This window comes from Podarcis gaigeae, assembly GCF_964106915.1.
Source record: "Podarcis gaigeae genome assembly, chromosome: 5".
NCBI lineage: Eukaryota > Metazoa > Chordata > Lepidosauria > Squamata > Lacertidae > Podarcis > Podarcis gaigeae.
In genome coordinates this window covers 10,555,057-10,690,817 of record NC_139681.1, presented here as the reverse complement: position 1 = coordinate 10,690,817, position 135,761 = coordinate 10,555,057, and the positions used below count along the sequence as shown (strand labels likewise).

The 135,761-nt window shown below is 42.9% G+C and overlaps 2 protein-coding genes across 9 annotated transcripts; one reads left to right on the top strand and one right to left on the bottom strand.

Moving 5' to 3' along the window:
• Nucleotides 1-14,387: 14,387 nt before the first annotated feature.
• On the bottom strand, nt 14,388-46,920 carry LETM1 (leucine zipper and EF-hand containing transmembrane protein 1). 5 transcript variants are annotated; one of them, XM_083738330.1, is made up of 14 exons: nt 46,702-46,920; nt 43,159-43,216; nt 40,615-41,071; nt 36,555-36,698; nt 36,294-36,431; nt 34,067-34,270; nt 33,610-33,729; nt 32,469-32,600; nt 29,607-29,786; nt 28,293-28,445; nt 25,139-25,273; nt 23,802-23,992; nt 21,863-22,001; nt 14,388-21,303 (listed from the first exon to the last, which is right to left on the bottom strand). In XM_083738330.1, the coding sequence occupies exons 1-14, from the start codon at nt 46,778-46,780 to the stop codon at nt 21,154-21,156; spliced, it is 2,280 nt and encodes a 759-aa protein (XP_083594456.1). In that variant the 5' UTR covers nt 46,781-46,920; the 3' UTR covers nt 14,388-21,153. The 5 variants fall into 5 exon arrangements, with proteins under 5 accessions (XP_083594456.1, XP_083594457.1, XP_083594455.1 ...); XM_083738331.1 differs by having other exon boundaries at nt 28,293-28,442; nt 46,702-46,906; XM_083738329.1 differs by having other exon boundaries at nt 21,863-22,019; nt 28,293-28,442; nt 46,702-46,894.
• A 6,386-nt stretch (nt 46,921-53,306) lies between these two features.
• On the top strand, nt 53,307-133,417 carry NSD2 (nuclear receptor binding SET domain protein 2). Of its 4 annotated transcripts, none has more exons than XM_083738243.1 (24): nt 53,425-53,635; nt 76,206-76,283; nt 77,421-78,044; nt 81,345-81,510; nt 83,193-83,359; nt 83,937-84,419; nt 89,279-89,423; nt 90,370-90,447; nt 91,686-91,804; nt 95,642-95,723; nt 97,185-97,300; nt 111,498-111,629; nt 112,576-112,699; nt 115,208-115,408; nt 118,073-118,252; nt 120,280-120,436; nt 120,649-120,854; nt 122,504-122,607; nt 124,130-124,399; nt 125,155-125,271; nt 126,931-127,072; nt 127,711-127,817; nt 130,957-131,161; nt 132,404-133,417. In XM_083738243.1, the coding sequence occupies exons 3-24, from the start codon at nt 77,451-77,453 to the stop codon at nt 132,658-132,660; spliced, it is 4,152 nt and encodes a 1,383-aa protein (XP_083594369.1). In that variant the 5' UTR covers nt 53,425-53,635; nt 76,206-76,283; nt 77,421-77,450; the 3' UTR covers nt 132,661-133,417. The 4 variants fall into 4 exon arrangements, 3 of the variants coding, with proteins under 3 accessions (XP_083594368.1, XP_083594369.1, XP_083594370.1); XM_083738244.1 differs by lacking the exon at nt 53,425-53,635 and adding an exon at nt 53,763-53,973; XM_083738242.1 differs by lacking the exon at nt 76,206-76,283 and having other exon boundaries at nt 53,307-53,635.
• Nucleotides 133,418-135,761: the final 2,344 nt, after the last annotated feature.

Sequence of the window (135,761 nt, the reverse complement as noted above, 5' to 3'; positions counted from 1 at the left end):
CCTTGGGTTACAGACACTTCAGGTGACATACGCTTCAGGTTACAGACTCTGCTAACCCAGAAATATTACCTCAGGTTAAGAACTTTGCTTTAAGATGAGAACAGAAATCGTGCTCCAGTGGCACGGCGGCAGCAGGAGGCCCCATTAGCTAAAGTGGTGCTTCAAGTTAAGAACAGTTTCAGGTTAAGAACGGACCTCCGGAATGAATTAAGTACTTAACCCGAGGTACCACTGTACCTCATGTTACGTTTGCTTCATGTTACGTTCTTTCAGGTCACATCCCGTGGTGACCCGGAAGTACCAGAAAGGGTTACTTCCAGGTTTCTCCACTCGCGCATGTGCAGAAGTGCAAAATGACGTCCCGTACACGCGCAGAAGTGTCAAATCGCAATCCATGCGTGCGTGGACGCGCCGCTGCGGGTTGCACTCTTTTCGTGTTGCAAACAGCCCTCCGGAACGGATCCCGTTTGCACCCAGAGGTACCACTAGATGCATCAAAATTAGAATATTTTGAACAAGGGATGTTTTAAAACTATGCCCATTAGTAGTGTTGAAGGTGTGGAAATGGGGAATAAAGCAATCCATCATCATATTATAAAAGTGGGAATCTTTTCATCTTCACATGGGAAAGATTGTAAAAGCACAAGATGTTGGATTAGGCTAGTGGTTGGTCCATCTGCTCCAGCATCCTTTTATCACAATGGTCAACCAGATGTTGTGGACAAACCACAGGCTACAGGGCTGATATCCCAGGCCAACAAGAGTGGCCCCTATTCCTCTCAGGGATGTTGGAAGTTACTGAATTGCATGGTTTTATTCATAAAACATGGTCTTCCTCATTTTCCGGCTTTGTGGAAATCTGTCCCTTGAAATCTTTGCAGAAACCTCAGCTGCTCCATAAATACTCTAATTAGAGATATTTTAACATTTACATTCTACTTGGTTGTTTTACCATCATTCTGTGAGTTTACTACATTGCCAAAAGCAGAGGACATCGACTTGCAGAGTATTTCTATATGCTAATTTAGAAACAGTATAATTTAAACAGAAATACAGTCCATCTTCCCCGTAGTGCTGAAAACTGACCAGTGCCTATGTGCTGCTTTAAATGTGGACGGGCAACTTCAGGCCTACTGATGCTTTTCCTTCCTAGAGTTCTTTATCTTTCAACTTGGACCACCCAGCCCTTCAGTTGGTCCTTTGACAGCTTTCAAATCTGTGAACAAGCCCTCTTCTTCCTCCTCCGCCTAAAATAACTGCATTTTGGGTCAAATGCATGTGTTCATTTTAAAGATATTACTGATTGGCAATTGTTGGCAATTCTCTTTTCTGAACTTCAGAACATTGGCTTAAGAGGGGCCTTAGTTTACACTTAATTCATATATATACGGTATATAGTTCTATGCTTGTGCCAATTAATCTAATTAAATGTTCGAGCTGACATTTATTTTGTATTCAGGAAAGTCCATAAGGACATGTTGGAATAGGTTGCACAGTGCTGCAATATACAGATAGTAGACTGAAACTGATAGACCATTTAAAAACATTTAAACTAAAAAAGAAAAGAAAATCTGCACCTCAATTATAAAAAGCTCAAAACCCTTTATTGGCTGCTTTTGTTTTGGCTGGGGTGGAAAGACACTGTTGCCCATTTGTATCTATGCTAAAATCCTGGAGTTCTTCATTGACAGCTGTCGCTTCCATCCTGAAAACAGCATTCACAGCGAAACTGGAAGTTCCCTTTCCATGCAACAAAATAATACGTTTTCCCATCTCTGCATGCATCCTAAACTTACATTCTTGCATCAGTGAACCTTTCGACATTGGATCCTGCTGGCTTCATAATGTGGCAACGCCAGAGCTCCGTATTGATGCTTTCAGCAAATAATCTGTTTAGTATGCAGGTTGAAGGTTGCTGGAGGCAAACTGCAATTGCAGCAAGGTAACACTTCTGGGAAAATTCCTGACAAGCCTGTAAGCTGCATTGGTACAGCGGACGGTTCCTGCAGAAATCACAGGAGAGGAGGCTTGTGACATGTGCTGGCCGGACCCAAGAGGACCTGTCAGGATTTGATTGCAAAGAGGGTGACTACTGAAGCTGAAAACCCACAAACCACTCCACCGTCGCTGACTCTGTTATGTACTGAAGTTCTCACCCTGGGCCAGCAGGGGGATACTGTAGATAGTTTTCACTCAGGTCCACATATGCAAATAAGGGATCGAAAGTAACGTTCACTGATTGGATAGTTACAGAAAATGCTTACCGTTGCGTTCTAGTGGAGCTCTATATAAGCAGGCTGGCTGAACCCTTCAGTTCAGTTCTGTTCTGGCCTGTGAATAAAAAAGAGCTGTTTGAAGAATCACTGTGTCGTCTGATATGTTCACCCACAACTTGAGAGACTCTGTAGCCTTCCTTAGGACTTCTGCACTAGAAGAGGAATCAGGTCTTCACGGTGCTTGCCACAGCCCCCTACCAGCTTTGAGAGACCCTGAACAAGATGCCCTCTGGGCCATTTCCTCCACAGCGCAATTTTGTCTCCTCACCCCACCTGCACTCACCTTTCTGGTAAGAAGGGACTCTTGCCCGCTTCTTAGACTCTTCTGCTTTGCTCATCTTCTTTCAAAACCTCTCGTACCGATGCCCGTGCATTGCCCCCGGCAGCACACCTGAAAAGTTAGAGCGAGCCTCACACAAAGCTCATTTTGCAACGGTGCTTAACACATATTTCCCCGACTTTGGAAGATTGGTACAATATGGGATACTGCCTGCATGGCTAAGTTAACAAAAATGGTGTGCGTGCGGAAATTGTGGAGAAATTGAGTGTTGTTGTTTTTCTTTTTAACGGGGCACAGGATAATATACATTGCTAGGAGCTTCGGAGGGTATGATGATAATAATAAAATAATAATAATAATAATAATAATAATAATAATAATAATAATAATAATTTATTTATACCCCGCCCAGCTGGCTGGGTTTCCCCAGCCACTCTGGGCAATTTCCAACAAGATACTGTATTAAAAATACAATAAAACATCAGACACTGAAAACTTCCCTAAAGAGGGCTGCCTTCAGATGTCTTCTAAAAGTCAGGTAGTTGTTTACCGTGGTACCTCGGGTTACATATGCTTCAGGTTACATACGCTTCCGGTTACACACTCCACTAAGCCAGAAATAGTGCTTCAGGTTAAGAACTTTGCTTCAGGATAGGAACAGAAATCGGGCTCCGGCGGCACAGCAGCAGCAGGAGGCCCCATTAGCTAAAGTGGTGCTTCAGGTTAAGAACAGTTTCAGGTTAAGTACAGACTTCTGGAACAAATTAAGTACGTAACCCGAGGTACCACTGTATTTCCATGACATCTGGTGGGAGGGTGTTCCACAGGGCGGGTGCCACCACTGAGAAGGCCCTCTGCCTGGTTCCCTGTAACTTAGCTTCTCGCAGTGAGGGAACCGCCAGAAGGCCCTTGGCGCTGGACCTCAGTGTCCAGGCTGAATGATGGGGGTGAAGACACTCCTTCAGGTATACTGGACCGAGGTCATTTAGGGCTTTAAAGAGAATGAAGGCACAGGAACAAGGTTGGCCCCAGGATGTCTTGCCGCCCTGGGCAAAACCCACTTTCTGCTCCACAGCCCTTCTGGCAGCTGTGAGGGGCCACAGCTCCCTTCCCAGTTGTCCAGAGGCTGCCACCATGTGGATACTGCCTTACTGTACTTTGATTCATGGGCAAGCTGGCCCTGCAGAAAAAAAACTCAGCTGACCTATGTTGGAAGCCACTTCCGGTGAAGAGTAGCCTCCGTTGCTACAAAATGCAAACTGGGCCTGTGTTGATCAAACATGCAGCCTTCTGAAAACATTGTCCTAACTATGCCCGAGTACGCAGTGTCAGACTCTGCTGTGGCCAAAAACATTCGGGTAGCTCCAGCCTAGTCTTTGGGGGATATGAATGAGTGTGACAAATGCCTTTTCTAGGGTAAAGTCCTTTGAAATAGCTTTAGGCTATTTGACCATCTTGCAAGTTTGACAGTGTGGGAAGACAGCTCAAGTGGAAATAGAAATAACAAGTCGATTCAGCTCAGACCAACAGAATATGCGGTGAGCTCAGCAGTATTCCCCCCCCCCCCCCGGCCTTTCAAGAACAAAGAGGGAAAGACCATTCTGCTCATCGGCTTGTAGTTGGTTTAGGGTGAAATTCCAAGGGATTAGCAGGAAAGAACTCTTCTGGACTCCTATAAGCATGGCTCGTGGAGCATTAATCATTTTAGACGAAAGTATTTTGGCTTCCAATAGCACATTAGCCCAAACAGAGGTCTGCTAAACATAATTTCACACACCAATAAACACCAGTGTTTAAAGCAATTTTCAAAATTGTACTTTAGCCAAAGGGTTTAGGCTGCTAATACCAAACCAAAATGCTTGTCTTGGTTTCAGACACCCTGGAATATACGGGAAAACATGTTGAATCCAAGAGTACCTATATATGTGAGAATATACATGAGAACATGTTGAATCCAAGAGTACCACCGTCAGAGAAGCAAGGACAATGAGAAGTGGGTGCTTCCAGCGAGATCTTGTGAGATCTTCCAAGAGTTCCATGAGATCTCATGAAATCTCACCAGAAGCCACCACCACAAGGCCAATTTGGGCATGGGGACACAGCACCTTCTCATTTCGTCCCCACCCACAAGCTGTGCACATGCTCCTGTCCAGAACACACGTATAACAGAGGAACCACCCACAAACAGTATCTCAGTCTTATCTAGATCGACTTTCAGTTTGTTGGCTATCATCCTGTCCATTACTGAGATGTGCCACGAATTTGCTGGGATAAGCAACTTGTGGGCAGTGCAAGACAGAGCTAGACTGGCCCTACTAAACATCTTCCAAGACAACAATGCCCATTTACCTCACAAAGAACTCATAACCCACCTACTTTCAGCAGCCAGAAACACCATAACCAGACACTGGAGAGACCTGTCAGGAGTAAGCATGGACCAATGGTACCAAATAGTATGGGAAACAGCCCTACTAGAAAAATTAACCAATAAACTGAAACTGACACAGGGACAAACAGAAGAAGACGCCTTTACCCCGGTATGGCTCCCCTTTATCACATACACAGCCCAACAAGACAATGGCGATAATCCACCAACAGCATACAAATCAATATGGCTAACCTGATCCAAAACACCCACCCACCTCACACGAGAAAACAAAGATCACCACAGCCAATCACAAACAAACAACCACACCCTGGGCCAACCCCAACCTCTCTCACCACCAAAGGAACACAAGCGAACAACACAAACAACGCTGACACCAAACCCTACATACATTAAGCAAAATAGAAACATTGCCACCACCCACATCTTCCCCCCCTCCCCCCCAATGTCTCAACAAATGAAACGGATTTGTAAAAATGTTACATGGAAAAAATACGAGAGACATTACACATACTTCTGTAAAACAAGAAATTCTTCAATAAATAAAAAAAAATGAAATTGAAGACGGAGCTGGACTCATTTAGACCACCCTGCCAAAAGAACCTCTGAAAAGAGCTTGCAAATACCCAAATAAAGAGAATGGCTTGGGTACACAGGCAATTTGCCAAACATACCCTTGAAAACCCAGAAGTTGTTCACTGCTAACTCATCCAGGCCATCTTTATTATATAGGAAATACTTTGAAAGGTATGCTGTAGCAGGAACCCCCCCCCCCCATCATTCAGTTTGTACAAACTTCACACACACTCACACTCACACACTACATACGCTACGCTTCTGTTATAAATTCATAGAAAATCAACCATACATCGGATTTGCACTGTTCCACTTTTATTTTACTCCATGAAGGAAGGACTACAAAATGGGGAAGGTTTGATACAGGCCAGCCATAATCCCTTCACCATCCCAGCACATCCACAGGAGCCCTGCCCAGTTGCTATGCCAACCCTGATGGTCCTAGACAGAAGACAATCAAGATCACAAAGAACTTGCATATGGGAGTGGATTCAGCATGGACTGAAACAAAGGACAATGATCAGATCTTCCCTCAGGGGGCAAGAAACTGCGACTACCTTTGTCTTCTGAAAATGACTCATGAGGAGGGGGGAGAAGGGAATCAGCCAGGTGACAGGACACTCAGGTTACCACCACAACTCCTCCCTCAACCCCTCCTTTCTGTAATGTATGCATGATGTTTCTGGGGGTGGGCTTGACCTAAAGGATGGGAATTTCAAAAGTTTTTATAAGGTCTTGCACACCATTTTTCTGTGTCTTTCCTCTCACCTGCAAGTGAGGGGAGCACCCTGTCGCGACAGTCTTTCTTCAATAAAGACCAAGCCTACAGGCTGCTGATTTGCTTCAATTTACCCTGGTTGGTGTCTTTACTTTTTGTCCAAGGGAGCCCTCGGATTTTTCCGGTAACAATGCTAAAGACTCCATTGCAGTCGATGATATTTTAACATGCATCAGGATTCTCTATGATAAATACTGCCTTAAAAGGACCCTCCTGCTGAGGAAACCTTTGTTTTGTTTTGTTTTAATTAGGACATGTATGAACATAACACATGCAGGGTGTGTGCATGTCAGCAACTTTCTGAAATTCTGATGAAAAGCAACGCCACCATTAAAATGTTAAAGGCCTGTTGTTTCTTGCCACACATGCACTGCAGAAATATCAGAGTCCGCACCCAGTTATTTTGAGGGATCAAATATTTGGGGAGGCAGAACCAGAACACATGAAAAAAAGATCCCGCCCTTTGAACCTTTGCCTAATGACAGGATCAAACCGCCCGGGGGTTCAGAATAGTTAAAAATAGGGCCTGCCGCACATGTACACATAAGACCTGAAGAGTTAGATGGCAACAAGCAGAAACCTGCGTTCCTCCCAGCTTGATAGCTGGTTCTTAAAAAACCATCAGCAAACATTGACTTCAGGTTTACATTCTGATGTTTGACCTGGGACACCTTCACCCAAGAGCAGGGTGAGTAATGCTTAACAAACTTTTTCTCTCTTTTAGCCACCACACAACACAAACGCGTATGTAGAAACTGCACATGGTTGCATACTCTGAGGTGTGATAGGAATTTTATGGTCTTAGATCTATGGTAATGTTCATAAGTGTACCAACCAAGCACATACATAGATCAGCACAGGAAAGCCAACCTGGAACCATTTTGATTCCTAAACTGAGCAAATGTTTTCTCTGCAAGGTGAAACTGGTAAAGCCTCCCCATTGTCTTTTCCTTCACAAATCCTGTCTTAAGGGTATGTGTTTGAATAGGGTTTCCTTCACAAATCCTGTCTTAAGGGTATGTCTGTGTTTGAATAGGGTGTGAGCCTGTGGCATTGCCCAGGAACTAAGTATTGATCACTACAAAAGACTGGCCAGGCTCCCCAGGCAATCCAATCAAGTAACCTGCCAGACAGGAGATAAACAACAACAGGAGAAAAACAATATTCAAATTTCTGTTTTAGACCGCCTTTTCTGTGATATAGGTGTGATGTATCTGAGGGGTGGTCTTAGGTTACACCCCTTCTGTGATGTATGTATGATGTTTCTGGGGGTGGTCTTGATCTAGGTAAAGGTAAAGGTACCCCTGCCCGTACGGGCCAGTCTTGACAGACTCTGGGGTTGTGCGCCCATCTCACTTAAGAGGCCAGGGGCCAGCGCTGTCCGGAGACACTTCCGGGTCACGTGGCCAGCGTGACAAAGCTGCATCTGGCGAGCCAGAGCTGCACACGGAAACGCCGTTTACCTTCCCGCTGGTAAGCGGTCCCTATTTATCTACTTGCACCCGGGGGTGCTTTCGAACTGCTAGGTTGGCAGGCGCTGGGACCGAGCAGCGGGAGCGCACCCCGCCGCAGGGATTCGAACCGCCGACCTTTCGATCGGCAAGTCCTAGGCGCTGAGGCTTTAACCCACAGCGCCACCTGCGTCCCCCGGTCTTGATCTACAGGGTGGCAATTTCAAAAGTCTTTATAAGGCCTTGCACGCCATTTTTCTGGGTTCCTCCTCTCTCCTGCAGGTGAGGGGAGCACCCTGTTGCAACAGATCAATAAAGGCCAATCCTACAGGCTGCTGTTTTGCTCCAAGTTATCCTGATTGGTGTCTTTGTTTTTGTCCAAGGGAGCCCTCAGATTTTTCCGTTAACATAGGTTTAACAGGTCCTGTCCTGTTTTCATTTCAGCATTCACTTGCGCCTCGTGTTTAAAGCGAGGTGGAGAAGCACTTTTTTTGGTTGTTTAGCTTGTGAAAGAAGCAATTGCAGCTATAGGAAAAAGAGGGTCTGTGCTGTTTGCAGAACATCTCACTGAAGATCCCCATTCAAACATTTATCCCGCAAGTAGCCGGGCCTCTTTCCTATGGGAGAACTTTGTTTATCCAGTTCTTGACAGAATAACTGTTTCAGATAAATATTAGATTCACAATTGATTTGGCACCGAAGTTTCAAAGCAATTTGCAAAATAAAACACGGTATCAGATATAAAAACTAGTAGACTGGGTACTCAAACCAAGCATGGTCCTTAAGCTTGTATACTTCTTCTTCTTCTGACATAAATTGTCAAAATAGGTTGTAGTTCACCCTGAGTTGCCTTTGGCAAGAAAAAGTGACTGATGAAAGTAATAAATAATGATGATGACGACGACAAAACTGTTCAGAGAGCTGGAGCAAACTGATGGAATGGGAAATAATTAAAAAATATATAATATAATATAATATAATATAATATAATATAATATAATATAATATAATATAATATAATAATATAGCATAGCATAGCATAGCATAGCATAGCATAGCATAGCATAGCATAGCATAGCATAGCATAGCATATACTGGTACTGGCTGACCTGATCAACATCCCATACCCTTTTAAAATGTGGCTCTTTTGGGGGAGGGCATTATTGAGTATTGTTTTTATTTTTATTATATATACTGTGATCTTTTTATGTTTACCGCCCTGAGACCCCCGGGTATAGGGCAGTATATAAATTCAATCACTCAGTCAGTCAGTCAATAATGATAATGATAATATTGTTTGTGAAGTGAGCAAAAAGCTCATTACATAATTAAAAGGAATATGGCAAAGCAATTACCACCTTGAAGATTTTTGTTCTGACCGTAATATGACAAAGATGTTCAGGAATGACAAAATGCCATTGCGCTTTTTCAATAGTCTGGCCTCATGGGGTGTCTTCAGAAAGCTACTTTTTCTTGGCCCATGAATGAGCTATCGTGGAATAAGCAGTGACAGACAAGATACTTATAAACATTATTCGGAGCATCAGAAACACAGTGGGGCAGTCCAGCTTCTGTTGAATATTCAGTTCTATCAATTCAAGTGCTTCTTGAGGGACCTGTTTATACCTGAAGGTGGGATAAGGCAGATTCATCGAGCTGTAGAGATGATTAAAAGAGAAATCAGGCAAAAAAAGAAATACCTTCCAGGTTTTTACCCCCAGCATACTTACACGACGTTGGCATTATTAAAAGCCATCTGGAATCTCAAGTACATTAAAATTTAAACCAAACTTCCACTGTGGATTGAATCCAAATAGAAATACAGGTGGAGTTGGTGATTAAAAAAGCCTGCCGTAATATCCACAGCATACTACGTCTCCAAGGATTCGCCATTCAATTGCCCCCCCCCCCGGTTTTCTGCCCCCTTTCCCCCCTCCAAATATCAGTTGGCACTCCATGCCCACTGGGCTTGTTCAAATTTCATCAGGCGGTTCTGGAATTTATTCCCCATTGGTCCCATCCCCCCCCCAAATATTTTTGTACTTCTGCACACCTCACGGCCCTCGAGTCTCCCTCTTGTGAATGGACTATTTTGGCCGTATCAATATCTGCATCAGGAGTCTGCAAACTTTTTCAGCAGGGGGCCAGTCCACTGTCCCTCAGACCTTGTGGAGTGCCAGACTATAATTTAAAAAAAGAAAGAAAAAAAACAAATTTCTATGCCCCACAAATAACCCAGAGATGCATTTTAAATAAAAGGACACATTCTACTCATGTAAGAACCATAGTTGTCAACCATCCCTTATTTGGTGGGAAAGTCCCTTATCCCAGCGCCGTTTCCCGCTGCTGTCCTGGAATGTCCCTTAAATTCCCCGGGTTTCAAAGGAAGCAGCTCCTCTCCCTCCCTCCCTGCCGGCCAGGGAGGAGGGAGGCTCCAACTGTGTTGCTTGGCTGCATTGCTCACCCAATAAGGAGTCTAAGAACGACTGGGGGGTGTAGCTTGCATGCCTTGTGCCGATCAAATCGGCCGCGTTGCCTGGGGACTCGCCTTTGCTCAGCGCTTCCCAGCGGAGAGGTGACGGTGGTTTTCCTTGCTGCATCCCCTTTGCCGGGTTGCTGCGTTGTGGGAACCACCGCTTGAGGCTTCGTTTGGCTGATGGCTGGGCTTTCTGCCTTTGGCTCGGAGGGGCTCAGAAGTCGAACCTACCTGTGCTTGGAAAATCCCTTATTTTGGCTGCTGATCCCTTATTTTCGAGGCTGCTGGTCCCTTATTTTCAAATCTGTAAGTTGACAGCTAAGAACACGCTGATTCCCGGACCATCCGCGGGCCGGATTTAGAAGGTGGTTGGACCGGATCCAGCCCCCGGGCCTTAGTTTGCCTACCCATGATCAATATCAAGAAAAGAGATATTGCTATTTGTACATACAGGTGGGGCTCCACAATAAGACGTATCTCTAGTGTGCATGTCTTACCTGAGCCCGAGAGGGTTGGAAAAGCCTAAGTTTATATTAAAGACAGGAGCACCTGTTCTACTTTGGATATTATTTCCCATGCGATTGTCTTTCCTTTCTTTTTTAATGTTGGAACATTTAAAAGTGCAAACAGTCTGGATGGATGAGCACTGGATTATAATGATGCAATTGCAACCAAGCCCAGCCTGCAAGGGAGCCCACACTCGGGGCTTTCGTTTATGGCTTGTTTGTTTTTAAAATATTCTAGCCCTCCTGGAAGGAAAGTTATAAAACAAAATGGGTAGGCAATTTCGATGAGATGAGTCAGCTTTGAATCATTTTAATCTATAAATAGCTTTGATTGAAGCAGCAAGTATCACTGAGTGGAAGGCTGCATCACTAAATTTGACAAGCATATTAAGTAGAATCGCCTTAAAAAAAAGAAAAACAGCAGAGAACATTGGCCGTACGGTCTGTGGATCTTAAAACAATATAAAAATAAAAAGCTGCAACCTGGATACCTGAAAATCTTGTAGCAAAATCCAGCCACACACAATTCACTCAAGCAGTGGGGGCAGGGGGCAATTGGTACAGTTGCTTTGGGGCTGCTGAAGTTGATTGATTATTAGATTGGGTAATTGAAGAGTTTATTTTGCATTCTGGATTGCAACCTACTCTGAGTTCATCTGACACAAAAGCAGCCTACATCCTAATTAAGAAATGTGGTTATGTTTGGTATGCATTTTTACAAAAGGGGAGGGGGAAGATCATTTAAACAGAAAATTCAAGATTAACTCTGGTGTTTTCGGGCTCTTGCTGCTGGTACAACTCATTGTGGCTTTTAAAGAGACGTTGTAGCTCTGACACTCAAATGAGATTTACATCAACCACACAGTGAAATAAAATTGGATGTGCCCAGGAACTGAAATGGTTAGTTGCTGAGACTCCATCTTGACTTTTCCTGGAAAATCCAGAAACCAGTACAGCACTCCAGTCCAGCCCCGAGGGCCTTTGGCGGTTCGCTCACTGCAAGAAGCAAAGCTACAGGGAACCAGGCAGAGGGCCTTCTCGGTAGTGGCACCCGCCCTGTGGAACGCCCTCCTACCAGATGTCAAAGAGAACAATAACTACCAGACTTTTAGAAGACACCTAAAAGCAGCCCTCTTTAGGGAAGCTTTTAATGTTTGATGTATTGCAGTTTTAGTATTTTTTGGAAGCCGCCCAGAGTGGCTGGGGAAGCCCAGCCAGATGGGTGGGGTATAAATTATTATTATTATTATTATTATTATTATTATTATTATTATTATTTAACCAACAGAGGCCCAGTCCTTCAGGAGTCCCAAGTTGGCAAGAGGTTTATTTCCATTTTTAAAATTTAAAATAGTTTTAACCCACCCTTCATCTCAAGCCACCCCAGAACAGGATGAAAGCGAGTTTCATCAAGGGTGTCTCACCAGCACCCCACAATTTCTTAACAGCTGTTTCTGACAAAGTTGGTTCCTGTGCAAAAAATGGCGTCAAAGAACAAGGACACCGCTGCTCTGAAGTTTGCCTGTATCAGCGTTTGAGCAGCCTATTTGTGTAAATCTCTTGGCAAGCAGCTCAAGAGAGTGGTAAATGTTGCTTCCATTACATTTGTTTTGTGTGTCATACACTATAAATGCAACGTCTGTTCATTCAACTCCTAAAGCACTGCAGTGCCATCTAGTGAAGGTAAGAAATCTGTCCAGATGTATCAGCTTCAAGCAAATCTAACCTGTACAAAAGAACTAGACGACAGAATGTCAGTCCTAAAAAACAAATAAGGAGGTGGGGGAATCAAAAGAAAATCAAAATGTTTTGGTGCCTGCATCAGAGCGCTAGGGTAGAGTCTTGGACTGATCCATAAATCAATAATTTTGAATTTTATACAGGAAGTTCTTGCCACATGGTATGTTTGATTTCCCCCTTTACAGCGGGTAGTGCTATGGTCTAAACCACAGAGGCTAGGGCTTGCTGATCGGAAGGTTGGCAGTTCAAATCCCTGCGACGAGGTGAGCTCCTATTGCTCGGTCCCAAGCTCCTGTCAACCTAGCAGTTCGAAAGCATGTCAAAGTGCAAGTAGATAAATAGGTACCACTCCAGCGGGAAGGTAAACGGTGTTTCCGTGCGCTGCTCCGGTTTCACCAGAAGTGGCTTAGTCACGCTGGTCACATGACCCGGAAAAACTGCCTGCGGACAAACGCCGGCTCCCTCAGCCAGTAAAGCGAGATGAGCGCCGCAACCCCAGAGTCGTTCGCGACTGGACTTAACGGTCAGGGGCCCTTTACCATACAGATTTAGTATTGCACCTGAAACTGCCACTAGCAACTTTTTCTAGAGCAGGGGGACAGAACCTTTAGCCCGGGAGCCAAATATGGCCCTTAAAGGCCAGAGAGAGACCTTGCCTCCTCTTCCAATGCATTTGGCTGGCTAAGATGCATCTGCATGGAGAGATGGAAACACGTGGAGGTGTAGAAACCTCTCTCCTTTTGCGTGATTGGAATGTAGCCTAGTGCATCGAGGTCAGAGTGACGTTCAGGGCTCCAGCCATTCCTGGCCCTTTCCACCCCTGGCATCCTAGTGTGCGCCCCCCCCTTCAGTCGCTCTGTCACAAGAGACTAGGGGCCTGCGGGACTTGACATCTTTCTGCAGGGCCTGCAAGACAGAGCTGTTCTGCCTGGCCTTTGGTTTGGACTCAGTCTGACCCTTATGTTTCCCTCCCCTTATGGTTTTGGTCTATGGGCTACTTTTAAAATGAGGCTGCATTTTAAACTGTATTTTAACCTGTATTTTGAAGGGGGGGGGAATCCTATTATGTTTTATTGTAATTTTACTGGTGTTAGCCACCCTGGGCCCAGCTCTGGCCGGTGAGGGTGGGGTATGAATCAATTTATTATTGTTATTATTATTGGTCAGTCATTCCAAGTTTAGAGCCTATATACAAACATATGAAGTTACATTCGTACCTCGGAAGTCAAATGGAATCCGTTCCGGGAGTCCATTTGACTTCCAAAACATTCTGAAATCAAGGCGTGGCTTCCAATTGGCTACTGGGAGCTTCTGCAGCCAATTGGAAGCCGCAGAAGTTGCGTTGGACGTTTGGGTTCCAAAGAACGTTTGCAAACCAGAACACTCACTTCTGGGTTTGCAGTGTTTGGGAGTCAAAACGTTCAACTCGCAAGGCATTTTGGATCCAAGGTACGACTGTATTCCCCAACATGTGCAATACTTTACACTTGGTTACAAAGAACCATACAGTGGTACCTCGGTTTAAGAACAGTCCAGTTTAAGAACAATTTGGTTTACAAACTCTGCAAAACCGCTAAGTGTCTTGGTTTGAGAACTTTACTTTGGTCTAAGAATGGAATCCGAATGCTGGAAGGGCACTGGCAGCGAGAGACCTCATTAGGGAAAGTGCACCTCGGTTTAAGAACGACTTCGGTTTAAGAACAGACTTCCGGAACAGATTAAGTTTGTAAACCGAGGTATTTGCCATTTTTATGCTCATTCATCTAGTTTTTGGAATTCCTTTTGCAGCTCCTCACAATCTTTCATTTTTACCACCCTGAAGCATTCCACGTCATCAGCAAAATTGTCCAGATCATTTAGGGAAGATGGCATGAAATAAAATTAACATTATTTTTTTTAAAAAAAAAAGCAAAATGCGTACATCAAAAACTTTAACCAGTTTTATTTTGCTGCACATTAAGAAGCAAGCAATGTATTCTGTTTGCAGTGATCGACAAGTATTGACAGATTTGTTCTTTTGTTAATAAATAATCCAACATTTAAAGGTGGAATAAGTATACTTTTATTTAATAATGTTTGGGCTTCGTGTAATAATTTAACCGTAAAAAGGTAGAAAAGTTCTTTTATACACATCAAAGCACAAAAACATCACTAGCATTGCACATTTAGATTTAATTACACATGTATCTTGAATCATGGTTGTACAAGTCTCTTTTCCAGAGACAGTATATCTGCATTCTAGAAAAAACAACAGGGCAATTCTCATGATTAATCTGAAATGCTTATATGCTAGTGTGGTACCTAGAAATGGGAAGGCCTGGAAAAAAACCTGGGAAAAGGTTTTTTTTTTCAAAGCCGTTGGAAAACCTGGGCTTTTTTCCAATTTTTCCGGGTTTTTTCCAGGACTTCCAATCTCTAGTGGTGCCAGCCTGTTTTGCCACGCTGCTTTGCTTTCCAGAATACTCTCTACAGGACATGAGCATCTACTATTTAGAGAAAACTATGCTTTTCCAGGCATCTACTTATGGATTTGCATGCATCAGAATAAAGTCTTTGGGGGATTTTTGCAAGTTGTGTGTGTCTGTCTCAGTATCACACACAATGGAGTGCAGTATACTTCCCAAAGCGAGGCCAGTATTTCCTTTTTAACCACACAAGGACCTCTATGTACACATCACAGCAGCTGAAACTTGCATCCCTTGTCAACAGCTATGGTTTTAAGAAAATATATATTATGCAATCCCAAGACATACACCAAGATATAACAGAAGTAATAAGAGTTGGAACCTTACGACCCCTAACTGGAACATCCATCAAACGGTCCCTCAAAGATGATATAAAAGCCAGTACCTACATAGGCATTGCCTAAGCCATCCTGATATGAAATGCAAGACTGACGGTTTGCTCTACCACCCTGGTTCTCAGTTTAACAGTAAACAATTTAGAAAAACTAGGAGAAATCAGCTCCTCCAGACCTTTGAAGCCAAATTTTGTGTGTGCATGTTGACTGAATCAAGTGGCAAGATGTTTCTTTTCTCTTACTCCTAACCCTGGAGCACAAGGGGAAAGAGACACATTGGCTATTTCTGTGGCAACTGTTCCTTCGTTCAGTTCCATCTCATGGCATTTTCAAACCATGTCCCAGGGAACTCTAGGACTTCTCTGAAACTTGTCACGGATCCCTCAATATAAAGATCAATGTTGGTGGTTTAGGGAAAGTGTTCCCATAAGGCAGAAACGTTGATCACCATTCTATAGTGTGAAGGATGACTACAGCTGATCACTGGTATTTGCTTTGGGTCAATTCAGTGTCTGCATTTAGATATCTGTACCAGATAACAAGTTCTCAGATGTGTACACTTCCCATGAAATCTTAAGAGAGAGAGGCGTGTGCAACATTAAGCGCACATATCTTTATAATATTTGAAAATGCAAGTCCCATCCTTTCCCGGTTGCTGCTTTCAAGCACGTCAGAGGAACAAGCACACGTTCGTGTGACTTGACGTAAAATCTCTGCCAAGCTAGGTAAATGTAAAATAGGAATTGGCTCATAGAACTACCTCCCACGAAGAAAGGGTGTTATAGTATTCCCTCAAATATGACTTATTTTAGCAAACAACTCTGGCTTTAAGAAGATAAAGTATGGCAGTCCTACGTGCGAAGTGCATTTTTCAGGATAGGACAGTGCCCAGTAGATCTGGGGTAGCCAAGATGAAGACTAAAAACAAATGGAAGGAACTACATTGGCTAGCCCTGGTGTAGGCAATACTAACCTAGGTGAACCAACGGTATAAGGTAGCTTTATGAATTTGTATTATATACGATTATAATGAAGCAGCATAAACTGCTTTCCAATAAGCATTCCCAGGGCAGAGCTTACATTTTTCTAAATGGCACGAACTACGTGACACCCAAGAAGCAACATTAAAATGTACCGTATTTTTCGCTCCATAGGACGCACCCGACCATAGAACGCACCTTGTTTTAGAGGGGGAGAACAAGTGGGAAAATATCTCCCCCTCTAAAACTAGGTGCGTTTTGTGCATTCACCCGAAGCCTCCGCTCTGGAAGCCTTGGAGTCGGTGCGCAATGACCCCTCTCACTCTCCAGGCTTCAGTGAAGGCAACCCGAAGCCTCAGGAGCACGGTGGGAGCCTGCATTCGCTCCATAGGACGCACACACATTTCCCCTTCGTTTTTGGAGGGGAAAAGTGCGTCCTATAGAGCGAAAAATACGGTAATCTACTCTCCCTCTCTCTCTCCCACCCAACACCACTTTGAATAAACTTTTTATTCCTTAAAGGGCAAATTGTGGACAAAATATTTACATCCTCTTGATTAAAATGCTAGGTACCAGACAAATTGGTTTGGGGGGCTTAATCTTCTCCAAGCATTGCCAGTTGACCATCTCTGGTCTTGTCTCATCCTTTACTATAAAGCAGGACCATACACTCATGAGTCAGCTTAGGCATTTCATACCACAATGTGTACTACAGGGGGGAAACGGACTCCTGGCTATTCAAGAAAACTAAGCTACTCCATCTAATCACTAAATTAATTTGAGTGGGAGAGGGGAAGAAGATAATTATTTGCCAACTCCTAACATGATGATCAATCAAGACCATCAGAGGGAACAAATTTCATCAATTTTGTGAACCTGAGACTCGTCTCTCCCCTCAAACAATTGGTGCAATACAAACAACCGGGACCAATCACTACGTATGACTGTATCCAAGAGCAGCACACGGCAAATTCATTTCTGTAGAAAAATATATTTGGAACCTAAAAATGTTCATATGATTATTCCAGATATGGGATTGTACCCAACATTAGTCACGCTCAGAGAAGACCCACTGAAACCCATAGGATTGACTTAAGTAGATTCATTTCAGTGGGTCTATTCTGAGTAAAACAGAGTTGGATGCAACCCATAGTTGCTGTGCAATGAATAGCAATCTCATACAGAAACCTGAAAGTTCCCACTTGTCAGCCCTGAATTAGAATCCTGGGTTACAATTTTCCATGAGAAAGGGGTTTGCATTTATTTATTTTTATAAATAGCTTGTGCCTTTTACCTTTCAGACCTCATAAGAAACAAACACTACTATATCAAATCACAGGTACAAAAACACCTTGCACTACAAATGCCCTTTCTGGTATCCTAAGTCTAAATATGGTAGAACAACTGGCAAAGAACACCCCAGAAATATCTCAAAGTAATGGCTATGGTTTCCCCCCTGTTGTTCAAAAGTACAGCTCTAAATAAAACTTGCAACTCTTAAGAATTCTCAGAAATTTAGCACAGCAGTCCACCACTAGTACACAATGCCTTAAAGCCAGCTCATTTTCCTCCAGTCCCGTTTAAAGAGAGGAAATTACTGGGCATTATGGATGGCACAGAACATTAAAAGTGGGGTAAAAGTAAATTTCCCAGTGGGGAAACACTCACGCCTTTCCTAAGAGGTGTCTGAACACCCTCTGAGCTTCAGGTGGACCTCGCAGTGCACAGCCTCAGCTGCAATCCCTTCCAGATGCAGCTACTCCCTTCCCCATAATTGTGAGAGGGAGGGTTGTGACCCAGTCCAAGACTCCCAATAGATGTTTGGCACTGTGGTGCCAGTACTTTGAGTGCAACGATTTAGGTATGATATAGGTCCTCCCTTCCATAAGTGCTTGTATCCAGGCTGTTCTTGCAGCCACACCAACAGTCTAACTGATGACTCAAGTGGGTCCTACCAACTGCATTTTGTTTCCATTGTTGCCTGGTTTTGGGTATAGTGGGGAGGGCCTTCAAGTGGTTGGTATCACAAGGAGTACAACAGCGTCTTCACTCAGAACAGAACTGAGTGTAAACAAATTAAGTTTGCATTCGAGCCCAATCAAACCCAAATTAGCTAGTCTGATGGAAGCTCATTCAAAATCAAGACCAGGGGAGCCAAACTGTCACTATTGGGTATTGTTGTTGTCTTTTACTAACAGGATATGGAAGTCCACCGTGGACACCTTCCCAATCTGAAGTTACTGATATTATGCATGCAGACAACAAATTTTGTGTGGCTGCTTTAACATCTTACTCACATTCTAAATTATAAATCTACAACCTGACATTCGATTCCAACATCTTCTGCAATAATGCAGAGATACAAATATACAAGTGCCCTATTAACAAATTTTGCTGGCACAACAAATTCATGGGTCATAAAGTGCAATTGTTTTAATAAATATTCAGCCATCTACTATGCTACCCACTGCATGATTCATCTTTTAATCCAAATTGCACATGTATACCACACACCTTTGATCCCTTTTGCCAATTTGCCCCAAGAACACTGCTGCTAAATGCAATTCAGTAATCATGGTCCATCATGCAGAACGTGAGAATTTTAACTTTCTACAGAAGTGTATCATTTCAAATCCAAATTCTACCACATGCTTTTTTTGCCGCACTGTGCTTGACATTCACAAAAAAACATTCACGGCAGCAAAGTATTACTTCAGCAGTCCTGGCAGAAAACTACCTGCAATTTAAATTGAAAGGAATTGTAACAGAGAAATTGCCAAAAGTGAAAGCAAGCACTTGCAGAAGATCTTTGGTACCTGTATAAAGTCAACTGTAATCAATGGGAATTGAAAGGACACAGATCGAAACAGGACGTTGGCAATAAATTTGGACATAGGTGGGCTGTCAGATGATGAGCTGAAATTATTGAATATCTTGACATCTAAACAGAAAAAAAATTCCCAAACTGAACACTTTTTTCATGCAACTTATTTCTCAAGTTCTGGAAGCACAGGGTGATAGCCAATGTTGTTCATTCACTGGGGGAAGAAAATTAGTTCGGTAGACAGGGAAGCCAAGTAGTTCAGGGCAATTCTACCTCCCTCCCTCCTTCCCTGAAAATTCCCTCCAGAGAAATGGGTCAGATTTGCAGGAGTTGCCCCCCCCCCCCACCTTTCTATGGATAAACTTCTTCCATCAGCAGACAGTCAAAAATAGATACCACCCATAAATACCACAACTGCAATTTATGAAAGGTGACAAATATTTTTTTTCCCTTGGACTACTGGTTACAAAAAAGAATGTTTAATCCAATACAACAAGGAATCCGCAGCTTAGCAGTCCTTTGAGTTGCATCCTCTCCAGAAAGGCATCCTTTACATGCAGCCCTTTGCACTACATCTCAAAACGCCAGCTACTCAAACTAAATGTCATTGATTTCAGAATGAATTGCTTTCTGGGAAACTGGCTTCAGAGCATCCTTAGCCCCATTGGAAAACAGAGAAAAGCCAATATGAATATTTTAAAGCTCGAGTTACCAAAACAGTGTTCATATCCAGCTCAATTAACTGCTACTACTAAATGACTCGAGGTGATGACAAAAAAGGTCAAATGAAAACCTGAAGTATGCAGTGAAAAGGTTATTTTTGTACCATGTTCCTAATTAACTGGGTCAGTCATTTCAGATCTGTGCTGATGTTCCACGCACAGAGATGTGGCTTTCACAATTTCCAATGAACAAAAATAATCAACACAAATGGACACTTCCTTTACACATAAATAAGACACACATACAGAGCTGCACTTTCAAAATGTTTAAAAGTCTGGTTTCCTCCTCGTTTTAATTCAGAAAAAATGCAGTTTACTTCATCAAGAAGTCTTTTAATTGCTAGGGTTAAAGGCATCTTTAAGGAAGTGAGTGAGGGGTGGCTTGGGAGACTGCCTTCAGTGAAGGCATAAAAGCTTTCAGGGCCCTCCCCTCTCTCTACCTATGTGTCCCTTATGTAGCCTTCAGATCCACAGGGAAGTGGGTGTGTAGGGATCTGGAGAAATGCAGCTGCTGAGATTGCTGGTTGCCCTGTGGCTTTTAAAAATGACATAAGTCTGATAGGATTTCCTATTACAAATTGCAATGGGAGGGAGACCAGAGAGAGCATAGCAGAAGTATGGGGAAAATTAAAGCAGAGAAAGGAACTGAGTGGGGTATTGCTGCAATCCCCCTTATATTTAATTTTCTGCATGTACATTCTTTAGTGTTGAGAAGCTGGCAAAGTGTGGGGTGGTGTTTTGTTGTTTTTTTTAAAGCATCTGAGCATGTTAAAAATTTCTAAAGTTCTAAAAGTGTAACTCTGGAGGGTGCGCTAGGCCAACACAACGACAGCACTTTCAGAACTAATGTGTTTGCTATATAAGCCCTTTTGAAGCTTCATTAAAAAATAATAATGGGAATTTAAGATATTTTCGGATGGTTTATATACTGCTATTTTTGCTGAACAGAATTTTACCTCTTTGCCAAGTACGGAAGAATAACTGCATGCCAAGTATACGTAATATTATTTAACAAAAAAATGCAAATTCCTTGCACAATGCAAGGAAATTCCTAACTTGTATCATGATCTGGGGACAATAAAATGTACTGAATCACTACAGAATACTAAAGAGTACACAAAATTCCACAAGGAGGAATACATTATTTAAAGACCAAGACTGCTCTCATCTTCCTGGAATGATAAATTGCCCATGTTTGATCAGGGAAAAGTTTCATTCTGCCTACCCAACTTCTTATTATTTCCTGATTAACCTATAGATCGATAATGTTCATCATCTCACAGATAGGAGGTGCTGGACAAGGTAACATAAGATGTTCCACTTCATTCAGCCTTGAAATCAAATTGAAGACTAATTCATTAATTCTTGACTTCTAGAGCTTCCTTCTCAGTCTTTTCTTTAATTTTCTCTTTTTCTTCTAGTTTTTCCTCTTTCTGCAACAGTGACATGATCTCTGCGACTTGGTTAGTAGAAATATCAATATCTTCTTTGTCGATGAGTTCTACCACCTATGCAAATATAAACATATGTTAAATGCACAAGTTACATTGTGCTTTATTCACAATTTTTATGAAACTCTACAATTAAGGAGGAAAATAAGTGAAGCATATATGCCAAAAATGATTTGTAATGTCAACCACAACCCAATTTCAAAATAGTGTGTTGAATCCAAAAGGACAGTGTGGTATTTTCCAAAGAAGTAAGATTGTTGTTGACATGAGTCTGTATAAATTAGAATACAAGGGGGCTGGGTACGTTTAGCCTGGAGAAGAGAAGACTGAAAATTGTTTTGATACTGCTCTGATTTTATAAACTTGTATATTATTCAACATCAATTAGACTTTTGTTTATAAGCTCTGAATCTATATCACATTTTTACAATTTAACCAAACCATAGAATGCACCATACTGCCACAAATTAAGCCAAACTATTTTCATTCTAAGGTCAATTAATTTAAGGGAGGTTTTTTTTCTTCTTCTAAGTCTTAAATTTGTTAAAACAAATTGTTTAAATAACACAAATAACAAACATTAAACAAAACAGGTTACATTCTTCAGCAGACTCACCTTGGAAACATCATCTATGTCAATCTTTCCATCTTTATTTTCATCTAGTGCTTGGGCAAGCCTGTTTAGTTTGCTTTCTGGTATCTTCTGAATCTGTTTCATCACATTGATAAGCTCATTGATACTGATGATATTCTCCCTAAATGGGAAACACAACCTGTATACAGCAAGTAGTTACTACAAGGGGTTTTCAAAAAAACAAACAAACTATATGGCACCAGCCATATTCCATACTGAAAACCAGGGACAGCACATTTATATTCAACTTGATTTAAAAAACTGAAATAAACCAAGACATGCTACTACAGAACCTATGAGGTAACCTGCTTTTCAGAAAAAGGCATCAAAGCCTCCCTCTTTTTCTTATACCTAACAAGTATTCTTCTTCAAGACTTTAGAAACACATACCTAACAAATCCCCTTTGGAGGAGAAAACAGCTTGCCCACTACCATATTTCAAGAAATGTTAAGGTCTAAGTCCTGCTCAGGACCAATCTTAAGAGAAGTCTTCTTAAACTTCAAGGAACGCCAGAAGCATTTCTGAGATGCTTGAGAACCAGTGATAATTTACATTTCATTATTTTCTACTACTTAGAAGCAGCATATTTTTTAATTACTTGTTTGATGGCATATCATCGCTTACATTTGTCTTGTAGTAATTTTGATTGGGGTTATTAAAATTTAGCTCGAGAAAAGCATCATAAATTACTTTTACTTATTTAGTGGGAGTTATTCGTATATGAATTACAGGGATCCAGGACCAAAACTAACGCTTCCTAATATTTCAACTTGAGTTGATTCCAGGCAAGGGCATAATATTGTAAACAGGTGTTGACTTATTGCAGCTAGGCCATTGGCAAAGGTTTTGTTTTTTTTAAATAATAATCAGATTTCTCCCAGAAAGGGAAATCTAGATAAAGCAGGTAGAAAATATGGGCTATTTTGATGACATCATCATGCCATTAAAAACTCTCTGGGGCAACCGCCCTTTGAATACTGTGGGCAATTCCATGTTGTGGAGCAGCACAATGTTCCAAAGGCAACCAAAATTATTAAGGGGATAGAGCAGCTCCCCAATGAGGAAAAATTAAAGCATTTGGGGATTTTTAGTTTAGGGACGCGCGTGGCGCTGTGGGTTAAACCACAGAGCCTAGGACTTGCCGATCAGAAGGTCGGCGGTTCAAATCCTCATGATGGGGTGAGCTCCCATTGCTCGGTCCCTGCTCCTGCCCACCTAGCAGTTCGAAAGCACGTCAAAGTGCAAGTAGATAAATAGGTACCGCTCCGGCGGGAAGGTAAACAGTGTTTCCGTGTGCTGCTCTGGTTCGCCAGAAGCGGCTTAGTCATGCTGGCCACATGACCCACAAGCTGTACGCTAGCTGCCTTGGCCAATAAAGCAAGATGAGCGCCGCAACCCCAGAGTCGGTCACAACTGGACCTAATAGTCAGGGGTCCCTTTACCCCTTTACCTTTACTAGTATAGAGAAAAGGTCAGGAAGAGGCAAAATTACACAAGTGTAGAAAATTGTGCATGGAAGAGTGGATAGAATTTGTTTTTCTCCCTCTCTGGTGATACTGGAGTCCCTCTCACATGACCTGGGCTCATCTAATGGAACTGAACGTGGACAGATTCAACTCAGATGGCTTTGAAAGATTAGACAAAATCATAGGAGTCAATGCTTTAAGTGGAATAATCAGATCAATAAATTAAAGTGGAAATAAAATTTGGTATTATATGATTTTGTATATGTTTTGTAATAAGCATGTACTTGGTCTCATTCACTATTTATGTTATGATTAGAATAAATTATCCATGTAAATATTTTGGAACTGATACGCAAGAGTTCGGATTGAAAAAGTCTGAGAGGCACTTCCTTCTGCAAAGGAATCAACCCATATTCACAAGAACAATCCCCTACTTGTATCACCTGACACTTACCCAATGGGAGGGCTAGCACTACTGTCCAGCTGTCCATCCACCACTTTTTGTTCTGTCTCCAACTCCGTGATAATTTTGTCAATCTGCCCAATCATTCGGTTCACTCTTTTAGTCAATCTCTTGCTTGCTTTAGACTCTTCAACTATTTCTTCTTCTCCCTCCTTAGACAACTCCTTGATCTCTTGCAAATCCTGAGGATCAAGCAAACAACATGGTTCATAAAACCATAGTATTTCGCAAAAATCAGAGGTATCTGGTGCATTGGATGTTGCATGTACATCCAAAAGACAACTGCAGAATATCAAGGTTATGGTAAGACAGAAGAGAGTTAGGAATATTTTTAAATACAGTATTCCTATTCCTGGGGGCTACTTTTTAAAGCATCTTGTTGAATGGCTACATAGTTCTCCACTTAAGCATCCTCTACAGCAGGAGTGAGAAACGTTTTTCTCAACCCTGGCAAGCTCACCTCGCTTGTCAATCACACCAGGTGATATGCTTTGCAGCCCTATCTGTTGGGAACTCAACATGCAGTACAGCCCTGCACTGCTCTTTGAACCTCTGGGTTTCAGGAGCAGCACATAGCTGTCAACCGTCCCTTATTTGGTGGGAAACTCCCTTATCCCAGCGCCGTGTCCCGCTGCTGTCCCTTATTGATGATGTCCCTTAAATTTCCCGGGTTTCAAAGGAAGCAGCTCCTTTCCCTCCCTCCCTGCCGGCCAGGGAGGAGGGAGGCTCCAACTGTGTTGCTTGGCTGCATTACTCACCCAATAAGGAGTCTAAGAACAACTGCGGGGTGGAGCTTGCATGCCTTGTGCCGATCAAATCGGCCGCATTGCCTGGGGACTCGCCTTTGCTCAGCGCTTCCCAGCGGAGAGGTGATGGTGGTTTTCCTTGCTGCATCCCCTTTGCCGGGTTGCTGCGCTGTGGGAACCACCGTTTGAGGCTTCTTTTGGCTGCTGATACTTTATTTTTGAGGCTGCTGGTCCCTTATTTTCAAATCTGTAAGTTGACAACTATGGTCAACATGGAGCAACAAGAAGCAGCTGGCCACCACCATGGGTACCCTTTTCACTATCACAGCAGCTGGTGGATTCAAGGAAGGGGGTCTGGTGTGGCTTGAAAGAGATCGATTTGTGACAATCTTCCTATTATGTGGCTTCAAAAAGCTATGGGGGTTCAGACCTCACTTCTGGCTTGTACTCAGGTGCTTGGAAAAGTTATTTGTCTTTCAGCCTCACTAGTCTGCATTCTGTGAGAGAGGGGTTTACTGAGTGGCCATACCCACCACGGCAGCCCTGTTATGACACGGCCAAGGACACTCTCAAAATTCATACCTCACTATATTCCTGCACATCATCTCTGAGCTCCTCAAGCTCCTCCTTTTCCTTTGTTAGCGATTTCTTTTGTTCCTTCAGTTTGCTACAAGCATCACTTAACAAGTCAATCTCTTCTTTGGTTATTTCTTCACCCTAAAAAAAAAGTGGAGGAGGGAGAGAAATGAAATAATTGTTATAAAGAGAGTGTCCCTTCCAGAAAACGGTTGGAACTACTCTTATGTTTTCAACATCTTTATTTTACCTTTTTAATAATAATAAAAAATTAAGTGTAATTCCATGGGAAATCCAGAACTTTCTGATCATCAAGATGTGTATAGATAAACGATGATACCAATAGCACAGGATTATAATTACCTGTCCTATATTGGAGTTGTTAAATGATCTTAAAATAACTAGACCCCTAATTAATAGGATTGCTTAATGCAGTATATACAGGCTGAGTGAAAAATCAACCCAGACTCCCAAACTTCTACCCGGCACAAATGCAACAGACACAGTGCAAGCTGTGAGATGTGCAACCATCTTGTCCCACCAAAACAGAGAGAAGTGATGTGCTTAGGTGGCTGGCTCTGTTGAAAAAGCACCACCGTGACATGGTTTTTCCATGTCTATCAGACAACACCCACTTTACATGCCAACATGGTTTATCACCATGCTGAACAGGATTCAGAAAGGTATGTATGTCTAGATATTGTTTTATATGTGCGACATAAGTTGCATCTATCACCTGCATGAACCACTTAACCTTTCAACGTGTACCTGCTCGCTTATCTGGACTGCAAAAGTTGTTCATGTAACGTATGACGTAGCTGTAAGTTAAGGAAGGTGGAAGCCATCGTTACAAAATCTTCTGGAGATACCTTGCAGGTTTTCTTGGCTAACAGTTTCATATATGGCTCATGCATAAAGTCCAACACACAAGTTTCCTTTACACTCCCAGAGGGTTTCAAAAGCAATTGCTATTGGTTGAGATGAAAACCAGAGAATGCACAATCACTGGCCAAGTCCTCTCTGGGCAAAAGGGGAAGTCTGAAGATCTGTATATCGTTTCTGACTCCATGAAACAATCTTCTACAAGATTTTTTAATACTTGCAAGAGAGAAAAGGCAGCAATTGTGTAGTGCCTTTTTCTTGTCGGTACTTATTTTTCTCCGCACTGCCTAGAATAACTAAGCCTGCTTCTTGGGGGCTGAGAAAGAGGAGAAGATGGAAATTTGCTAGAAAAAGTAAAGGATAGTGCTTGTGGGGAAAGAGGCACATTAAGTTTTCCAGTAAGAAATTTGATCAAAATACTAAAGCCTAAAATAAGGGGGGGGGGGGATCCTAGAATTTCCACAGGCCAAGTGACATCACAGGAGGGTCACTTAGAACAGTGTTTCTCAAAGTTGGGTCTCCAGCTGTTGTTGGACTACAACTCACATCATCCCTGACCACCGGCCCTGCTAGCTAGGGATGATGGGAGTTGTAGTCTGACATCAGCTAGAGGCCCAACTTTGAAAAACACAGACTTGTGTCTAAGACAACTATTGGGCACATCAGAGTTTAGAATTTAACAGAAATGATATTGCTCATAAGCCATTTTACTACTTCTAGTAGGTGCTTTTAAAGTTCAAGTTTTCAATGTTCCAGAAATAAAAAAGCATTCCTAACCTTAACACATAGCCACCACAGCCATGCTTCAAACTTTGCAGCATGAAAATAACAAGAACTAATAAGTAGACATCCATGTTCTTACGACTACTTCTATGCAAGAGGTACACAATTACTAAATTATAAAGCTATGAAGTACACCAGTGGCGGCCAACTCTTTTTGGAAAATGTACCACAAGTTAATTGCAAACTAGTTGATAGGGTCACTTTTTATGCCATAACTAGGTTCACATGACCTTCAGGAGAACCACAATCTCCCACAGCCTCCGGGCCCAAGTTGGCTACCCATGAAGTACGCTATACAGAATGCTAAACTATACTATACAAGATTACTACACAAGAGCAAATATATATTATGCACTGTGATTAATTTATAAATATTAGAAAAAGCTAATCAATCTAGTTAAGAATATGATACAGAAACCTCCATGTCAAATCTTCCATATCTACTAACCCAGATAGTACATTTCAAAGAAGTGTGAATTCTTGCTATTGTTGAAACAGAGGTAAGCTGGCAGGCTTAACCCATAAAACCCCAATTGTTGTTGTTTTTTAAGTGGGTGCTGAAGAATCTAAATGAAAAATACCAAATGAAGATCTCTTTCGAGTCAATATACTCTTCACTGGGGAATATTAAGACTAGTGGAAGGAATAGAGAGAGTCTCCTAACCATTCAGGTTTGGAAGTACAGTGGCACTTCAGGTTACATACGCTTCAGGTTACAGACTCCGCTAACCCAGAAATAGTGCTTCAGGTTAAGACCTTGCTTCAGGATGAGAACAGAAATCGGGCTCCGGCGGCACGGCGGCAGCAGGAGGCCCCATTAGCTAAAGTGGTGCTTCAGGTTAAGAACAGTTTCAGGTTAAGAACAGACCTCCGGAACCAATTAAGTACTTAACCCGAGGTACCACTGTAGCCTAACCAGCCTTATTTTAATTATTTTAACCAGTTCTTGAGCAAAGAGGCTTCCCAAAATCTATAGCTTAGAATGTGTGGGCCTTGTTGGACTCCCAATGAGCAGAAATGGTGGGAGATAATAGTCCAGGCACACATGAAGGTCTACAGGTTCCCATCCCTAACATAGACAGTAGAGAGCCTGTACCTATAATTTTTCTTAATGGACAATTTGGAGAAGTTTAAACTTGTTTCAAGTGCAGTGCAGCTTAGTGTGAATCTGCATCTTTCATAACTGGATTCATTAGCTAATTTAGACAGAATTAACAACCACCCCAGAGTCACTGTTCATTGCAGAATTTACACAGGAGACCCAAAACGTTGTCCTGATTTATTGTCACCTGCACAACTATGTCCCCAGATTTCAGCCACTTACTATGTTATGCAAATGAAAAACACCTGTAATTAAAAAAAAACAAAAAAAACAGCAGCTCTTCCACAAAATCTATTGATTTTCTTGGATGAGAGTTAATCTTGCAACAGCCCAACATGGAAAGTATTGTGGTGCGTTGCAGTATATTCGCTCTCAGCCTTGCCCACTATTCACCTTGATGCCCTCCAATACGGGTGCTGTATCTTTCAAAGTCTCTGAATGCAGGGTCAAGTCCACCTTTGCCAGTTCTTGTTCGGTATCCACAGCTATCTTGCTCTCCTTTATATGCACAGCTGACGTATCAAGATCTATTGCATCCACCTCCTTCTAAAACACAAAGTGACAACATCGTATGAAACCCGGAACTTAAAAGCACATTTTGAACACGACCCCAAGTTCCACCTTTGAAGCTCTATGCATGGCATTTGACAGTTCCAACGCACGTTCTTGATGGGGAGAGAAGGAATTATATCAGTTGTTGTCTCTGGCTGGTGAGTGGGACTAATTTCATTTCACCTTCATGTCTGCATTTGCAAAGCAGCTGAAAGGGCAGGAAAGAGGAGTTCTTGATCCACTGGGTAGTGGTACAGGTTGAGGCCCCTCCCAATGATATAATTTTTGCCGAGAGGGGAAAGAATTCTGCCAGCAGCTTTTGATTGGGGCCAGGTTGCTTCTGTATATGCAATATAATGATCATTATGGGAAAGGCAATACAGTGGTACCTCGGATTACATACACTTCAGGTTACATACGTTTCAGGTTACAGACTCCGCTAACCCAGAAATAGTGCTTCAGGTTAAGAACTTTGCTTCAGGATGAGAACAGAAATTGTGCTCTGACAGCGCAGCAGCAGCAGGAGGCCCCATTAGCTAAAGTGGTGCTTCAGGTTAAGAACAGTTTCAGGTTAAATACGGACCTCCGGAACGAATTAAGTACTTAACCAGAGGTACCACTGTATGTAGGAAGAGACTCTACAGGCAGCAGCTCCTGTAACACTGAATTCCTTTCAATCTTTTTTTGGGGGGGACCATACATTTTCCTCTTTCACAAAGGATTACAGAAGGTCACAGGTTTGTGCAGAATTGTGATACTAAAAATTAGAGCCCTTACAGTGAACCATTTTTTTAAAATTAAAAAACAGTTGGGAGTTTGGCATAAGAAGTGCTTAAAACTATCCTGTAACCAGTGCAAGCCGACAACTTCCTCCTACTTTTACATATCAAACCCCTGATCTGTGTGATTAAGCTTCTGAAACAGTTGCAGAAAAAAATGTATGCATCCAAGTGCCCCTTTGCATCGTGACCATCATATGTATTTATTATTGTATTTATTATATGTATTTATTACATATTTGGAAGTTGCCCATTTGGAAAAAGTGCAAAATCAACTTCACAGACAGTTAAGGGAGACTGGGAAAAAAAGGCAATTTTAAATAAGGATGGAGTAAAGCGTTTACAACCAATACTCGTGCCTTTTTAAAGAGCCTACCCTTTCAGCGACCTGAAGAGTCTCTTTGGCCTTCTCAGCAGCTTCTGAAAGCCTTTCCAATTCTTTTTCTTGGTTTTCTTTCCTAATGGCTTCTTCCTCCTGAAGGGTTGCCTCCAGTCTGGCTTTGTTGTCCACTTTTTCTCCTTCCACTTCTGCCGCTTTAACTTGAGCTTCTTTGGCCTAAAACAAAAATAATAAAAACCAATCAACTTTCCAGATTTTACACTGTTCTATAGGAATTTTAACAGAAGAGTAAACTTAGTACTAGCAGTCTGGTCTAGCTGTTTACTTCTGCATTCTACAATGTAAGAAACTCCAACCAAAGCTATGCTGCTCACTCACACAGGGTGCAAGAAGAGTAATACTTCCCAGTCAGTTATTTAACACCCTTAGCACTACTCCACATCACACAGGAAAACTGATGCAGATAAATGACAATAGCAAACTTTTATTACATATGCGATTTAGATTGGGCATAGGCAAACTCGGCCCTCCAGATGTTTTGGGACTACAACTCCCATCATCCCTAGCTGTCAGGGAACTGCCATCGGAGCTAGAGGCAGAGGCAAGGCTCCAAAGTGATGCTGGAGAAGGGCCCAGCAGGGAGAGAGGCAGCTCATCGGCTGGGGAAGGAAATCAGCGTAACACCAGGGATAAAGGGGGGCAGATGGGGGAATTGGCGAGGGGGCTCCAGGACTCCTCGCCGGAGACCAGCGGGGAGAGCATGGGTCCTCCGCTGCCCACACCCACCCTGCGCAGAAGACTTCCGCGCAGGGAGAGTAGGCGGAGACTTGGAATTTGGAATTTGCTGTTTTGCAAACCTACTCAAAAATCTTTTAAATTTCAGCAGGCAAGGCTCATGAGTTCATCATGAGTGATGAACCTGCATTTTAAAAATGATATTATCAAACAAGTCTGCCTTTGCTTTCATAGTATTATTATTAGTTTGTTTTGATTGTTTTAACTGTTCCAAGCTTCCCTGAGCAATGTAAACAAAGGATGGACCAAAAGGTTTTTTCTTATTCTGTTTTTTACACTAATGGTAAGGGATGAATTATGTCTTGCGTGCTATACTGTTTATCACAAAACTAATTAATCCTCTCTAATCTCTGCTTTTTCTTTTATTTGCTTTGAACATCAGGGATCAATCCACCATCCATAGAACTGTAAAGGATGATACAAGAACAGTTGGTTTTGTAAATCACCATAAACACAGTCTACAGCACAAAAGCAGTATTTTTCGCTCTATAGGACGCACTTTTCCCCCTCCAAAAATGAAGGGGGAAAGTGTGTGCGACCTATGGAGCGAATGCAGGTTTCGCTGAAGCCTGGAGAGCGAGAGGGGTCGGTGCGCACCGACCCCTCTCGCGTTCCAGGCTTCAGGAAGCTATCCACAAGCCTGCGGAGCCCGGCGGGAACTCCTGCTTGGCTCCGCAGGCTTGCAGACAGCTGCCTGCAGCCCGAAGCCCGGGAAGCGCGGCGCTGTGCACCCTGGGCTTTGGGCAACTCTTCCCCCCACCGCCAGCCCCACAAGCTGTTTTTGTTTTTGTTTTTTTTTATAATATTTATTAAATTTTTGTTTGACAATAAAGATATATAAAAAAAAAAACATACCAAATTCAGATATCCTCATTTCATAAACATCCTTGGACTTCCTCACGCCTCTTGTTCCTACTCTCTAAACTCATAGGTTTTACCAGCAAATTATTAACTTAATTTAATTTGTCTATTAAAATTTCCCAATATTCAAATCTCAAATTTAATCTTTTAAATTTCCCTTGTCAAAGGTTAATTATAGAATACCATTTATCCACAATTTATCTTATTTTTCAATTACATTAACTTTTACACATATAGATTATTAATTTGTTGGAGCCCTGATGTTGCAGATCTTACATTTTTCTTAACATTCATACAGTTTACAATGCTTTTGTAGATAGTCTTTAAACTTCTTCCAGTTCTCCCCACAAGCTGTTTTTGAGAGGGAGAACAAGAAATTATTTTTTTTTCCTATTCTCCCCCTCCTATGGTCCGGTGCGTCCTATAGAGCGAAAAATACGGTAGTTTCAACCTCAGCTAGGTGACTAAAGTAGGTCTTACTCAGTGCCTTTTTTTCTAAAAATAAAATGTTTAGGGGTACAGTCATACCTTGGGTTACAGACGCTTCAGAACGGGTTACTTCTGGGTTTTGGCGCTCGCGCATAAGCGCTAAATTGCGCTTTGCGCAGAAGCACCGGATCACAACCCATGCGTGCGCAGACGTGGCGCTGCGGGTTGCAAGTGTGCCTCCCACACGGATCACGTTCACAACCCGAGCGTCCACTGTACTCTCCTTTTGACTCAAGGAAATCACCGTTTTATAGTTCAAATTGGGAAAAATAAATACAGTAAATGGACAAAAGTGCAAAGATTCACAAAATGCTTAGGGGTATGTGTACCGCTGCATCCCCCAGAAAAAAGCACTGGTCAATATGCACTTACTCGCCCTGCTCCTGCACTCTGACCACTAGCTTGACTTATAAAAATTAACCCAGTGCAGCTTCTCTTCACCACAGAGATAAGGCGTGGAAAAAAACTTCAGTTGTTAAATTTGTGCATTAAATAAATTGCAATATCAACTAGATATCTGTATTCAAATGGTAAAGCATGAATGAGAAATGAGACGGTGCAAATTTGCTGTGAATCAACAAGTAGCATTGTTCTGGATGAGAGATGAAAAGTCTTCAGAATGTGGAACATCCCCAGCACTAGAATTATACTACACTGAATATAATGGCTGTAGCAGAAAAGGCCCCCTAAGGAACAAAGATTTTAGATTCAATGGTGTTAACAGAATGTAGTTGCAATTTAAATACGACATACCACACTTTCAGGTAGTGTTTGCAGGGTTGTTTTAAGCTGGTCAGCTGGTGAAAGAGTATCTGGAAGGTACATAGCTCTGGATAAAATCAGCAGTGAAGTTGGGATTTCCTGGTTCAGATGCAAGTCTAACCACTGCAATTAAAAGATAAAGTATTAGAACAGTACAGTACATCATTCTGCACTCCAAAACACTTATGAACTGGGTAAATCAACCTTAATCCATTTATTTTTCAACTGCTAGTGAACTTCTGAATAAAAGTGCTGCTCATCAAGGATTTGGGGCAGGTGAATATCATGTTAAACAGATATCTGATAACAGATAGTATTTCCTAGGTAAACAACTCTCGGTGTGGGACACTGATATGTGTTTGCAGCAAGTATATTTGCCTCATAGCAACAGACCTGCTCAATGCAAAGATTGTGGACGTCACAGGACTAGGAGGGTTGGAAAGGTACGACAGCAGGGTAGGAGAGCAGAAAAAATGACAGCATAGTTCACATCTGGCAACCAATGGGTAAAGGTAAAGGGACCCCTGACCATTAGGTCCAATCGTGACCGACTCTGGGGCTGCAGCACTCATCTCACTTTATTGGCCAAGGGAGTCTGCGTACAGCTTCCGGGTCATGTGGCCAGCATGACTAAGCCGCTTCTGGCGAACCAGAGCAGCGCACGGAAATGCCGTTTACCTTCCCGCTGGAGTGGTACCTATTTATCTACTTGCACTTTGACATGCTTTCAAACTGCTAGGTTGGCAGGAGCTGGGACTGAGCAACGGGAGCTCACCCCGTCGCGGGGATTCGAACCACGACCTTCTGATCAGCAAGTCCTAGGCTCTGTGGTTTAACCCACAGCGCCACCCACGTCCCATAACCAATGGGTAAACAAGCCTAAAAAACTTGGGACACTAATTTTCACGGCCCTCTTGTGGCTACGTGGCTCAGGCGTCAACTCTGGAAGTATTAGAAGGCCTTTGCTCTAGGAAGCTTAGTTTGGTCAGAATACAGAGTATACATTTCCAGGTTTAATGCTAAATGCATTACTTCTGGTAAATGAAGGACCAAGATGCAATGCCAAAACACACACAGCACAAGCTGCTTTTGGGTGATCAAAAGCTCATGTCCCTTCTTTCTTCATCAGTACCTGCTTAAGCTGATCCCTCAAACGGTCTTCTGTTACGCCAAGTGCTCTCATGCCTCTTGCACGACATGCTGCTTGTAGCTCTTTAACCGTCAGGCTATCCACATTTTCCTCAGCGATCAGCTAGACAAACACAAATATCAATAACTATACTAAACACTGTGAAGAAATTATCTTCGTCACCTAATAATACAATCATTACAAGAAAGCAGGATATCATTACAGGATGGAATTCAGTTTAGTGCCATACAAGGGCTGCCAAGTACGTTCTAAGCAACTGTTCTATGTTTCGTGGTAAGACTATAGCTGCCCCATAGCAAGTCTAATTGTGAAAAAGACCCAACATTCCCAGATGAATGAAATTCTGCATTCCACAATGCAGTTGCTTAAAGTAATTTTAAAAGCAATTAGAAACAACAGAAGCAACTGGAAAATTTGTAGCAAAAGGGAATTCTCTTACTTTATCATCTGCTTTTATAGATCTCAACCTCATTATTAGCTGAAAACGAAGAAAATTATTTGTCCCGATTGATTGAAGTTCTAACAGTTTACAGAGAGCAACCAACTGAGGTCTTGTGAGATTATCAAGGGTTAGCTCATCTTCAAATAGTTTAGAGAATCGTAAAATTTCTTCGTTGCTTGGTCTTTCACCAGTTTCACGGATCTGAAAGTAGAAAACACATTTTATAAGACTTAAAGCTACATTCCCTCAACTTTTATTTAAGAAATGTGCAGTTCTTTAATAATATATGGGATAAGCCTCAGTCTCATGACTCCACACTTATGTAATTTGGAATCAAGTGAAAAATCCTGACGCCGTCAGTTTTCCTTTGAAGCAACGGCCATAGCACCTACATATAACTCTCTCTATCAGACAAGCAAGAAGAATTGCCACCATTCAAGTACGCATCCCAGCCCGACACTTGAGGAGGATGCAGAGCAGGCCCAGAGAACACAGGTCTTAGGTTTCCCACCCTCATTGACCAAGTCATGCCAAAGCAGGAAGTTCACGGCTACAACATCCATGGTAGGTTGTTATCCGACCTCTGCTTAAAAGCCTCCACCCAAAAGAAAAAGGGTTATTCGCTACTGCTGCTAGAATTTTGATACACCGAGAATAGGAGGTGCAATGCAGGTGGCAATCACTGACTACCCCAACTCCAGTCTGAACGTTCTGTAGCTGGACAAAGGCAAGCACACATTTGAGTGGGGCAGGCCATAAGCTTGCTTTCCATGCACTGCTCCGCGTAGGAAGAAGGCTGTACTGAATGAAGGCAGTGTTGTCATCTTAAATTGGTTGTTAACCAGACTGGACAAGCTGTATTTCAACAGTTTTGAAAATGGGGGCTTATGCATGGAAGAACACTATATGTGCTCTTTACATTTTTAAAAATCTGAAGCTATCTATTTTTAAAGTAACCTGTAGCAGTTCGAAGTATTTGGATCCCCTATCCTGTAATTCTCTTTTAAATGTCTACCACTTTCATTTGAAAAACATGCACAGCGGAAATGTGGTATGGCGGGGATCTCAGACTCTTCTTGCCGTGATAATCAGATGTGACCTGCCCAGTGAAACAGAGGCTCAAAGCTAGATTCCTGGCAACCGCAGCACTGCCACTTACCAAGAGGGAAAAGGGGAAAATAGCAGGGAGGTCAGTGCAGCTCCTTCACCATGCTGAGCTCCCAGCCTCCCCTTCTCTCAGTAAACAGCAGCACCCATGGCTGCCAGGAAGCCAGTGTCATTAATCTTCCCCACAGAGTAAATCACTTCTGGTGACCAGAAACCACAACCAACTGCCTTGGAGGTCTGATAGCTGAATCCACTGGAAATGAAGAGGGATTCAGCATAGATAGCTCTAAGGAGGAAGGCAAAAGGCTGTGAAAGTCTGAAGCTAAAACTTTTGGATGAGGAGCAGGTCAACCCACCAATCACCAAAAACTCCCATCGGAAAAATTTAAAGAAATAATTTGGTGCCATTCAACAGTGCATGGCTTCAAGCCTGACTACCATCTCTAATGGCATAAAATACATTTGGCAAGGATACAAGAAAGTACAAAGAAAGTACAGTGGTACCTCGGGTTAAGTACTTAATTCGTTCCGGAGGTCCGTTCTTAACCTGAAGCACCACTTTAGCTAATGGGGCCTCCTGCTGCTGCTGCACTGCCGGACCCCGATTTCTGTTCTTATCCTAAAGCAAAGTTCTTAACCTGAAGCAGTATTTCTGGGTTAGCGGAGTCTGAAACCTGAAGCATATGTAACCCGAGGTACCACTGTACCTTTTCAGTAGTCATGCCTAGGATTTGAAACTCTCTCCCAAGGAGGCATGTTTAGTGCCTTTCATCTGCATTAAACTCCCACCAGCAAATGGTGGCCTTCTTGTCTGGGCAAGTCTTTAGACCGCTGGAGTGATTTGTTTTTCTGCTTCTGATTTTTGATTGGCTGCTCTTCTTACACACCTGCACTTGCTTTCAATTAGTGTTTTTAATTGTGGTTGTATGTGGCTTTTTGACATTAACTTCTATACTGCATTACGCACCTTGGTTGCTTAATGCAGAAAGGCAAAGTATGAGTGAAATCTAATGTTGTGGAAACCCCCTGGAGTAAATTCTGAAGCAGCTGCAGGGAGAAAGAAGGTGGTGAAGTACCATTTCATTAATACACCATCAGTAAAAAAGGAATATTTTACCTTTTGAAAGAAGGTGGAAAAGTCTTTTGTAACATTCCCTTTGGCTGCTTTATTTTTTAAGGCGATCTCTTCAATGGTATCTTGAAGAAATTTAGCCAGTTCAAGCTTCACTCTAAGCTCTTTCTTCAATCTCTCTTCCTAAGAAGTAAATAACAAATTGGTTTCCATGACAGAAGAAAAGTGGAACACAACTGGAATTTAATCAATCAGAACATCTGTTTTGCCACAAAGTATTAAACTGCTGATTCATATTTTAGTTACCTTCTTAGACTTTGTCTCAAATGTTGAAGGGAGCATATTGGGGAACAGCTTTAAAGCTACAGGAAGCAGGAATTCCATGAAAGGAACAACAAGAAAGACTAGGAAAGGGACCAACCGAAAGAGATCAGCACATATCCGAAGGAACTGTAAGCAACAAATAAGTAAGGAGATTAGTAACCATAAAAACAAGTCAATATGACATAGCATGTCATTCATAGTATGATATTTATTTGTATTCTGCATCATATTCCAACAACTTTTGGTATATAGAAAAACCATGTTAACATCAATTTTTTAGAAGATAATGAACTGAATTGCAAGGTAATATTTTTGCACTCCTTGATTTAACAATGTTACATTCAAATCAGCTTTCATTTTAAACCAGACTCCTTTCTCCTTAATTTACAAATTGAAATGTTTGCTTTTTGCTTATGCTGTTAGGTCTCGTATATATATATTTCAACTACAATAGTTGAAGCAGTGGTGTGGTAGTTATTACTGAGTACAACTATTTTATCTATGGCTTTGAATAAGTAAAATGAAGAAATTTACAATTGTAAAAGTTAGAGAAAGGAGGCAACTAATAAACACATTGAATTTTTAAGCACTGAGCTCTATATAGTCAATCTTTCAGTTTAACACTAGTAAATATTAGCCCTGGACCAGTCTGAGGGCAATAGTGCCTTCTCTGGCTGCCTCCTTCCTCCCTGCTCTGGGCGCTGGCAGCAGAGGGAGCTGCAGCAGTTTCACCCCAGTGCCTCACAGGGCTGGGAGCCAATGCTCCTTGCTTCCATGTACTGGGGGCAGAGAGAGCTCTGGTGGTTTCACAGGTTCAATGCTCCTTCCTTTTCAACATCACAATATATCACTATATTGTGATGTTTACCTGGTGACACATCGCAAAATTGAAAAGCTGGTGTCATCCAGCCCTAGTTATTTTATAGATCAACTCAATAGGGTCCTTAGATTCTTTAAATTCTTGTGGTTTGGATGCTAGCTTCCCTTCTAGAAATAAAACAGAGCTAGAATCACACAATCAGACTATCCTCTGGCGCTGCCTAAAAATCTATGACTGAGAGATGGGGAGTCCCTGGGAATAGTGCAGAGCTGTATAGCGGTTAGAGCGTTGGCCCATGACCTGGAAGACCAGGGTTCAAATCTCCAGTTGGTCATGAAGCTCACTGGGTGGCCTTGGGCCATTCACTCTCTCTCAGCCTAACCTACCTCACAGGGTTGTTCTGGAGATTAAAAGAGGAGGGAGAGAACCATATACACCACCTTGAAGAAAAGGGTAGGATATAAACACCATAGATAATAATAAATACAGGTGTTGGAGGGGGCTGTAGATGGAAGGGGAACTTGCTCCTCCTTGCACAAACAGAAATGCAACTTGGGTTAAAGCCATTATATGAACTGGTTTTGTTTTTTTAAAAAATTAAATAGTAGTTTTAAATGTATTTTAGTCTAACCCCAACATCTTTTAAATCACTATATATTTCAGGTGTATGCATAGGTTGTATACATTGAAAGAAAGAAAAATACAAATCGTTCAACTGTTAACTTTAACTCTGTGTATCTGAAGAAGTGTGCATGCACACAAAAGCTCATACCAAGAACTAACTTAGTTGGTCTTTAAGGTGCTACTGGAAGGAATTTTTTTTGTTTTTTTTGTTTTGACTATGGCAGACCAACACGGCTACCTATCTGTAACTGTTAACTTTAGTTTGCTATTACTGCTAATAAGAGGTAAAGAACAAGAGCGAGTCACTAGAATGGATGCACAAAAAAGCACTGTTACCTGTTAACAGTGCTAAAGAAATAAATGCATAGCAATTTTCTTTACAACAGTAAAAGCAAGTCCAACATCTGGAGAGTCACAGGTTCTCCATGCCTGATCCATATAAGGGAACACTTGATGATGGAGTCCCCCAAATGCACTAGTAGAGGTTTCCCTTGCACTGTATGATGTTTAAATACTGAATGATGTGTTGATATGAAAATGTGGAATCTTAAGCCCAAATTTGCAAAATGAGAAGTGATAGTGCCTCAACAACTGTATGCTATGACAAATAGTTTCCAGTGTCATGACAATGCTGCAAGCAAAAATTTCTGAAACCAGTGTTCGAAACTCCCATTATTCTAGGAGCATTTTGCAACAGGGAATTTCTTTAGTGCAAGCAGTTTCTGGGCTCTGGGCGCAGTACTGCGTCTACAATTTCAGATTAAAACTGCAGAGTGGAAGGAAAGGAGGACCCTTTTCTGCCTCCCCCACTTCCAGCCACTCTCTGAAGACTGGAGAAGAGACCCTCTTAAGAATATTAGGGGGTGGGCAGAGGAAGGACCAGACCATGTGAAAAATGAACGTAATATTTTAGCTGTAGTTGATTCATTTTCAACTTTGTATTCTGGTTATAAAAAAGCACGCCCAGACATTCATTGTTACGTCCATAACCTACGTTTAAAGTACCACTTAGCTCCTAGCTTTCATTTCTCAGTTTCTAACACTGTCTGAAACTATTCAATTGTTCAGAACATGAAAAGAAAACTACAAAATTATAGATATTTAATCTAGTGAACAATTATTGCAATAGACTCGATTTTTGTTTTTCAATATGTAAAAATGTACACCAGTTTAAGCAGCAATCCTATACCCACTTACCTGGTAGGAAGCCCCATTGAACTGAACAGGGCTCACTTCTGAAAAGCATTATGTGGAGTAGCATAGCTAAAGAATATACAGATAACTTGCAGTTTACACTGATTTCACTTGTGTGGAAGCTTCCCAGGGTGCTCCCGTCCCCTGAGCCCAGTAAACAGCCTTCTGCCTTGTGGAGGGGCAGTTTGGGAGTTCCTGTCTTTATGTGATTTTGTGTTTACATGTGGACCCCTAGAACTGAACCCTCACGTAAGAGCTGTGAGTTGCCTGTATATCACTGAGTGCAAGCAGCATAAGGACACCGGTCACTCAATATTTTTCTACCATGGGGTAGAAAAATTGTGCACACTTTTCTGGGTAACAATATGCAAGCGATGTTCTGCTCCATTTAAATGCGTATAGAAGCTGCTTTGTACAGGTACACAGAAAAACCAAACGCTTCAACAAATGTTCATGATGTTTTTACAGCCACTTAAGGGGGGAAATGCATAAGCAGCCTCAGACCAGTATACCTGAAGGAGCATCTCCACCCCCATCGTGCTGCCTGGACATGAGGTCCAGCCCCGAGAGCCTTCTGGCGGTTGAAGTACCTTCAGGTTCAGCATTTTCGGGTTGCACTCCGTGGCGACCCGGAAGCAACGGAACGCGTTACTTCTGGGTTTCACCCCTCGCACATGCGCAGACGCTCAAAAAGACGTCACACACATGCGCGGAAGCGGTGAATCGCGACCCACGCAGACACAGGTTGCGTTTACATCCAGAGGTACCACTGTATTTTAATATTTTGTTGGAAGCCACCCAGAGTGGCTGGGGAAACCCAGCCAGATGGGCAGGGTATAAATATTAATAAATATTATCATTATTATTAATTATTTCAACCAGTGATATGCAAGATGATGTGCATTTAGTGGTAAAAATATTTCAATAATATATCGCTAATGTCACTCTGTAGGGACGCGGGTGGTGCTTTGGGTAAAGCCTCAGTGCCTAGGACTTGCCGATCGCATGGTCGGCAGTTCGAATCCCCGCGGCGGGGTGAGCTCCCGTCGTTCGGTCCCAGCTCCTGCCCACCTAGCAGTTTGAAAGCACCCTTAAGTGCAAGTAGATAAATAGGTACCGCTTTATAGCGGGAAGGTAAACGGCGTTTCCGTGTGCTGCGCTGGTGCTGGCTCGCCAGAGCAGCTTCGTCACGCTGGCCACGTGACCCGGAAGTGTCTGCGGACAGCGCTGGCTCCCAGCCTCTAGAGTGAGATGAGCGCACAACCCTAGAGTCTGTCAAGACTGGCCCGTACGGGCAGGGGTACCTTTACCTTTAATGTCACTCTGTATAAGCAATAAAGCTGTTAACTCAGCTTTTAAGACATCTAAAATTGAACCACCGAAACAATACAATGGATTCAGTACCTGTCTCCGTTCTCGGCGGGATAAAGTGCTGCCATGAAGAATTCTCCAGAGCATCCTTGCAGCAATTTTTGTATCAATCCACAACAATCGAAAGCCATGATAGTAGTGCTTCAGTTCATCAACAATTCTCTGTCCTATAGATTTTTTGACTATGCTTTCTTCTACTGTTGGGCTATAAATTGGGCCCCCTTCTTCCAGTTTCTTATTTTTATCCTTGAGAGACTTAAGCGACTTTTCTACCACGGAGTCATCATAACGGGGTTGTGAAGAATGCCACTGTCGTACTGGAAGATAACATGGCCCCAAAACACCTCCGTTAGCAGTTGGTGACCACAGGTCAAACGATCTCAAAGCTGTAAAGTGCCTTTGTCCTGATCCTTCAGTCCGATTGTAATCCCCTTTTGCAAAGCAAACGTAAACAGGAGAGGCACTAGTGCAATATTTAAAATGAGCAGTCCTGTAAAAAAAGAAGTGAGTGTTTGTATTTACATGGCACATACTACTTCACAATTTACCTCTACCCTATGAGTATACAAGACTAAGATAGTGACATGAAGGACCGTACAAAAAGATTTGTATGAGTGGAGATATAAACCCAACACTCTTTCCAGTACACCTTAAAGGCCCTCCGACAAAATCTATTCTGCTAAAAGACTTGCACACCAGATCACAACTATCAAGTTCTTGTTTCATGCTTGACAAGTTTACAGCTTCGTTTAGCAAAGTGTGTTATATTAGGATTTACTCCAAACCACAGAAAAGCAAACTGAAATGCCTTTTTCTTAGAATTCAGCATCTAGAATTCACTCTCTCCGGACTATTACTTACAGCTGGGAATGGGAACCTCCGCCCCATTCTTGACCTACCAAGGGGCTCAATTGGGCCCATGAGGCCACTTTCCCCAAACTGTACCCAACCTGTCATCAGCTGGTATCATTGGTCTTGGCACCTTAAAATGAAAGCACAGGGAAATTCCTACCCTATGAAGAGAGAGGTACTGGTGACCACACATTAATAGGCTTGTTTAAAAAGGCCAGAAAGTTTGAAGACCAATTCAATATACAGTGGTACCTTGGGTTACATATGCTTCAGGTTACATACGCTTCAGGTTACACACTCCACTAACCCAGAACTAGTGCTTCAGGTTAAGAACTTTGCTTCAGGATAAGAACAGAAATCGGGCTTTAGCGGCGCGGCAGCAGCAGGAGGCCCCATTAGCTAAAGTGGTGCTTCAGGTTAAGAACAGTTTCAGTTTAAGTACGGACCTCCGGAACAAATTAAGTACTTAACCCGAGGTACCACTGTATCCAGTTCAGTTTAAGCACTTATTTTATATACACGCACACCCCCATTTCATGTGCATTCCACTCACTCACGTGCAACTGCATTTATGCATGCTGCCACAAAATAACTGATTTGAACCAGGATATGCTGCCAAAATGGTACAAAAAGAGTAGAAGAAATGGAGAGCAGGGGAAAACAGCTTGCATGGCCGCTCCAAGAGTCTTGCCACCCTCACTCCGCCCTCCATTGCCATCTCCTCTGCCACCCCACAAGCAGGCAACATTATTTCTTGGGGATGGGGGAGAAACTAGAGAAGAAACCATGTCCAGCAACTTCCAAGCATAGCTGTCAACTTACAGATTTGAAAATAAGGGACGAGAAGCCTCGAAAATAAGGGATCAGCAGCCAAAACAAGGGATTTTCCGGGCATAGGTGTGTTCAACTTCTGAGCCCCTCTGAGCCAAAGGCAGAAAGCCCAGCAGCCAAACGAAGCCTCAAGCAGTGGTTCCCATAGCGCAGCAACCCAGCAAAGGGGATGCAGCAAGGAAAACCACCGTCACCTCTCCGCTGGGAAGCGCTGAGCAAAGGCGAGTCCCCAGGCAACATGGCCAATTTGATTGGCACAAGGCATGCAAGCTCCACCCCCCAGTCGTTCTTAGACTCCTTATTGGGTGGTGCCTCCTTCCTCCCTGACCGGCAGGGAGGGAGAGAGAGGAGCTGCTTCCTTTGAAACCCAGGAAATTTAAGGGACATCATCAATAAGGGACAGCAGCGGGACACAGCGCTGGGATAAGGGACTTTCCCGCCAAATAAGGGACAGTTGACAGCTATGCTTCCAAGACTAACAGGGAGAACGCCGAAAGGCCTCGCAGTGGAGCTGGGCCACAGGAGTCCACCTACCCCCGATTCAACTTTCCAGTCACCAGAGGCAGGCAGGGCACACGAGTAGAACAGCACATTGCTGCCCAGGGAAGGTGGGTGGAATCTGCAGAGAGAGCCGCTTCCCAGCCTCTCTCACCACTTTAAGCAATTTCATGTATACAAGTGGAATCTGGGAACATAACCCACGTGTAAGTAGGGGGACGCCTTTAATCATTTCTGTTGTGGATGTCTGCATGATTAATTTGTTTCCTCATGTGTTATGAGGAAAATAAACTAATCTCTAACTTTTTGAACTATTGGGGAAACTCAAGTTACTTTGGATTATTTATGATCAGCATCCCATTGAGGGAAAGTGATCTTCTGAATATGTTTACTTACGTATGATTTATTAGCCGCAGGGATGCGCAGCTAAAACAAGCACGGTTTTCCAAATGACCTAGAAGTAAAGAATAAAATAAAAAAAGAGTCTGTAAACCAGTAGATTGCAATACAAGACACTGACCATTTGTAGCGGCACCAACATCAAAATAGCTTTGTTCAATACTACTATACCACTGCAAACAGAAACACTAATATGTTGTATGCTCAGGACAGGTTAGAAGAAGCCTTCAGGAGACTGGGTGATGAGTAAAGAAAGCAGATTATTCAAATAAAACTATATCGTAAGTCTCAAAGCCCAACAATAACAGCAAATTTCAGTTTGCTTTCATTTAATTTTTAACTTGTACACTCTCTTTCCTATAACCATTTTCAATAGAACTAAAAACAAGTTGTCAAAATTCAAGAATTCATTTCACATGCAAGATTATAAACTAGAATCAACAAACAGAACAAAATCACCCCATCAATTGCAAAATGTTAAATAAGCTGCACTGTAGTGCCTCTCACTCTCCAAAACATTATACATTTTATGTTTCTAGAAGCTATACTTTATGTTGTTCAAATATTAATTGTAAAATTATATATGTGGATAATTATTTAAATACCTGTGGTTAGGCAACTGTATGTATTGTCTTTATATGTAGTTTTAATATATGAATGATACACACTTGTTCTGAGATGTGCTCTGCTTTATTTGTATTTAAAAATGGATTTTTAATTATTATTTATTTTGCAATTTGTTTTTTAATGTCAGTCTAGTTACACCTTGCAATACTTAAGGCATAGTCATTAGTGGATAACAGACCATTCTTAGAAGCACTTAAGGCTACTTAAGAAGCACATACCAGATAAGATTAGCAATGAGATTCTAAGGGGATTTTAGAAAGAAAACAAGTGATTATCTTATTAAAGCTGAAAACACACACAATAAAACTAATAAGAAAAATATGCAGACCACAACAAAATGTAATCAAACAAAGCCAGTGTATGGCATACAATTGTTAGTAATAAGGAAAAGGCAGAGGAGACAGAAAGGCTTCTAAATTAGATCTGGGGATTAGTCACACTAGGAATACTCTGCAACTGCATTTGTGCCGTTTCACCTGAGATTTGGCACCTCACAGAAAGCCTAGAGTAAACAGAAAGGCAGAGAGTGTCTGAAGTTTTCTACTGTTTAAAAATGAATACGTTTGTAGCCTTCATTGTTGCAGATATCTTTAAAGTCTTCGAAAGGATATCGTGCTGAAGTGGTAACGTTTCTGTATCATGAATGACTAAATGCATAGCCTAGACACTTTTCCACCTAATTATCACCAGACACTAAGTCACATCACAAAGACTAGCTCTATAGGTCTCAGACATTAATTACACCACAAAGTATGCACATTCAGAAGTCTGTTCCCAGTAATCTTTGAGATATATTTTATACACCCATCGGTTTAATGGTCCCCAGATCAAAGTTCACTGTTCACCTGAAGGAGTCACTGAATCATATTTTCAAAGGTTTCATAAAGAAGCTGCATTTAGAACACCTTGCACCCTCCAGATGCAATCATTAGGCTGGGGTCCTCTATTCCGATGGCTTCATAATAAAATTAGTCTTCAAGTTCTGAATAATGACTGCAGCCCAAGGTGTGTACCTCCTTAAAGAGAACATGCCTCCTATGAGACTCACGACTTATCTAGACTAGCAGCTGCTAGCATGGGGATTGGGAATGAAACAGTGAAAGTGCAATTGACTGGTGCTCAAATTCAGAGGGTCAATAACCTTCATAACGTTAAGCCTAGAAGCATTCCAAGGCTTTGCTTCATGTATTATTTTACTTATTTGATCCCTACATAGCTATTTTCGGACATCACAGCAACCTGAATTGTACTAGAACACCAGACTCAATATTAACTCCAGGGTGCATCACCATTCCTTCTCACCTGCATAAAGGCACAACAGAAAGCAAACTATTCCACAAGCAAAGACCTGTATAATATGCACTATACCAATAACCTAAGCTGAAGATGGCAACACACTCCACCAATCACATCAAGAGATATTAATATTGCAATACTGCACAATAATGCATTGCACCTAAAGCCATCTTAATGCGGAGTCAGGTCATAAACCTCTATTGCCCAGTTACAGGTACCCTGGAGAGCCAGTGGTGGCAGAGTGATTAGTGGCAGACTAGGACCTGCAAGAAACCAGGGCTCAAATCCCACCCCCTCAGCCATGAAGCTCTCTAGGTAAACTTGGGGGTCAGTTGCTGCCTCTCAACCTAATTCTACCTCACAGGGTGGTGGTGAGGAAGGAGGGAGATGAATTATTATTATTATTATTATTATTATTATTATTATTATTAATTTATACTCCACCCATCTGGCTCGGTTTCCCCAACCACTCCGGGTGGCTTCCAACAGAGGACTAAAAACAGATTAAAACTTCAAACATTAAAAACTTCCCTAAACAGGGCTGCCTTCAGATGTCTTCTAAAAGTCAGATAGTTGTTTATTTCCTTGACATCTGATGGGAGAGCATTCCACAGGGCAGGTGCCACTACCGTGAAGGCCCTCTGCCTGGTTTCCTGTAACCTCACTTCTTGCAGTTGAGGAAACCGCTAGAAGGCCCTTGGAGCTGGACCTCAGTGTGCGAGCTGAACAATGGAGGTGGAGACGCTCCTTCAGATATACAGATCTGAGGCCGTTTAGGGATTTAAAAGTCAGCACCAACACTTTGAATTGTGCTTGGAAACGTACTGGGAGCCAATGCAGGTCTTTAAGGACCGGTGTTCTGTGGTCTCGGCGGCTGCCCCCAGTCCCCAGTCTATCTGCCGCATTCTGGATTAGTTGTAGTTTCCGGGTCACCTTCAAAGGTAGCCCTATATAGAGTGCATTGCAGTAGTCCAAGCGGGAGATAACTAGAGCATGCACCACTCTTGTGAGACAGCCAACTCCCCCTCCAGCTCTTTGGAGAAAAGGGTGGGATATAAATGCAGTGCAAGGCAATCAGCCACACTCTGGCAGCAGCTCTCTGGAGACTCAGGCACAAGAGACCAGAGTTCAAATCACGCTCAGGGATGAAAGCTCGCTGGGGTGACCTTGGCAGCCTGTCACTGACTGTCAACTCAACTCTGCCTCACAGGGTTGTTCTTGTAGCCGGGATTAAATAAGTAAGAGGGAGCAAGCTCCTCGGAGAAAACGGTGGGATATAAATCCAAGAAGTAAGTAAACAAACACGCTGTGACAGCAGCCTTTCCAAACTATGGGTCCCTGGTGGTTGTTGGACTACGACTCCCATGATTCCTAGCTACCACGGCCAGCGGTGGGGGACGATGGGAGTTGTAGTTCCTCAACACCCGGAACGGTTACCGGCGCCGGAGGCTCAGGGCCTTCTCGAAGCCACGCTGAGGGGGGCTCTAAGGCTGACTTGTTGCAGCCGCTAACCCTAACGGAGCCCCCCCCCATACCCCAGGCCCGCCCCACCGGCGCCAGGCCCGGCTGTCCCCACCGCTTTCCTTCTCCCGCTCCCCGGTCCGACGCCGCCCTCACCGGCCTCGGGCTCCCAGCGCAGGCGCCTGGGGACGGAGCAGGCGCCCCGGCTGCAGCGCGCCAGCAGCACGAACGCCATGTCTCCACCCGGAGGACGAGGCTGCCGGTCCGGCCTAGAGAGGCGCGTCCGCTCGCTCGCCTCGCCGGGCCACTTTTCTCCTCAGGAGCCGCCCGCGCGGGGTGGAAACGGAGCCAGGTGCATGCTGGGAGAGGGAGTCTTCCGAGGGAGGGGAGAAGCGGCGCACGCCGGGAAGCCGAGCCCGGCGGCTCGAAGCGATTCCCGCGGAATCCCGTTGGACGGCCGAGTGGCCAATCGGAGCCGCCGGCTCCTGATACGCTGAACCCGAGGCCGCGCCTGGAGCATCCGGGGCGGCTCCGGGCGCCATTTTTGTTTTTTACCTCATCCCTTGAGGGGAAGCGGCGGCTTCCTCACGGGGAGCGGGGAAATTTAGAGAGGCGGCTGCAATGGGGTGCCTCTCCCCGCCTAAACTTTAGGGCGGCAGCAAACTCCTGGGGGGTGTCATTGTTTTGTTTGTTACTGCGTTATGTTAGGATTACTGTATTATTATTATTATTATTACATTTGTAGCCTCCTTTTCCTCCGTGTAGCCCATGTGTGTTTTTTTCCAAAAAAAATTTATTGGTTTTCACAACATTATAAACGAACATACACATAGGACAAACACAGCCATATTGAAAATTACACTTATTAACATTGTTAAGTGACTTCCTCGCTTCACCTTGGTTGAATTTCATTGCATATCCTTTTAACGGTTTTCCAAATCACAGTTCTTATAAAATTTAACTTAAACATTAACATCCTTAGATCTTCACATTGTGAAATTAAACATATTCATTCATCCCTTAACATAAAATCCTAAGCCAATTAAATATCTGCAAGCTGTTTTCAGTTAATTTAACTTAACATATTTAACTAAGTAATCATTAAATTTAATCCACTCTTCCTGATACTCCTCCTTCTGGTCGCGGACTCTTCCGGTTAGGTTGGCTAGCTCCGAAAAATCCGTCATCTTCACCTGCCATTCTTCTATCGTTGGTAATTCTTGGGTGTAGCCCGTGTTGAGCTTCACAACAATGACCCTGTGATACAGGCTAGGCCGAGAGAGGCAATGGACGTCACACCATGTCACACCCAGCGAGCTTCAAGGGAACATTTGAACCCAGGGCTCTCCCAGGTCTGATTCCAGTACTCTGACCTCTACACCCAGTGCTATTTTTTTGAAAAAAAGAGGTGTCTCTTATAATGCGAATGGCGCCCAACTGAGAGGTGCCAAAGCTGAGTTTAAGTTAGTTCTGGCTGGGGAAAAAAGCCCTACATTGAACTACAACTGGCCTAGGACAAAAAGCCATGTGGTACTCGCCATAAGTAAGCAATCCTGGGGTTTCGTTAGTTGGCCCCCTACAAATCCACCTAGCAGTAAACCTCTTCCAGTTCAGAGTATCTACTTAAATAAAGTAAATTAATCAGGCTGGGCAAACCATAGAACTGTAGAGTTGGAAGGGACCCGGAGAGATAACTAGCCCACCCTCATGCAGAAATCTCAGCTAAAGCATCCATGACAAAGGGCCATCCAACCTCTGCTTAAAAACCCCAAGGGAGTCCACCACCTCCCATGGGAGTTTGTTCCACTGTCAAACAGCTCTTGCTGTCAGTTATTCCTGATGTTTAGTTGGAATCTCATTTCTTGTAGCTTGAAGCCATTGATTTGAGTCCTACCCTCGAGCAGGGGAAAACAAGCTTTTCTCTTTAAAATTTTTAAATGGCTGTCATTTCTCCTCCCAACCTCCTCTTTTCCAGGCTTGTTGTTGTTTAGTCGTTTAAGTCGTGCCCGACTCTTCATAACCCCATGGACCAGAGCACGCCAAGCACTCCTGTCTTCCACTGCCTCCCGCAGTTTGGTCAGGCTCATGTTTGTAGCTTCGAGAACACTGTCCAACCATCTCGTCCTCTGTCATCCCCTTCTCCTTGTGCCCTCCATCTTTCCCAACATCAGGGTCTTTTCCAGGGAGTCTTCTCTTCTCATGAGGTGGCCAAAGTATTGGAGCCTCAACTTCATGATCTGTCCTTCCAGTGAGCACTCAGGGATGATTTCCTTAAGAATGGATAGGTTTGATCTTCTTGCCGTCCATGGGACTCTCAAGAGTCTCCTCCAGCGCCATAATTCAAAAGCATAAATTCTTCAGCAATCAGCCTTCTTTATGGTCCAGCTCTCACTTCCATACATCACTACTGGGAAAACCATGGCTTTAACTATACGGACCTTTGTTGGCAAGGTGATGTCTCTGCTTTTTAAGATGCTGTCTACGTTTGCCAGCGCCTTTCTCCCAAGGAGCAGGCGTCTTTTAATTTCGTGACTGCTGTCACCATCTGCAGGGATCATGGAGCCCCAAAAAGTAAAATCTCTCACTGCCTCCATTTCTTCCCCTTCTATTTGCCAGGAGGTGATGGGACCAGTGGCCATGATCTTCGTTTTTTTTATGTTAAGCTTCAGACCATATTTTGCGCTCTCCTCTTTCACCCTTATTTTCCAGGCTAAACATACCCTACTCCCTCAACCTTTCCAGGCCCCTGATCATCCTGGTTGCCCTCATTTGCACACATTTCAGCTTGTCAACACCTTTCTTATTGTGGCTTCCAGAACAGTACTCCAGGTGTGGTTTGACCAAGACAGAATAGACCTATGACTTACCAGGATCTGGACATTACAGTTGATGCAGTCTAGAATAGCATTAGCTTCTTTTCTTTTTCCTTTTTTGCTGCTGCATCACACTTGTTGGCTCATGCTCAGCTAGAAGCTTACATTCATCCTCACTGAAATTCATTTTGATCGTTTTGGCCCAGTTCTCCAATCTGTTAAATTGATAGTGAATCCCAGTGCTGTCTTCTGTGGCATTAACTACCTCTCCCAGTTTGGTGTCAGTCAACCAGCTACAAATCCACCTAACAGTTATTTTGTCTGGCCCACATTTGACCAGCTTCTCTGTGAGAATATCATGGGGGACTTTGTCCAGAGGCTTACTGGAATCAAGATATAGATGGGCCTTGGACGTAGTGTGTCTCCATTTTGCAGACATGCTGTTGGCTGGCAGGGAACAAATAGGCATACTCAGAATTAATTCCTGGATGTCAAGATCCAAGTTTGGTGCAAGTACTCTTTGGTGAGAACCCCAGCAGAGATTTAAAATCACAAAATATCCAGCAAAGTAGAGCACAGAAACATAGGCTGTTAGACCTTTAATGTATGCCCTTCAAGAATTCCCTTCTTCCCCTGGTCTAGAAAAAGACTACACACTTGTTAGTCTTTAATTTACTGTACAGTGGTACCTTGGGTTACATACGCTTTAGGTTACAGACTTTGCTAACCCAAAAATAGTGCTTCAGGTTAAGAACTTTGCTTCAGGATGAGAACAGAAATCGGGCTCCGGCGGCGTGGCTAAAGTGGTTTTTCAGGTTAAGAACAGTTTCAGGTTAAGAACAGACCTCCGGAACGAATCAAGTACTTAACCCGAGGTACCACTGTACTTACTAACTCTTCAAAGGTCATATTCATGTGCTTTTCCTCACAGTATTCAAAAAAAGTTGCACAGGCAATAAAATACGACTTAGTTACAGCAGTGAACATTCCTAAATTACTGGTATAGGAACACAATAATGGCTTGAAAGAGCTATCAGATCTGAGCTGCAGCAACCAGCTCAGACTGTCTTCACATATTAAGCTTTTCTAGTAGACTGAAGTGAAAAATGGCCTTCATTATCTTTCTGTCAAGTTGCAGGGCAGTGACCTACCTAAGTCTGGTAGTACAGTTTCCCCAAGGCATTAACTCCTTCATGCATTAATTAAACTTAAGCATGTTGGTTATATGAGGCCATGCAACAAATGGAGGCTGGATGTGTTGTGGGCAGGGCCAGCCAGGATAAAAAATATCTACATGGAGCAGAATGAATCCTCCTTTGGACGTCAGTGCAGGAAAAGCTATCACAGAGTAAATTAATATATTATACAGTAGGCAAAGCAGAGCCTTCAGCATTGTACAATGGGTGATGACTCTGGCAGTAATTCTTGGTGTGAAGAAAAGGGTGTTGGAATTAACAAAGGTGTCCCTGTTTTCATTAATAAAATGGGTATGCTTAGCCTGGAAAAGAGGATGATAGCCATCTTCAAATATCTAAAGTGCTGGAAGATGTAATAGAGTGTGTAGGTTAATAAGTCATAAAAATTCAACGTTGACGTTAACTGTTTAATAGCAAAACCACAATCTTCACAGACTTGGCTGAGTTTCAGGCCTAAATGGGCAGCTTATCCCATGTAGGCTGCATGTACAGTGGTACCTCGGGTTAAGTACCTAATTCGTTCCGGAGGTCCGTTCTTAACCTGAAACTGTTCTTAACCTGAAGCACTATTTCTAGGTTAGCAGAGTGTGTAACCTGAAGCGTATGTAACTTGAAGCGTATGCAACCCGAGGTACCAGTGTACTCCATGAAACCAGTTGCCCAGATTAAAGGCCCCACTTCCTAGTAGCTGTATATGTCTCCTCTCCAGGGCTTTTCCCAAGCAATCAGAGACTGTGTCTGTGTGCAGCTTGTCTTTGCTCTGCCCATTTCATGTCTCTCCTGGTTCTGGGAGTCAGGGGGAGGGAAGCTTGTTGCAGCGGGAGGTGGAGACACCCCTGACTGTTCATCAGCCAGACTCACTCTTGACCTCTCACCTGCCACTCACCTGCTTCGGCCTCCGATTCAGTACTTCTCCCTTCTCTCTCAACTTTCCTGGCTCACCAAGCCCTGTTACCTCTGCAGCTTTCAACACCTCTTCCAAGTCTTCTCCCTCTTTTCCTTCTGACTACTCATTTTTGTCCCACCACCGCTTCCCGGGCAGAGCCGTAGCTATTGGGGTGGGGAGGTGAAATATACTCGGAGTCGAGAGGGGATTTCATGCTCTTTATTCAGCTCATAGTGGTGAGGAGGAATGTAAGTTCTCCCACAATATCTGCTTTATATACATTATTTACACAATGGGCTGCACATGACTGGCTAATTCCGGGATTCTCCTGTAGGCCAATCAATTTGTGGATTCACTTCCACCTGGAGCTGGATTGGGTGGTTCCTGCGAACCAATCATACTGCTGCATTGTTCTAGGACCAATCAGACTGCTGCATTCTGAATCCTATTGTTCTAGGACCAATCAGACTGCTGCATTCTGAATCCTATTGTTCTAGGACCAATCAGACTGCTGCATTTTGGATCCTATTCAACTCAGTACATAACAGGAGGCTTTGTGGGATTTTTGCCTCAGGTGAAGCCTGCAAAGGGGCACCACTGAGGCTCTCAGTCTGTGTGCGCAAATGCGCGTAGGGGTGCCAAACTGGGTCTTTGACCAGGTGAAATAAAACCTAGTTTTGCCCCTGCCCCGGGCTCTGAGCCTTCTTCCCATGACGTTCCTTGCACCATTCCTCAGCATCCATTACAGAAGATGGAGCAAGCTTGTTTTCTCCTTTCAATGGATTCAAGTTACAAGAAAGGAATTTCCTCCTAAACATCAGGAAGAACTTTGGTCGGTAAGAGCTGTTGAACAGTGGAACTGACTCCCTCTGGAGCTGATGAACTGGACTCTCCTTCCTTGGAAGTTTTTAAGCCGAGATTGGATGGCCATCTGTCATGGATGCTTTAGCTGAGACTCCTGCATTGCAGAGGGTTGGACTAGATGACCCTTGGGGTCCCTTCCAACTCTAGGCTTGCACCATCAATCAAGCAACTGCTTTTCTGCTGCTTATCTTAATACCATTTTTTATAAGGATGCTGTTGGTGTTATTTAAATTTGTTAGGCACTTTCTCTTGCCTAAGGCAACCCAAAGCAACTTGCAACCAACCAAGGAATCCACCCCACATAGATGCTTTAAAACTAAGGGGGATAAATAAATACGTTAAAAACCTCCCACCCGTTTTTATGTTCTTGTTAATACCGTTTTGATGCTGCGAAAGGCTCTGGAACCTTATGAAAGGGCTCCACATAAAACGGATTTTTGTTATGGTTTCTTATGTTACAGTACCTATCTGTCTATTTATATCTATAACGTTATGATTTAAAAGGGATTTTGCTACGGTTTTCTGAACTAAGAGCCTTGTGGGTGTGTACGGATATATAAAGCCAGGCAAGTATTGAAGGGTTCCGGATCGCGAGCTGTGGGCAGGTCAGCGCGCGATTCTCTCTCTTTTTTTAAAGAAATATTTATTAAAGTTTTACAGAGACATAAGTACAAAAATACATGAAAAAATAAAAAATACAACATACAACATACAAAAGACAAAAAGAAAATAAGAAAAAATTAAAAACAAATCCGTTCTTTATAACTTTAAACTCATTTACTTATTTCCTTGACCTCCTCTCACCTCCCCTTTTTGTATCCCATTTACATAATCAAATCAGCAAATCCTTACCCTCATTCATTTATCTTAACTCTATATCTTAACATAGGATGACAGCGCGCGATTCTCCTCCCCCCCTCCCTCCTTCGCTCGCTCGCTCGCGTCCTGCCTCCGAATCGGGTCCACCTCCCTCCCCCCACCCCTCCCACCCGAGGGCGCCGCGTGCGCGCCCCTCCCCTCCGGCTTGCGCGGCTGGTTTGAATGAACCGCTTCGGGAGTTGCGGCGCGAAGGCGGCGCCGGCCAATCAGAGCGGCGCATTTTTCGCGCTGGTTTTGGGCTGCGGGGGGGGGGCGGGGGCGGCGGCGGTGAGGCGCAGGAGGCGGAGACCAAAGGGGACGCTCGGTCGGTCTGTCGGCGGCCCGTTCGCTCTCTTCGCTTGCTTGGGGGAGGAGGAGGGGGCGGCCGGGGAAGAAGGAGCCGAGGGGGGGGGGAGCCCACCGCCCGAGAGAAAGAGCGAGGCCCCCGCCTCAGAACGCCTCAGCAGCAGCAGGTCAGTGGCGGGAGGGCGGGAGGGCGGGCGGCCGGCCTCCCCTCAGGGGTTGCGGGGCGGGGGCGCGCGCCTGCCGTTCTTTCCCGCGCGCCCGTCTCCCGGGCCGGGCCGGGGGGGGGGGTCCTCCGGGTCCCGCCTGCCTCCTTCCGAGGCGGGCTTCCCTCACCCGAGGCACGGAGCCGCTTTCCCCCCCTCTCCTTCCCGGCCTCGGGGGTTTCCGGCGCCCCCTCGCACACCCCAGAAAGACGCCCCTCGGGGCCGGCCCCCCCTGCGACCGCACCGGGGTCGGGGCGCCTTCCTGCTCCGCCTCTGCGGGAGACGTAACTCGGGAAGAAAGGGTCAGAAGTGGAACCGGGGCCCGGAGTTGGGAGGGTCTGGGGGGGGGGGAACGGGGGCTGGGAGGCTTTTCTCGGCCTCGGGACCCGGTTGTGGGGTCGCCCGCTCGAGGGCTTCCCTTGGCTGGAGGCAGCAGCTGCCGCCGCCGCTGCTTCTTGCCTGGGCTGCGGGAGGGAGGGGGCGAGGATGCAACTCCGGGAACGTATGGGCAGGGAAGGAAGCCATGTTTGATTCATTCCCCACCAAGGGAGCGCTGTGCGGTTGGGGATGCGGTGCGCCAGCCCTGCTGCTGCTGCTCGGCGTATGGGAAAGGGATGCAATAAGCCCTCCTAGGGCGCGCTCCCTCCTCGGCTTAAGCCTGGCTGTGAAGGGGGGCGATTGGCCTGGGAAGACCTTTTCTCCTGACCACCCACCAACCAAACCCCGCCCGCCCGCACATCGCCAGCTTGGCCCGATGTCCTTCTGGCAAGAAGGAAAAGCCTCGGTCGTAGCTCCACTGGGGAAATGGGATTGCAAAGGACGCCTCTGGGGCTGCTTCACAACGCAGCAGCTGCTGGGGTTTTTTTCCCCCCAGAGGGGAAGGGGCCACACGGTCTTGCATCTCCTAGGACTGAAACGTTTCAGATTTATTTATTTTTTTTGCTAGGGAATTAAAAGCCAATAATAGATCGCTCTTTTATTTCTCGTTGCCACGTGCATGGGTTTCTGCATTCCTAGGGATGCGCAAGCCAGTCTGGGGCAATTGATCAGAGAGACCGACTTCCTAGGGTTTTGAAACCTAGGGCTTTTGGGTCACCTAATTAAAAGGCATGGAAGTGGGGAAATAGACTCCATTGAAGGCACCAGAGGTGCACACATGCTGAATCTTTGTAATACTAAATTGCTTTAATGTACAGTACATTAATAGATTGGTTCTTCAGTCTCTTGAAATACAACATTTGCTGTGCAGCTGTTAGATGGGATTCAGTAAACAGTAAACTTATGAGCTGACCTGAGGATTGCCCATAAAGTGCATCGAGCTCCCATGAGTTCACAATGAAAACATGACAAAGGAGGGGTGTGTAATTGCTAGAATGTGATGGGAATGGAAATCAAAAGGACTTTTAAAACTAGAGCATATAGCTAACATCTGTCTGCTTTAAAAGTGTGACATTCTTTATACAGTTCTTTTGTAGAGCATATTAAACTGGTCTGTTTAACAAAAATGTGAAATATTAACTCAGGTGTTGTTTTGCTTACAAAGGCTTGGATTTGATTCCTTCATTGGTACTTGGCAATTGATTTTGTTTGATTGGTCTCTTCTTGTTTTAGCTGTATAAACTGATTTATAATGGGTATCATTTATCACTATCCCCATGATTTTATACAAAAATCAATGCATGTTTAAATAACAAAAACAATTTGCTTAAAAAATAGGCTGGTGCTGCCTCAGAGCAGCAGTCATTGGTACATAGTACAATCCTATGTATGTGTAAAAAGAAGTAAGCCCAACTGAGTTAAGAACCGATGGCAACCAGGACTTTGGTGTTGAGACTAGCTAACATTCTCGCCATGAAGCTCACTGAGTGACCTTGTGCCAATCACCATGTATTATGAAATATGAGGGCCTCTTAAATAATGTGGAACTCTTCTCCTGAGCCACCCTGAAGATCCCAGTAATCTGAGCAAAACTCCAAATGCTTTTTGCAGTTTATTTTGTCATCTACCTGTCCAAGCAAAACCGTGTTCTCCACTCCACCCTGCCCAAGGCTTGAAGCTGGATTTAAAAGAAGTCTTTTGTCCAAAAGAACCCACAGCTGAGCATAAGAAACCTAACAGTTTCTGTCCAGAATCTAATGGATTACCGTATTTTTCGCCCCATAGGACGCACTTTTTCCCCTCCAAAAATGAAGGGGAAATGTCTGTGCGTCCTATGGGGTGAATGCAGGCTTTCGCTGAAGCCTGGAGAGCGAGAGGGGCCGGTGTGCACTGACCCCTCTCGCAGATCTCCGCAAGCCATGGGAGCCCACGCCAGGCTCCCGCGGCTTGCGGAGAGTTGCCTGCATGCCGAAGGCTGGGCGCGCTGAGCTCAGCTCTCCGCAAGGTGCGGGAGCCCAGCGCCGGGCTCCCGCGGCTTGCAGAGAGTTGCCTGGGCTGGGGTCGGGGGAAGCTCGGGCTTCCCCAGCCCCGCGCCTGGGGGGGAAAATAATTTTCCCCCTTTATTTCCCCCCAAAAAAACTAGGTGCGCCTCATGGGACAGTGCGTCCTATAGGGCGAAAAATACGGTGTGTTTTTTTTTTGCTCTCATCCAATAAGATTTTACAATGAGAGTCATCTAGTTGGACCCCTGCAATCTTTTTGCTCAATGTGGGGTTCAAACCCTGAGATTCAGGACTTCCGGAGGCGGCGCGAACGGTAATGGCTGCCCTTTCCTAACCGGGAGAGGGAAGCTACGCTGGAAAAGGGTCGTCCGCTACGGCGAAGCGGAGACCCATTCTGGAAAACCGCAGGCAGCGGAAGCCTGCGGTCTCGGGACCCGGCGGGCGCCAGGAGCTACCCCCGAAACGTTGAGGGAACCCCGTAAGGGGCTCCGGATCGCAGAGGGGGTAGCGGCGCTGTGGGTCTATGCGCATTCAGCGGAGCGAAGCCGCGTTGCCGTTGCCGGTGAGCGCCGACCTTTCTTCCTTCAACACAAGATTCTAAAACGTAACAACCCGTGAGTAATTGAGGACTTTACTAAATTTCGGGACTAAAAATATTGAAAATAAGCTGAAAGCGGAGAGACGAGGAAAAGGAAGTCCGTCCTCCGCAGCCATTGACTTTTAAAGCAAAGAGCAGGAGGAGTGGAGGCATAGAGAGAACTTTTGACAGCTCAGATTGAGCACCCGCAGAAATTACTTTTCCCTTTAAAGACTGTAAGCAATTGATTTTTGGACTTTTATTAGGACCTATATACTCCTTTCTTTGTGGATTACAATTCTGTTTAAGAAGCCCAGGTGTCAGAACTGCCTGAGCAGTAGAACTGTCAGACTGCAAATTTGGATACATTCTATTTAAACTTTGAGACAGTCTGAGGGAATTCAGAATGGTTACGTTCTTGCATTTTGGAACTCCAGTAAGCACAACTTGAAATATTGTGGCAAACCTAAAACCAACTCTGCTAAAACTACTTTTGTGAAGATCCCTAAGTATTGGTTCAGATTTCGTATGTGGAATGGACTCTTCTTCCTAGGACATTTTATGCTCCCCCTAGAGGATTGAGGATTTACAACAAAAACATTGTTTTACTTTCTATTTCCCGGCCCTTTGTTTGACTGCTACCATCTGGGCCGTAGCTTTCCCATGGGAATAACTCAGCTTGACCTTGACTGCTAGATAACTTTGGAATGAGTGGCGCAAAAAGAAAGGGACTAAGAACCAGACAAACAACTCTGACAACCGTAACTGCAGCCTCACAAGCACGCAGATCATCTGTGCCCACTTTGCCCTCGGAGGAAAAAGTTACCTCCCTGTCACAGGCAGGGGAGGAAGAAACTGAGGATTTACAACTAGAAGAGATGGCCTCAGGAGGATCTGGTTCTGTACTAGAGAGAATTCTTGAGAAATTGGAGTCTTTGGAGAGGAAAGTTGACCAACAAACTGCGAAAATTGACCTTAATACAGAAACTTTAAACAAATTATCTGGGCAAGTTGCACAGAATGCACAAGCAATCGGACAACTGAAGGAGGCTGCAGGTGAAAATCAGAAACTGGCCGAAGAGACCAGCCAAAGAGTGGGAGAGTTGGAAAAAGAAGTAAGGCCGCTCAGTAAGCAGGTTGGGGAACACCAGACCTATCTCTCCATGTTGGAACTTCGGAACAGGGAGATTAATTTAAGGATAAGATCGATACCAGAAGTGGAAGAAGGTAATCTAGCTGAGTTTCTGACCAAAGAATTCTCCAAGTTCTGGGGTCTAGAGGAGGAAGATTTTAAAATTGTGTCAGCCTTCAGACTTGGAAGACTCACAAAGAGAGAAAGGCCCAGAGACTGTTTGATTACGTTGAGATCAAAGGAGGAAAGGGACAAGATTTTGGGCCTGCACTACGGAAGCTCTTTGAACATTTCGGACAAAAGAATTGAGATTTTTAAGGACATTCCTAAACAGCTGTTGGATCTTAGATCTGAATATTTGGACTTAGTAAAACTGCTGAGAAGCAACTCAATCATCTTTAGGTGGGACTTTCCCCAAGGACTATCTTTTACCTTTAGAGGGAAGAAGATTAAAATTAGAACTTTGGAAGATAGGGATAAGTTTTTGACTGCCTACGGAGAGGACCTTCATAAAGGACTTGAACTACCCTCAGGGCCTGAACCACCACAGGTGCCTGTACCTCAGAACCCTGAAGACTTACAGAACAAAATACCATCCCAAGGAAACTAAACAGATCTATCCAGGATGTCTCTGCAACTTTTAAGTTGGAATATAAATGGCTGCAACAGTCCGGAAAAAAGGAAGAAAATCTTTCACATATTAAAAAAGGAGCAACTAGACATTACTTGTTTACAAGAAACACATGTGACTAGGCTCCACAGAAAAATATTGGTAAATAAAAGGTTAGGCCAAGAATTTATATCTTCGGACTTAGTTAAGAAGAGAGGAGTGGTGATATATGCAAAGGAGAGCCTCTCACCAAAATTTTTATTTAAAGATGAACATGGAAGAATTTTGGCAATTGAAATACAGCACCAAGGAGAGAAAATTTTGATATTAGGAATCTACGCTCCAAATGAAGGGAAATCAGAATTCTACAAGAAGTTGCATGAGATTATGCTGGATTATCTGGACTATGATAACATCATTATGATGGGAGATATGAATGGGATCGTTTCTACAAACATGGATAGGTCACAAAGCCAAAAGGTTACTAAAGAAGGCAGACTACCAAAGACCTTTTTTGAAATGACAGACAACATGGACTGGATTGATATATGGAGGACAAAGAACCCCTTAGGGAAAGAAGGAACATTTTTCTCTGAAGCCCAACTGACTTGGACAAGAATTGACCAAATATGGATTTCTAGAGGTCTGGCTCCTAAGGTGAAGAAAGTGGAAATCTGCCCAAAGACCTGCTCCGATCATAACGCGTTGAAAATGGACATGACATTATTACCAACCGGCTCCTTTAGATGGAAGATGAATGACAACCTGTTTAGAGATCAGGAGATTATCAAGAAGGCCAAAAAAACAATAAAGGACTATTTTGAGATAAATTTGAACACTGCTGTGGAAAAAAGAACAATCTGGGACGCAAGCAAAGCTGTGATGAGAGGGTTCTTGATACAACAGAACGCCATAAAGAAAAGACTACAAAATGAGAAAAAGGACAAGATTTTGGGGAAAATTAAAGAGTTAGAGAAGAAACTAAGAGTAAACCCGAAGTCACAGCCGATTTTGAGAGAAATTAAACTTCATCAGGCACAATATTCCAAACTGATAAATCAGGAAATAGAATGGAAGATTAAATCAATGAAACAAAAAACATTTGAATCGGCTAATAAATGTGGGAAACTGCTGGCATGGCAGTTGAAGAAGAGACAAAAGCTGAACATAGTAACAAATTTGGAAATAGAAGGAAGGAATATTCAGAACCCGGTGGAAATTAGAAAATGTTTCCAGAAATATTTTAAGAAATTATACACTCAAGGGCCACAAAAGGAGGAAGAGATTGCAAAATTTTTGGAGAAAAATGGACTTAAAAAACTATCACAAGAAAATAGATCACTCCTGAATAGTAAAATAACACGACTAGAGATAGAACAGGCCATTCAGAATATGAAGTTGGGCAAGTCTCCAGGGCCAGATGGCTTGACCTCCAAGTACTATAAGACATTAAGTGACTATTTGATTCAACCATTGATGGAGGTCAGCAATGAAATTATGGAGGGAAAGAAGGCGCCTGAATCGTGGAAGGAAGCTTTCATCACATTGATACCAAAATCAGAAACTGAAAAGACACAACTTAAGAACTACCGCCCCATTTCCCTTTTAAATGTGGATTATAAAATATTTGCTGACGTTTTGGCAGGAAGACTCAAAAGAGTTTTAAATGAGATAATTCATAAAGACCAGGCAGGCTTTCTCCCAGGAAGACATTTATTTGCTAATACAAGGAACATTATTGACATTTTGGAACTTTTGCAAACAAATATTAACACTAAAGCAGTTCTAATTTTTATAGACGCGGAGAAGGCCTTTGATAATATTTCTTGGAAATTTATGAAGGGGAATTTAAAAGAAATGGGAGTGGGGCGGGGTTTTGAAAATGGGATTGACGCGATTTATTCAGAACAAAAGGCAAAACTGATAGTTAACAATGTGGTTACAGAAGAGTTTAAGATTGAAAAAGGGACACGACAAGGCTGCCCGATTTCCCCCTTGCTGTTTATTTCTGTCCTGGAGGTGCTCTTGAACTTGATTAGAGGGGACCGGTTGGTGCAAGGGATTCAGATCGGAGTGAAACAATATAAACTTAAAGCTTTTGCAGATGACCTTGTTTTGACATTGCAAGAGCCAGAATCTAGTACAAAAAGAGTGTTACAATTGATTCAGGACTTTGGTCGGGTAGCGGGCTTTAAACTAAACAAACAGAAAACTAAGGTGTTGGGAAAAAACTTGACAGATGCAGAGTCAGAACGGTTTCAGAGAGAAACAGAACTAGCTGTGGTTAAAAAAGTAAAGTACCTAGGGGTAAACATAACAGCAAAAAATCTGAGTCTATTTAAGGATAATTATGAAAAATGTTGGTCTGAAATTAAGAGAGACTTGGACAGTTGGTCAAAATTGAAGCTTTCTTTGTTAGGCCGAATTGCTGCTATTAAGATGAATGTATTGCCTAAGATGTTGTTTTTATTTCAAACATTGCAAATTGTGGATAAGACGGAGTGCTTCAGGAAGTGGCAGAGAGATATTTCTAAATTTGTCTGGCAGGGCAAAAAGCCCAGAATTAAGTTTAAGATATTAACTGATGCGAAAGAAAGAGGGGGCTTTGCCCTGCCAGACTTAAGGTTGTACTACGAAGCCGCAGCTTTCTGCTGGCTAAAAGACTGGCTACTTCTAGAGGACACTGATGTGTTAGATTTAGAAGGTTTTAACAATGCATTTGGCTGGCATTCATACTTATGGTATGACAAAGTTAAGATCAATAAGGCCTTTAAGAACCATATTGTCAGGAAAGCAGTGTTTAATGTCTGGACAAAATACAAAGACCTATTGGAAAATAAAACTCCAAGATGGCTATCACCTCTGGAGGCTAAGGCCCGAAAAAGACCCAATATGGAGGCCAAATGGCCGAAATATTGGGAAATAATAGAGAAAGAGGGCAACAATTGGAAATTGCAGAGTTTGGAAAAAATGAAAGACAAAGTGCGAGACTGGTTACATTACGCTCAGATTCAAGAAATTTTTAAAAAGGATAAAAAGTTAGGATTCCAGGTGGAGAAATCGAAGTTGGAAACAGAATTGTTAGAACCTAAGACTAAAGTACTTTCAAGAATGTATAACTTGCTGTTGAAATGGAATACACAAGATGAAATGGTTAAGTCGGCCATGATAAAGTGGGCACAGGATATTGGGCATAATATTATGTTTGAGGATTGGGAAAGGTTGTGGACCACGGGGATGAACTTCACGGCATGTAATGCTCTGAAGGAAAATGTAATGAAAATGATATATAGGTGGTACATGACCCCAGTTAAACTAGCCAAAATATGCCATGTGCCAGACAACAAATGTTGGAAATGTAAGGAAAATGAAGGAACATTCTTTCACCTCTGGTGGACTTGTCCCAGGGTGAAGGTCTTCTGGGAAATGATATATAATGAGCTGAAAAAGGTATTTAAGTATACCTTCCTTAAGAAACCAGAGGCCTTCCTCCTGGGCATTGTCGGCCAGATGGTGCCAAAGAAGGACCGAACATTCTTTTTGTACGCAACAGCAGCAGCAAGGATACTTATCGCCAAGAAGTGGAAAACTCAAGATCTACCCACTCTGGAAGAATGGCAGATGCAGCTGATGGACTATATGCAACTGGCTGAGATGACTGGCAGAATTCGAGACCTGGGAGAAGAGAGGGTTGAAGAAGATTGGAGGAAATTTAAGATTTATTTACAAAAATATTGTGATTTGGTGGAAAGTTAAGTAGGATGTTTGATCATAAATAATTGGCCACCACAAAATCGGATCGAAATGGGATGTAAAGTGAGATTAAGGGAAATTAATTTACAGAGGATTATATTTAAATAAGTGGTTATAAAATTTGCAAATTAGATGATAAATTGCTGGGAAAAATTTATGATGATGAAAATGGCAGCGGGAGATGTGAGGAAGTCCAAAGAAGTCATGAAACTCTGTTGAGATAAAAGAAAGGTTGTCTATTTTTGTACTTTATTTTGTAAAAACCCCTAATAAAAATTTATTAAAAAAAAAAAAAATCAAACCCTGAGATTCAGAGTCTCACGCCTTGCCAACTGAGCTATCCCACCCATCAGCGATGCCAACAGTATGCTGTATGTTGATTCAGTCCTCTGCTGCACTTGCAAAAGAGACACATTTGCTTGCATTTTGTGTTTCATGAAAACTTGTGCCCCCTTTTGCAGGTGAGCCCCCCTAAAATACACGGGTTACTCTGTACAGGTAATAAGATATCTGAGATGCACAATATCAACAGGTAGGACGCAGGTGGCACTGGGGTCTAAATCACTGAGTCTCTTGGGCTTGCTGATCAGAAGGTGGGTGGTTCGAATCCCTGCAACGGGATGAGCTTCCATTGTTCAGTCCCAGCTCCTGCCAACCTAGCAGTTCAGAAGCACGTCAAAGTGCAAGCAGTGGGAAGGTAAACGCCGTTTCCGTGCACTCTGGTTTCCATCATGGTGTTCCATTGTGCCAGACGCTGTTTAGTCGTGCTAGCCACATGTCTGCGCACAAACGCCGACTACCTCGGCCTGAAAGCGAGATGAGCGCCGCAACCCTATAGTCGCCTTTGACTGGACTTAACTGTCCAGGGGTCTTTTACCTTTACCTATCAATAGGTAAAGTTTTTCCAATAATTGCATTCCCATATCAAAGGCTTACCCAGTTTAATTTCTGCCTGCCACACAGCTGTTAAAGGCACTGTTCTGTAATGCCAAGCCTGAATCTTACAAGGAACTCAAACTCAAGAATAAAAACAATGAAGCATTTAGGCAACTTGATAGTGTTTTTAAATTTAAAAATAGTAAAAAAAAAAATAGACATTTGATTGTTCAGAAATGTAATATAACATTCATAGGCAAAAAAGTGATGAGCCATTAGTAATAAAAAAAAATGCACAAAGCCAATTAAGCATGTATCACTCCACCCTCCATGCTTTGATTGCTACATCAACGAAATACTCTGAGCACGTGCAGGTTCACATTTTGAACTCATTTAACTCACTGTTTTTGCTCACTTCCTGCAAGTTGCTAGCTCAATCTAAGCTACACCAGATGTCTGCTGTGAAAATATAGGAGGTATAAAATGGCTGCAAAAGGGGGCCTATAGTATTTGTATCATTGGCATCAAAATTTCGCTCCCATATCCAGAGTGAGGCATCTTTGTACTATGAAGGGTCATGTTTTTCTTCCCATCTCTCCTCATATTAGCACAGTTCCGCTTCAAGGCTAACTTACATTAATCTGGCCTGATTATTGTATGTTTAGCAGGATGCGTAAGGTCTACTTGTATTCACCTGAGCTTATTCTCAGTTTGTTGTGGGCATTTATTCCTAAAATGAGTTATTGGGGAAGTGAGGAATGCAGTGATCCACTTTCATTTTGGAAAGGCAGTATTCTTCCTAATTGCTCATTTTTTTTAAAAAAAAGTTCTGTTAAAAAATTTATTTGATTTAATATACACCTCTTTTATAAAATAACTTTATGTTCTGTTTTGCCTTGATACTGATATTTTCATTCTTGTGCCCCTTCCTAGCAAAGCCAAGACTGCAATCCTGCACCTATTTCTAGGAGTAAGTCCCATTAAACAAAAAGTAGGCATGTATTCAAAGAGTTCTTAATGAATGTCTGCAGCAACCCGCTATATCAATACCCCTGTACTAGGCTCTTGGTGGGCCTGTGTATAAAAGCTAAAGCCTTCTGATTTTCAGTGCAAGGTTTTTAATGTATAGTCTACAAATTTGGTTCTATACCCAACCACTTTTCACCTAAGTAGCTTACCTTTTCTATTTTTATGAATTCTGCATTTGCGATATTACCTACCTGCTTCTGTGTTATCAACTTCACTATATCTACCCACCATTATACTGTGCTACAGTTGGCCCTCACAAATGCTTTTCTCACAGCAATCATATATGCTTGTTTATCCAGATGTATATCTCATTCATTTTAATTGAGGTTATAGGCAACAACCAAATTACATGTGTCAGATTGACGCGCAACTGGGCAGAACCCAGAAGTGACTTTAAAAATGGCCCTAAAAGAGCCTAGAAAGCGTGAAAAAGTTGCAAAAACAGTGCCTAGCAATCCCACAAGCCTTTGCAATTGCAACCCCAGGAGCCCTTGCATTGACCGTTGAGGCCTGTGGAGAGTTTGAGCAAAAAGGTTTGGAGGGAGCAATTGTGGCAAAGTTTGGCATCTGGTAAGTGCTGCTGGTTTTTTCAAGGGTTTAGAGGGTGTTTGCAGGCTTTTCCAATAGCGTTTCACATAAATGTGCAGAGCCTTCCAACATAAGTCCTGCGTAAATTGGGAGTTGCCTATACTCTCAAGCAGGCATACACAGGAATGCATCTTATAAAGTGAGCAATAGGAGCTATTTTCATCATTGCTCATGGGAAAAACCATTCCTGAGCTTGCTTTAGCTGATGTGTTTTGCACATCCCTCCATGTCTGTTTTGAATACAGGTGTCCATAATTTTAAGATGTGAATAGTATCCTATGCAGGGCACCAGTGTTTTCTCAATGGGGGTATTAACAAGGTTTTGCCTAATGAATGCTAAAAATAAATTTCCTTCTTGCCAGTCAACATAGAGTACAGCAGCCTTTCTCAATCAGACGTTCTTGGACATCTTGCCCCATCCCTGACCGCTAGCCATGCTGGGAGTTATAGTCCAACAACATCTGGGGACCCAATGTTGAGAGAGGCTGTGTTACAGCATATAGCCTCCCTTTTTGGCAGGGGGAGGTTTAGAACAGGCATAGGCGACCTTGGCCCTCCAGATGTTTTGGGACTACAATTCCCATCATCCCTCACCACTGGTCCTGTTAGCTAGGGATCATGGGAGCTGTAGGCCAAAAACATCTGGAGGGCCGAGGTTGACTATGCCATGTTTAGAAGATAGTGTTAATCGACTACTTTTAACACCCAAAGGCCGTTGGCCTTTGTGGTGCCTCAGGATTCCAACCAGTCTCCCATACTTTTAAATTCCTACATGAAACTTCCAAGAGAGGTCATCCAAAGGTTTGCAGATCACTAATCACATGGATTATCTAATTTTGATCCCTGGGAGGCAGGCAAAAAGTTAAAACTGGTGTCAGTTTTATCCAGGTAAGATAAAATATTGTTTGGGAAGACCACTGATGTGGATGGAGAGTTGCAGCTTGTTTTGTACCGAGTTGTCAGGTATGCAATTTAGGGCTATTTCTGAATCAGGTGACCTCAAGTGGCTAGGGGTGCCTTTAGCCTCTTAGGACTGCAATTGGCAAACCAACTATCTGGAGAAAGCACAGCTGGCCGTGGCCACACATCTACTGGATATATCCAGATTAAACTGCTGTAATGTTCCTTATGGGACGCGGGTGGTGCTGTGGGTTAAACCACAGAGCCTAGGACTTGCCAATCAGAAGGTCGGTGGTTCGAATCCCCGTGACAGGGTGAGCTCCTGTTGCTCTGTCCCAGCTCCTGCCAACCTAGCAGTTCGAAAGCACGTCAAAGTGCAAGTAGATAACTAGGTACCGCTCTGGCGGGAAGGTAAACGGCGTTTCCTTGCGCTGCTCTGGTTCGCCAGAAGCGGCTTGGTCATGCTGGCCACATGACCCAGAAGCTGTACGCTGGCTCCCTCGGCCAATAAAGCGAGATGAGCGCCGCAACCCCAGAGTCGGTCACGACTGGACCTAATGGTCAGGGGTCCCTTTACCTTTACCTTTAATGTTCCTTATGTAGGGAGTGCTTACCTGAAAACAGACTGGAAACATCAGCTGGTATAATTTTTGGGATTTTTGTTTGTTTGCTTTTGTATTTATACATTTTTATTGAAATTTAGGTCTAACATTAAGATGTATATGAATTTTAAAAACTATTGGAGCCAAGATTTTAATCCTTTAATGTTTTCCATTTTTGTCCTGTGAAGATGCCGGCTACCAAATTTATCTGCATTTTTTTTTTTCAATTACCCTTAAATTCCAATGAAGGCCCAGTAGAGATTTTCAGGAGTTTAGTGTAGAGAATAAAAACTAACCCCCTACCCTTATGCCCTAGGATCAGCTATAACTTTTCTTCTATTATTACCTTGGGGCTTTAGGGCTTGATCAGCTAATAAATTTTGAAATTAGTGAGCCTGCAGCCAATTCAGACCTGAGTCTCCAGTGTTTGCTCCAGAGAAATTGGGCTCTTATTGTAAAAGCTCTACAGCCGAAGAATCTCCCCCACCCCAATGATAGGATGCTGTTATGCAAATTCATATCCATCACCTGCTGATAGTAACTTGGTATCAGAGACTAGCAAATAAGGAATAGCCAGTACTGACATTTTTTCTAGATCTTCAGCATGCCTACAGTATACTGGTTATTTAATGGTTGTAACATCAGTGAATTGAAAAGGCAGGACCCATAAATTCCTTTGTGCTATTTATTGTTCCAGTGTAATCCACTTCTTGCTTACTTTTTGAATTATACTTCAATGTTTTAATGTTTTATAATGTTAAGTGTGGCAATCTCCACCCCCTTACGTTTTTTACTAATAATTTTTCATTGCTAATCTTTTTAATTTTTTATTTCATTTCATTACACTTACTCTTTCCCCATGTGTATTTATGGAATAAAATAAGTTTGTTTTGCCTTTGCAAAGCAAGCTCAAGCCTGCCTTCAACTATCATTTGTCTGCTTTTCTCTCTCTAAGGCTTCTCAGGCTTGTTCTTTATTTTTCTATTTTATCTTCTCTTTGGCTTGAAAGCTTTAGTGAGTAGTGTTGTTCCCTCTGCATTGATTTCTCATTAGTGAGTAGCATTTGGTGTCTCCTTTCCCCCTTTTTGTGTTCTGTGGTGTGTGTTTGGATTTTTAGCAGCATTTGGCTTTCTTGTGTGAGTATTTAGCAAGCATTTTCAGTAGTGTTTGCTGTTCCCCCCCTCCCTTTGTTTGGCATGGGTGTCTGGTTAGCCCATGGGTAGGCAAACTAAGGCCCAGGGGCCTGATCCAGCCCAATCGCCATCTAAATCTGGCCCGCAGACGGTCCTGGAATCAGCGTGTTATTACATGAGTAGAATGTGGCCTTTTGTTTGAAATGCACCTCTGGATTATTTGTGGGGCATAGGAATTTGTTCTTCTCCCCCCTTCAAAATATAGTTTGGCCCCCCACAAGGTCTGAGGGACAGTGGACCAACCCCCTGCTGAAAAAGTTCACTGACTCCTGGGTTAGCCTTTCCCTGTTATTCTGTTGTAGTTCTCACTTCTTCTCTCTGCTCTTTACTCCCTCCACTATCTTGTTCACTCTTCCTCTTACATTGCCGCCTTTTAAAAAAATAATAAATCCCTCCTGTATATTCCCTTCTGTTTCTCTTTCGCTCTAGTCCTGTTTCTGTAGCAGGCCTGGCCCACCCATAAAGCAAGGTGAGGTGACTGCCTAGGGGAGCAGGATCCTCGGGGCATCAGATCCCAAAGTAGATCTTTCTTCCCCCTTGTGTTAACGTATAGATCTTCACTCCTCCTTCCCTGGCAGTGTTCAAATTAGCATTTGGCAACTGATTATTAGCCATTTGTGACCAAGTGAAGATGCTTTGGTGTCAGGAAGGCGCCTGACATGTCCACCATTGGGGATCATTGGATCTGGGCTGTTTCCACACACTACCATATCCTGTAGAATTCTATCAGTTATATTTTATCTGCACAGTCAGAATGAATTTCAGGAACCGAATTGCCTTTTTCTGTGCATCCTGAGCCGGAGCAGTCGCCATTAAGAGAAAGAGGTTGGACTGTCCCTCGGTCAAATAACTTCTTTAAATTCTCAAAGCTCTTAACCTAGCTCAAAGTTGTCATCTGAACTAAGCCAGATGTTTAACTGATAATCAGTCACAGTTAGTCCATCATTTGAAAACGACATTGGAGCGGTTGAACCTCAAAATGGAAACGATAGACATTGCGATTTGGCGACTGTAACCTTGGGTTTTAAGGAGCCATTTGGGGCCAAGCTCATACACCTGAGTTTCTAACACTGTTCCCTGGTGGGGAACCACCATTTTGTGGTTTGCTTCAGGTGTCGAAATGTATTGGGCAGGCCCTGTTCTGTAGGATGGTGGTAGTTGATCAGGGAAGCAGATCTCTCTTCATTCTGCGAGATTCAGTCAGATGTGAGGCACTGCTACTGCCCCTTTTCCTTGTGCACAAATGGTTTTCCTCCCAGACGTCCTGTAAAGCTGTTGGATTCACTTCACCAAGAACATTTGTGTTATACCAGGGGTCAGCAAACTTTCAGCAGGGGGCCGGTCCACTGTCCCTCAGACCTTGTGGGGAGCTGGACTATATATATATATATATATTTGGGAGGGGGGAATGGATGAATTCCCATGCCCCACAAATAACCCAGAGATGCATTTTAAATAAAAGGACACATTCTACTCATGTAAAAACACGCTGATTCCAGGACCGTCCAGATTTAGAAGGCGATTGGGCCGGATCAGGCCCCCTGCAGGGGCCTTCGTTTGCCTACCCATGTGTTATACCCTTACTTGATGCAATGGCTTCCAAGGACCCTACTTCAGTGACTCTTAGTGTCCCAGAGAGGGCAGCAGCTGGGATACTACATTCACAGATGGCCCAACAGCAGAAATGATGGGAGAATCTGCAGTGATACAGGCAGCTCCTAATTTCTAATAAGCTCAGGAGATCTTTTGGGGGAGTGTTGTTGTTGAAATGTTCAGTAGACTGGTGGCTGTTCTCCAATTGGACAACAATGTTCTGGCAGCCCTAGGTTGATATTGTCATTCAGTTTTATTGATGGCTGCTTCTGGAACTCACAGTAGAGCTTCTATAGTCTTTTTACATTCCTGCACTCCCAGGACATTGCTTGGTTCTTTCTGAGCGAGTAGAGGCTGTGCCCATGGTTCTACTTGGTCCTCACAGCTGTCTCTTGTGCTCTTTTTTTGTAGGAACTGTGTTCTGCAGGTTAGCCTCAGGTTCTTGACTGACCAATTTCTGGGGCAGTGGAGCTTGCAGTGTCCTTGTCACAGAGTGCAGTTGTTTCAGTTGCACAACTACCAGGTGTCTTCGTTGGACGTGATACCTCAGTGTGTTTTGCATTTGCTATGTGGTAGCAGATTAAAGACCTATACTTCTTGCCACCTGAGTTTCTGTATCCCGTTAAGGAAGTCTGCTGGGTTACATTTCTCCTGTTGAAGAGAAAAGGTGTGTAGTTCTTTGAAATAGGTTATCCCACTTGTAAGTAACCTTAAAAACATAAAATCTTGAGGGGAAATTATGTTACTATGTTGGGCAGAGATTCTGGAGAATCAGTGCTTTGCCATCTCTTGAGACAGTCAAGCCAGTTGTGCCTTAATTCCCTCCTGAATGTAGTTGCTCAACCTCAGACCCACAAAGACTCCTATCTCACTGTTGGTCCTTTGGTTTTATATCTTGGCCGCGAATGTGTGAGAAGCCCGGGTGGAAGCAGCAGAAGATGAGGGATTGTTGAGATACATCTGCCACCAAGTGTCTCTGTTGGTTCTGAATTGGGCAGTGGACATCAGAGTCAAGTAGCTTACATAATCTTTGCATGGGGTAAGGACTTCTGAGGGACCCCACAAATAATGGGGTAGGGACTTCTCAGGGAGGCACTGCAACATGAGGAACATTATCAGGGTACTGTGCTAAAGACCAGGCTTGTTACATTTTGTCTACTACTTCATTTCTAACTTGAGGTGGGAAAGGAACGGCTAGCAACGTGAAAAATTAAGGATCCGTGTGCCTTTTCTGTAAATTCAATACAGGAGTCGCAGACCTCGTTGAACCAGGAGGCATATTTTGAATTTTTAGAAAGTGCTGTGGGCACCAGTCACAAAATGGCTGCCATTGAAGTTTAGCATCATGCAATATGGCTGCTGTAGGTGTCGTGACACAATAACTGTTTCTTAACCCACCAAACCCTGAAAAGTTGACCTCCCACATGAAGATCGAGTATAAGCCAACATTTTCGGCACATTTTTTATGCTGAAAAAGCCCCCCATGGCTTATACTTGAGTGAGGCAGAGGGACGAGCGGCGAGAAAAGGAGCCTCTCCCAACCGCAGCTCCTATGCCTACTCTTGTGAGCGGCAGAGGCAGCTGTGTCCTTTCAGATGATTTCTCATGAACAGCCTCCACAGATCTTTGAAGGGAAACTTTTCATATTCCATGCCTCTTAAAATTGCGAAATTGATTTTGGAAGGATCAGGCAACAGGTCCCTCAGCAGTTAATTGATAACAAAATGCAGTAGCTGTCTAGGGCCTGGCTCCTACATGGGCTTCGGAACACCTCATAATTAGCTCATTTTCACTGCCTGCACCAGGCTTCTTAATGTTGCTGAAACTGTTTGCAAATGAGACAGAATCCAAGGTAAGCTGCTCTGGGTTTTTTCTTAATAGTAAAAGAGACTGGATTCATGGAAGAAACAAGGCAGCAACTTCTCTTTGTGTAGAAATTGTACCAGATGTTGTTTTAGGCTGCAGACCTTGCTTTTCTATTTTTCAACCTGTTTTCACTTGACTGTGTAGCTTCTCACCAGCACAACTTGTTACATAATCCTTGCCTAATTTACCAGTAGCTGCTGCATTTCCCACCCTAGGCATATACTCGAGTCAATAGGTTTTCCCAGTTTTTTGTGGTAAAATTAGGTGCCTTGGCTTATATTTGGGTCAGCTTATACTCGAGTATATACGGTATGTTGTGCTGGTACTAATTGCGGAGATTACACAGTATGGATTTCACACACAGCACTGTTGCTATCTAGTAACAGAGCATTCCCCAGTACTGGGGGGTGGGGGAATGTGCCCCACACCATACTTCCATGCATCTTTGTCTGTCTGTCTGTCTGTCTGTCTCTCTCGCACATTCGCTTGCTCGCTCTTGCTTGTGTGCATACATACATACATACATACGAGACTGCATGTACATTTCTCCCACAAACACTTGGATGTATGCAGGAAATTTACCAGGAGATGGCTAAAAAAGTAAAAGACTGAAGGGTGCAATAGGCTAATTTCTCACGGAAAGTAAGAAGCGTTTTACCTGTACATTTTGCCTCATTTCATGCTCTAAAATTTCTATAAAGTTACTTTTTAAATAAAGTGAAAGTTGGGAATCTGAGGGTTGCGGGGGCACCAAAGAAAGCCTTTGCGGGCTCCTTGGTACCTGTTGGTGGTCCCTGAATTAACACCTCATTGTGAAAGCCACATCATAGAGCATATAATGGTTAATAGCTTACTTTAAGAGTTAGCTTTGAATTCAGGTAGGTAGCCGTGTTGATCTGACGCAGTAGAGAGATAGATATTGTCCAGTAGCACCTTAGAGACCAACTAAGTTTGTTCTTGGTATGAGCTTTCGTGTGCATGCACACTTCTTCAGATACACCAGTAGTGTGCATGCGCACAAAAGCTCATACCAAGAAGAAACTTAAAGGTAAAGGGACCCCTGATTGTTAAGTCCAGTTGCGAACGACTCTGGGGTTGCGGCTGTCATCTCGCTTTACTGGCCGAGGGAGCCGGTGTTTGTCTGCTTCCAGCTTCCAGGTCATGTGGCCAGCATAACTAAGCTGCTTCTGGCGAATCAGAGCAGTGAATGGAAACGCCGTTTACCTTCCCGCCAGAGCGGTACCTATTTATCTACTTGCACTTGATGTGCTTTCGAACTGCTAGGTGGGCAGGAGCTGGGATCAAACAACGGGAGCTCACCCGGTCGCAGGGGTTCGAACCACCGACCTTCTGATCAGCAAGCCCTCAGCTCTGTGGTTTAACCCACAGCACCACCTGCATCCCATAGAGACTTAGTTGGTCTCTAAGGTGTTACTTAGGGACGCGGGGGTCCCTTTACCTTTAAGGTGCTACTGGACATTTTTTAAATATAGCTTTGAATTGTTACACATTGTAAAGCTTACTCAATAATTTATAAAAAATGTTTGTTAGTTTTTTATAAAACATGAAGAGAACAAGTCAGAAAAGTTATAAAGTTGATAATTACATTTCAGTATGCAAGTCCATTTCATTATTATTCAGTTTCCAGATGTCCATAATATTCATTGAGTTGAAGGGAGATAGTAAATATTTTTTGACATTGACATATATTCAATACATTCATCAGCTTCTGCACTTTTTCTTTGTGCTTTAATTTTATAGGATCAATTTTTCATGAGGGCAGTCAGCCAAAGTTGACACAAAATTTCAAATAAATTATTATGAGAGGTTTTTCATTGTTTTGCTATTCCCAATCTAGCTGCTGTTACCAATAAAATAATAGGATTTTTGAAAACCTTATGTTGTACTGAGTTATTAAATATCAGTAAGGCTAACTGAGTTAGGTTGAACATTTTGGTTATTTATTAAAATTTGTATACCAGCATTAATCTGTAGATCTCAGGACAGTTCACAATATAAAACTACAAGATAACACAAAATACATACCGTAATAAAAACAAGAACAAACCAATAGCCCACTCTCCCACCCGTTCTGACCAAAAATTCAATACAGTGGTGCCTCGCAAGACGAAATTAATCCGTTCCGCGAGTCTCTTCGTCTTGAGGTTTTTTTCGTCTTGCGAAGCACGGCTATTAGCGGCTTTAAGAAAAAGGAAACAAACTCGCAAGAACTCGCAAGGCATTTCGTCTTGCAAAGCAAGCCCATAGGGAAATTCGTCTTGCGGAACGATTCAAAAAACGGAAAACTCTTTCGTCTTGCGCGTTTTTCGTCTTGCGAGGCATTCGTCTTGCGAGGTACCACTGTAATACTTTGCAGGACCACCACATACAGTAAAATATTCCTCTTTTACTGCATTTTCTCCAACACATCAAGGTTATATTTGAATTTATTCAGTAAGATACCAGCAAAGTATCATTTTAATGGAATTTGCCTTAATTCTACCTGACACTGCTTTGAATGTTGTTCTATATGGCATTCCACGGTTCATCTTTAATATTCACTTGTAGGTTCCCAGGTTGTTTCTGAACTGGTATATGTATCCCATGTATTCTTCAATTAAGAATTTATAAGTTTCTGACAGAGGTTATTTGCTATTGTTTCCTGTTGAAATTACGAACATTTCTAAAGTATGAAGTGGTATTTTTCCCTGATTGATTTCGAACCAAGTATGTTTAAGTTCTAATTGTAGTAGATCGCCTGATTTGGGGTTATTACAAATATAAAAATCTTTGACATTGGAGATATATTTTTACAATCCCACCCACAAAGAAGCATGCCTTGTTTTAAAAAGGGAGTCTTAACTGATTTAGTTTTTTGAGATGGATGAATTAAATACTGAGGCCCTCTTAAGTTCTGTCTTGCTTTTCCAGGCATTTCCATTGTTATATAAAAAAAAATTGTATTACTTTTTAGTATTGAAATTACCGTATTTTTCGCCCTATAGGATGCACTTTTTGCCCTCCAAAAATGAAGGGGAAATGTGTGTGCGTCCTATGGGGCGAATGCAGGCTTTCGCTGAAGTCTGGAGAGCGAGAGGGGTCGGTGCGCACTGACCCCTCTCGCTCTCCAGGCTTCGCGGACCTCTTCGCAAGCAGAGGGAGTGCTCCCGCTGCTTGCGGAGAGTTGCCTGCATGCTGAAGCTTGCGCGCGCTGAGCTCAGCGCGTCCAGGCTTCGCGGACCTCTCCGCAAGCAGCGGGAGCCAGCGCTGGACTCCCACGGCTTGCAGAGAGCTGCCTGTTTGGGGGCTGGGGTCGGGGGAAGCTCGGGCCTCCCCAGCCCCGCGCCTGGGGGGAAAAAATAATTTCCCCCCCTTTATTTCCCCCCAAAAAAACTAGGTGCGCCTTATGGGACGGTGCGTCCTATAGGGCGAAAATACGATATATATTTTTATGTGAGGTGCATTGTGGTATAATGGTAATCCTGGAATGCGTATTCCTGTTTTTTGTATACTTAATATGTTGATAAGAATAATAAGAATAATATATTTATATGGTACCCACTCTGGGCGGCTTCCAGCAAAATAGAAAAATGCAATAAAGCATTAAACATTTAAAACTTCCGTATGAAGGGCTGTCTTTAGATGTCCTCCAAAAGTCATCTCTTTAATATCTAATGGGAAGGTGTTCCACAGGGTAGGTACCACTACTTAGAAGGCCCTCTTTCTGGTACCCTATAACAGGTACGTCCAACAGGTAGATCGTGATCATTTTTGTCCTGCACCCCCCAAAACAGGGCCTCCCTCCTCCCTATAAAAATGCTCAACAACCTTGACCTGACCCACAAAAAGGGGTAGATCACTGCTAGTTTTTCCCTCTGTGAGTAGATCACAGTCTCTTGCCCTATAACTTCACTTCTCATAGCGAGGGAATCACCAGAAGGCCCTCAGAGCTGGATCTCTGTCTGTGCTTAACAATCAAGGTGGAGACGCTCCTTCAGGTATACAGAGCCAAAGCCATTTAGGGCTTTAAAGGTCAACACCAACACTTTGAATTGTGCTCGGAAATGGACTGGGAGCCAATGTAGATCCTTTAGGACCGATGTTATATGGTCCTGGTGGCTGCTCCAATTCAGCAGTCTAGCTGCTGCATTTTGGATTAGTTGTAGATTCTGAGTCACCTTCAAAGGTAGCCCTACGTTCATAAGAATGTGCAGCATCGTACAGCATGGTTTTTGATACCCTCTTTTTGTGTGAATTTATAGATGCAAGAATGATTTTTTCCTTTATCTCAATGTGTACTATTAATAAGTATTGGTGATTTTTTGAAATTATAATAAAAATAGAATAATTCATCATTTGCACGATATGCTGACTGGGCATATAATCATTTTAATTGCTGCTATCCTTACAAGCCAAGAAAGTGAATAATTGTCCCATTCTTTTAGCTGTTATTTTATTTTCTGAATTAACAGTTGTAAATGAAATAGAAATGTTAAATTTCAGTGTTGGGGGATATCTGCACCTAGGTATTTATTTATTTATGTATATTTGCCAATTCGTTTCCTTCGGTTAAAGACCTGTTACATATCCATATTCTTAAATTACATTCATTACGTGTCGCATAACTTCATTTAGGTTCAAGATCATTAACACAATGTCATCTGCAAATAAATTAGCTAATGTGTTTCACCAACAGTAGCGTTAGGATTATTGTGTAATGTGTTTGCCTTGGCAATGGAAACCTTGGCTAATAACATTGGCGACGATGGACAGCCATGTTTTGTTCCTTTATTTGCTTGAAAAGCATCAGAGTCCTATCTGTTAGCTCTGATGCGTGTCTGGCTATTTTTATATACCATATTTTTCGCACCATAGGACACACTTTTCCCCTCCTAAAAAGCAAGGGAAAATGTGTGGTTGAGGCGCAAAAAGAACTTTTCAGCAAGGTTCTGTATGCCTGGCTCTGGAAGCCGCCTGATGGGGTAGTTCCCAAGGTTTGAGTATATGTGTTTTTGCGTATAAGGTAAAGGTAAAGGGACCCCTGACCATTAGGTCCAGTCGTGACTGACTCTGGGGTTGCGGCACTCATCTCGCTTTATTGCCCGAGGGAGCCGGCGTATAGCTTCTGGGTCATGTGGCCAGCATGACTAAGCCGCTTCTGGTGAACCAGAGCAGCGCGTGGAATGTCGTTTACCTTCCCGCCGGAGTGGTACCTATTTATCTACATGCACTTTGATGTGCTTTCGAACTGCTATGTTGGCAGGAGCAGGGACTGAGCAACGGGAGCTCACCCCGTCACGGGGATTCAAACCGCCGACCTTCTGAATGGCAAGTCTTAGGCTCTGTGGTTTAACCCACAGTGCCACCAGAACCAAACCCCTGCATGCTTTATCCGTCTATGAGTCAACCTGTTCTTTATCTTTGTTTGGTTTAGGTAACACTATGATTCTGGTTCGTTTCCAGGACGATGGAATCTGTCCCCCTTCCTTAACTTCATTAAAGAGTTTTCCAGGTAGAGGCAATAGAATATTCTGAATTTCTAAATACAAAGCTCCAGCCAAACCATTGGTTCTTGGTGCTTTGACTGGTTTAAGTTTAGATGCACATTTAAAATTTCTTCCTGTGAGATCAGTTTGTTTAAACAATGATTTGGAGCATATGATCTGCATTGCAGTCGACTGACTGACTGACTGACTAAATTAATGAGGTGGGTGAGAAGCAGGGAAATGAAGCCATGTTGGGGCACAAGGCATCACAACCCCTTTCTAGAGTCTGGCATTTCTCTTACATCACTTAGTTGTCTTGTTTGGTGGAGCTAATGGGGGAGAGGGGTTTGACAAAGCCCTCAGATTTGCAGTTTTGAAGTGAATGGTGTCTCTTGTTCAGCCGTTGATGAATTCTTCTGAACCCTAAAGGTAAAAGGTAAAGGTACCCCTGCCCGTACGGACCAGTCTTGACAGACTCTGGGGTTGTGCGCCCATCTCACTCAAGAGGCCAGGGGCCAGCGTTGTCCGGAGACACTTCCGGGTCACGTGGCCAGCGTGACGTCGCTGCTCTGGCGAGCCAGAGCCGCACACGGAAACGCCGTTTACCTTCCCGCTGGTAAGCGGTCCCTATTTATCTACTTGCACCCGGAGGTGCTTTCGAACTGCTAGGTTGGCAGGCGCTGGGACCGAGCAGCGGGAGCGCACCCCGCTGCAGGGATTCGAACCGCGACCTTTCGATCGGCAAGTCCTAGGCGCTGAGGCTTTAACCCACAGCGCCACCTGCGTCCCTATCTTCTGAACCCTACTCACCTTTATTGACACATGAGAACCAGTGCTTGCCAGATTTCAAGATCCAGATAATGACTTCCTAAGGATAATCTAATGAACAGTAATGGTATTAGTGATCAAATAGTTTTAAAATTGGAAGTGTTAATGCCCTAAACTAGTTTGCCGTCAAAATGATATAAACCTGGTATAAATATAGTAAAGAGATCCTCTGGTAAATAGAATGCCAACTTGCTTGAGTGGGGATGTTGCCTGGGTAAGTTTCTGACCGTGTGCTCTAAATTATATTAAGTAATATACACCAAAGCAGCATTCAAAATAAATAACTATTCCAATACTAATGGTTCTTCCTTTCCTTTTCTTCTGTTTTAATGCAGCGGTACAAAACTGGAAATCCTTTTGACTGAATGGATTTCAAAAGTAGCTCTCTGCTTCTAGCCAAAAAAAGGGTCAACCACATCAAAATGAAGCAAGTACCAGAGATCCTTGGAAATCCTACAGGGAAAACACAGAACTGCGAAGTGAATCGTGAGTGTTCTGTTTACCTGGGCAAAACACACCTTTCTGCTACACTACAGGAGGACGTTATGCCGAAATATAATGGCCACGATGCTCTCCCATTTATTCCTGCGGACAAACTGAAAGATCTCACTTCTCGTGTGTTTAATGGAGAATCGGCAACACAAGACACCAAGCTGCGCTTTGAGTCTGAGGATATAAAAGAACCGGCAACTCCACCTAACACTACACCTGTCAAGAATGGTTCTCCAGAGATTAAACTGAAAATCACTAAAACCTACATGAATGGAAAGCCTCTATTTGAATCTTCAATTTGTGGTGACAATGGAATAGATGTGTCTCAGGCAGAGGAAAATGAGCAAAAGCCAGCAAATAAGGAAAGGAGAAATAGAAAAAGAAGCATCAAATATGATTCCTTACTTGAACAGGGTTTTGTTGAAGCGGCATTATCATCAAACACATCTAGTTCCTCTGATGAGAAGGTACAGGATTTATTTGCTACTTCTGCTCTTTGGGTAACTCGTGTCAGCTAAAGTTACCAATGTTTGACCTGTTTTTTCCTAACTGATCAGTCAGGTAGCAGCTGATGGCTCCTACAAGGTTCTATGAGTTTCAGAGTCTATTAATAAGTCTAGCAAATGAAGTTGGAGAGGATAGACATGCACCCCCATGCTTCACTCATTTGAGTCCATTTCATCCTTCCCCTTCTCTGGCGCTCCCCAGAGTGAACTTGAGACAGACAATCTAATAATAGGGGAAGTTTTAATAATGTATTTAATGATAATGGACCATTAAGGTCCAGTTTTGAATCATACTATGAAAACAAATTTTTCATCTTTGTTTTGATGATGATGAAACAATTCCAGTTGACGGGCTATTGGAGAGGGACTATTTGTATCAACTTTGATGCACCAAAACATCATCATCATCATCATAAACAATAATAATACCTTTATTGTCATTGTACAACCTGTGAACAATGAAATTAAATGAGCCTCCCCCCCCCCACTCAGTCTTATTACACTGTTTGTGCTTATTGAACAACACCCCCCCTTGCAAGTCAATTGCGCTATGTTATTTTCCATTAAACAGCCTAACAGCTCATGGATAGAAGCTATTTTTTAGCATGTTGGTACGGCTGATTATACTTCTATATCTCCTGCCCTACATGGGTAGCTAGCCAACATGGTGCCCTCCAGTTAAAATTTCCTTCAGCCCCAACCATCTTGGTTTAGCTACCTATGTTTAGATGGACTGTTTTACTGAGACATTGTGCTGTTCAGACTTTGTGCAACGGAATGCAAAATGAATCTAGCTTCTCGCACACACTCATTCTGAAGCACTTTGTTATTAATTATAAAGGTAACAAGGTTACCAAGCAGCTTTGGTACCTGCCAAGTACCTTTCACTCAAAGTGTATGAATTTCCCAGCAAGAGACCAGGGGAAATAAACTTAGGAGTAAAAAAGAGGAAGTGTCAGTATTGTTGTGCTTCTTCTTCTTCTTTTTTAATATTTTATTTAGGATTTTCGTTGTGCTTCTTTTATGAGTTACAGTGGTACCTCGGGTTAAGTACTTAATTCGTTCCGGAAGTCTGTTCTTAACCTGAAACTGTTCTTAACCTGAAGCACCACTTTAGCTAATGGGGCCTCCTGCTGCTGCCACTCCGCCGGAGCACAATTTGTGTTCTCATCCTGAAGTAAAGTTCTTAACCTGCACTATTTCTGGGTTAGCAGAGTCTGTAACCTAAAGCGTATGTAACCCCAGGTACCACTGTACTTATTTTGCCTTAAAGGTAAATGGACCCCTGGCCATTAGGTCCAGTCGTGACCGACTCTGGGGTTGCGCGTTCATCTCGCTCTATAGGCCGAGGGAGCCGGCATTTGTCCGCAGACAGCTTCCAGGTCATGTGGCCAGCGTGACTAAGCTGCTTCTGGCGAACCAGAGCAGCGCATGGAAACGCCGTTTACCTTCCCGCCGGAGCGGTGCCTATTTATCTACTTGCACTTTGACATGCTTTCAAACTGCTAGGTTGGCAGGAGCAGGGACCGAGCAACAGGAGCTCACCCCGCCGCGGGGATTCGAACCACCAAACTTCTGATCAGCAAATCCTAGGCTCTGTGGTTTAACCCACAGCGCCACCCGCGTCCCTGTTTTGCCTTAAGTAGGTGTCATAATTGGAAGCCAGCTAGAAGCTAAGTTGTCTTTTCAACATGCAGTCCTGCAAGATGTAAAGTAGCAGAGGGGTCCATTTACCTCTGATCAATAAGGACCTCCATGTCCTTACTACAGATAACTTCTAATCCGTGGGCCACTTTTGGCCAGCTACGACATTTCCCACCCAAAACCTATACCCACCTGCCAATCAGACTCTAAACAGGTTTCTGTGAAGTTGTACTCTCCCTGAAATGGCAGGTATAAAGTCTGCGTGTATTTCTTGATCTAAAATAGTCAGTGTCCTATGTGGTTCAGAGGGTCTTTTAGCAGTGACTGCAGCCATTTCTGGACATGGATAGTCACGATGATTCACACTCTGGTAGTCTCCTAGTTGGATTACTGTAATGTGTTATAAGTGGGACATACCTTAAAGATGACTCAGAACGTCCAGTAAGTGAATAACACAGCATCCAGCATTTTGACTGGTACATCCATGACTGCCCTTGTTATAACAATTTTGGAAGAATCCTACGTCTACCTACTATATTCAGACTACAATTTAAGGTACCCATGCTTTACCTTTCATGTATGCTCCTCTCCATGTGTGTACCTGCAGCCTCAAGTAGTACAATGCAAGAGGAGCTTTATGAGTTAATTTTATTGGATATATAAACTAGCCTTAAATAGTACTGGCTTTCTGATACAGCATATGGAAAAATTGTTTGTTTGCTACTATTTAATTCTCTTGACATCTTGAATCACAAAGGTTTCTTGGGAGTCCTTGCAGCCTTTGCATGTGGTGTATGAAATTATTCTGGAAGACTGACCAGAAAGAAAGTTACTTGACCTTTCTAGAATGGTCCACAAACACACACTGTGATCACAGCCTTGGAGCTAGAAACTAATTTTTGTCAAATGATTACACGGTTGAATCGCATAAACACTGATAATATATCCTCAACCTATTTTATGCATGTACCTAAAAACGTCATGTGTCTGTACAGCAGATACGAATTTTATTGGTGCATATGTCAGAAAGTCAGGAGTCAGCCATTGCTCCCCACTTCACATGAAATGGCAGGTATATGCTTTTTGGCACATGTGTGAAGAGGTACTGAGACTTGTGTTCCTGAAAATTCCAATAACAGTAATATCTAGCGGCTCTAAAGCAACGATTGATACCAGTTGTGGCTTTCTGTAGCTGTTGCTTCAACTCCTTTTACTTCCAGAGAAGCTGAGGCTCCCTTGTTCCTTTTACTTCCAGAGAAGCTGAGGCTCCCTTGTTCCTCCCTTGTTCACTCTTCATTTTGAAGTAATATATTTTCCCTGTTACCAAATAACAGAAAGTTCATAGCCCTGAAAAAATACGATGGGTGCCCTGATAGTTGTATCCCTTTAGCTGTGGATCTGTGGCCCAAACTTAGTTCATATGGCTAAACATTTTCATGAACATTCCAGTTAAAGTTACCATTCATTTGCAATGCTCCAGACACACAGTGTATTGTTACCAATTAAGCACGATTTATGGAACATTCTTCATTCCCTGCGCACTCAGATATGAAAATATTTTTGTTTGATCAAGTTGCTAGAATTTGTAAATGTCTGCCTTTTTCTTTCTCTAAAAAGATTCCTGCTAAAGAAGATTCTTCTTTACTACTTGGAAAAGATGACAAAACTCATGTATTGAAGTACAATGTAGGAGACTTGGTATGGTCCAAAGTATCTGGCTATCCCTGGTGGCCGTGCATGATTTCAACTGATCCTCTTCTTTACAACTTCACAAAACTAAATGGTATGTCCTCTGTCTTCGGTAGTTTTGCATTTGCAGCTATTGCTATGTTAGGCCCAAAAACTAAAAGGAAAGCCACCAGTAAACTGGGATATTTTATATGTCTCTGTTGGCTTAAATACACAAAGAAGATGTAAGCTTTACAAGTTGTCCTGAGCTTTGTATTAGAAAAATAGCTAAAATAAATGTGAATAGTGTTGTAATTTGAATAAGATTATTACAGATATTTTGATTGTGGTGTATTGAACTGATCATTTATTACTCATTAATTTAGTGTATACTTTACTGACTCTATAGATAAGAATTAAACAGTTGGTGTCATGCTTTTTGTCTACTAAGAAAAACCATTTGAGTTCTTCTAAGTCAGTCTCTTGTAGGCGACTATTTGTATTGGTTTTCTTTTCCGCTCATGCAATTTCCACAGTTAAATCACAAAACAAGACTTATAAGCTTGTTGCAGACAAAATATAGGGACAATGTTTTTTATTTGTTTTGCTAATTTTCAGATTTAGCATGATACCATAGCTCAGCCAAGAGTCCTCCATATGTTTGGGACTGCAACAGCTATCAGCCCCAGCCATCGTGGCCAGTTGTAGTACAAACAGAGAGAGCACCAGGTTGGGAAAGACTCGCATAGTCTCTGACCTGCCCCCTTCTTTCAACCATACCCTATAAACCAGGCATCAGCAAACTTGGCCTTCCAGCTGTTTTGGGACTACAACTCCCATCATCCCTAGCTAACAGGACCAGTGGTCAGGGGTGGTGGGAATTGTAGTCCCAAAACATCTGGAGGGCCGAGTTCACCTACGCCTGGTATAAACCTGGCCGTTGCACCTTCCTGTGATCCAGTATAGGTGGAAGTTCTCCCAATAGTATAACAGAACCCAGTTATGTAGCTGTTTGCACTGTGAGATTGTCTTGGCCAAGCTGTTAACTTCATGTGTGCCACGGTTGCTATTTTTCAATCTTTAGCCCCTCACTACTGAATGCTTCTGAAAAAAATTACAGTGGTGCCCCGCAAGACGAACGCCTCACAAGACGGAAAACCCGCTAGACGAAAGGGTTTTCCGTTTTGGAGGCGCTTCGCAAAATGAATTTCCCTATGGGGTTGCTTCGCAAGACGAAAAAATCTTGCGAGTCCCCGCGGTTTTTTTCCGCTTCCCCCCCCTTTTCCTAAGCCGCTTAACAGCTGATCCGCTGATAAGCCGCTTATCAGCTGATCCGCTAAGCCGCTAATAGCGCTAATCCGCTAAGTCGCTAATGGGCTTGCTTCGCAAGACAAAAAAACCGTTAGACGAAGAGAATCGTGGAACGGATTCTTTTCGTCTTGCGAGGCACCACTGTAACTGTTTGAGATTAGTAATATTATTGACTTCTGTAAGGCTTTTTTCAAAGGACTGCATTGAGTAATGCCCTATTTCTTCAAACTGTCCAGTTAAAACTAATTTATATTTCCAAAGTACTCTCTCTCTCTCTCTCTCTGCATGTGTGTGACATAACAGAGTTCATGATTTTTTTTTAAAAAAAGAATCTAAACATATATATAAAGAGATCAGAGCCTGACAGAAACAAAGGTTAATCCTTATTCCATTTTTCGTTAAATGTGTTTTTACATTTATGTATGTTTATATTAATATTTCTAGGTGACAAAATAATTATATAAGTGTGTCTGCTACCTTTTTCAGGACAAAAGAAGAGCTTTCGCCAATATCATGTTCAATTCTTTGGAGATGCCCCAGAACGAGCCTGGGTGTTTGAGAAGAGTCTTGTACCATTCAAAGGAGAAGAGCAGTTTGAGCAATTGTGCCAGGAAAGTGCAAAACATTCCCTTACCAAAGCAGAAAAAATAAAGGTAAATATTAATGTGTTATGTATTAACATAGTTGTTCAGTTATCTGCTTGAATGTTTACATCTGCCGCTGCATGCATGTGTATTTATTTATTTCAATTTATATCCTTTATCCAAAGATCCCAGGGTGGTATACAACATTAGTAACATAATTTACACATCATAATAACAGGCCATAGAATAAAGAGGATTGTTTTTGCCTGGTTCCTAAAGATATGTAATGATGACACGAGGTGAGCCTCTCTCGAGAGGGCATTCTACAGATGCCACCACAGAAAAGGCCCATTCTCATATTGTCACATTTACAGTTTTAGCATAATGCCATAGCTCAGCCATGTTACTTCGTATGTCATGTTGTTATTGGGTGTATTACTGCTTCAGCCATGGCACATTTCTTTCCAAGTCATTGTTCCATGCACAATTCAGCACCCCTTGTTTAGTAGCATATTTTTTATTTTATTTTTTACATTTTGGGAGTAAAAGCTTCATTTGAATATATTAATAGGAGACTGACATTTTTCATGATCCCTACAGGTAAGGGTTTCGTTTCATTCTCTTTTGTTGGTGTGCTTCTCTGCAGATGCTAAAACCTGTTTCAGGAAAACTACGCCCCCAGTGGGAAATGGGTGTTAAGCAAGCAAAAGATGCATTGTCCCTGACAGCAGAGGAACGAAAAGTCAAGTACACCTTCATTTACGTTAGGGGAAGACCTCTTCTCAATCCTCAAGTGGCAAAAGAAGCAGGTCTTGCTGTAAAGTCTCTGGAGGAAATGGATAAAATTTACACAGATGAAGACATTTCTCAGACTTTGAAATCAAAGAAAGAATCTGATATTCCTACCAAGAGGAGGAGGAGAGCAAAACTGCTTGCATTGAATGAATCGGACGAAGGCATTGAACCAGTTAAGAATATCACCCCTGAAAAGGTCCTTGAAGGCAGAGAAGCCAAAAGGAGCACAGGGTCTCCTGTTGCTAGGAAAAAAGTTGTTGCGTACACCCCACGAAACAGAAAGGGAGATGCAGTTTCTCAGTTCTTGGTTTTTTGTCAGAAGCACAGAGATGAGGTTTGTGCATTTGCCTTCAGAACTTGCATTACGAAGCTTAATTCATATGCATATCTGTTTTCCTTGCGATAGTGCCCCAGAGGTGCCACAAGCACTCTTAATACATGAACTCTATCTCTTCTCTCATAAATATACACACATGTACACATACAGAAACCTATTAATATAACCCATCTTTCCTCAAAGAAGATCAAGCATAATGCACGGGGTTAACTTATTTTCTCCTGCCATCAAATATGTGAAATAGTTTAAATTGAGAGAGTGACTTGTGATGGCCTAGAAGCATTTCATCCCCAAAGCAGCATTATGCATTGGCTTGCCTGCATAAATGGGCTTTTTAATCAAAACAGAAGTCTTGGTTATTGAGGGTAGAACTGTGAACATTTCTTCAGTGTTGTGGTCAAGGTAGATAATGTAAACCAGTTCAGATCTCATCCTCACCGCAACCACTATTCTGTATACAGACTTAAAGGGTTGTCCATCTCTGACCCAGTGTCTGTTTGCCTGTCTCCCCCCCCTCCCTCTCCACCTATTTGAAATACATTGATAGTTCTGGCTTTTTTCTGGTGGGGCAACTCAGTTTGGAGGGCAGATTTAGGTTGGAAAAACAGCATAGATGAAAGGTTAAGCCCTGTGTGTATTTTGCAGCCTCAATCATTACCTTGGCAGTTGCTTTGAGGGAAAGGGGAATATGTGCTTGAATCTTATGTTTGTGTATATAGAAACAGTGGTCTTGGTAGCAGAGTACTCCTGGTGATGAAGAGATAATCATAAATTGAAAATGAGCACCTTTTAGTGGTATTTTAGTAAGTGAAACGCCAAAATTTTCCAGGCAAAGGCCAAAGATATCTGAGGCAATATGAGTACAGCCGTTAAGAGAGCTTGGCGCAGTTGCAAAGAACTTCCACTTTTGTTTTTGATTAATCACAGTTTAGTGTGTCACCCAAACCCTGAACTGTGGTTAATCTTAATCGTGGAAAGTTGGCACAAGCCACCTTCATAATCAGTGGCTTGAAGTTGGCTTGTTACAACATTTTGTCTGCTTTTGGATATCATGACAAAGTGCGGCAAGTCTGAAAAAGACCTCGCCATTTGTGGTTGGTTTAGAGAGAAAAACTACAAGCCCAGGTTTGGATGATTAGGCAAGCCAGACTGGCCTGGTTTGTTCACAGTGGGGGAAACTTTTCCAGTGTTAGGACCACATTTCTTTGTGGGTAACGTTTTGGAATCTTCATGAGTGGATGCAGCCAGAGCCAAAAGTGGGTGAGGCCAGAATCAAAAGTAGGCAGGCTTTCACCTTTTGCACAATAGGTTGCATTCCAGCCACACAAAAGCCAGATGTTTCAACCCCCTCTCCATCCTCCTGTCTCCACGCAAGCAAAAGGCATCATAGTTCAAATACACATTCCATCAGTTGAGGAGGGAGTGAAGTAAAGGCAGTGAAGGGTGTAGCCTGGCAAAGGGTAGTGGCCTAGAGAGTCCCAAGGACTGGATAGAGGAGACTAAAGGGCTGCATTAGCCTGAGATTCACCTTCTCTGTCTTTAACCATAGTACAAACCAGGCCATTATCACTGTCATTTGTGCTGTATATCAAAGAACAAAAATCAGTCTATTGCAAGAATTGTTTACTAGATTAAATATCTATAATTTTGTCATTTTATTTTCACGTTTTGAACAATTGAATAGTTTCTGACAGTGTTAGAAACTGAGATCTGAAAGCTAGGAGCCTAGATTATGGGTGCAACAATGGAATGTCTAGGCATGCTTTTTTATAAGAAGACTACAAAGTTGAAAATGAATGAACGGCAGCTAAAATATTACGTTCATTTTTCACACTCCCTCCCCACCCACCCCTAATATTCTTAAGAGGGTCTCTTCTCCAGTCTTCAGAGAGTGGCTGGAAGTGGGGAGGCAGAAAAAGGTCCTCCTTTCCTTCTACTCTGCAGTTTTAATCTGAAATTGTAGATGCAGTACTGCGCCCAGAGCTCAGAAACTGCTTGCACTAATGAAATTCCCTGTTGCAAAATGCTCCCAGAACAATGAGGGGCGGCGGTTTCGAACACTGGTTTTCTCTCTCCCTACCACAGTTTTAACAGAGGGTCCCATGTAGGTTTGCATGGGATCCTCAGCTAAAATGATGGGGGTGGGGGCATCATTTTAGTAGGAAGTTCTGATTCACACCCCTTCCTGATTCAGGGAGGGGCTATGCGTCGGAATCCCCTGCTGAATGAGGGGGTTTCCCTCTTGTTTTAGCAGAGGACTCCATGTATATTTGTACAGAACCCCCTCCCAAATCAGTGAGGGAAATGCCCCTTTTGGCAGCAGATGCAGATACGCCATGTGAAAAGTTGTGCCAAGGAGAAACAGGTCCCTTTCCATTTCTCTCACCCATCAGTCCTCCCAGCCATCATGGGTCCTGTAGTTTCAGCTGGGATGGGGTGGGAATGGCAGGATCTTTCTCAGGAAGGGGAAGAGGACCCCACAGCTGACAGTGGGGGAAAGTTCAGGTAGTGATAGAGAAGAGAGTCCTGCGCTGCCATTGCCAGATGCCAGTCTCGGGGAGGCAGCATGAACTGGGCCAGTTCCTTCTCCCTCTCTTCAGAGCCAAGTTCCCAGGTAGCTGAATAGGTAGCTGGAGTATGGGTGGAGCTGGTTGAATTGGAGGTGTGCTGAGAGCTGGAGAGCTCAACACAGGTCCCATTGCCAGTGCCCCTTCCAGCAGACATGCCCTAGAGCGGGAGGGGCGAGTCCATTGTTGGGATGCCTTTGCTTATGTCTAGCTGTGTATCCAAAAACTCCTACTTATGGATCATTGAACCATATACTTAGAGCTGATGCTGAGACTGTGTGCTGATTTTATCAATAAAGCTTTCAGCATTTCCTGAGTTGAGATTTGGAGTGTTTCATCTGATGGTGGGAGTCAGGGTAGTGATGTCAGCTGATGGGGGGGGGACTGCCTCACAGGTAAAATTTGGGCACCCGCCCCCCCACAGGCAGGCAGGTTTCTCATCCTCCCTTAAATTGACAAAATAGTTGGCATGTTCCATAAGAAATCCCCCAGCAGACCATCTTGATAACATATATTGAAACAAAAGGTGACAACCCTGGATGTTTGATATTTCCTTAAATGTATTCATGGAATGTTATGGAATCTGCTTTTAAATAACTATATAGTGGTGGTTTATTATACCTATATGGAGTAATGTGTATCCCTCCAAATTAGGATGACACTTCAGGCTTCTGATGAACTGGATTATAGTCCACAAAGCTTATGTCAGGGATGGGAAACTGGATCTATCTGAGGGAACTTGCTCACCCTCCATGGGCCATTTTGACTGCTGGGCGGGGTTACTGGTTTGTCAATCACTTGATGTCATGTTCAAAGCTCTAGGAGAAAATGGAGAATTATCTGCCTTGGTTGTCCTCTTGCCTTTTTCTGGTGTGCCCCTGTTGATTTTTTTGATGGCTTTTGATACCATTGACCGTGGCTTTTTTGTGGTGAGGGTGTTGGGAGTGGGTGGCATTGCTTTGCTAACTGGACGACCACTTAGGGAGTTTTGTACGACCCTGTGGAACCTTCAGTGTTGAGAAGCCAGAGTTTGATTTTATCCCCCATGCTGTTTAAAATGTATATGAAACCACTGAATGGGGTCATCTGCCATTTTGGAGTGTGCTGTCCGCAATATGCTGATGCTGCACAGCTTTAGTTCTTTACGGCTGCAGGTGTAGCACTGAATCAGTGTCTTGCCTTAGTAATGGACTGGATGAAAGCCAATTAAATTAAGCCTAATCTGGACAAAACTGAGGAACTATTTGTGGGTGGTTACCTAGACCGGATGAGTGGGATGTGTCCTGCTCTAGATGGAGTTACCCTCTTTCTGAAGGAGATAGTACATCACCAGTCTCAGGGTGATGGAGAACAGCTCTCCTAGCTCCCCCTCTGTGGATGCTGAGCAAGCTGCTGTCAGCTGCAGTGCCCCAGAGCATGTAGCTGTTGGCAGTTCTTGGGCTAGGTTAGCATTTCCTGCTGCAACATCACACATCTTGTGGTTGCTGGGCTGACCCCTCCCTCCCATACTAATGGGTTGACTGAAGTGCTCTCAGCAGTGGCACCAAGCATGCAGCTGCTCAGTAGGGTGGCCTAGCAGTGTGATTCCCCCAGCATTAAATAAAGCACAGGGCGAAAATCTGTAAGCAAGGGCAAGCAAGGAGGAATTGCCTGAGTGACTGAATGAACTGCAGGCCTGCAGCATTGCCTAGAAAAGGCTAAGTTGAAGGTGGCTTTTTGCTCTGTTCTTCTGTGAGACGATGAAGAAAGGGTGAGAGAGCAGAGAATTCATGGGAGAGACAGGACTCAAACCTCCTGACTCATAGCTCAGTTTCTTCACCCCAGGCCATGGAGGCCTTCCACATGTTGCTGGACTACAGCTCCCATCCTCCTTGACCATTGACTGTTTTGGCTGAGACAGATGGGACTTGGGTCTAACAGCACCTGAAGGATCACAGATGCTGTGCCAGATCAGAAGTTTTCCACTTCATAATTACAGATCATATTTACTTGTTTAGAAAAAAAAATGCTCCACTTTTCCTTATAAAATAAACTCAAAAATCTTTGTGCACAAATGGAAAAATAACATCAAGCACAATAAAATGTTCAAATTAATGTAAAGCCAGTTCAGATTACTAAATTATGCTAATAAGCATACATAAACGCATACAAATAAATATTTTGCCTTCTGGATCCCACAGTATGAAAAGGAACCTTAATCTCTACTTTATTACTTTTAGATGCAGAGTGTTAGTTTTAACTACGTATATGTTTTAATTCCTACTTTGAACAAGTATTGTGTTTGTTCAGGTGATTGCTGAACATCCAGATGCCTCAAGTGACGAAATTGAAGAGCTGCTGGAATCACAGTGGAACATGCTTAGTGAAAAACAGAAAGCACGCTATAACACAAAATTTGCCATAGTGACCTCTCCTAAATCTGAAGAAGACACTGGTAAACGTAAAACTGTGCTAGTATACTCTAACTAAGTTTAATATATGTGGTGGTGTTAACCTAAGCACACAGCTTGAGACTTGTAGGGTGGCGGGCAGACTTTGCTGTTCTCCACTTCTAATTTTGGTGTGTCGTGATGATAGCCGTGAATGCAGTCTTTACAATAAAAGTCAATAATGTCTGCATTTCTTGGTCATTGTTCTGCGGAGTTTTTCTGTGTAAAACTACTGTTTAGATATTGCTGGTTTCTCATTCCCTTCCTGTCTATAAGCAGCTGCCTCACTGTTAGCAAAGTGAGAATGGTGGAAATGAGGAGAAATAATCTTAGCATTTAAATGTTATCATTAAACATAATCAAACCTCTTAAAATTACAGTGCCATTTGTAATTTTATTTCCCTTTGTAATAAGTGAAACTGATGACATGCATAAACATCGGAAATGCATGTTTCCAAATTATAAATGACCAATTGAGCACTGTGCTGGTCTTCTAGAATAGCATCACAGCCTGCAAGGCATTTTGGTTGGTTGGTTGATATTAACACTTCGCTCAATATCCCGATATAGTACTAAAAGTTCTTTGGAATAATGAATAAACCTGAAAGAGGAAGGGAGGGAATCATATTAGTGATCTTTCTCAGTAAAAGTAGTAGCTATAGTAATAAAGTAATAAATATTTAGCGTATTAACTTCATTAGATTATTATGGAAATTTTAAGCCATCAGGTTGCTGCTTTGGGCAATGAGTGGAATGAAGGTGTGTTTGACAGGTTTGTCAGTTTTGGAAAAAAAATGTATAAAAAGTGCAGTCAGTTTTGTTATCTGTGTATGAAATAACATCTTGTGGGAAAGTTAACAGCTTTGTCTTAATGTGTAAAATAATGGATGTCTATTTTAAAACAAACAAACACAAACAAACAACACTGCACAACATTCTGTATCTCTAAAGGTTCGTCACAGAAGAATATGGGCGAGGCCAAGCGTAAAGTGTTTCAAGAATCCCCTAAAAGGAGATCAAGATCCAGAAGTAATTGAAATCTGTGCTGTGTACTATTAATTCATTATGAGTAATTCTTAAGTCTGCCTTTTATGTAATTGCTCACAAATCATTGTTTTTCTCTCAGATGTTGTGTTCCTTTGGCTTCAGAATTTTTATGGCTCCCAAATTAAATACTTGAGTGCTGTAGTGCTGAATTTTGTTCAACTTCCTGATAGCTTCGTCCTACAAAATAATCAAAATGAATATAGCTTATTTCCTAACTATACAATATGTATTTCATGCTTGGGCATGTTTTTAGCAGTCTGCAAATGATCACCATTGTATGCCAGTATAGATTATGCCAATATATTATGTTCAGATAGCACTGGCGTATATAATAACTGCTGGCTGTGGTATTTTTAAGCTTCCTAATTGACATGAATTATGTCTGGACAGTTATCTGTAGCTGTAAAAAAAAAAAAAGTTTATTAGCATTTGTTACAGGATATCATATTATGTTCTGAAGTTGAAGTTCGGACTGTTACATGAAGCAGCTGCTCCTCAAGGCACTTCTGAGATGGGGAAAGCAGTTGAGATGAAGTTCATTCCTATTACTTTTTCCATATAGATTCAGACTGCTAAGAAGTTTGCCTTTTTTTAAAGTAAGTCTTTACACCAGAGCAGAGCTGTTGAAACATAGATTGGCTGCTGATCCTTTTGTCTTGGAGCTACCTCTCTGTAACATGGAATTTGACTACTTCATCTCCCCTCATATGTAAACATTCAGGGTGTTGATGGCATCTGTTCTTCTAGGCTTTGATTAAGACAGAACATTTAAGACGGGGTTTTCTTGGCCTTCGTACAAAATAAATTCACATGCTACCTATATTGCTATCCATCTGCCAAATTGTGGGGGAAATGGCACTAGTGATTTCACAGACAGGGGTAACTGAAGCCTTCTGTTGTATAAGACCTTTATTGCTGGAAGAAATTATTTTAAACCAAGAGTAAGACTTCAAATTGTGTGGGTCCATTGGTAAATTGCTTGAAACAAGAAAACGAATGTTAACTTGCGCAATAACCATGTGGTGTGTTTTGATAAGAAGCTTAGCCCTGAAAGATTTGTACTGTAAAACTAGTTTTAGAAAAAAGGACTTCCAAGCCCCAGGCTTTTAAGGGTTAATAAAGCATATTAAAACTGATGAAAACTAGATGAGTTCAAGATACTTTCTAAATGAGCTTTAGATCTTTTTCATGTAAGTTTCCCCCCATCCCCCTGCTCCAAGGTAACTTACATGGAAATAAAAGGAAACCAATAAAGAGGACAAGGAAACCTAAAGAAGATTTTGAACTTCAGGAACTTCCTAGGAAAAGGCTCAGGATGGATAAGAAGAATTACCTAAAGGTAACTACATTGTTGGCTTGTTTGGTACATTATAATAGCACCAGACTTGGTTATATCTTTCAGTTTTTCAGAGTTTCTATAATGTTCTGCTTCACTGCAAACAAATGCATTAGCTATGAAGTGGTTACTCAGAATGAATTTAGAACACAAGTTTGGGGTGTATTTGAATACATCCTCTAGGGTGTCATATGCATCATTGAATGTGACTCTTTCTGGACCTTTTTGCCAAGTACCGTATTTTTTGCTCTATAAGACTCACTTTTTCCTTCCTAAAAAGTAAGGGGAAATGTGTGTGCGTCTTATGGAGCGAATGCAGGCTGCGCAGCTATCCCAGAAGCCAGAACAGCAAGAGGGATTGCTGCTTTCGCTGCACAGCAATCCCTCTTGCTGTTCTGGCTTCTGAGATTCAGAATATTTTTTTTTTCTTGTTTTCCTCCTCCAAAAACTAGGTGCGTCTTGTGGTCTGGTGTGTCTTATAGAGCGAAAAATACGGTAAGTGGGAGAGGTGTTGTCAGGAAGCCAAGAGGGTGGGAAATAATGGACTGTATTTGGGAAAACAAATAACACATGGCTCTTTTCCTCAGGAACACTATATAGGAATACCACTGCTTTAGAGAGCCATCACTGCTTTTTTAATGCAGCATTCCTGGAGCACTAATCCTCTTTCCACCTGAGACCTATTTACATATCTAACTACCCTTCACCACGAGCAAAGGGGCAGAAACGCTGAATTTTAATAGGTCTCAATTCCAGAATTAAGATGGACATAAATAAGTGAGAAAGAACGAGCATAGCTAGACCACACACCATTTCCACATTTGGTTTAAACGCTCACTTGCTAATAATATTCAACCAAAATTAGCTCTCCTGGAACTTAAGCTCATTAGATCTAGTCCTGCCATTTGGCAGAAGAGAACGCATCTTTGCCCTTTTCTGTGTGATGGCCTTTCAGTTTTTTAATAATGTCTTCTCCAGGCTAAACATACCCAGATCTTTTAAGCATGTCTCATGTTTTGTTTTCCATACCTCTGACCATCTTTGTTGCTCTTCTCTGAATGCATCCCAGTTTGTGCAGTGCAGAGCAATAGGGCAACTTAATATTTTGCTATGCAAAATGTAATTGTACACTACAGTCATGTGAACACCAGTGGCCATCTTTAATACATAGATCATGGGAGATATTTTATAACAACCTTTAAAAACAAATTTTGAGGGTAAGACATGCATGCTTAAAATGGCTTTTAGTGTTGTGCAATTGAGTATCAGAAATCAATATACAATAAAGTAGGTTTCTGTGGGCTCCTGTTGATTGTGGGGTCGGTGTTTTCTCGGTTTGGATTAGAGTGCATTGACTTTCTGCTCTTTGATTGTATGAGTGCAGCAATTTCTCAGTTCTTGTTCATGATGGAGGTATTTGCACATAAATTGAAAATATGTATGAGGTGGGCTTTGTTGTTCTTACTCAAGGTAGCCCAGAATTTGCAGAACTGTTGGTTAAGTTACACTTTACGTAAGTAAAGCTTAATCTTAAACAAATGAGACTCTTACCTGAATGTGTACTCAGAATTTCAGCGTTAATCATTCATGGAATAATCCTTTAGACTATAAATTTATTACTTAGTATATTTAAGGCTTGATTCAGAAATCTTTCTAGAGTGCAAATTTGGGGGGGTTGAGGATTCTGTTCCTGTTTAACAGCGTTCTGAACAACTGGGAGGGGAGAAGAAGGTTTAGGAACTGATGGATAGCCCTCATTTTCTTGAATATGGAGCTTTTCAACACCAGCCTGTCCTTTCCAACAATTGCAACTGTCTTTCTTTTAAAAAATGCTGTTGGTCACTTTGCTCCAGCAGCAGCTTGTGTCTCTGATTTGTCCAATAAAACAATATAAAAGATCTTGCAGATATTTGTTGCATAATGCTGCGAAAACAGCCCTCAAATCTTAAGAGCCTTGCTTATAAGTATTTTGGCTTCCAAGAGGCCAGCTGCCTCTGCCTCTTCAGAATGCTGAAGGGCTCCATTCCACAAGAAACAGCCGGAAGTAAAGCCTAGAACGAACTGGCTTTTGCCCCCCTTGCTTAACCCATTTTTAAAATTTCTTTTTAGCCACCAGTCTTTCCCTGCTCCTCCCCTGTCCAGGGAATAACTCCAGCCTTAACCCCTTCAGGAGCTGTTGCTGTGAGCTTGCCATACTTGGGGGTGGCAAGGGAGAATACAGGTTGAGCAAGCTCAGTGCTTCCTAGCCTTCGCTGACAGAAGGTGCGGCTGCAGGCAGGGAGCCCTCCAGGGCTTTGAATGGGCTGAAGCAGACTCTGTAATCGGCCACATTAAGAACATACTGTCCCTGGTAGTACAGCATCATGGATAACATTGCAACTTCTTGGTGTTTCTGTCGGTGTGTGTGAGAGAGAAATTCTTTCAGTTTTGTGCTGTTCTTTACACTGGATTAGGGTGTCCATGTGTCCTATTTTTCCAGGACACATTCTCTTTCTCAGGGGTAAAATTTATGTCTGGGTGGATTTTTTTTCAATTTGTCAAAATGTATCTGGCTATACTTTCTGGATGAGACATAGACGTAACTGATGGTTAAAGTTACAGGTAGGTAGCCATGTAGCTTCCAGTAGCACCTTAGAGACCAACTAAGTTTGTTATTGGTATGAGCTTTCGGGTGCTCATACCAAAAACAAACTTAGTTGGTCTCTAAGGTGCTACTGGAAGCAATTTTTTAATGCTGGTTGAAGACTTGCTTTCTTCTTCTCTTCTCCTGCCCCCCTCAGCAATATATCGCAGATTCTATTATTCTTTTTTTGGCGATCACTCGCAGCCAAGTAAGATTGTCTTCCATAAACACGGTTTTAACAATGAGTCTGTAAGTGACTGTGGAGGCCAATCCTGGATCCATACGTCCTTCCACAGTGGGGACATAGGTTTCTGGGCAGGAGTTAATCACAGTGTGGATTTGCCAAGCGTGCCTTCCTCTTAGCATGTTTCTCCCTTGCATCCTGAGTTCAAGTGTCTTCAAAGCCCATGACACCTTTGGTAAAGGCTGTTTGTTCCCCAGTTGGAGCGCTCGCAGGCAAATGTTTCCCAAAATGTTTGCCTTGAGACAGTCTTTAAACCTCCTCTGTTGACCACCAGCATTACACTTTCTATTTTTAAATTCGGAATAGAGTATTTGCTCTGGAAGATGATAATCAGGCATCCGCAGAACATGACCAGTAGGCGTATTTAAAATGAGAGTCATAATAGCATCCTCTTTTTTGCTTTTCACAATCTGGCAACCATACACTGGAAATAAGTGAGCAACTTTTTGCCATGCAGTCTCTGGCACAATACTCGCTTTGTCCCTTTTTTTATGAAATCAAAGCATGTGGTTATAACATTGTTTTTTAAAAAAACAGTCTTCATTGAGAATAGAATTGGGTGCTCTTAACTTAGTGAACACAATGTAATTTCAAGCATAAATGGAACATTTTATACTTTTATCAACTTGACTTAGTCAAAACACAGTTTAGCACCTTCTAAAATTCATTATAGAAACCCTTGATATAAGCACCAGTCAGATTTATGGTTACAAAAATACTGAGTTCTGGATAGACCATGCCTGCAACAGGTTTGTGTTTAACCTTTAATAATACTAATAAATGATTGTTTTGATTGATAGTTTCTCACCTTCAAGAGATTCCATATAAATGAGATGGATGTGGGTTTTTTACCTTTGTAGTATCTTCTGTAGTTTTGTATTACAAAGACATTAGCCTGGTAATGTCCACATTTATCCAGATTAGGTTTTTTATTTTTTCATTTCATTTCATTTTTATTTTTATTTTGTAACAGAGGGAGACAAGCAATGACAAAACAGCAAAAACAAACTCAGCTAAAGTCACAGAAACCTCTTCTTCACAAAAGAACCAGTCAGGTAATGTGGTCAGAACAAGCTGTGATGTAACATTTTCAATTAAATTCTTATAAATTCCAGTTGTTGAAGATTGCCAGCTCCCTAGTTTGATGAAAAAAATGTGGCCTTGTTTGAATGCTGGCATGTGTTGTTGTTTTCCTGTATTGCTGTTGTTGGCCCATATCTTCTTCTAATATTGTGAAGAATGCGATTCATTAGACATAACTAGTAAAGTAGAGTGCAGTGAACCCCACCCCTCAGTCATTCTATGGGCTAGTTTTTAACATGCCACAGGATTCTTTGGCTTGGACCTGGTGGCGCACTTGGCAATGAACAGATACCAGTTGTGTTTGCACAAAGTGGGATCTTACTGCCCATTTGGTCCCTTGCATCTACAGTGCCACTACACACCAGACATCGTGTTGGAAGACCCCCTGGCCCTCTGAAACAGCTTATACGAGACCAGAAACCTCTGTTCTGCTTGCAGTTCTTAGAATTCAAATTCAATTAGCATTGTGTTTTTCCATGCCGTTTTGGTAGATTTAGTTCGACAGAGCAGTGATGAGGAGTGGGAGGTAGAGAGGTAAAGGTAAAGGGACCCTGACCATTAGGTCCACTCGTGGCCTACTCTGGGGTTGTGGCACTCAGCTCGCTTTATTGGCCGAGGAGCCGGCGTACAGCTTCCGGGTCATGTGGCCAGCATGACTAAGCCGCTTCTGGCGAACTAGACAGCACACAGAAACGCCATTTACCTTCCTGCCGGAGTGGTACCTATTTATCTACTTGCACTTTGATGTGCTTTCAAACTACTAGGTTGGCAGGGGCAGGGACTGAGCAATGGGAGCTCACCCTGTCGCGGGGATTTGAACCGCCGACCTTCTGATCGGCAAGTCCTAGGCTCTGTGGTTTAACCCACAGCGCCACCTGCATCCCTGGGAGGTAGAGAACCAGTCTCTAAACGCTATTGGTCTAGATACACTTCCATGACAGTGCAATCCTAGAAATGTGAGCTCAGAAGTAAGCCCCATTGTGTTCATGGAACATGCTTCAAGGTAAGAATGTATAGGATTGTTGCTTAAAAAAGAAATCTGGATGTTGTAGTGTGGCATGTTTCATCATAACTACTCCCACCATGAAGTTGTTTTTGAAACTATTTTATCCTTGAAAACAAATTTGCTAGTATTTTTTAAACCCCCGTTTCTACTTAATTGACAAATTGAGGAAAATCCAATACATGCTGCTCCACGTTCCATAGAATACAAATTAATTAACAAGTGACAAATGTGCAGACTTGTTTAACTGAAGTGTTTCTTAACTATTAGTGCCTTTTGAAAGTGCTCTACAGTTCAGTACTGCGGTAGTTTAAAAAGTCCAGTGTAAAAGGTTCCCATACACTTGAGGGGAGGTTATCTACAGAATTCAAGAAAATGCGTTAGAATTCCAAGTTCACCTTGTAAACAAATTATTTTGCCGCAATGACAGGTCTTTCAGATGCATGTAAACCCCTGAAGAAGCGAAATCGGGCTTCAGCAGCAGAATCGTCAGATCTTGCCTATAGCAAAACTTCATCTCCTTCAGCTTCCTTAACTGAGAACGAGGTAAAAATATGAATGAATAGTGGCATTCAGATAAAACACCATAACTTCTTTTTTAAAAACCATGCACAAAATCCACATAAAACAAGGCAATGAAATTTAGAGCGAGGCATTTCTGTTCTGTGAACACCTCTCCTGCACTTCACCGCCTCTCTTCTTGCTACACACTGGTAGACTGAGCTGTGCAAGGCAGGGAGAGGAGGAAGGGCTGGTGAATATCTGGCTCAGAAAGAAACTTCATCTCAGATGGGTCCAACAAAAGCATTTCTCATACCCAGATGCTCGGGAAGAGATGCTCCTATCACATTCAGTGTCTCCTGAAATAGCACTCTGGATAACTCAGTGCCACCCATGATTATCGTGACTTTCTTCCTTGGTCAGCCCCTTCTGTGTAGAACTCTGTATTGCTTTAAAACTATTAAAGGTAGAAGACTGAATTGAAAAGCACCTGGAAGAGCATACTTCAAGCTTCCGAGTCAGTATATAATACTTGGAATGTACATACAATTCAAGCTGTACTAGGACTAACGCAAGTTTAAATGCTGTGTAAAAATCGCAAAATCAAAGTTTGGCAACTTCTCTGAACATTTTAGAATATGTTTGTATGTTGGCGTATTAAGATATACTCAAAGCTAACCTGAAGGAGGAAAAAAACCCAACCAACTAAGGAACTGCTTTACTTCCAAATGCATCTTATTCTGGCAAATTGTTACATAATTTCACATTAAATAGTATCGTATATTTATGCCATCTTGTGTTTATATCAATGTTTTATGGAACTAATTGGAATAACTAAGGTATGTATCACAATGTATACAACAGTGTAAGTGTACATAGATTGAATAATCTCTATAAAAAGTTAAACACTCTGTTCCAAGATTATAGTTTATTTCAACTACACAGAAAGCTGTGTAATTATTGTTGCAACAATGTAAATCACAGATTGCATGTATGGTTGCAATTTGCTGTAAATACAGGCACGGTGTAATCAGCCTGGATAGCACGGTGCTGATAACACCAAGGTTGCCGTTTTGATCTCATAAGGGATAGCTGCATATTCCTGCATTGCAGGGGGTTTGACTAGATTATCCTCAGGGGTCCTTCCAACTCTGATCCTATGTCTGGATAATGAGAAGTAACAGAATCTTCCCACCTCATTCCCTGCGCTTCCCAAAACATTTCTTTGGATTTGGATTGTTGCTCTTGAACAAGGTGGGGTATGGCTCAGGTTGTTGCTGGATCAGGCGGGAACCTATTTCTCAGGAGACGTGTAGAATTGTACTGTTTGGATCCAAGTCATTATTTTTAGATAATTCTATAAACGCACTGAACTAATATTCAGTTTGGGCCGTGCAACTTTAAGCCTCTCTTAGCTGGAGTCTGGGCTGGCTCTGGTTGCTTCGTATCCCCCACTCAGCTCTTGGTCCAGGCCCTCCTTTTGGACAGGAAAACAATCTTCAGTGTCACAGTGCCAGGTAGCATTTTCAGTGTAGCAAATCTGAAGGTCTGAAAAATACTCATATAGACTTGGTTGACTGAACTACATCTGGCATGGTTTTCGATTGCACCTTCCCTTCCTCTGACTCCTTCTCCCTTTGGGCATTTGAAAGAGCCTACACTTCAGGCATACTGAAGTTCCTAGGGGTACAAATTATTCTGGGAGACACAGCATCTCTCACAGTGGCCCTAGGAGGAAACACTGCAGGTGAAATGTCTGAAGATCTGATCAGTTCCATGATCAGTTCAATTACTCCAGTGCTGGATATCTCACCTATTTGAGATGAGAATTACCTAGCCTAGATGATGATCATGGATTCCTGGCTCAGTAGCTGGGGAAGTAGTTTTGAGAAGGAAACTGCTCGGTCTCGCAGGGATGCTATAATGGCAATTTCCTGAAGCTGAGGGAGATTGTGGTGGCAGCTTATTAGTATTTCTCAAGGCAAATGGAGGGTCGTTGTGTTGCATCATGTAGACAGACAGCAAAGATCATTGTCACAATCTCTCCTAAATGAAGGCCTTCTGCTCTTCTGGGGTCCTGCAGGCAGTGGCCCTAAATACTTAATGAACAAACACCAATCCATTGGTTTCTGAATTCCAGAGAATATCCTTAGAGTAGTGACCAAGGTTGGGTAAGTGGTGATGTGACTTTTTCTTCTCTGTTTAGCAATCCACTGATACTTTTTTCATTAGGAGAAGTAGTAAGAGACAGTCAACCCACTAAGGGCAGATTGGCCAGTTGATTTCATAAACACCTTTCCTCCATTTCTTTATATCTCCATGGTTCTCAGATTTTGTGAGTTCCTACATCCTCGTGACTCTGTCATGCACTAGAATCAAAAGTATAAGCACTTAACTGCTTGGAGGTTGAAAAGAACCTCCCCCTAACCCATGATTACTCCAAACACATGTTTGGTACATTTTTGGCTTGTTCTGTGACCAATAGTTCGTGGGATTGCAAGAAAGGATTCATCAGCAGGTTGGGTGGGTCTAGTAAGATCTCTTATAGAAGGGGTTTTGGAAGTCCTGGAGTTTCTGCAGGACAGTCTTAACACATTTTGCAGACAGGCTTCAGCTTTGGCTAACATTGTAGGCCCCTTGACATCTACTCCAGCTTCGCACTCTCATGTGCACCGGCTTCTGAGAACAGTGTTCCTCATTCTTCCCACAGCTTGTATAGTCCTTGTCTATCATAGTTCTGTGGGCACCAGCCAAAGCTCTATCCAAGCTGTTAAAATTTTACATTTGCGTATGTGAATTTCCGCCCTGCTCTGCCTATACCAAAGGACAGTATACTTGCTCATGGCCTACGTCACTACAAAAGTGTGGCCGTACGCTAAACATAGTGAGATTTATTTTTATACTTTGCTTTTTAACCAAGGATGGCTGTCAGGGTAGTTTACCATCAGAATCCGCGTAGTACAATATAATTGGGATTATGTTAGAATGCGTGTAGCAGTCTCTTCTGGACACGGGCGATAAAGTACATGATCCAAGTCCTTTTCTAGACAGAAGGGCATTGTAGGAGCTACAGAACTGATTTGACGAGGCAAAGACTTAATTAACAGAAATCTCTTTAAAATGGCCCTTGGCAAAAGAGGTACCCATGGCATTTCTGGATCTTTGGTTAGGAAATACATTATCATTTGAAATGCATAAACCCGTCAGTCAGTTTCCTAATGTGTGAAGATGTACACACAGGGCTCAGGGGAGTCCTGAGGTGGCAGCACTTGTGAGTAAGCAAGCCAGGGTGCCTTCTAGAATGTCAAAATTAATGGACAAACCACAGTAAGGCATTCTGTCCTGTGGGCAACCCCTGGATCACAGACCGAAGTCCAACTGCTAGATTTTAGCGAGCCTTGGGATCCCTTCCCACCCATCAGCTGTTAAGTGGGGACCATAAAGTGTGCAATTGCAGCGCCTTCCTCTGGAAGATGATAAAAGCAGAGAGGAAACGTCCCAGCAGAGAGGTATACTTGCATTTCTTGAAAATATACAAAAAGCACACATGCAGTCTGCAAATTGCATCTATGCAATTATTGGGATGCATTTTTATTTTTTGCATCCTTCTGAAATTTCTGAGTTTGGTTGGTTGGTTTGTTTCCCCCTGTTATGCAGTCATGAAAAGATAAAGGGTGTTTCAGAGCTTTTAAAAATAACCTTCATAAAGACAGCTGTGGATAAAATGGAAGAGGAAAGTTGAGTGCAGTTAAATATACATCTATGTTACCATGGAACATTGCTTTGTATTCAGATCTGACACTTGTATATGGGAGTGTGGCTCCTGACAGCTTCCCAGCCAAGTAATGTATCCCTCCTTCGCCCTGAACTAATGAGCCAGAGATGTTCAGTGCTAGTCTTTTGAAAGAGAGGAACATGTATCTATGACGCTGTGAACTCTTGGTCTAACAACTTCGAATTTGCAGGACCTGCAGTTCCTGCCTCTTCTCTCTGAAGATGGCAGCCTAGAATCTGGACCATGTAACTTGGAAGAGGTGTCTTTATAGATAAATTCACAATCATGGGTTGGGTATTACTTTTTGGTAATTGGTGAAGGAAATGCCCAACCTGAATATTTGAAATCCTTGCTATTTTTAAATGTACCTGCGCTAGACACCCTATCCCAAAATGAGGATTCCGTTCTTGTGGATTTATGTGGATTTATGTCCATTTGGGAAGAAAGGGATTATCTGTGCCTACCCTCTGTTGGTTCTGTTCCATTTCATGGTCTTATTCTGTCTGGGCTTTGGAAGGTTGAATTATTTCCCCATGTGCCTGGTCACTAGGTTATCATGTGTTCATTGAAAGCTGTACGGCATCTCTAAAACTACTGAAGAGAAGTTTCTTATACTGTTAGAACTTTTCTCCGTGAGCTCCATTTCATCAGTTACATTTTAGGCTAGTGGTTCTCAAATTTTTTTGCAGCAGCAGAACCTTTCGCTTTGAACAAAACTTCAATGAAACCCATGCAGCAAATTGATTTTAAAATGATTTTTGCTCCTCGCTGCTTCACCCCTCCCCCACGCGGTAATCTTCAGCAACAAACGGCAATGGAAAACCAGTGCTATTCAATTCCTAGAAAGCGCAGCAAGGGAAGGAGAGAAGGAGAAGGGATTCTCAGGACACTTCTCCTGCCCCAGTAGTGCATTTAATCTCTTTGACTGTTGCAAAAATGGAAATTGCACATTGTTTGCAATTGTCCGCCCTTACAAATACCTCCTTTTGGGTGAAGGTGATGGAGAGGGTTGTGAGGGAGCAGCTGCAAGCATTCTTGGGTGACACAGACTATTAATATCCATTCCAGTGTGGGTTCAGTGCTGGCCAGAGCAAGATGGGAGGAGCACGACTTTGCTCCTGGTTCTCGATCTCTTGTCGGCTTTTGATACTGTAGTCCGTTGTGTGTTCTTGAATGAGAATTGGGTGCAGAGTAGCAGTAGGAGAGTTCCTTTTGGTCCCCCATTGCCTACGCTATGGCACCACGGGGCTTTTAAGTGCCATTGAATATCTATCCAAAGCTGTTGGGAGGAGTCATTAGGAGTTTGGGAGTAAGGGGCCACCAGTATGCTGATGACACTCAGCTCTTCGTTTCTCCATAACATCTGAATCGGGAGAGGCCAGGCAGCCCTTGGACTAATGCTTGGATGCAATGGTGAAGTGGATGAGGAAGAACAAGCTGAGCTTTGAATCCTGAGAAGACGGAGGCACTGTTGGTGAGTGGTTCCCATGTCCGAGAAATTAGTCAGTTGCCTGTCCTGGATGGCTTACACTCCCCCTGAAGTAGCAGGTTCACGGCCTGGGGGTACCTCTGTATCCAGCTCTGTCGCTGGTGGCCGAGGTGGCCTCCGTGGCTAGAATTGCAGTCGGTATGACAGCTATGATCATTCCTGAGCGGGGAAAGCTTGGCCAACATGGTTCATTGCAAGCTTTGAACTGTTTCCTTGCAAAACCAAGATCTGCTCTTTGCTGCTCAGACCGAGAAGACGGGGAGGGGGAGGCCGTTTGTCTCAGCTCCTCCTCCTTCCCTGTTAGTTGCTGTGACTCCATTTCTCCCTGCGGTGGAGGTTGCCGCACAGCTGAAAAGCAGGTCAGCAGCTCCTCCTTCTGGCTAGCTACCATGGTGGTACATAGTGAGTAAGGCTCCTGGATCACCCCACTCTCCCATTCCTGCTTCAAAACCCTTAGAAATAAATCAGAGCAGGCAGGACACTGTGTTCAGCAGCAGCAGGAATGCTCAAGAATGCAATTAATTTTTAGGGGACAGGAAAATAATTTTCAAGACGTTTCTGGGTTAGGCTTCCAAAGATGGAAAGTATGTCTGCTTCAGAAGCTTACTTGTGTTAGTATCAATTCTAGGCTGCCTGCCTCCTCCACCCCCCTATTACAAGGGAATATTGTGCCAGTTGAGCACTTTTGCATCTGTTTCCTCATTCTTGTTAGGTCTGTTAGGTAATAGTTAACCTAGGCAGATAATGCAGATTTCCTATCAATAAAGCAGGAGTTACTTGCTATCTTCCTTCCTGTTGTTAATTTGGTTTCTCACCTGCCCTTCACCATAAGGTCCTAGGGTTGTATTGGGCACTGTATTCAAAATGGGTAATTTGCAGGTGTCGACTGCATTGGGTGTTGTGATACACTGTGCTATTGTTAAGTTTCACAAGCACGGCAAATAGGCAGTGTGGACCTCTTGATTCCCATGACCTTTTTGAGGTTATCAGACTAAACAGATATTTTTCTTTGCCTTGCTCCTGGGTTGCTTTGCTTTATCAGCTTTTATAGTGATCTTGTGTATTCTACCAATTTTTATGTGAACAGCAAGGCTTGTTAAATTTTGTCTTGAAAGTGAAGGGTGTGGGTTTTTTCAGATTTCCTTTCCTGAATATCTTAAGCAAAGAAAAATATTTGGCAGTTCTTTTTTTTTTTAAGGTATATTCAGATATTCCTATCCTCTTCAAGCCAACATACTTATTGTCCGTAGCAAAGTATACCGCATGGAATTTGACAAGATAAGCCATTAAACCCCTTAGGCTTCAACAGTTGTCTTTGTGTTATATGAGTAGATCTTACCTTACATTAAGATTAGGTTCCTGGGGACGGGGCATCAAATGTTGTCAAGGGCTAAAGCTGGATAATTCCATTGGCTAAACAGCACTGTTAGTGTCCGAAAATGAGAGTTTCGAGTTCTGTGGTTCAATATATCCCGTAGGAGGGGATGCCATCTTGCTGCATCCAAATTGTAAATGACATTTTAGTTGTGTTTTGACTGCAAACCTTCATGGTCAAATCAGCCAATTGCTCTCAGATCAGCTAGAAAATTGTTTTGTATGATAACTTACTTTAGAAAAGTAGTCTGTACCACATCATTTCCTATATTAATAGGAAATGCCAAATGAGTGTTACGTGCATGCACAGTTATGTGTGTTTCTGTAACATGCTAAAACTTGTTTGTTATCTAACACGTGCTGTACTTTTCTTTCCTGCACATACATCATCCAGCAATAAATATGAATAAGAACCAACAAAGCTCCTATGAGTGTCCCAAGTGTCATTTTTGTAGCCTTCTTTCTATAGTAATAATTGTAGCCCCTTTCGCCAAATGCCCAGGCAGGCTGATGTGATTCTTCATTGCTCCCCTTATGTTTCCCTAAATGCCTCCACTTTGCCACTGCTCTCAGTTCCTCAGATTTCAGTTCACTTTGTGAACTTTGTGGTTTCACCTCTGTAGTACTCTTTTTCTAATGGCCAAATGTGCTGGCCAAAGAAAGACATTAAATGCATCATGGTATTGATATTTACCGGAAGTGTGACTGGCCGGTAAGGTTAGGTGAGGAGTCTAGTTTGTTAGTACAGGTTGTTTGGAATAACTATCTCTGTTGTTCTGTGGTTTTAAACATAGGTTTTATAGGAAGGGTTGTAGCTCAGTATAGATCACCTCCCTGGCATCTCCAGGTAGGTCTGGGAGATAATTTTGCTTTGAAACCCTAGATGGACCCAATGGTCTGACTTGGTATAATGGAGATTCCTAGGTTCCTGTAGTTACAGATAAAAATGTTTTCTGGCTCCTGCTTTAGAGATTATGAATTTCTAAAATCTCTATAATATTACTTTGCCATTATGCTCTTCTCACTGTAGGTTGTATTGCATATGAAATACTGAATTACTAACAATAACGCAAGCTATTATATATCCTAAATCAAGCTGTCATAAATTTAAAATGGTCTATGTGGTTGACGCTACAGTTCTGACATTTGCTTTAGAGCCTGGCTGGCTCCAGAGATGGATAAGGCTGGGCAAATGCAAAGGCCTAGCTTATAAAAATTCTCTTGATGTATTTCATTATTTGGCAGGCTTTTGGAGATTTAAATATGAAGGCTGGATGTAGGGCCATTTCTCTGTCCAAAACCACCTAGTGAGGTGAGATTCAAACTGGAAATTTCCCAATTCCTAGAGTTTAAGGTATTCCAAATGCGTACCATAAATTCTTGGTGCTGTATTTTAAATTCATACTAAACATTTTTTTTTTTTTAGTTCTGGCATTTTATTTTTTGTTGTTTCTTTTACCCTAGCAGACGTTGAAATGGGTATAGCTTGGGTGCAGGCTTTGGTTCATGCGTATGCATTTGGACAGCACTTTGTATCCTCTTAGTGCTTGTCCAGTTGGCAGTGAACTCTTAATGTGCATGAAGTTGTGTATCTTCATTTCAGGAACCAGTAGTATAACTAGCCGTGTGCAACTAGAGTTGGGTGCTTTGTCTGTCCAGGCGTGTTAAAAAGGTTTCAAAAATTAAACGGTACTTGTTTGTCATGTTCACTGTTCTCCTAAAGGTAAAGGTAAAGGGACCCCTGACCATTAGGTCCAGTTGTGGCCAACTCTGGGGCTGCGGCGCTCATCTCGCTTTACTGGCCGAGGGAGCCGGCATACAGCTTCCGGGTCATGTGGCCAGCATGACTAAGCTGCTTCTGGCGAACCAGAGCAGCACACGGAAACGCCGTTTACCTTCCCGCTAGAGCGGTACCTATTGATCTACTTGCACTTTGACGTGCTTTCGAACTCTAGGTTGGCAGGAGCAGGGACTGAGCAACGGGAGCTCACCCTGTCGCGGGGACTCGAACCGCCGACCTTCTGATCGGCAAGTCCGAGGCTCTGTGGTTTAACCCACAGCGCCACCCGCGATCCTCGCTGTTCTCCTACATTAGCCCAAATCTCATATGGCGTTTGCAGTACATTCAATAGACTTTCGGAGATGACACTTGAAAGTAAATAGAGGATTGTTTACACAATAAACAGTTTATTTAAACCATTGATATGCTGCCCTTTGCTTCGTGCCAGAAAACCATGATGGCTAACTATAAGGCTTAGCATTGCAATATAGCATAATTTAAATACTGTGGAAAATCCAGATTGCATCAGTGCAACAATAAAACGATATAAAAATCACACCTAACCCTAACAACAAAAGCCTTCTTAAAATGAAAGCTCTTACCTACTTTTAAAGAAGGGAGAGTTGAGGTTACATCAAACCTCCCTGAGGCGGAAAAAGTCTGAATATTATCACCAAAAAAGATGTCTTAATTTCAGAGAGTGGGGGAGCAAGGCTTTGGCGATGACTTAAGCATCTTAACAGGTTCATACTGGGGACAAGTGGTCTCTTTCAGTTATCTGGCTCCAGACAATTTTGAGATTTTATAGGTTAATGCTAGCACTTTGAATTGGGTCAGGAAAACAGCTGGAAGCCCATGAAGTGCGCGTTCTTATTTTTATTCTATGTACACTACTATTACTATATCTATCTATCATCTCTCTCTCCAGCCTTTGTATGCTGTTGCATAACACAAAAGTCTGTGCAACTTACAATAGAAATAATGTAAATATAAAACAAAAAGCATAAAATCAAAGCGAAACAAATACAGCAAAAACATTTGCACACAGCACCCTCTAGATTATTATTTAATTAAAAACTGAGAGGCCTGGGGCACACAATTTTTTTGGAAGGCATGAGTAAACAGACAGGTGTTCACCTGGGGCCAGAATGGCCACACAGACTGTGCCAGGCAGGCTTCCCTTAAAAGGCTGTGTACTATAACTGGTATTAAAAAAAAGGTAAAGGACCCCTGACAGTTAAGTCCAGTCGCGAACAACTCTGGGGTTGTGGCACTCATCTCGCTTTACTGGCTGAGGGAGCTGATGTTTGTCCGCAGACAGTTTTTCTGGGTCATGTCGCCAGCATGACTAAGCCGCTTCTTGGAAAATCAGAGCAGCACACGGAAACGCCGTTTACCTCTCCGCTGGAGTGATACCTATTTATCTACTTGCACTTTGACGTGCTTTCAAACTGCTAGGTTAGCCAGAGCTGGGGCCGAGCAACGGGAGCTCAGCCCATCGCGGGGATTCGAACCACGACCTTCCGATTGGCAAGCCCTAGTCTCAGTGGTTTAGACCACAGCGCCACCCGCGTCCCTAGTTCCACTCGCTACATACCGTTTACATGGTAGTGTTGTGTAAATAATGCCTTCCCTTAATACATTTCCTTGTACACTTCATGCAAAGATGGAAAAGTGGTTTAGACCACAGCGTATAGCCATTACCAAAACCAGCCTCTTCCTGCTGCTAACCTGCCTTAAGTCATTTGGGGTGAGGAAGATGTGCCCCAAACAGGGTTTCCAAAGAGGACCTTAAGTTTGTGTAGCTAAATATGGGAGAAGGTGGTCTTTCAGGAAACCTCATCCCAAACTACTTAGATGGAAGTCAGTATTTCACTTTGGGCCCAGAAATGGACTGGAAGCCATCACAGCTGACAAAGCACAGTTTCTAGAGACTTACTTTTATAGGCAGCCCTACATACAATGGTAAGTGGGAGGTTACTAGATTGTGGGAAATTGTGGTCAAGCCAACTTGATCCAGACAAGGTTACAGTTGGTGCATCAGTTCTAGACGGCACCTCCATCTAGAACAAACTGGACATCATTCACTTGGATGGTTGGATGAATGAGCCACCAACCAACAAGACACTGTTTTTATCTCGATTGGAACTTGGTTTATTCACCCTTTTCTAGCCGGTTCATCCAACCCATGCCCAGGCTCTGCTTCAGGACAACCACAGCATTTCCAGCATCTGATGAAAGAGAGAGATTAAAGTTGAGTGTCATTTGTATACTGGTGACACCTCAGAACAGATCTCCAGATGACATAGTATTTCATGGAGATGCTAAACAGCATGGGTAAAAGAACAGAACCCTGCTGAACATCAAAGCACTACCGCCAGGGGGTCCAGCAATAACCCCCCAGCACTGTCTTCTGGAAATGGCTAGCCCAAAAGCAGCAGAACCATCAAGTGCCTCCTGTCTCCCAGACATAATGTAGAAAGCTATAAACAGAAGGCTGATTGTATCCAAAGCCACTGAGAGGTCCAGGAGAATCAATAAGGAAGCAGCCCTCTCGTCTCTTTCTCAACAAAGGTCATGTCAAGCATAGTTTCTGCCCCAAAACTAGCCCTGAAACCCAACTAAAAATCCCCAAAGGGAGATTAGTGTAATCCAAATCTTTTTATTACTGGTGTACTGATCTTTTGATCTCCTTGGCCAGGAAGGGAATGTTCACCACTGACTTATAGGCTAGATTTCTTCAGGGGCAATTTAATAATGGCTTATTTTAAAGAAGCTGAGACTGCTGCCTCCATCAGACATTTACAGCCCTCGTGGACCGACTCCCTGCTAGACAAAATAAGCAATGGATGGCAAGAGTCAAGTATACAAGTGGTTGACCAGACTCGCCCAGGCACCTTGTCCACATCCTTCAAGCTGGAATAACTCAGAAGTCATTCCACAAAACCAGATCAGACACTTCCACGGTTGATGCTGCTTTAATTGTGGAGCCCAAGTCTTGATGGATACAGGCGACTATCCTCGGAGCATCTTGCAAACACAGCACAGCTTTCTCCCGTTCGTTCTGCTATCCCTTCCTTGGGCCATATTTCAAAAGGTCCTACACCACATTGGAAAGCTCCTCCGGACAACACTGAAAGGGTGCAATGGGGCGTGGACGGTTTCTACACTTCCACCACTAACTCAGAGTGGACTGATAATAGTCTCTCACTTCAGCCAGACTGTCGTGAGCCTTTTCCCACTTGTGACCCCGCTGTATTCCTGCTTGCTTCATTGCCCTCAGTTCCGGTGTGTACCAAGATGTTGCGTGGATTCTGCTCAGCAAAAGAGGGCACTTGGGAGCAATCAATGGCAACCACCCAAGTAATCCCTGAGGGCCACTAGGGTTTCAGCAGCTATTCCAACCATAGCTGCCAAAAAATATTCCAGAGCCCTTAGGAATTTATCAGTCTTTGGGAGGTAGGTCCCATTTCACAAGGCTTCCCGAACTCTGCAGAGGGATAAAACCATGAAAAGCCTAAAACACATTCAATTATATGTGGAAACTTACTGGAAAAGTGGTATATATATTGTGTAAATAAATAAATAAATAAATAAAGTTAACTTGTTTATTTTTTATTTATTTATTTGTAATTTATATTCTAGACCTTTATATCTCCAGGTAGTGCAATTTAAAATAATGATGACAAAGCATACAAACTAATATAGGAAACTGGAACATATAAGAACATATAAGCATTTTGGTGGGACAAAATTTTGGAGCTGGCTTGGAGGAATTAAAACCCTCAACCTTCTTCGTTGAGACTAGCTGTTAACCCAGTTAATGATATTGTTGTCTGCTTGTGTTTATGTATGTTAATTTAAGCATTTATATCCTACTCTCCTGATGGAAAAGACCATAAAAACAATAAGAAAGAGAGGAACAGCAGTTAAAACCGAACACAAATACATTATCTGCCATGTACAATGAACTGGAGAAAGTGATTTTTAGTGTGTTAGCTAATATGCAGCAAATTTAGCAAATAATTTTGGTGGTTCACGTCCACAAAATTGTGCAAGAGAATTCCTAGAATTTTTAGGGTTATGTAGATTTTGTACTTGTCAAATAACCACGAAGAAAATCTGAATTCTGCAAAGTTTGTAAGTATGCATGTTATGGATATCACACTCAGTGAAGGAGAGCGTCCTATATCAGGTAGCATATCTGGCTCACTTTTTGAGACAATGCACATTCAATTTTTCTTCTGGGGAAAGAGTGCCTCTTTACTGTGCTGTCCTCACTCTGAGAGAAAGTGCTTTGTAAGCTCTGAAAGCCGTATTCTGAACTCTCTATCAGTTTCTACACTTGCATGTTGGAATCACATTGTATATGGAGCCAGGTTGTAAGTTTTAAACACATTTAGCTAAATTTCATTATCTCAAATTTAACTGTCTGGATTTATGTTGTAGCATTTATTTCTCCCGAGCACCATCAACTGACTCTTAATACTTCTTTGGCTTCCCCTCTCACTTCCCATTTCCTTGTTACCTTGGCTCAGAACCAGATTCTATCATGGTCCACTGATATTTCACTGGATATTGTTCTGTGCTGTTGGCAGAGATTCTGAAACCCTGCTAAATCTACAAGGGGATTTTTTGCAGAACCACAGAGCCGTCACCTTCAACAGACAGGCTCCTCTTGGAACTTTTCTCTCTTCCAGTTTCTAGTTTCTAACCTTTAAAGCCCTATACGGCCTAGGACCCCCGTACCTACGGACTGCCTCTCCTGGTATGTCCCACAGAGGAACTTACGGTCTTCAAATAAAAACATCTTGAAGGTCCCAGGCCACAGGGAGGTTAGGCTGGCCTCAACTAGAGCCAGGGCTTTTTCGGCTGTGGCTCCAATCTGGTGGAACGCTCTGTCACAAGAGACTAGGGCCCTGCGGGACATCTTTCCGCAGGGCCTGCAAGACGGAGCTGTTCTGCCAGGTCTTTGGTCGGGGTTCAGTCTGACTCCCTCTCCCCTTTCATAAGAACTTGCATGAAAGTGGCCTCCCAATTTTTCTCACAGGCCCATATAAGTTCAGCACAAACAGTTGGGCCTGGTGAGCATTTAAGGTCCCCAACCCTAATCTGCGGGTTGCCATCCGATTGGATTTTATTCTGATCCTGATCTGATTTGAGGATGTATTTTAATTGATTGTCTGATTTTATGTTGATGTGTTATACATTTGATGTTAGCCGCTCTGAGCCCGGCTTCGGCTGGGGAGGGCGGGATATAAATAAAATTTATTATTATTATTATTAATAACAGTAATGATGGATTGAATCCAAGAATAGGTTTTTCCTGCTCAATTCTAAGTACCCTTAGACAGCCTATCCACTAGGAAGCATCCATGTCAGAATAGGAAACATTTCACTCACTGAGTATTTGACAGGTGCTCCATTGAAATGTCATAAATGCTTTTTCTTTGTAGGACCATTTCCCTTTTGCTTATAGTAGAGCCTATTCGATAACAGTGGGCCACGCACACTCATACTTGCAGTGGTCTTCTGTCACAAAAAAAGGAGTTTGTTGAATGAGAATGTAAGAAAGTTTGGGCAGGATTCACCTAACACACCCCATCAGAGGAAGCCCTGTACCGGGACTTACACTTGCAAAATGGGGCTTTCCCCTCTCTCATGCCCCCTGACTGGCTCTGGGAAAGTTGGGGGAACCCTTAAAACAGCGTGGGGGGCAGGGAGGGGAGAGGGGGTTGTTGCATCTGGCAAGCTGCAGCGCTTGCACAAACAGTATTTGGAAGAATGTGACATTGAATTCCTCCTTTTATTTATTCTCCTTTAGATTTCAGACAGTCAAGGAGACGAGAGATCAGAGTCTCCTTATGAAAGTGCAGACGAAGGTCTTGCAGAAGCCTCTCTGTCGTACAAAAAGTCTGACCGTGGAGGAGCAACAAGGAAAGAATATGTTTGTCAGGTAAGGGAGACATTTTGTTTGAGTAGGTGACAAGTTGCAGTACAGTCGTACCTTGGAAGTCAAACAGCTTAGTTCCTGAATGTTTTGCCTCCCAAACGTCGCAAACCTGGAAGTGACTGTTTGCAAACTATTTTTGGAAGCCAAACATCCGACACGGCTTCCGCGGCTTCCTGCAGCCAATCAGAAGCCGTGCTTTGGTTTCTGAACGTTTTGGAAGCCAAATGGACTTCCGAAATGGATTCCATTTGACTTCCGAGGTACGACTGTACTCTGAAGTGATCTCAGTAACATGCACTGCGCTGTAGGCATAAATAGAATTGGGCAAGATTCTAATTGCTCTCACTGAAGGATCAAAAAGGTTGTTAATGAGTGGAAAGAACAGTGTTTTCCTGTTCCTTTGCTCATGCATACAGGATTGAAATTGTGGAATAGAAATGTGCTTTTGAATATGTCATAAAACTGAGAAAGGTTGCTGAGAAGGACAGAAACAGTTCATTAGTATCCTGTACCCTGTACGCAGTTCATTAGTATCCTGTACCCTGTATCCTGTATGCAGGTGGCGCTGTGGGTTAAAGCCTCAGCGCCTAGGACTTGCCGATCGAAAGGTCGGCGGTTCGAATCCCCGCGGCGGGGTGCGCTCCCGCTGCTCGGTCCCAGCGCCTGCCAACCTAGCAGTTCGAAAGCACCTCCGGGTGCAAGTAGATAAATAGGGACCGCTTACCAGCGGGAAGGTAAACGGCGTTTCCGTGTGTGGCTCTGGCTCGCCAGAGCAGCGATGTCACGCTGGCCACGTGACCCGGAAGTGTCTCCGGACAGCGCTGGCCCCTGGCCTCTTGAGTGAGATGGGCGCACAACCCCAGAGTCTGTCAAGACTGGCCCGTACGGGCAGGGGTACCTTTACCTTTACCTTTACCCTTTTTCAACTCCTTAACTTTTTTCCCCATAGCTCTGTGAAAAGCCTGGAGACTTGCTGCTCTGTGAAGGACGGTGTTTTGGTGCTTTTCATGCAAGATGCACCGGGTTCTCTGGAAAGACCTCGGAACACTTTATTTGCAGCGAATGCTCTTCAGGCAAGTCTTCGCTCATGCATGCCAGCAATATTTGCATATTTCGTTTGAAGAAATTGTTATCTTTTAATGCCATGCTTACCTGGAGGATAAGATTTCCGTTATCAAGTTCACTCTAAGTTGTTTTTTTCCCCTCCTGCAAAAAATCTTTCTTATTTGGGATTGGGAAGGCTTTCCTCTGGTTTTTTCAGCTAATAATCTGAAGGAGCTTTCCCTTCTCTTGCAAGTTTAGGACTTGGTTGAATTGCATGGGTAATCAGGAAGAAGTTGCTCAGTAAACATTCCTTGCGGTGTTACTTTTTTCTGCTTGTGGTGCTTCTGTGATGGATTGTGTGAACCTGCCTGTGGAAATGTACAGTGGTCCCTTGGTTCTCAAACTTAATCCATTCCAGAAGTCCGTTCCAAGACCAAAGCGTTCCAAAAACAAGGCACATTTTCCCATAGAAATTAATGCAAAATGGATTCATCCGTTCCAGACTTTGAAAAGCAACCCCTAAAACAGCAATTTCACATGAATTTTACTATCTTAACAAGACCATTGGTCCATAAAATGAAAGCAATAAACAATGTACTGCAGTCACACAATCAATCAATCTGTAGTTGGATTGGGTTCCACACAGTCAGTCTCTCTCTCTCTCTCTCTCTCTCTCTCTCTCACACACACACACACACAGAGAGAGAGAGAGAGAGAGAGAGAGAGAGAGAGACAGAGACGCAAAAATAAAAATGCAAAATAAATAGCAAAAACGGGCAGACCTCAGTGTAACACTCAAAACGGAAGCGTAACACTCAAAACGGAGCATGTTCGGCTTCCGAAAAGAGTTTGCAAGCCGGAACACTTCTGGGTTTGCAGAGTTTGGGTTCCAAGTTGTTCAAGTAACAAGGCGTTTGAGAACCAAGGTACCACTGTATACAGAGGCAGTGTGTCTCTCTCTGTTGTTGCTGGGAATCACAAGTGGAAAGTGCACTGTTGCAGTCATCCCCTGCTTGCGGACTTCCCTTTGGCCTCTGGTTGGCCACTGAGAACAGGACATTGGACTAGACCAGCTTTTCATGTCAATCCAGCAGGCCTCTTTTTACATTATTAGAATATCACATCTCTCTCATTCTTTACAGGTGTTGTGTTCCTTTCTTTATTACGGTGCTAAACACATTTTCAGTTTGGGATATAAAACCTGCCTAAATCCCCTGAGACATTTTAGATGTTCTAGAATCTGAATGTACTTTTGGAAAGCTATAATTTAAGGTAGATGTTTGCCCTGATCAGGGTTACGGCCCACCCAGTCTTCTCTCATAATGGCTCTCATAGGGATTGGATACATTTGCCTTTTGGGGGGTGTCAGAAAGTGCATGTACTTCATGTTCTATATAATATTGGGAATGTTTTTATCTGTAAGAAATTGAGCCCTGCTTGCACATCATGGCAAGGCAATGAAATGTAAGAAAACCTAAGATACTAGGTAACGTAAAGGTAAAGGGACCCCTGACCATTAGGTCCAATCATGACCAACTCTAGGGTTGTGGCGCTCATCTCACTTTATTGGCCGAGGGAGCTGGCGTGCAGCTTCCGGGTCATGTGGCCAGCATGACTAAGCCGCTTCTGGCGAAGCAGAGCAGTGCACGGAAACGCCGTTTACCTTCCCGCTGGAGCGGTACCTATTTATCTACTTGCACTTTGACGTGCTTTCGAACTGCTAGGTTGGCGGGAGCAGGGAACGAGCAACGAGAGCTCACCCCGTCGTGGGGATTCGACAAGTCCTAGGCTCTGTGGTTTATCCCACAGCGCCACCCGCATCCCTTGGGAAAGAAAGGGATTGAGAAGGCGAATGGACGGGATCCGGCCCCCGGGCCTTAGTTTGCCTAAGGGACCCCTGACCATTAGGTCCAGTCGCTGACTATTCTGGGGTTGCAGCGCTCATCTCGCTTTATTGGCCGAGGGAGCTGGCGTACAGCTTCCGGGTCATGTGGCCAGCATGACTAAGCCGCTTCTGGCGAACCAGAGCAGCGCACGGAAACGCCGTTTACCTTCCCGCTGGAGCGGTACCTATTTATCTACTTGCACTTTGACGTGCTTTCGAACTGCTAGGTTGGCGGGAGCAGGGAACGAGCAACAGGAGCTCACCCCATCACGAGGATTTGAACCGCCAACCTTCTGATCGGCAAGCCCTAGGCTCTGGTTTAACCCACATCGCCACCCGCGTCCCACCAGATAACTTACTGATGTATAAATAGTGCATCTGCTAAAAAAATGTGGCTGAGAAAGGTGGAAACTCTGGCTTCACTGATACATTCATTTAGGATCTTGGTCTTAAATATTCATAGGAGATGCATTAGTGAAGAAGTAGATGTGAAGACTAATCAGTCATAATGTTTATTAAGTGTGGTGGCGGATTTTTAATTTAGAAACTTCAGTTTCTGGTGTTTTAATTAATAACCAGTAGAAGTAAGGTGTTTTTGTATTAGTCTTTAGAGTTTAAAAACATTCAACTTGTTTTTAATTCTTTTTATTAGGTGTTCACACATGTTTTGTCTGTAAAGAGAAAAAATCAGTAGTGAAACGCTGTATTGTATCCCACTGCGGAAAATTCTACCACGAAGCTTGTGTGAAAAAGTTTCGCCTCACGGTGTTTGAGAACAGGGGTTTCCGATGCCCTCTCCACAGTTGTGCGAACTGTCACGTTGCTAACCCTTCAAATCCCAAAGTATCCAAAGGTATTTATTTTCTGTTACTTCCCCCACCTTATGTATTTAAAGTACTGTCGCAGAGGTGATTCACACACATTGTTATCCACAGCCTAGATGCTACTGCCATTTGTCATGTGAACACTCAGCAAAAAGCATGAAGAGCTTCCATGCCAGCAGCAGAAGCTCTCAGAAATAACTAGTACTAGGATAAAATTCCATATACAGTGGAACCTCTACTTACGGCCGTAATCAGTTCCAGAGGGCCGTCCATAAGTCGATCTGGGTTGCTGGTAGAAGTGCCACTGTGCGCAGACGCATTTGGTGGCAGCTGCTTCTGTGCGTGCGCAAATAGCAGAAGTACCATATATTTTGCTCTATAAGACTCACTTTTTCCCTCCTAAAAAGTAAGGGGAAATGTGTGTGCATCTTATGGAGCGAATGCAGGCTGTGCAGCTATTCCAGAAGCCAGAACAGCAAGAGGGATTGCTGCTTTCGCTGCGCAGCAATCCCTCTTGTTGTTCTGGCTTCTGAGATTCAGAATATTTTTTTTCTTGTTTTCCTCCTCCAAAAACTAGGTGCGTCTTATGGTCTGGTGCATCTTATAGAGCGAAAAACACGGTATTTACTTCCAGGTTTGCCATGGTCGCAACTTGGATTGGCCCAAGTAGAGGCGGTCGTAAGTAGGGGTTCTACTGTATTGGGAATTTCCACATGGCCATTAAGAATGAAGCCAGGATGTGGATAAGTCCTGTTTTGTCGAATGAATATCATCGGAATGAGTTCTTTGCTATAAAACAGAAGCTGAGTGTCCAATCTTCCCCTACACACAGAGGGGAACCCAGAGGCGCCTGATGCTCGTCACTGCTCATTGTATTAGCACCCCATGGTTTGGGAGGATTGTCAGAACTGAACCATTATATTTAGATATTATTTAAAGAGCATTATTTACATGGTCTCGTCACACAGGTTGGGGCTGGTGTCCTGATGGGACTTTCTTGTCCCATAACTGATTGCTGTGAACAGTTTATTGATAGACAGGACACTGTGAGGATGATGGGCATAAAATGGGGGAGAAGATGGTTGTAAAAAGGCTGAAGGAAGAGCGAAAACAATTTTCTTTTATATATATATAATTTTATTAATTTTTTTTAACATATCATTTTCAACAGTAATTAAATATACTTTTACATCTTATTCAAATTTTTGACTTCCATCAATCCTGTCTGAAAATTTTCCAATCTAATCTCTCAGTCTGCATTTCTTATCTTCCCTATTACATTTCAAACTCATAACCAATATCTCTATCTTTTTCTACTTTGTAACACTTCGTATATTTCTGCTTACAAAACTTCTTGTAGTCCTACTAGCGTAATTTGTTGGTTACAGTTGCTCTTCAAATAATTCATATACTTCTTCCAATCTTCTGTCAATCTCTGGTCCTGCAGGTTTCGAATCCTTCCTGTCATTTTGTCCAATTCTGCATAGTCCATTAATTTCGTCTGCCATTCTTCTTTCGTCAGAATTTCTTCTTGTTTCCATTTCTGGGCTAACAATACTCTTGCCACAGTTGTTGCATATAAAAACAATTTAACATCTTGCCTATTAATGTCCTGACCTATAATACCAAGTAAAAATGCTTCTGTTTTTTAAAAAATAATTTCCATATGCGGAATGTTATTTCTCTCATCTGAACATACTTGATGATAGTTTGCATGTGTGGTCTTAAAACGTCACAGAAATTCTGTCGGGGCACAGTGGGGAGTGGTAAATAGTTGAGATGAGCTCAGTTTCTACTTTGCAAAGCAGTACAAAACCAAGCTATCCTTGCCTTTTAATGGTCAGCATGGAATGAGGCAAGGATAAGTCTCCGAACGGAGGCCATAAATCATTAAGTATTCAACAGAGGTGGAAGGTTAGAAGCTGTGTTAGATTTTCAAACATGCAGAAGTTGTCATATTGATTCCACCATGTGAATGACTCCTTCATTAAAATCAATAAGACTTGGATTTTAAACTCTTATTTCTTATAGTTATGCTCAATATAGATACCCGTTTTACTTTACTGCCTCATGCACTATAAGACCTTTTGGAGCAGAAATTGCCCAGTTCCTTGTTGAATTTTTAGGGCAAGTCTCCTACATTTTGCATTAATTCTGTTAACAGAGAAATTTGCAAGATTAGCACTGAGAGTTGATGCAAACAAAACGCTAGACAACATATAACATTCATTCCACATTCACCCTGATACGCACCACGTAAAGTTTTGCCACACTTCTGTTTTGCATCAGTTTGCTGACACTGAGGAATACCTCTGCACCCAGATCCTACTTCAGCTACAGTATCCTAAAGCCCAGACCTTAGTGCTTGCTTGCTGATACGGTTGTCTTAGGGTGGGGCATTGAAATCACTGTGTCAGAGCAGCCTTACTCGCCAAAAGGCTGCTCATCTTCTAGTTGGGGTAGACTTGGGAGCAGGGAAGGCAAAGGAGGTTCTTGCTTTTACTCATTCGGTGCAGATCAGTGCAAATTAAGATTGAGTGCTGACCGAGTGCAGTGAGCCTGCATCGTAAGATTTCCCATGCGAACCGTGGCCATTGGCAATGAAATTTCCCATTGATTCCCCAACGTTTTCCGTCAATCTTCTTAAAGGGTGATGCACGTGTATTATTATTATTATTTTTGGTTTCCGCCAGGCAAAATGGTGCGTTGCGTCCGCTGCCCTGTGGCTTACCATGCTGGAGACGGTTGCGTTGCTGCAGGGTGCTCCGTGATCACTTCCAGCAGCATAGTTTGCACCAGCCACTTCATTGCCACTAAAGGGAAGAGTCATCACGCACATGTCAATGTAAGCTGGTGCTTTGTATGCTCGAAAGGTAAATAAAGGAGTGTCTTTATTTTTTTTTCTTATCAAAGTAACGGGCGTTTAAATTTCACTGTTTTGAAAAGATTATTACCATATTTTTCGCTCTATAGGATGCACTTTTTCCCCTTCAAAAATTAAGGAGAAATGTGTGTGCGTCCTATGGAGCGAATGCAGGCTCCTTGGCTTCAGCGATAGCAATGCGAAGCCTTCAAAGTGCAGAGGGAGCACTCCCCCACGCTCTGGAGGCTTCGCGTTGCTTTCGCTGAAGCCTGGAGAGTGCAGCACTGAACTCGCGCTGCGCTCTGAAGGCTTCAGGTTCCTTTTGCTGAAGCCGGGAGAGCAAGACTCTCCTTTCTTCAGCAGAGAGGGAGAGCTGCGCAGCGCCCCTTCAGCGAAGCGGGGGGAGAAATGGAAGGGGCTCCGTTTCTCCTACCGCTTCGCTGAAGGGGCACTGAGCAGAGAGGGATTTTTTTTTTCTTGTTCTCCCCCTCTAAAGCAAGGTGCGTTCTATGGTTGGGTGCGTCCTATAGAGCGAAAAATACGGTAAAATCTATTACTGCAGTAAGTTTTCTTTCCTTAAAGTTTGCTTATTCTATTTAAACAGCTTTCTTTGCCATTCCAAAATGTGTGTTGTTGTGAGGGTCCTTGTGGGGAGACCGCATTTAGAACCCAGGAATTTGCATGTTCTTGCATTGCACGGGGTTGGTCGCCCTAGATCAGGCACATCCAACCGGTAGATCCCCGGCTCATCCTGGTAGATGGCGGGACCCTTATCGATCGTGGGATTAAATAAAGTTTACCAAAAGTTAGCAAATAAAAGCTGAAGAACTCTGGGCGGTCCTACCCCGGAAAAGCTCAGCAACTCTGGGTTCAACAACTCTGGGCAATCCACCCACCCCACGCGCACTCCTCCTCCCTCCAGTGACAATGTGTAGATCACTGCCAGTTTTTTTACACTGAGAGTAGATCGCAGTCTCTTGGGAGCTGGACTTGCCTGCACAAGGTGAAACTTCAGATCCCTTCCAACTCAACAATTCTATGTCTAAATGTATCAGCGTGTGGAGCACTTGCAGTAAGGCCCGCAGACACATCTCCTTTTATTATAGTTTTATTGAGGTTAGAAAGGGCATAATATATCCTCTTAGAAGGTGGTTTTGTCCTCAGTCTTTGCCATAGATTCTATAGAGTCCCTCCTCAGTACTGGACAGTTAAGAAAACACCTGCCCATTGTCATGTGCACCAGGGTATATGGCCTGGTTTATGCCTGTATGGGTGACTGTCTTAGAACCACATCTAAGCTACATTGAGATATAAGGCTCTCTCAGGTGTCTTATAATCATTAGTTTTAGCTTACCATTTTTATGTAATTTCTTTCACCAAGGTTGTGAATTTGTACAAAAATTATTCGCGTCCTGTAATTGGTTGGTTGACCATAATAAACGCATGGTTAAAAATGCAAGCAACAAGGTTTGAGGATTGTTGTTGTTGTTGTTACTATTATTATTATTATTATTATTATTATTATTACCCCACCCATCTGGCTGAGTTTCCCCAGCCACTCTGGGTGGCTCCCAACAGAGTAGTAGTAGTAATAATAATAAATGCGATCAAACATTAAAAACACGTATTGGTGACAATTACATAAAGGTTTGTGGAACCTGCCTCTTTCCACAGACAAAAATGCATTTGTAAGAAATAGAACCATTGCTGCGACTGACCAGTTTTATTGGTAGCTCTTGCCTGCCTGCCACTGCCATGTGGCCCTTGGAAGGTTCCCCATGAAGAGATGTGGCCCCCCAGGCTAGAAAAGGTGCTCCACCCCCACCCAACCCGGATTAGAAGTGGAACCTGTTCTGAACAAAGTTGCATTACCTGTGAAGGATCACATTCACCGTTTGGAGACATCCGGGAGGCCAGGTGTTCAGGCAGATTACTGCATGTTGTCCCAGGCTCCCTTTCTCCTCCCGTTAGGTGACTTGTGCTGCCGACCATTCAGCAAGTACATTGCTATTTAAATGTGGGTTTCTTTTCCTGCAGGGGGAAGCCTTTTGTGTTGTGAATCTTGCCCTGCAGCGTTTCACCCAGATTGTTTAAACATTGAAATGCCGGATGGAAGCTGGTACTGTAACGACTGCAAAGCAGGAAAGAAAATCCATTTTCAGGATATTATTTGGGTCAAACTGGGAAACTACAGGTTTGGACTTCTAAAAATAGAATGACTATTTGAAGTGGCCTTTATTTTTATTAATGCACGCTTGTATCCCACCCTTTCCTTGAGCAGCTTAAGGCAGGGGGAATTCCTGTACGAGCCCATTATTCATGACAGGGCTGAGATTCAATAACCTTTTATTGGTTTTCTTCAGAGAGAACAAGGTTCTCAAATTCTCCCTTCTTCTTTTGGGGTAGGTGGTGGCCTGCAGAAGTCTGCCATCCGAAAAACGTTCCTCCAAATATCCAGAAAATGAAACATGAGATTGGAGAGTTTCCTGTGTTTTTCTTCGGCTCTAAAGACTATTACTGGACGCATCAAGCTCGCGTGTTTCCCTATATGGAAGGAGACAGGGGAAGTCGGTACCAGGGAATTAAAGGAATTGGAAAAGTCTTCAAAAATGGTATGGCTATTTAATCGTTTAGCTAAAAACAGAGTACAGTCCTACCTTGGTTCTCGAACGAAATCCCTTCCGGAAGCCCGTTTGAAAACCAAGGCGCGGCTTCTCATTGGTTGCAAGAGCTTCTTGCACTCAGCGGAAGCCGTGTCATATGTTTGGGCTCTGAAAAATGTTCAAAAACGGAGGCATTTACTTCCTGGCTTTTCGGCATTCGAGAACTGAAACGTATGACAACAGAGGTGTTCGGGAACCGAGGTTCTACTGTACCATAGGTTCTGGGGACCTGGGTGCCCAAGCACCCACAAAATTCCCCATGAAAGGGCCAGGTACCCACAAATTTCTGTGCCAGGGTCTTGCACCGTGATTGCAGAGCCAAGCCGGCACTCCTGCAGAGTACTGTAATACAATGCGATAGTACCATTTTTAAAATAAAACACCACTGCACTTCAGCCACGAACTGCAATGCTATAAATGGATTGAGGCTGCATTGGTCAGCTTTCAACTCACTTTGTTTCTGCTTGCATTGCATTTGAAGAAGCTTGTTAACTTGCTTTTCATCCAAGGAAATGGGTATATTTATTTTAGAAATGGTATTAACAGGGGTTATCTTTAAAAAAAAAAAAAGAACTTAACTGCAACTGTGGCCTTCAGCCAGATCCAGCAGCAAAGAAACAAGAATGAGCAGAGATGATCGGAAGATGCTTTGAGAGAGCCAGTGTAGTGGTTAAGAGCTGTAGTCTCGTAATCTGGGGAACCGGGTTTGTGTCTCCGCTCCTCCACCTGCAGCTGCTGGGTGACCTTGGGCCAGTCACACTTCTCTGAAGTCTCTCAGCCCCACTCACCTCACAGAGTGTTTGTTGTGGGGGAGGAAGGGAAAGGAGAATGTGAGCCGCTTTGAGACTCCTTAAAGGGAGTGAAAGGCGGGATATCAAATCCAAACTCTTCTTCTTCTTCTGAAAACGCCATATTCCCCAGAAACCTCTGGGTCTTTAGTGTCACACAGTGGCTAGGTGACCTTAGTCCAGCCACTCTATTTTCAAGCCTCCGTATCTGTAATATAGTGATTACTCACCTGCTTTACAAGCTTGTAAGGGTTACTGAGATAATGCATGTAATGTAATTTGAATAATTGAAAGCACTGTAAACACTAAGGATGCCAGAAATTGTCTGAAGGTGCAGGTCCCTACTGCCAGACTAATATCTTGATGTGTTTACGGTCACTGTATGGAGAAGTCTCTCACTGTGGTTCATTTGTATGTTCTGTTTACTCATTTCAAGTATTAGATTTTACTATTACGTTGTATGTTTTTAGGCTGCGTTGTTAACTGCTGTAGGAACTCTAGAAGGTGTGGGCAAATACATAAATATATTACATAAAAGAGTCTTGGGCATTGATTTTCCACTTCCTAAAAGTCCTCATAGTGGAGTTTCTTTAATTTGAAACCTTGATGTGACATTGATGTCAACCCCAAAGATAATATGAAGTGCTGCTGGATCAAACAATTGAGGTACAAATATCCAAGCACTTCCCTCAAATCCTGTGAGTGGGCATGTTCATAATCTGCCTGCGCATTATACGTTAGAGGGTAGGGTATGTTCATGTGGATAAAATATTTGTTCCTACAATTCATGCAAATAGTTTATTTTTAAAGCTTTGCAAGAAGCTGAAGCCCGCTTCCGAGAGATAAAGTTCCAACGGGAAGCCAAAGAAACGCAGGAAAATGAGCGCAAACCTCCCCCTTACAAACACATCAAGGTAAGGTGCTTGAGGGCAGGTGCTGTTCATTTGATCCACCCTGGAAGCTTAGTTCACCTGTTCTTTAGGACAGGATCCTAACATGCAGCCCATTGCTGTGTCCCAAGACCTTTTGAACTGGGACTAATGGATGTTCCCCTGGGCAACGTTTTTCAAGCCCTTGTTGTTCACAGTTGACCTGAGTGTGGCACTTTGAAGAGCCTTGCATCAGTCATAAGGCTGAAGAAATAAAAGGCAGTTCTTCGGTTCCCTTATCTGTCTAGTTTGGGAAGACAACAAGTTCATAGATAAATTGAGGGTTTTAATCTCATTGGAATATTAGAGAAGAATATATAAACCTGTTGGTAGTTAAAATCCACATTTGAACGGAGGTGGAACAAACCAAATCCTTACCCAAAACAATATTGTTCTTGAGGAATGGTTTCTATCCTGCTATTTAAAAAGGAAAAGAATAAATAAAGTGATGTTGTCAGTAGTAGATATGTCTAGGATAGTGAAATAAAAAAAATATTACCGCACTGCCTGGGGGGGGGGGGGAGAATAGATGTGATTTTTATATGATTAGTTAATCTGTGAGTTTTAGGGTTGTTCACACACCCAACCGAGGGCTCTAATCTGTCCCTCACCTGGGGCAGGGCCTCACCTTGACCTGAATCAGTTTGTGTCAGAGGGATGCTAATTCTTAATTATGGTTTATTTGGTCCATCTTGATTCAACATGCTATCTGGCATCTAAATGTAGGCAAAGATTGCTGCCTGTCCCAAAGGAACCATTGTCCTGAGTTGGGTGACATTAACTTCAAAAGCATCCACGCTGGTTCTGGTTGTAACTGTCACACCAAATTGGACAAAGTCACGTCAAACTGGGTGGAAATATCTTCAGCGGCATATAAATCAGCACAGTTTGGACACTTAAAGCGAAGCCACGCCAAAGTCATGTTTCAGTCGGCCATCTTGATTCAAAATGGCACCAAACATAAAGACTGCTGGTTCTCCCTCTAGGATCCTTGTGCTGAGCCAGGGGACAATATTTTCAGTGGCATCTGAATTGGTGTGTGTTGGAACTATCAAGCCAAACTGAGAGACGGTATCTTCAGAGCTGGCCAAATTGGTGCAGGTTGGGTTCATTATGCCAAAAGGGGGCTATGATAATCTTCAGAGGCATCCAGACTGGCACCGTTTGAATCGGGCAAAGTCACATTTCAGACCTACAGGTTAATTTGAACTGGTAGCCAGCACCCCAACACAAATGAAAAGTTCTTCTCCCACCTGAGGAACATTCATGCCATATTTGAAATTTAAACACTTTAGTCCTGTCACACCAAAAATCAGGCAAAGTCATATTTCAGAGCGCCATGTTGATTGACGATTGCCTGAAATGGAATAGACTGCTGCTTCTAAGATTAGTTGCGGGGGGTGGGGGTTAATTTTAGAGATTAAATGAGTTGGAATATAGATTGCCTTTTTGAGAAATAATAGCCAATAACTGCCTCATTGTTGTTGTTTTTTAATATGTTATTCAGGTAAATAAGCCTTTTGGAAAAGTTCAGATTTACACTGCTGACATTTCTGAGATTCCCAAATGCAATTGCAAACCCTCTGATGAGAACCCCTGTGGTTTAGATTCAGAGTGTCTAAATCGGATGCTAATGTATGAATGCCACCCCCAAGTTTGTCCGGCCGGAGAGCGCTGCCAAAACCAGTGTTTTACCAAGCGCCAGTATCCTGAAACGAAGATCATCAAGACTGATGGCAAAGGATGGGGCTTGGTGGCAAAGAGAGACATTAAAAAGGTATGTGTTAAATGAGTTGGGTCCATTCATGGGAGCATCTTGTGATGCTTCGCTTTGGAACAAGAAGAATTCTTCCCAGTACAGGTAGCATTGGGCTCTCTATTTTGCTTCCTCTAGGGCCACCTTCCCAAACTAGTGCCCCTCAGATATCTTGGACTCCATCCATGGGTTGACCTGAGTTGTGCTACAGAACATCTAGGGGACACGAGGTCTAGAAAGGATTATCTAAGAGCATCAGTGGTTGGCCATAGGCCCCAAAATGGGCTTTTTCTGTGGTAACTCCCTGTTTATGGAATGTTCTCCCCAGGGAGGTTCATCTGGTGCCATTAAACACCTTTAGGAGCCAGGTGAAAACATTCCTCTTCAACCCAGCCTTTGACTGGTTTTTAATGTGTTTGGGGCAGGGGAGTTAATTGGTTTGGTTTGTTCTTGTTTTTTTCTTATGTATTGTGTTTGTATCTTGCATTTTTATTTTACAAATCAATGAAATGAAATGTATGGGAGCAAGGAAAGAGAATGGGGCATAAAAAGGGAGATGAGGAGATGGAATAGACAAGGTATGGATAAGACTCATTTATTTATTTATTAATCTCCCTTCTTCAAAAAGACCATACATGATTTTGTTCTTTTCTGTTAAGTTTTATGCTGTACTTTACATTTTGGTTTTGTACGATTCTTATTTTGATACGTTATTATATATTATTATTGGATGGCATGCTGTTAATAAATAATAAATAAAATTATCTATTCCTCAGGGTGAGTTTGTGAATGAGTACGTTGGTGAGTTAATTGATGAAGAGGAATGCATGGCAAGAATCAAGTTTGCTCAGGAAAACGATATCACCCACTTTTATATGCTTACTATCGATAAGGTATAGTATTTTAAACTGTCTTGGTTTGAATCTCATGGTTGACCTAGATAAAAGAAATAACACAACTACCCTAAACCATTGTGATCAGTGGCAGCAAGGCCATTTGTCAAAAGCTGCCTCAGGGTGCTTCTAAAACAGGAGTTTGTTGTGGAATTGGTGCTGCTCTTATACACAAGCAATTCTCAAGGGGTGTTTTTCCCCCCTCCTTATTTTTCTTATGTATTTTGTGTTTTTTTGGTATTGCAATTTTATGCTGTTTTAAAAATAATAATACTGAATTTCCATTTTAACACTCCAATAAAAACCACATTAAAGCATTCCAAATTATAACACAATTTTAAAAAGCCAAGTATCAATGCCAAATCATGTCTTTTGGGTGTTTTCCCATGCTCTGAAGTTTGGGGAACTCATGTTGTTAACTGCCCTGAGATCTATGGGTGTAATGCAGTATACTACAGTGGTGCCTTTGGTTACGAACTTAATTCGTTCCGGAGATCCGTTCTTAACCTGACGTACCACTTTAGCTAATGGGGTCTCCTGCTGCCACACAATATCTGTTCTCATCCTGAGGTCACGTTCTTAACCTGAGGTACTACTTCCAGGTTAGCGGAGTCAGTAACCCGAAGTGTTTGTAACCCGAGGTACCACTGTACTAATACTACTAATACTTCTCTTTGGTCCTCACCTGAGCAGAACCTGCTAGTATGTGACTTATAGCCCAAATGATATGAGTGTATCTATTGCAGCCAGTTGCTTCAGGCTCCCTTGTCCAGAGACCGCTGACGTAGCATCTTACCAGAGGGTGTCAAGCTGTTTTGTAGGGGTGCCTGCCTCTTAAGCTACACCAGGGGTCAGGAAGGGGGCTGGTCCACTGTCCCTCAGACCTTGTGTGGGGCCGGACTATATTGAGGGGGGGATGAACGAATTCCTATGCCCCACAAATAACCCAGAGATGCATTTTAAATAAAAGCACACATTCTACTCATGTAAAAACACGCTGATTCCTGGACCGTCCGTGGGCCGTATTGAGAAGGTGATTGGGCCAGATCCGGCCCCTGGGCCTTAGTTTGCCTACCCATGGACTACAGCAATGCAGGATCTGAGCCACCTAGCAAAGGAGACTTTAAATGTCTACAGAGTAGATCTCCTAATATCCCCGATATTCTAGTGTTTCCTTTCATACATGTGAACTAACACACGCCATCATTATAATTCTTCCTGCCAAATTCTCAGACCCTCCACCCCCCAAACAAAGCAATAGATTGACTGCATTTTCATCTCCTGCTCTGTATAATTTTGAACGTTGTAGCTTACAGGATTCAAAAACTATTAGTATACCATTCTTACATTTATCTTTTAAGAATCTAATATTCAGTTAAGCTATGCTGATTTTAGTTACGTGAAAGATACACAAATCAAGACTTCTTTTGAAAGATGCTTCCAGTGGTGCTGTTCCTGTCTCTTTCTATAATCTGGGAAGATTCGGTAAATGTAGTACAGTTACAACTAGGGATACGTTGGGAGTTTGCCTGCCTATTTTAGAACTGTGTTGGCGTGAAGAGTTACAAGTTCAACTCGACATGTATGATTAGCTCTGCCAGAGCAACACTTGCTTTGCCGTTAAACCAAATCCCATCTGGTTCTATTCCCGACTTTTAGGACCGCATAATTGACGCCGGACCCAAAGGAAATTATTCCCGGTTTATGAACCACAGCTGCCAACCAAATTGTGAGACTCTGAAATGGACAGTACACGGCGACACTCGTGTAGGACTGTTTGCTGTGTGTAGTATCCCAGCAGGTACATACGAACGATAGGACGGCAGAATCGTTTTCCGCAGCTCAGAGCCTTGTGTAAAAAGTGTCCTCTGTAGTGTTCACAGGCTTCTTAATTTACTCCAGTGCCGGGACCAGTTCCGCATGTGTGGTGGACCTGCCTCGGTCACCAGAAGTGCACAGGGGATCCTGTTTCCCACAGCAGATCAAGCTTTGCTTTGGAACCGACGTAAATCACTTGCATGCCTTTTGATCTCACACCTCTCTCTCTCTCTGAATAGAACTTTTACAGTATACAAAATAATATTTCCTATAAAATCAGTCACTGTTTCCCAGAAACCAAGATAAAAAACTAAGGTCTTTTTAGCTGTATGTTCACAACTTTCCTAAAATGTAAGGATGTGAAACTTGAAAATGTAAACATCAATACGATATGGCACTGGGTCACAAACAGGAGAAACAGGCAAGAGAAGAAAGAATAGGTTGAAATACAATGTTAAAATCCTAATAACCATCGCATGGTTGTTCTTGCTTTTGTTTATCTTTAGTTCCCCTTTCCGTCTCTTATACTGTAGTGGCTTCTATATTGCCATGGGAGGGGGGTTTCCAGTGGAAAAGGTGTGAAGTTGCAGTGAAAAATCTATTTTCTTTTTTCTTACTCAGGGACAGAATTGACTTTTAATTACAATCTTGACTGTCTGGGCAATGAAAAAACAGTGTGTAAATGCGGTGCTCCAAACTGTAGTGGCTTTCTTGGAGACAGACCAAAGGTATGTATTATTTGTTGTTGTTGTTGTTAAATACCGTATTTTTCGCTCTATAAGACGCACCAGACCATAAGACGCACCTAGTTTTTGGAGGAGGAAAACGGGGGGGGGGGGGGCGCGGATTCTGAATCTCAGAAGCCAGAACAGCAAGAGGGATTGCTGCGCAGTGAAACCAGCAATCCCTTTTGCTGTTCTGGCTTCTGGGATAGCTGCGCAGCCTGCATTCGCTCCATAAGATGCACACACATTTCCCCTTACTTTTTAGGAGGGAAAAAGTGAGTCTTATAGAGCAAAAAATACGGTATATATGCTGCCCTTCATACGCAGATCACAGGGCAGTTTACAACATGCAGAGTGAATAAAGAATACAATGCATTCATGTTTTCACTTAGTTTCTATTTCACCCAACCCAAGTTCTTAGGGTGACATATATGATATGTGGAAATTGGTGCTCAGTTACGGCCAACACTCCCTACCCGAGTTCTTCTTAAGAAGCTAGGTTCCTCGGTCAATGAAAATAAAAGAGAGACCAACCAGGCAAAACCCAAAGCAAAGCAGGCTGTTAAGCCTTTTATCGTTTTATTTGTCGCAACAAAGATTCAACCTCTCTAAAGGCAACGAGAAACCCAAGACAGGCTGTTCTGTCTGCTAAAGGTTTACACTTGGTGTGAAACAGCAAGAAGTCCCACCCACGAAAATGGGGAATCGAAGATACGCCACCAAATTAGGACGGTTTACTGTGGGTCAGGGAGGTCCAATTATATAATGTGTCAATCAAAGCATCTGGAATTGGCAAGTCTTGGACCTTTTCAGACAGAATTTACATCTGGTGACATTACATACAGGCGACATTTAGAGCAGTCGACATGATCGGTACGTACTAGACAGCAGATAGTTTGGGCAAACATAGCCATACACCGTCGAAGGGACTCCGCCCAAATGCTTCTCCTGGAAGCTGCAGCCTGCATGCCTCTCTCTCAGGGAGGATTTGATTTAAATCACTAGTTAATAAGACTTGGTTAAAATTTTTAATTTTTTTACAGAAAGACTCATTCTTGCTGGAATAATCTTAATATTTACAACCAGAGGAAGGTTTCATTTTTGGAAGAATAAATTTTCAGAGTAGTTTTTACAGTTATATCAAAATTTGCTGATTTGGTTATACTATTAGAAATACATAGACAGATAATTATGAAACTATTGTGAGGTTTAAGTTAACTGTTTATATTTGGACAACTTTTTGCGGTACTTTATTGGAAGGAGAAAAATAATCATTTCCTTCATAGCAATTTAAACAATTTATTTAACTAAAGCATTAATGTTGTAGCATATGTATCCATGTTTGTTAACTGATGCGGTTAAACTTTTTTTGTGGGTTTTTTTTTTTAAACAAAAAACGTAAGACTGGGTTTTAGCACACATGCAAAACTTAAAACAAATCCTTATTTCCTGATGAATAGCCTCTGGACTATAATGTAACTTAAATAGAAAACTTATCTTTAGAAATACTTTTCCTCCAAAAGCATTTTAAAAACCCGATTTAACTCCATTTAAAGAAAAAATCATTGATTTTTATCCACTCTGCTTTCCTTCCATGAGTGAGCTTATGATAGGTGGCAGTTGTTCACCGGGTGCTTTTTCTGTCTTTTCCCTGGTAGTCCGTTTCTGCTTTCTGTGACCTTACCTGGTGGTGCTTAGATGCTAATTTGGGCTGGCTGATCCCTACCAGTCCTTGGGAGGGCTAGTATGGAAACCAGCATAAGTCCAAGCTGCTTAGAGAAGGTGGGAAATCTTCAGCCCCCCTCATGGACACCCTGTCACATGCCAGTGGTGGGCAGGGCAAAAGGAGTGTCTCCACCCCCGTCGTTCTGCCCAGACACAGAGGTCCAGTGCCGAGGGCCTTCTGGCAGTTCCCTCACTGCAAGAAGCCAAGTTACAGGGAACCAGGCACAGGGCCTTCTCGGTAGTGGCACCCGCCCTGTGGAACGCCCTCCCACCACATGTCAAAGAGAAGAACTACCACCAGACTTTTAGAAGACATCTGAAGGCAGCCCTGTTTAGGGAAGTTTTTAATGTTTAACAGACCACTGTATTTTAATACTTTGTTGGAAGCTGGGGAGACCCAGCCAGATGGGCGGGGTATAAATAATAAATTATTATTATTAAAAAGGAGCAGGCAAGCAAAATGTATTACCACAGTTCAAGAACGTAGTCTGTCTGGGCAAAGACACTTAAGGAGGTCACAGAGCAGGGCTCAGGGGGGACTGGGCTGCAGAGAGCATGAAGCTCAGCACAGAGTGGCCTGCCTGAGAGCCCCCATCCTTGGCTGAGCACTTGATATGCCATCAGATTTAGCAGTTACCTTGAAGGTCTGGTCTTGTAAATTCATTCCAGCCTATTCACGGCCAAAGCTAAGCTGCCACATTTTCCGCAAAATTCAGAATGCTCTGCGCTGATCACATTGCCACATTTGCCCACCTCATTCGCAGGACCCTATCGGTATTTAGCCTCCAGTTCAAGAAAATAATATGAGCCTCCTGTACTGGACCAGTAGCCCACCTAAATGCTTATTGGAAAACCTGCAAGCTGGGCAGGAGCCCCCTGCCCACCTGAGATGCCCAACAGCTGCCATTCAAAAGCATACTACCGCCAACGTGGATCTGGAACAGAAGCATCATGGCTGGTAGCTGCTGGTAGCCTCCATGAATTTGTCTAATCCTCTTTTGAAGCCCTCCAAGTTGGTGGCCATCACTGGCTCCCACGAGAGCACATTCCAGTCTTCCAATATTTAGCTTTGCCAGAGGTCCATGAGTTCAAGTGTTACAAGAGAAAAACTTCACTGTGGCCACTTCCTCCATGCATTATTTTATAAACTTCTGCCAGCCAAGTCACTTCTTCCTCATCTAGTTTGTCAAACGCTGCTCAGAAATATAAAATATTTGAGAAAAGCAGCTGAACTGTTACAGCAGCCCAGTGTTTAGCGGCTGTGGTTTGAGTCCAGCAACCTACTCCTTCTGGGGTTTCCTTTTTGCTCCAGATCTTTGCAGGCAGGTGTTCAAGGCTTGCGAGTATTGATTTCTGCAATTTCTCTTGGGAAGTTGTAACTCTACAATGCAATGTTTGCTGCTTCTTCTTTTAAAAGAATTCATCCTCTAATGCTTCGGAGGAGAAAGGAAAGAAAACCAAAAGAAGAGCAAGGAGACGCAAAACGAAGAACGAAGCAAGGAAAAAATCGGAGGATTACTGCTTCCGTTGCGGTGATGGAGGCCAGCTTGTATTATGCGACCGAAAATCTTGTACCAAGGCTTATCATCTCTCGTGCCTTGATTTGGTGAAACGCCCTTTTGGTGAGTAAAAGGGAAGGCATGACTTTATGGTCTGCTCCCCCTTGTCTTCCTTTTCAAAAGGACAAGGGGAAAGCTTAAGCAGCCTTTACTTTCACTTTTTGAAAAAACTGGCTTCTTCAACCACTACCCACCCTAGTCTGGACTTTATCGCAAACTCTGGTTGGTTTGAACAAAACACCTTCATAACACGTCGTTTGGAGTTGCTTGTATGGAAGCTGGCCAGAGTTTGTGAGCCAGCCATGATCTCTGACAAGCTGACTTCAAGGGGGAAAGGGTAGTGCTGAAGTCCTTCTCCCAGGAAGATTGGGGGGGTGGAGCAGGGGAGTCCAGGGCTCATGCCCTGCTCATACATGGCTTGCATAAGGTAAAGGGACCCCTGACCATTAGGTCCAGTCGTGGACCACTTAGTCATGACTAAGCCGCTTCTGGTGAACCAGAGCAGTGCACGGAAACGCCGTTTACCTTCCCGCCGGAGCGGTACCTATTTATCTACTTGCGCTTTGATGCGCTTTCGAACTGCTAGGTTGGCAGGAGCAGGGACCGAGCAACGGGAGCTCACCCCATTGTGGGGATTTGAACCACCAACCTTGTGATCAGCAAGTCCCAGGCTCTGTGGTTTAACCCACAGCGCCACCTGTGTCTTTCATGTGGGTGGTAAGGGAGATTAAAAACAGAAAAGGGGTGGCAGAAAGAGGGAGAAAATGGAGCTGTGGCCCCTGGCATACCTAGCCCCCCCCCCAAGGGTGTGTTCCACCATGGCACTGAAATGGTGTGTCCAGGATCAAGTGAATTCCTAGAACTCATAGCCCAACCATCTTTTGCCATTGCCTTTTAGGAAGTCTGAGTAGATATTATCTGCCCATGCTTTGGTGAAACACACGTATATGAATGAGAGGGGGGAGGGTTCTTTAGCGACTGCCTTACAAACTCAGAACCTGGTTCCACAACTTTTAAATCTGCAGTGGTACCTCGGGTTACACATACTTTGGGTTGCAAACTCTGCTAACCCGGAAGTAGTACCTTGGGTTGAGAACTTTGCCCCAGGATGAGAATGGAAATCACATGCCAGCGGGAGGCCCCATTAGCAAAAGCGCACATCAGGTTAAGAACGGACCTCCGGAACGAATAAAGTTTGTAACCCGAGGTACCACTGTAATAGGCACTGCTGAGATTATTTGAAACAAGAATGTTCCCTTAATGCAGCCATTTCTGAACTGACTCTGTACCCTTTTCTGCTGGCAGGAAAATGGGAGTGCCCTTGGCACCACTGTGATGTTTGTGGCAAGCCTTCTGTCTCCTTCTGCCACTTCTGCCCAAACTCTTTTTGCAAGAACCATCAAGACGAGACAGTGCTTGATTCTAACTTAACTGGACAGTTGTTCTGCTCGGATCACATTGGGGAGAATTTTGCTGAAAAGAAGGCGAAGAGACCCCCTAGAAAACTGGCCGCGCTGAAGTGCAAACAAAGAAACAAATGGAAGAGGAAGGAATGTAAATAATGACGAACTGCAGTTCCTGCTGCCAACGCTGTCTTGTAGATAAGTTGTGAATAGGGTCAGGGAAGGACACGTCTTTTACATATATTCTGCAGGAATTGGGTTTGGGGCAGATCATTTTTAATCCACTGAGCCAACTGCAGCAGTGTGTTCTGTTGCTTCTGCACTGATCATGAACTGTGGCATGCAAAATTCAGCCACTTTCAAGACAAACCAGGTTTACTCTTCAGCAATAATGACAACACTTGAACTGTTAGGAGTGAAAAACCAATTCATTCCAGAATTTCCTAGTTGGAGGTGTGTTAATTTCCAACCAATTAAGGCATATATGCATAGCTTTTTGAAATAGTAGTCACCACCCAGCAAGTGTTTAAATAGTGCTTAAGAAAGACATGATTAGCCTTTAAAGCAAAACGTTGTGCGTAGAGCTGCCTATATTACCTGCATTAAGTGAGGCATATGGACGTCGTACAGTTTAGAGGCACAGAGCTCAGTATAACCATATGCATTGAGCTTTGTCCAGAAGGATGTCTGCTTTGGATTTTATTTTTGTTTTATTGTAATATTCTGCCAAGGAACAAGAACATGATAGATACAGGCAGCATACCACAACAGAAGCTTTGAAAGAAAGAACTGTCTCCTGTTGAGTTTCAAAGAAGGAAAATGATACCGTGACCTAAGTCCACATTTAAATTGATATTAAAATCTATGCCCATTTTTTTTTAGATTGTATTTGCATAATAAAAGCCTTTAAAAAACCTAACTAATGCTCATTTACTCTTCTTTTTAAAAGCCATGAATGGCTTCAACAGCTAAATAGTGTTGTTGTTTTTTTTTTTTTTTGTATCAAGGTGATAATGAAAAAGAAGTAGTTAACCAGCAGCTTCTAAAATAATACAGGTGGTATTCAAAAAATTTTTACTCAAGTAGGCCGATTGAAATTAATGGACCTAACTTAGAATAGACTCACTGAAATTAATGAACATGGCTGAGTAAAACTTACATAAGGTAAAGGTAAAGGTACCCCTGCCCGTACGGGCCAGTCTTGACAGACTCTAGGGTTGTGCGCCCATCTCACTTAAGAGGCCAGGGGCCAGCGCTTTCCGCAGACACTTCCGGGTCACATGGCCAGCGTGACAAGCTGCATCTGGCGAGCCAGCGCAGCACACGGAACGCCGTTTACCTTCCCGCTAGTAAGCGGTCCCTATTTATCTACTTGCACCCGGGGGTGCTTTCGAACTGCTAGGTTGGCAGGCGCTGGGACCGAACAGTGGGAGCGCACCCCGCCGTGGGGATTCGAACCGCCGATCTTTCGATCGGCAAGTCCTAGGTGCTGAGGCTTTAACCCACAGTGCCACCCGCGTCCCATAAAACTTTACATACCACCCTAGATTTTATTCTTTGGGTTCTTTTGAGTGTGGCATTGCAGTTATATAGTTGTCCTGTGACATGAGTGAATTTATTTTGTTTCTCAATTAGTGTTTCTAAATTTTGTTATCAACAGTTCTTCAGCAGATGCAAACAGTTATTGCAGACAATTGGGTTCCTTTCCTGTTAACTTTTTGCCAGTTTAAATGTTGAATTCTAAAGTGAGAAAAATATCTAGTCTGCCATCTTTAAAAAACTGGACATTTTAAAGTTTAAAACATCAAATAAAAAGTGCAGCCATTTCATATTCATGGAATGAGCAGCCTTGCAAGGAACGAAGTTGACAGCCCATCTTGGTTCATGCCATTTGTAAACAGTGCCATAGTTTTCCCAAATCAGCATCGTTGGGAACCATTTCTTTAATGAAACTCTGTGATTCTTCTAGCAGTCAGCCATATGAATCTACTGGCAACTTTTAACACAAGAAGTTTGACTGTCTCAGAGCACTGTATTCCACAGTTTCAAGCTGCCACAATTTGACATAACCCTAAATTGGCAGAATCGGAATTTGGGGCTACCACAGCTGTCTTGTCAAGAACCAATAAATCTCTTGGTATTCTTTTACCGAGATCTTGAGAAATACAGAATGTTACATTGGACCTACCGTGAAGGTCCATTTTCTGCGGGGAATGGAGGAGAACCTGGAATGGTTTGTCCCGCTTGCCTGGCCAATATGCAAAGTGGATGTCACTACCTCATGTAAAAAGCTGGCTTGCCTTCCGATGCAGTTACACCAGCTGAAAAGAAAACCAGTTAAGCAGTAGCTACCAACACAAGCACAGAGAGGCCTGAGTAAAATAAGTGCCAATTAAACAAGCCGCTAACATGAATATAAGCAGTAGCAATATTGTGTACCATTCACTCAAAACAGACCAAGTTGGAAAAAAGAACCATTAGATACTTCGCACATGTCATCTGTTAAACCTAATTAAATGTTAAGAATAACTGCTGTTAAGAATGTTAAGAAAATACTACTCCAATACACTACAGGCCACAATTAAAAACCAATGGGAGCAGGACATAGGGCATGGTTTAAATCATACCCAATGGTCAAGAGACTAGGGTCTAAATCACCATTCAAATCCATCTTGGCCAAAAGAACTCACCCTAAAACTTATATATAGATGATACCTAACACCATGGAAGCTGGCACAGATAAACCCAGGAACTTCCATCTAAATGCTGGAGAGATTGAACCGCAATAGGCACATAACATACCTCCACATGTGGGAATGGCCCCAAATCCAATCCTTCTGGATATTGGCGCTGCAGGAAATTTCCAAAATAACAAAACAGGCAATAGAAGCCCCTCCAGAACTTGCCCTATTAAATATCTTGCAGAACAACAACACACATGTACGCTACCAGGAACTCGGAAGTCACTCTTGGCTGCTAGAAATATCATAACTAGACACTGGAAGGACCTTTTGGGAGTGAACCATAGACCACTGGTACCAAAACGTATGAGAAACTGCTGTACAGTGGTACCTCGAGTTAAGAACTTCGTTCTGGAGATCCGTTCTTAACCTGAAACTGTTCTTAACCTGAAGCACCACTTTAGCTAATGGGGCCACCACTCGATTTCTGTTCTTATCCCGAAGCAAAGTTCTTAACCCGAGGTCCTATTTCTGGGTTAATGGAGTCTGTAACCTGAAGCGTCTGTAACCCAAGGTACC

What these genes read in the sequence shown, in the direction of transcription:
- LETM1 (XM_083738328.1), bottom strand. Translation starts at nt 46,780, where the DNA reads ATGGCGTTCGTGCTGCTGGCGCGCTGCAGCCGGGGCGCCTGCTCCGTC. An exon ending in TTTCCACCTTCTTTCAAAAG is followed by an intron (nt 34,271 to 36,293) that starts GTAAAATATTCC and finishes TTCTACTTTCAG; the next exon opens with ATCCGTGAAACTGGTGAAAG. An exon ending in AGTGCTAGCCCTCCCATTGG is followed by an intron (nt 22,020 to 23,801) that starts GTAAGTGTCAGG and finishes TGCTGTATACAG; the next exon opens with GTTGTGTTTCCCATTTAGGG.
- NSD2 (XM_083738242.1), top strand. Translation starts at nt 77,451, where the DNA reads ATGGATTTCAAAAGTAGCTCTCTGCTTCTAGCCAAAAAAAGGGTCAAC. An exon ending in CCAAAGCAGAAAAAATAAAG is followed by an intron (nt 83,360 to 83,936) that starts GTAAATATTAAT and finishes GCTTCTCTGCAG; the next exon opens with ATGCTAAAACCTGTTTCAGG. An exon ending in TTCACAAAAGAACCAGTCAG is followed by an intron (nt 95,724 to 97,184) that starts GTAATGTGGTCA and finishes CCGCAATGACAG; the next exon opens with GTCTTTCAGATGCATGTAAA.